Here is a 144,179-nt window from a genome sequence, read left to right as displayed (position 1 = left end):
CTACAACACAAACCTATGTAACTAGGGCTGTACGGTTCTATGAGAAAAACTGTACCTACAAAGTTGGGTTAAATCACTCATTCATGACTGGCCCCCTTCTACCTTGTCGGCTCTCGTGCCTACGACTCGATAAGTGCTAAGGGGACGTAACCCATGGTATTTCGTAGAAATAGCTGTATATGTGTAACATGTACACTCTCTCCCGTCGTAGACCGTCTCACTCATGTCAACGTGACAGGTACACTATCTCCCGTCGTAGACCGTCTCCCTAATGTCAATGTGACAGGTACACTCTCTCCCGTCACGGTCCGTCTCCCTCATGTCAATGTGACGGGTACACTCTCCCGTCGTAGACTGTTTCCTTTATGTCAATGTGTCAGAAACACTCTGCCGTCGTAGAACCTCTCCATCTTTCGATGTCTTAGCTGCAAAATCTAATCATCATCTATGACAATTGTTTAATGTAATACTTAAACATGCCTATGTTTAAAGATGTCTAAATGGAATTGTTATATGCTTTCAAAGTTGTTGGTTGTGAAGGTGAATGACAGGACGTATTCAAAAATTGATCAGACAGTTGTAATGAAGTCTGGCATTGAAAGGTATTAAGGTTACCTGTCTACACAAATGTACAAATACAAAGGGAATGCTAGACATACGTGTTATTATTAACATTTATCAACTAAACGCCACAGTTGTATAGACTCCGCACTACATGTTCATTCGATTTAGTTCACTTTGATTTCCTGTTGGAAGTACATCAAATAACGTTTCTCATGACACGATGTATTTGATTAACTGCGTGCATAACCGAAACAAAAACAACTTACGAACAGATAAAATAGAAGTGAAAATAAAAGATCAAAATAAGCGACAGAGAAGTTAAATAATGGGGCCACGCCCCGATTTAAATTGCGTAACAAACGATAAATCACGAAAGCATCAGAGCAGACTTCCGGTACATGACATCATTGAAGAATTGAAACGTATGTCTGTAAATATGGTGACATGAAAGGCAATGCACCTGCTAGAAGTGCATCCTAATGTAATTTTCATTGCTAACGACAGTCTCAATATTACATGAAAATTCTCTTTGTTTTCCTGCTACGATGAAGGGTTTTCTAATGCAGGTGTTGGAATGAAAAGCATGATAAAATTTCCAAAGGATTCGTGGTTTTCAGTGTCAGTTGTGCAGGTTGCACACAGCTTAAAATAAAATCATTTTTGTTGTCCGGAAACTTAATGTAGTAAATGGCTGTTTAAATTATCAAAGGAAAGTGACTTGTTTAATGATGACAGAGATATGACGTGTTTAATTATTACAGAGATATGACGTGTTTAATGTTTACAGAGATATGACGTGTTTAATGGTTAGAGAGATATGATGTGTTTAATGATCTCAGAGATATGACGTGTTTGTGATTACAGAGATATGACGTGTTTAATGTTTACAGAGATATGACGTGTTTAATGATTACAGAGATATAACGTGTTTAATGATTACAGAGATATGACGTGTTTAATGATTACAGAGATATGACGTGTTTAATGATTACAGAGATATGACGTGTTTAATGATTACAGAGATATGACGTGTTTAATGATTACAGAGATATGACGTGTTTAATTATTACAGAGATATGACGTGTTTAATGATTACAGAGATATGACGTGTTTAATGATTACAGAGATATGACGTGTTTAATGATTACAGAGATATGACGTGTTTAATGATTACAGTGATATGACGTGTTTAATGATTACAGAGACATGACGTGTTTAATGATTACAGAGATATGACGTGTTTAATTATTACAGAGATATGACGTGTTTAATTATTACAGAGATATGACGTGTTTAATGATTACAGAGATATGACGTGTTTAATTATTACAGAGATATGACGTGTTTAATTATTACAGAGATATGACGTGTTTAATGATTACAGAGATATGACGTGTTTAATTATTACAGAGATATTGTTTAATTATTACAGAGATTACATGACGTGTTTAATGATTACAGAGATATGACGTGTTTAATTATTACAGAGATATGACGTGTTTAATTATTACAGAGATATGACGTGTTTAATGATTACAGAGATATGACGTGTTTAATTATTACAGAGAAATGACGTGTTTAATGATTACAGAGATATGACGTGTTTAATTATTACAGAGATATGACGTGTTTAATTATTACAGAGATATGATGTGTTTAATGATTACAGAGATATGACGTGTTTAATGATTACAGAGATATAACGTGTTTAATGATTACAGAGACATGACGTGTTTAATTATTACAGAGATATGATGTGTTTAATGATTACAGAGACATGACGTGTTTAATTATTACAGAGATATGACGTGTTTAATGATTACATAGACATGACGTGTTTAATGATTACATAGACATGACGTGTTTAATGATTACATAGACATGACGTGTTTAATGATTACAGAGACATGACGTGTTTAATGATTACAGAGATATGATGTGTTGGTGATTACATAGACATGACGTGTTTAATGATTACAGAGATATGATGTGTTTAATGATTACAGAGATATGACGTGTTTAATGATTACAGAGATATAACGTGTTTAATGATTACAGAGATATGATGTGTTTAATGATTACATAGACATGACGTGTTTAATGATTACAGAGATATGATGTGTTTAATGATTACAGAGATATGACGTGTTTAATGATTACAGAGATATAACGTGTTTAATGATTACAGAGACATGACGTGTTTAATTATTACAGAGATATGATGTGTTTAATGATTACAGAGATATGACGTGTTTAATGATTACAGAGATATGACGTGTTTAATGATTACAGAGACATGACGTGTTTAATTATTACAGAGACATGACGTGTTTAATGATTACAGAGATATGACGTGTTTAATGATTACAGAGATATGACGTGTTTAATTATTACAGAGATATGATGTGTTTAATTATTACAGAGACATGACGTGTTTAATTATTACAGAGATGATATGACGTGTTTAATGATTACAGAGATATGACGTGTTTAATTATTACAGAGATATGACGTGTTTAATTATTACAGAGATATGACGTGTTTAATGATTACAGAGATATGACGTGTTTAATGATCTCAGAGATATGATGTGTTTAATGATTACAGAGATATGACGTGTTTAATGATCTCAGAGATATGATGTGTTTAATGATTACAGAGATATGACGTGTTTAATGATCTCAGAGATATGATGTGTTTAATGATTACAGAGATATGACGTGCTTAATGATTACAGAGATATGACGTGTTTAATGATTACAGAGATATGACGTGTTTAATGATTACAGAGATATAACGTGTTTAATTGTTACATTTATTACATCTAATTTATCAAGATGTCGGGGTTTTAGATATTTGCTTTTGATCTGTGGTTTAATCATTTGTGCTATCATATCAGTAACCAGTGGTTATAATTGTCTGTAAGGATGGGGCTGATATAAGCTTTTATATATACCCGGCAATAAGGTCTTTCTGAACTGAAGGTAATCTGTGATACATGACTGTGGCTTAAGTTGTGGAAAATTATTTTGATCAGAAATACATATTTTGATTTCAGTACAGAAGTTCGGAACATGGTTGTGGTAAACTTACAAATTTTTGATGATGTTGCTCTCTGTGACGAAGTACCAAGCGCCACCATCTTCATCCGCCATTACGAAGACGTTCAATCACTGCAGTAAACAGACTTTCAACATCAAGATTTAAAAAAGTATCCGAGAAAAATTACAGCAAGATAATAATAAATCACATAGTTCCAGCACGGGGTGATGAGACTCTGTCCCAGACTCGTCGTGTAATACCAACAGTTCATTTCACACATCAATCAGAATAGGGGATCTATACCCTACCAGGCTAATACACGTCCGTCCTCGTGTATTTATAGTAATATATAAAGTAAACTTAGCAGTATTAGTCGGGTTTGTGTGTTTAACCATGATATCAGTCTTCTCCTCCACTGTCGTATGTATTCTCTGGCAAATGAAGTACTTGTGGAACAGCTTTCCCAACACACGCGGCGTGTGTCGTATGTTAAAGGGGCTATTTATCAATCCCAGATCATACCGTCATTCATAATCAATTAATATAGCATTCACTCTCCGAGTAAACATGACAAGTCCACCTTTCTTGTGAAATCTCGGTCCTTTTATGTTGGTGCTGTAGGGACGTGAAGTAACGGCCATTTAGATGTAACTGGAATCGTTGAGGCAGAAACTCGGTATTAATCAAACGGCATTGTCACACCTGTAATCATGCCCATGTTTGCTGTACTTCTATATACTCAATTGACAGCCCATTCTACCTCTAAATGTTAAATGTATATTTATTTACATTAAGGTAACCCCACTTTAATTAAATCTACATTCTGAAGTCTGCTTCTGTCCAGGATCGAATTTTGACAGCCGAGTGCTTGCTGTTATCCTTCACTTACCAAGCTGTATCTAGACTTAAGCAGTATATTGTCGATATTTGATGTCTTCAATTTAAACATATTGCATTGCTGGAAAGCGTTAGAATTAGGAACCAGTGTTAAAAGGTGTTTCCTCTACACAAGTGTAGTCTATAAATAGCGATCAGAAATCAATTTCAGAATAACACAGCGAGCGTGACACTACACACCACACACTAACACAACAAACCTGGCACCTCACACTAACACAACAAGCTTGACACTACACACCACACACTAACACAACAAACCTGGCACCACACACTAACACAGCGAGCGTGACACTACACACCACACACTAACACAGCGAGCGTGACACTACACACCACACACTAACACAACAAACCTGGCACCTCACACTAACACAACAAGCTTGACACTACACACCACACACTAACACAACAAACCTGGCACCACACACTAACACAGCGAGCGTGACACTACACACCACACACTAACACAACAAACCTGGCACCACACACTAACACAACAAGCTTGACACTACACACCACACACTAACACAACAAACGTGACACTACACACCACATACTAACACAACAAGCGTGACACAACACACCAAACACTAACACAACAAGCGTGACTCTACACACCACACACTACAACAACAAACGTGGCACTACACACCACATACTAACACAACAAACCTGGCACCTCACACTAACACAACAAGCATGACACTACACACCACACACTAACACAACAAACGTGACACTACAAACACTAACACAACAAACCTGGCACTACACACCACACACAACAAGCGTGACACTACACACACCAACACAACAAGCGTGACACTACACACATTAGCACAACAAGCGTGACACTACACACACTAACACAATAAGCATGGCACTACACACCACATACTAACACAACAAGCGTGACACAACACACCAAACACTAACACAACAAGCGTGACTCTACACACCACACACTACAACAACAAACGTGGCACTACACACAACATACTAACACAACAAGCGTGATACTACACATATTAGCACAACAAGCGTGACACTACACACACTAACACAATAAGCATGGCACTACACACATTACCACAACAAGCGTGCCACTACACACACCAACACAATAAGCATGGCACTACACACACTAACACAATAAGCATGGCACTACACACCACATACTAACACAACAAGCGTGACACAACACACCAAACACTAACACAACAGGCGTGACTCTACACACCACACACTACAACAACAAACGTGGCACTACACACCACATACTAACACAACAAGCGTGATACTACACATATTAGCACAACAAGCGTGACACTACACACACTAACACAATAAGCATGGCACTACACACATTACCACAACAAGCGTGACACTACACACATTACCACAACGAGCGTGACCCTACAGACACTAACACAACAAGCGTGCCACTACACACACCAACACAATAAGCATGACACTACACACACTAACACAATAAGTATGGCACTACACACCACATACTAACACAACAAGCGTGACACTACACACATTGCCACAACAAGCGTGACACTACACACACCAACACAATAAGCATGGCACTACACACACCAACACAATAAGCATGGCACTACACACACTAACACAATAAGCATGGCACTACACACACCAACACAATAAGCATGGCACTACACACACTAACACAATAAGCATGACACTACACACACTAACACAATAAGCATGACACTACACACCACATACTAACACAACAAGCGTGACACAACACACCAAACACTAACACATTAGGCGTGACTCTACACACCACACACTACAACAACAAACGTGGCACTACACACCACATACTAACACAACAAGCGTGATACTACACATATTAGCACAACAAGCGTGACACTACACACACTAACACAATAAGCATGGCACTACACACATTACCACAACAAGCGTGACACTACACACATTACCACAACGAGCGTGACCCTACAGACACTAACACAACAAGCGTGCCACTACACACACCAACACAATAAGCATGACACTACACACACTAACACAATAAGTATGGCACTACACACCACATACTAACACAACAAGCGTGACACTACACACATTACCACAACAAGCGTGACACTACACACACCAACACAATAAGCATGGCAATACACACACCAACACAATAAGCATGGCACTACACACACTAACACAATAAGCATGACACTACACACACTAACACAATAAGCATGACACTACACACCACATACTAACACAATAAGCATGGCACTAAACACATTACTGTGAAATGCATTATGTCATGGGTTCATAGAAAATTCAATATTTAAACCAACTGTCGTATATTGTCGAGTGGCACACCGCGTCAGTGAATGTGACGTTTTATAATCACCGAGTTTACTGGTTTTGTAATTTGTAAATGTCACAATCTTTAAAAATGAACGAATTCAAATGAAGCGAAAAGGCATTTGATGGAAAAAAACACCTCCGATAATACTGACTTACCGTAACAGATGTGGCATGTTTATTTTAAAAAGTGACATAACACATTTGATACCTGGTTTCAGGGTTAGTAATTACGACGGATATGGGATGGTTATAACTATTAAAACGGTAACGCCTACACAGACCTGTATTAGAAAAAAACCCTACTCTATCTGTTGACACCGAGCGGGGTTAGTAGTCGATATTATCGGACAAGGTAATTTGTTGACACCGAGCGGGATTAGTAATCAATATTATGGGACTAGGTAATTTGTTGACACCGAGCGGGATTGGTAATCAACATTATGGAACTAGGTAATTTGTTGACACCGAGCGGGATTGGTAATCAATATTGTGGTCGAGGTAATCTGTTAACACCGAGCGGGATTAGTAATCAACATTATGGGACTAGGTAATCTGTTAACACCGAGCGGGATTAGTAATCAATATTATGGGACTAGGTAATTTGTTGACACCGAGCGGGATTGGTAATCAATATCGTGGTCGAGGTAATCTGTTAACACCGAGCGGGATTGGTAGTGAACATGCGAATCTAATTGATCTGTTTGAGATATTCATTATAAACAGACAGGTGCGAGTCAATAATTAGATGCGTTATAATGAACTCTCGCACTTAACCAAGATTTTGCCGAGCTCTTTGTTGACGATAAAACTCTCGTTTGTCCAAAATAGAATCCTACTTAAATTAACTAAGTGGAACATATTTTGGTAAAAACCATACTATACAAACAGAAACAAAGCCTGCATTTTGTTTGCCTTATACGCTGTCGAGAATCGGTGAGTGCCTCCTCAGAGCAATCTTAAAGTAAACACTAGATTATATCGAGATCCCAATACAACCACACATTATCTGTTGTCGTGTTAAACTAGAAAGGATTTTTTTTGTATACAAGGTAATTAACGAAGGAGAAATTATCACAAAGAATCGCAAACGATGTATATGACGTCACAGTTTCATCTTTATTTCTGCACAGTGCAGAAAACAGATGTTTATTCAAGTAATGGACCCACCAAACAAGGATCGGAATCCTCCAAGCCACGGTTCCCTTGTCCTTTACCCTACATCCTTGAAACTCAATTTTGCCGTGAAGTTATAGTCATTTACAAAAATGTGAAGTTTTGATCAAATTTTTTACATGAATGAAATCATCGGAGTGGTGACAATGGTTTTCTAAAAATAGTTACATTTGCTTTGGCCTAATATTCCTTAAACTTTAACTTGCGCAAGATATTATGACTTTTTTTTTACTAGCAGCAGTGACCTTGACCCTCCAACTCTGAGTCTTTTATAAAACATTTGCTCAAAATCTCACGAGAAATGAAGCCGTTAGATGGTTGCCGAAAACTTTATGAAAAAAGTAACGCTGGTATTGATTCTAGAATCCTTAAAACTGGAATTTCTTTGAGATCTATTGAGATTTAAGTGTGGGAAGTCCCTTGATGACTGAAGTCACTAGAGTGCTGAAAGGATTCGAGTCAAGTACGTTCGGAACATCTCTCTATCCTCCGACATTCGTCACGAGTGGATAAAAAGCAGCGATAAGGATGTCTGCTCAGTCAGGGGCGTAGCTACCTAAGGCTCGACTAGCCACGTGTCTATACATAGATTTTACCGTGCATGAATTATTTCAGTTTTCCTTGTTTTTCTCTCCTATCTATCAATTGTAAATTTTGAATTTCTGCGTCAAAATCGTGAATGTTTCCAATCATCGCTCAGAGAGATAATTTCAATGCGGAGTTTACGAGATCTAGAGTGAAATCCCTCTAACTATTTGGCACTTTATTGCCCCCTATAAAACATGAAATAAACCATGAAATGTTGAGTACTAAATCACGTGGTTTATTAACATCCTATAAAAACATGAAAAAAACCCCAATAAGTTGGTGATTACAAAAATAATGTGCTTTTTTTCACCCTATAAAAACAAGAAATAAACAATAAGTTCAGTACAAAAATCACGTGGTTAACTTTTTTTATTGTAATTTTTTATTTTTCCAAGATTTTTCAGTACATGTGCATAACACAGGACACACACACACACACTTAAGTCATGAGGATAATGACATCATCATCATCATTATTATAATGCAATCATCATCATCTTCATTAATATCATCCTCGTCATCATGAACATGTATTTTTTATAACTGCAACCATCATCATCAACATCACCATCATCATTATTTTTTTTTTTAATATTTTTTATTTTAACACTTAGACACCATTTACTTTCACAACATGACACATCCACAGGAGCTTTCGGTATATGTTGTACACATATAATACAATTTACCTTTTATGCTCACTCATACACCCTTACATTTAACTCATACACCCTTACATTTAACTCAATCACCCTTACATTTAACTCATACACCCTTACATTTAGCTCATACACCCTTACATTTAACTCATACACCCTTACATTTAACTCAATCACCCTTACATTTAACTCATACACCCTTACATTTAGCTCATACACCCTTACATTTAACTCATACACCCTTACATTTAGCTCATACACCCTTACATTTAACTCAATCACCCTTACATTTAACTCATACACCCTTACATTTAGCTCATACACCCTTACATTTAACTCAATCACCCTTACATTTAGCTCATACACCCTTACATTTAACTCTATCACCCTTACATTTAACTCATACACCCTTACATTTAACTCATACACCCTTACATTTAACTCAATCACCCTTACATTTAACTCATATACCCTTACATTTAACTCATACACCCTTACATTTCACTCATACACTTTTATACCTCATTCATACACTCTTACATCTCACTTGTACACACTTACACCTCACTCCCACTCTTACACTTTTATACCTCATTCATACACTCTTACACCTCACTTGTACACACTTACACCTCACTCCCACTCTTACACTTTTATACCTCATTCATACACTCTTACACCTCACTTGTACACACACCACACTCCCACTCTTACACTTTTATACCTCATTCATACACTCTTACACCTCACTTGTACACACTTACACCTCACTCCCACTCTTACACTTTTATACCTCATTCATACACTCTTACACCTCACTTGTACACACACCTCACTCCCACTCTTACACTTTTATACCTCATTCATACACTCTTACACCTCACTTGTACACACTTACACCTCACTCCCACTCTTACACTTTTATACCTCATTCATACACTCTTACATCTCACTTGTACACACTTACACCTCACTCCCACTCTTACACTTTTATACCTCATTCATACACTCTTACACCTCACTTGTACACACTTACACCTCACTCCCACTCTTACACTTTTATACCTCATTCATACACTCTTACACCTCACTTGTACACACTTACACCTCACTCCCACTCTTACACTTTTATACCTCATTCATACACTCTTACACCTCACTTGTACACACTTACACCTCACTCCCACTCTTACACTTTTATACCTCATTCATACACTCTTACACCTCACTTGTACACACACCTCACTCCCACTCTTACACTTTTATACCTCATTCATACACTCTTACACCTCACTTGTACACACTTACACCTCACTCCCACTCTTACACTTTTATACCTCATTCATACACTCTTACATCTCACTTGTACACACTTACACCTCACTCCCACTCTTACACTTTTATACCTCATTCATACACTCTTACACCTCACTTGTACACACTTACACCTCACTCCCACTCTTACACTTTTATACCTCATTCATACACTCTTACACCTCACTTGTACACACTTACACCTCACTCCCAATCTTACACTTTTATACCTCATTCATACACTCTTACACCTCACTTGTACACACTTACACCTCACTCCCACTCTTACACTTTTATACCTCACTCAAATATATTTCACTGTACTGATACATTAAAAAGGAAATAGATAAGGAACAACAGACAGACAGACAGACAGACTGATTGACAGACAGAAGGACAGACAAAACAGATAGATAGATAGATAGATAGATAGATAGATAGATAGATAGATAGATAGAAAAGGGATTTGAGAGGATAGATAAGAAAATGGAGAAAGGGAAAGGATGGTAGTTACTGTTAAGTTGTATATAGTATGTGATAATAAGAGACCAAAAAACTATACACGGAACTTTGTCAGAGACTGGCGATTTCTGAAATTCCTACATGCGTAAAAAAATAATTCTAAAATTTTGATTAATTTTTCCCATTTTTCCCAGCCATTGAAAAAATTTTCTTTAGCAGTCTGTTCCTTACTATGAATGATATATTTCTGGGCCTTACAGAGGTCAAATATAGAATAAAGAAGTGCACTTATATAAATAAAGAAATATTCACTGGTAAAACAGGTCTGGCTAGTTGATGGTCATGTAACTCATGGTTTGACAAACATCTTCTAATTGCTGAAACTAACCCATTATACTGCAAAAAGTTAGCATTGATATTATATTTAAGAATAAATTCATTATAAGTAAATAGAGCTTTTGTACTTGCATCTTTGACAAAGTCACCAATAACATAAATGCCCTTTTCATGCCAGTGTGGATAAACAATTGCTTTACCACCAATAGTTATATCATTACTGTGCCAAACCGATACTAACAAAAGTGACTTCCCCTTTTGTCATATTTTCACAGCCTGAAAGATGTCTTTCCAAAAGATATTTGTACAATTTTCTTGGCTTTCTTTTATATAACTACCACCAAAACACATAAGTCTTCTCAGATTTAATTATTTCTTCAAAAGCGTTTTCCACTTACTACTAGACAGATATAGTCTTCTCACGCAACTTAATTTTAGAGAATCAATAAAATTGCTGATAATGAGCGTTTTAATGCCACCAAAAGCATAATCTTGGATTATAATCTCTCTTTTCACTTTATCAATCTTACTGTCCCACAAAAATTCATACAAAGTTGTATTAATTGTCTTCAATGTTTTATTGTTTGGATTTGGTAGCGATATAAATAAGTGGTTAAACTGTGAGATCATTAATGATTTTATCAAATGAACTTTCCCAATAGGTGTTAATTTTCTTCTGCTCCATGTATTAATTACTTTTTAGTTGAACTATTTTTTTTATCAAAATTAAGCTTCACTATTTCATGGCGATTTACACTAAACTCAATCCCTAATAAACAAAATTGTTCTTTTCCCCGCTGTAAATTTATTTCTGGTAGGAAATTGTCTTGGCTATATTTTTTACTCCCAATCCATATGATTTCTGTTTTATCAATATTCATCTTTAAGCCTGAGATATTTTCAAAGTATGGTGCTCATTTATTGATTCTCCTAAAGACTGTTCAGTACCATCTCATGTCAAAGAAGTGTCATCTGCATATTGGGATAGTAAAGTCATTTCACCATCAACCTCTATTCCTTTTATAATTTTGTTATTTCTGAATCTGATTGCAAGAACTTATGCACATGGAATAAAAATATATGGTGCTATTGGATCCCCTTGTCGACAACCTCTTTTGATATTAAGAAACGAAGAAAGATTCCCCCTTGATTTACAGATGCACCTACATTTTTATGAAAAAGCTTCACCCAATCTAAAATATCATTACCAAAGCCAAAGAAAATCAATACCTTTTCTATAAATTTCCATGAGACTGAATCAAACGCTTTTTTCAAAGTTTACCATTAATATCATACCTGTAATATTATTTTCTTCTGTATAACTCACATCGAATAAAAGTCTTATATTTTCACCTACATACCTACCTGCTAGAAACCCAGTCTGATCCTTACTTATAATTTTGCCAAGCACAGATTTAATCCTATTAGCTATTACCCCAGATGCTATTTTGTAAACAATATTTAATAAAGTTTTAGGCCTCCAGTTTTTTTATAAAGTGATGTGATTTATCTTTTTAGGAATACAAGTAAAAATGCCATGACGCTGTGTAATTGACAGTTCCCCTTTCGTGTATCCAAAGTTTAACGACCGAACAATAAAATTACTAAGTTGTTTCCAGAAGTGTTTAAAAAATTCAACTGTATAGCCATCTGAACCCGGACTTTTATTATTCTTCATATTTTTTAAATTTAAATTTAGAAATTTCTGATTTCAACTAATATCTCTTCTTGTTTCGTAACGAAAGTACCATCTTTCAATTGTAACTTTGAATTATTTTTTGAAGTAAAGTTTCCATTCTCAAGTCTAAAAAATGATTTGTCGGTTTCTCTCCCTCTTCTTCCCATTTAGCCCTTGATCTAACTATGCTCCCCTTTATTTTTCTTATTCAAATCTCTTCCAACTCCCTCTTTTTTCAACCTATTTCTAATTCATTAATTACATCTTGATTTTCTAATTCCTCTATAGCTTTAAGTTCACTTTCTTCTATATTTTTTTGTTTCTTTTTATAGCTTGAACGTGACGTAGTTTCCCCCCTTATATTCATTAAAAGAGTTTCAAGAAATAATTGGTCGTCTATAATAAAATGTAACTCTGGGTCTATATATTGTCAATATTTTCCCTATTATAGATTGGTAGACAGTATTGCATTTTGGTTTCTTCAATTATATTTTTCACTAAATCTGTGTATTCTGTATCAAATAACAAAGAGTTGTTAAATTTCCATAATCCTTTACCCTTTTTAAATTCCTGAAATTTGATTGTTATTTTGGGGAAAGAATGATCAGTACGGTAACCAGTTTCTATTGTCGAGTATTTTATACTAGATAATAGATTATCAGAAGTAAGAAAAAAATCTAGTCTGGATTGTTTTACTGGATTTGATTTTCTCCACGTGTATCTAATTTTATTTGGGTGGTACTCTCTAAAAATATCAACTAAGTTATAATTATCAATAATTTCTAGAAACAGATACATTTAAAGATTAGTGATTCCATACGGATATAGCACACACGAAACACAATATTTACAGGAAACATGGTCACATAAGAGGAAAGGAGTTCACAGATGATCGGTAACCAGAGAAAAGATCTCTGGCGGCAGAACTACCTACTGTCTTTGTGTCCATAACCGATCTTATACCTTAGAATTATAACTATATACACTGTATCTTAAACTCACATGTCCCTTTGGAAGTTGGAATCTTTCATAAGAAATTCCTCAGTCAGAGGAGTGTCCATCGATAGCCTTCGGTTTTTCCCATTGTTCAAAATCACAAAAAGTTTTCCATCTACGCTGTACAAATTTCTAACACGTGGTTAACTTGCATCCATTGAAAAACATGAAAAATCCATGACAATTTGAGTATAAAATGACATGGTATATCTTCATTCTGTAACAATAGGCAAATATAGATAGTATCACTTTCATGGTTGCTGCAATCGTTTCATCTTAACTAACTGGAAAGCATTTAAAGGATTCATATCTAAATCCCCTATTAGGTCCGAACCTGCCAATGGGTCGAGACCCACTATTTATACAAAATTGATTCTCTTCACCCGAGAATGCTTCAGACGATATTGGGAGAGAATTCTGACATTTCTACAGAAGAAGGATTTTGAAAAATTGGTTTACTTCCCCTATCCTGCCACCCCCCCCCCGCCCCCTTCCTTTACAGTTAATACAATTTTTTTCTTCTTATGTGGAATAAGAACAACGCGTTTCTTCTACAGTAATTTAACTATACCGATTAAACTTCACTTTATTCCAAGTATTTAAGGTTATCATGTATCAAATGCTAATCCGCAAAATGTTGATATTCTGTAGTTCATATTTTACCTTGTAATAAAGTGTTTGGTAAGCTAAGTTTGACTGGGTACATTGTATGATATCATGTGCATTTATGAATATTGCAAATGTATATTAAGTATTTGATACTATTAAATTATATTTTATTTAAACTTGAACTTTATTTCAAAAGTGGTCGGCTGTTACAGCCAATCAGCATGAAAGTAAGGTTTATAATAAATGTATGAGCTCAAGGGAACTCACAAACCAAATGACGGGCTTAACACTGACAAAGAGGTATCATAAATTCATTTAGTAATAGAAACTTATTGCTTCACTAAAAATAAAACAAATTTATTTGTATATGTATAGCTTTCAAAATTTTATTATACATAAATATCCAAAATTAAATATCAAAGATCATAGCAAATTATTTTTTGTAAATAACACAAATAACAAGAAAAACAACAACAAAAACATACAAATATAAAAAGGTATTGGCAGTGTAAATTGGTGTTCCCACATCTAGAAATCTTGTCTAGGTTTCCGACATCCAAAATGAATCCCATAGTAAAGTTTATTGTTAATTAATTCATTAAATGATGCTCAGTTTTCTCATCTTTAGACCCAGTGTGTCATCATCACAGCTGATCATTTCCTCACGCAGAACATCATCTAGTTTTCGTTTGATTCCTCTAGGTTTTTGGTCCATTTTATTTGTGTCCAGTGATAGGTGACTTAATTTATAGGTCAGGAAGTTAATATCAGCCATTATAGATCCCTCCTGAAAATGAAACAAAGAAAATGTTTTAATGGTTAAAATGCTAAAATACACAAAAAAATATCTGAATAAACATAGAATCTGAAATACATTTCTGTAATTCTACTCAAATATTCAAAACTCGCTTTTGATCTGGAAACGGAAATCACCATCTGATTCAGATAGGAGCTTCATAAATTAATTAACAAAAACGTACCCTGCAGTTGGTGGTAAGTCTCAGCTGTGACGTCACGTCACTATCTTGGCCTGGTGAAAGTTTTCCTTTCTTTGTTTTACTGTGAAGTACAGGTAAAATAAATGATCACCTATCTTTCAAATCCTCGATACAAAACAATGCAATGTTGATTCTTTACAAATAGGATAATACATCTTAATGCCGTGTATCTGTTAATTGTAAGAATTATCCCCCCATTGTAAAACGGAGTTTTTTGTACACTGTAAATATGTACCTGGGAAGGAAATATACCATCCATTGACATATATTTTTTCTTGATACGATTAAACAGTGCAGTTTAACTTGTTTCTGACTGATATTTCAACAAAAAACAAAAACGAAAAAGGCATATCACCAGCAACCACAGGATTCAAGTATTACCGTTTCCTTCTTGTTTTCTTACGAGGTTTCTTTTGGTCAGACAAAACGGACCTGTGCGTCTCCTGTGATGTAGGACATCAGATTTTCATAGTGGGAAGGAAAGAAAAATAAGAAAGAAATGTTGAATGAAGATAATTACAAATTCAGTATTTATATGAACGATATAAGTCAGTACGAGTAGATATGACTTGAAATCTTCCAACACCCTTAAAGAATCTTAAGTCTGTTGAACGTTCATAAAACACAACAAACAAGGTCTGTACGGTTTCATGACTCTGACTGAAACAACATACAACGGGTTACATAAGTAACAGAAGTCTGAATTCATTGAAGGTTTCATCACAAAACCAATTTTCGAATAAACTCGTCAAAATGTAGACAACGTCACCAATACATTATTGGTTATTAATGAGAACTTGACGCCTATTTCAGATCAGAGATGCTCAAAAAGGTACACAACTTACCCAAGCGGTGAGCGTTAAGTCATGGAAAAGTGACGTCACTTGGTTATTTTGACCTTGGATGTTTGATGGTGTCCTTTGTTTGTTTTTGCTGTATATGTGAAATAAATGGTCAAGTATGATTCAAGTAAATTCTAACTACACAACAGTTCAGCGTTTGTTCTTTGTGTCTTGAAACAACTGGAATAAATCAAGCTGTCCTTTGTATTTTTTTTTTCATGTTGAAATTTTTTATGTGATTTGAGCACGGACTTGGATATAAGTCTGTGGTGTGAATATTTTTTTCATTAAGCCTCGTGTTACGACCATTCATATTTCAATTTATATTTCTGATTCTTCTGACGGCGTGTTTTGCATTTCAATTTCAAAATAATAATGAAAGGAATGAAATGTAAACTGAATACTTTGTATTAAAATGTGTTCGATAGTTACCGTTTTCTCCTCCTTCTACGAGGTTTGTTATGGTCAGTCGAAACGGACGTGTATGTCTTCTATGAGGTGGGGTAATAGACACAAATGTGGAAAGAAAGAAGGAAAAAGGAAATAAGGCTGATAGGATGAAGGCAATAGAGAGACAATTAAAAAAAGAAGAGAAAAAAACAAAAACAAACAAAAATGAAAACATGCATTAAAACATAACAAGTACTGAGGAAAACAAAACAAACCAAATAATCTCAATTCAACAAAGCAGATACCGTTAGTTAAAGGTTAATATACAAATATACATGTAAGTCAAAATAGTATGTATTTATATTTACCGTGTTTACAGGACCGACGGGATAGGTGATTCCTGAAGCTACTTCCGGTTGTCTATATTGCCCGCTGTATAAAACACGAGTTATTTCTTCCTCTGGTAAACGCCTGTATTTCCTTTCGGAACATTTCTCAGCGGATCTGTATATTAGAGATAAAAGAATTTCAAAATGTTAATAAGATGAAATAATTCAACTTTGTATACAACTAAGAGTCTGATGATTGTCATGGCGCATTTACGTTTTAGTTTTAAGAAACAAGGTGCATTTTCAGAGTCCAAAACAAAAATTAAGTTAATTTTATTTTGGAAATGACAATAATGGCCTCGTCTTACCGTCTCTTTTTTCTGCTGTGTAATGACTCCTCGTATTCGGACGAAATGTACATATACGTCTTCTTTGAAGTAGAAGACACAGAGATGGAGTGAAAGAAAGAGGACAGGAAAGAAAGAAGAAAGCATGAAAAAGTGATGAGAAAGAGAACACGTATAAATATGTTAATGTATAGAAAAAGTGTGTATCAAAGCAACGAAATAAAAAGCAGTACAAACCCGAAATTGAAAAACAAAACAGTAAACAAGCATTTAAAATAATGAATGAAATAATACTTATTATCACACATTCTACTGAATTGTAAAATATTTAAAATGACGCAAAGTTAATGCCCCTTTTCTCTTATTCGGCAGTCACTTTGGCTACACACCACTAACCCAAGTTAACCGTGATTACAACGCCTCTAAAACACACAAGGCTGGGACAAGCCTATAACAAGAGACTATATTGCTTACCGAAGCTACAAGATCAACTGGTTCCGGTGTTTCTGGGAAATATTTTGGCTCAGTCTTGTTTTTCATCATTTCCTTCAGTTCCCTACGCTTATTTTTATCGTTGTAGTCTTGATTATTTCTGTCCTTACACTGGCGGCCTTCATTTTGTCTTACGACAGACAACCACTCAGCGATTGTCTCTCCTAGTTTAGGATCCCTTCCGTCTACAGGACAAGATGGCTCCTGTAGTCTCTTCAAATGGAAAAAAAAAAGAAATTGAAAATAATTGAATGTTTCTATGATAAAGTTATCCTCAGCTTTAATGATGATTGATGGTTTAATGTACATTGTAATATCCGATAACATGGAGGACAGACAACAACCGTCTGCTCCCAGAGAAAGTTTACATGTACGTGAGCTGTACTCTCCTTTATGGAAAGTGAGAACCATTGCAAGATCTCATCCTTTCATGTTTCAGAAAAGATCAAGCTACCTTCAATCTGAAACTACGGTGAAGGAGTTTCTTAACGCAGATCTTCAGAAGCAACCAAAACTATCTAGGGTGGGGTAGTGGTTAATTAATAAGAAAATACTACCATGGACTTTACTTTATCATCCTACACCGGGATACGGTACTTTAAATGTTTATACTCACCCTCCTTTTCCCTGCCGCTTTGGCTGGAATGTGTTGGTTTGTTAGAATCATAGACTCTTTTTGTCTCCTTTTCGGTCTGTGTATTCCGAGATCATCCATATCATCCAGATATCGAAATTCTATTTTTGATTAGAAACGAAAACAAAAATCAGTCAACAATATTGACACGACGAGTATAGGCGACACATCGGTAGTCTAACAATGTATGATGAATTAAGTTTACACAACATCAGACATGAGTGCTGACCGACACCCGTCATTCATTACCTTGTACTGTGCAAAAGCAGTCCTGCTGGCATATATTTTTTTTTATTTTAAAAAATGACACAAAAACGCTACAAATTGCTACATTTTTTTCTATGGAAAAGTGTCACTTACCACATCTATGCGTTGACGTATTTCAAAAAGTTATCTTCAGTTTAATTTCTCAAGATAAATACAAATGTTCTCAGTCGAAAATGTCGTACGCAGCTTTCTGTGAAGCGGTGTTGTTATGGGGGTATCACGTGACATCAACAGTGACGTAATCTTATCAATGACGTAGTTGGTCTGCCTAATGAATAGACAAAAGTAAATCCGGATCACAAAGCATGGAAAATATCAGATGTTAAGTCTGTCTGTGAACAAAGTTGAAATAGCGGGATGATTAAGGAATTTGAATTACAAATTTAAATGTTCTGTTGATATTAAATGCGGAAGACATGCTCTTCCGGAATACCTAGTCTTATTCTTCTTGTACTTCAGGGGTCTCCGCGTAAACTTATCATCGACTGCGCATGGCCCTTGGTATGAGATTCCCGGGGGCCCGTTCGATTCGCTGTTCTGGACACTCGGTACATTTGGAACACCAATTGAACGCAGTAGAACAGCTGTCCGGTACAAGTTCTGGCTGTGCCATCTGAAAGGTGGTGCAGGCGGCACAGCTAGAAAATTAATCATGACCGCCAGTGAGCAAGCCACAGACTATACATTCTATAAATGTGAATGTGACGTATTTTTCGCAACACTTCACGCCGCTCTTCAGCACAAATGTGTAAAAAAAGGTAAGGTGGTATTTAAAATTCGATTGTGGTCTTATTTTCACAAAGATACTCCCAAAGATAGTATATGTTGGGCTGCTGGGCCGAGTCTTGTTCCAGAAACGAATAGTTGAACACGTATTTGTGCATGTACAGTAGAATCTAGGTCTAACTGTTCGTGTAATAGATCTGGAATGTTAAAAAAAAATGTTTTAGACGTCTATTATCAGGGCTCTCACGCCCCATTCTGGGACTGGGGCCTGGGGCCCTTAGAATTGGGAAAAATAGCAGCGTTTTCCTTAGAATTGGGAAAACTTGGGGTCTAAATTTGGAAAAAAAACTATTTTGCATTGGGAATGATATTCTACCCCACATCTGGCAGATCGAGAGCCCTGATTATTATTTATAAATACTCTTGCCGTAATTAATATTGGAAGAAGTAGTCTAATAACTTTATTACTAGTTTGTGATACCTGCAGGCCAAATTAGAAAATATAAAAATTAATGTAAAGCTTTAAAACTTACTGACTGCTGAAATATTAAAGAAAATGTTAACTTATCTATGCCGCTCTGGAAAATACACATCTCCAGTTTTATTTTATGTAGAACTACACTTGTTTTAAAAAAAAAAACCCACACATTTCCAAGTACAGATTACATGTACAATGGGACCCCATACATATACATGTATACTTAAAAAAAGATTATCTGGAAATACATATATGCAGTAATGCTAATTGAAATTTATAGCAGTTGTAAATGCAGTACACAATGTACAGCAGAGTAATTTCATTTAAAAAATATTGCTTCTCAATTAAAAGTAAAAATTAAAAAAAAAAAAAGAATACAAAAATAAAAAAAATTATGCATTTCTTAATTTCATACTGGTCAAAGGAAATTTATTTTTTGGTCTTAAATTTAAGAATTAAAGAGTACCCTGTGTCTGTACTATTACCCTGTGTGACACAGGGTAATAGTACAGACACAGGATAATAGTACAGACAGGGTAATAGTACAGACAGAGTAATAATAGTACAGACAGGGTTATAGTTCAGACACAGGGTAATAGTACAGACACAGGGTAATAGTTCATACAGGGTAATAGTACAGACAGGGTAATAGTACAGACACAGGGTAATAGTACAGACAGGGTAATAGTACAGACAGAGTAATAATAGTACAGACAGGGTTATAGTTCAGACACAGGGTAATAGTACAGACACAGGGTAATAGTTCATACAGGGTAATAGTACAGACACAGGGTAATAGTACAGACAGGGTAATAGTACAGACACAGGGTAATAGTACAGACACCCTGTCTATACTCTTACCCAGTGTCAGATGAATTACCTTGTGTCTGTTTTATTACCCACATCAGAACTGCTGTACAATAGTCACTGTCAGTATGTACTCAAGTTGTCCATCCATTTTTTACATGGGATATAATATATTGTTAGCTGTTGTGGAGTTTTGTTATTGTACTGAACAAATAAATTTTGTTTAACTTTCCGTATTTTCTGTGTCTGGTTTTCACTGATAATTAATCCCCACCACAATTTTGTTCAGGCTTTATCTCATACTTTTTCCTACTGGAACTTCAAACGTGGCATATGGGTGCACCTTGGTGAGGTGACATGTCTGGTTCAAACAGTAGGTCACAATCTCTTTTGACTTGTAGGAAGCAACATAGACACGGGATTCTTTCATTTCCTTGTTCTTTCATTGCCTTGTTATCAATATTTCAAATTGAATTTGTGTAGACAGATTTACATTGAATGTACCATATATATCCAACACATCTGACTTTATCTCTCGAATACTTGAGCAACTTTTTATACATGATCTATAGTGTATGGATCATGAATTGGTGTAGTGGACAGCATGGTGATACATTTATTACAAAATATATATGGTTTATTCATACACATGCAATAGGTCTTTAAATTAAAACACTAAAATGTTATGACTGGTTTACAAAGTTTAATGTTATTTCCAGTGAACAGCGATAACAATAATGACCACTCCACTTTAATATACAAGTATCAATGTCTCATTAATTGCCTTGCCAGTGCATTGCATTTGACGATCCCTTCTGCCTCATTTTCAACTTGTCCAAGATTAATAGGCACAATGGCTCTGCCGTTTTCATCTTCCATAAATTCCTGAATGTCATCGTGGTTAAGTAGGCAAATATTGTGCATCACACAGGCTGCAATGATAATCTCAACAGCACTTTGGATCTGCAGTGTATCCAGATAGCGAAGGTGCTGAAATCTACCTTTTAACAGTCCCAAAGCTCGTTCTATGACAACTCGATTGGATGATAGTAGATTGTTGAAATTTTTCTGTTCTCGTGTTAAGTGTCCATTATCCCTATACGTTGTCAAAAGCCAACGCCGCAATGAATAACCTCCATCAGCAATGATGTGGTTGCCATTACAGTGCTGCAAACCATTCTCCCACCAAGGTGAGTTTTCCAAAACACGAGAGTCATGACGACTCCCTGGATAACAGCAAAGCAGTCTGAAGCCATTATCTCAGAATTGCAAATGGCCTGTAGTTCCAACGAGTGAAATTTCTTCCAATTCTCATAAGATTGTGGACTAATCTGGGGAGCTTTAATGGGGATATGTGTGCCATCCAGTGCTCTGACAATCCCAGGAAATCCATTCCTTCTTCTGAAATCGTTTATTGTATCTTGCAGTGCCTGATCACTAGGCCATTTAATGAACCTCTGTCTTATATGACGGAGAATACTATTGATAACACAGGTTCTACTGAGGATGACTGATGATTCCGACACTCCAAACCGGTCAGCTATCTTTGTTATACTATCTGCCCCTCCAAAATACCAAAGAGTCATTAGTAACTGTTTAGACACAGGTATTGGCTCTCGTCCAACACTTCCTCTATTACAAAGTTCTGGACAGTCTTTCAGGTATCCCACAATGACCTCAAAAGTGTCTATCGACAAGCGAAACAGGTGCCGGAATTCCAAATTGCTATAATGAGCAACAACTTCATTCACGTAACCCAAAATTCTTGTCCTAGGTGTTCTTGTTCCCCTGGAAAAATATAAAAAAAAAATGCATTTATTTCCAATTATACATGAGACAGATATTGGCTACAAAAGATTTGTATCTGCATGAAGATAATAAAAATGACATGAAATTATGCGACTTTAGAACAATAGTCCCACCTTACAATGATTGTGTGTACACTTTATCAATCTTGAATACACGTTGTAAAATCCAGTTTATATGCATCATAATGCTGAGCATAACTGTAACCATTAGATCGACGTCTGTTGTTTCAATGTGCCGACTTGACCCACAGAAAACCAGTTTCGACAAACGATACGGTAATATTGCTAGTCGCTACACAGTAACACAAACAGGTTACAATATATTTCTATCGTCAGAATAGTACTGTATGCTAGCATGAACGGTCCTCTATATAGGCTACTTCAGACGTAGTTAACATACTTCATTATTAAAGACTATATATTTAGTTGTCTTGGCATCCGATACCTACGACTGAATGATGCTGGCCAATAAAGTTGTGCCTAAGACGTCATTTAACTCATCGTCGTCGTCCTCTTCAGTCATTAACAGAGCCAGTGCTGTAGCTACTGCCATCTTGAATAATACTGCTTCCTGTTCCTGCGCATTCGACTGATGACAGTTCTGGAACAGTTCTGGCACAGCGTGAAACAGGTGAATTGAACAGGCCCCAGAAGATGTCTCTGGTGACGTCATCAAGCAACGAGGACTACAGAAGCTGTTGTCTCTAGTGACGTCATCAAGCAATGAGGACTACAGAAGCTGTTGTCTCTAGTGACATCATCAAGCGACGAGGACTGCAGAAGCCGTTGTCTATGGCGAGGACTACTGAAGCTGTTGTCTCTAGTGACATCATCAAGCAACGAGGACTACAGAAGCTGTTGTCTCTGGTGACGTCATCAAGCGATGAGGACTACAGAAGCTGTTGTCTCTGGTGACGTCATCAAGCGACGACTACAGATATTTCCTGTATTATCTGGTGACACATTTCGGTTAATTCGCCACACCTATTTACCCTACTTTTTTCTAATACAGATATTTCCTGTTTATATCTGGTGACACATTTTGGTTAATTTGCCACACCTATTTACCCTTCTTTTGTACGATACAGATATTTCCTGTTTATATCTTTGGTTGGGTGGCACAGTGGTAACGTATTAGCCTTTCACCTAGACATCTCTTGTTCGATTCCTCGAACCAAATTGAAAGGTTAACATGGAATTGATGGTCATATTACTAGTAAACAACCCCTTCAGGTTTCAGTTGTTGTTTTTTGTACCGGGCTTTATGATTGGTCAACTTTATACGACGGTTTGTTTTCTCTCTATTCATTGGTGTAAGCCTACAAAAGTATGATTTTTCACTCACTTTTATCAATGAGATATTTCTCTCTATATTTCACTGGCAATATATAATAAAAGGTATTACCCACTCTATATGTTGATATTCCATGAAGTTCAGAAGATGAATGAGTTGTGGTTATCATCAAAATAATGATACAATCTGAGAGTAACAGGAAGAGAAGATACTTTACACGTCAGTGTTTTTGAATGAGTTCTATTTTTTAAGATATCTTCAAAACTGAATAAACGAGGACTATTTTGTTCCTCGACTTTCATCGGGATTGAAAAATAGATCAACGACAACTATTTTGTTCTCCTACTTCCATCATACTTCAATGTTGAATTAACGAAGACTGAAATGTTGTTCCTCGACTTTAATCGGGATTGAAAAATAGATCAACGACAACTATTTTGTTCTCCGACTTCCATCATACTTCAATGTTGAATTAACGAAGACTGAAATGTTGTTCCTCGACTTTCATCATCCTTCAAATAGAAACCATGGTCTTGATGTAAAATAATTTTCTTTTTTAAGTGACTAAACACGATGCTTAGTTCAATATCTGTTTTTGCCCCTTTTGTATTAAATTGAAACGAGTTTGAAGCTATTTGTTTAATTAGAAAGAAATAGCACTAGTAAGTGTATGTCTTGGTAATCATTTTTTTTTTTATTTATCAAAATAAAAGGAAGAAATATAATTGTATGCACTTCAGCGAGATTTTGTCGCTAATTTAAAGAATGTGTGATTATAATTTTAACATATTGCTGGAGTGACTTTTACAGCTTAATTTTGCTATCAACTTACTACTGGCATTTTTCAACTTACATGTACTGATGGAGTCTGATAGCAGCAGTTTCATTTGCTGTATAAAATGTTTTGCATCCCTAGGAACAGTTAATATTGTCATAAAAAATCTTCTCCATGATATGTAATATTCTGCATTTCACTTTCTGAATATGAATTTAATTTTTAGTAGTTATTTTGCTTGTGTTCATTGTCAGATTAGATTCATAATCCCAGAAGAAATTGAAATAAACGTATTCCAGTTTAAGGCGGTATTGTGCCAAAAACTAGTCGTTGGAAGACAAAATGTTAAGACATCTGGTATTGTGTCAGGATGTGGTCAGTGTGAGACAAAATGGTGAAATATCTGGTATTGTGTCAGGTACTGGTCAGTGTTGTGTCAGGAACTGGTCAGTGTGAGACAAAATGGTAAGACATATGGTATTGTGTCAGGAACTGGTCAGTGTAGGACAAAATGGAAAGACATCCGGTATTGTGTCAGGATGTGGTCAATGTGAGACAAAATGGTAAGACGTCTGATATTGTGTCAGGATGTGGTCAGTGTGAGACAAAATGGTTAGACATCTGGTATGGTGTCAGGTACTGGTCAGTGTGACACAAAATGGTAAGACACCTTGTATTGTGTCAGGTACTGGTCAGTGTGAGACAAATTGGTAAGACATATGGTATTGTGTCAGGATGTGGTCAGTGTGAGACAAAATGGTAAGACATCTGGTATTGTGTCAGGAACTGGTCAGTGTAGGACAAAATGGTAAGACATATGGTATTGTGTCAGGATGTGGTCAGTGTGAGACAAAATGGTAAGACATCTGGTATTGTGTCAGGTACTGGTCAGTATTGTGTCAGGAACTGGTCAGTGTAGGACAAAATGGTAAGACATATGGTATTGTGTCAGGATGTGGTCAGTGTGAGACAAAATGGTAAGACATCTGGTATTGTGTCAGGTACTGGTCAGTATTGTGTCAGGAACTGGTCAGTGTGAGACAAAATGGTATGACATCTGGTATTGTGTCAGGTACTGGTCAGTGTGAGACAAAATGGTAAGACGTCTGGTATTGTGTCAGGAACTGGTCAGTGTCTGACAAAATGGTAAGACTTATGGTATTGTGTCAGGATGTGGTCAGTGTGGGACAAAATGGTATGACATCTGGTATTGTGTCAGGATGTGGTCAGTGTGGGACAAAATGGTATGACATCTGGTATTGTGTCAGGTACTGGTCAGTGTGAGACAAAATGGTAAGACGTCTGGTATTGTGTCAGGAACTGGTCAGTGTAGGACAAAATGGTAAGACACCTGGTATTGTGTCAGGATGTGGTCAGTGTGGGACAAAATGGTAAGACACCTGGTATTGTGTCAGGATGTGGTCAGTGTGGGACAAAATGGTATGACATCTGGTATTGTGTCAGGTACTGGTCAGTGTGAGACAAAATGGTATGACATCTGGTATTGTGTCAGGTACTGGTCAGTGTGAGACAAAATGGTTTGACATCTGGTATTGTGTCAGGATGTGGTCAGTGTGAGACAAAATGGTAAGACATCTGGTATTGTGTCAGGATGTGGTCAGTGTGAGACAAAATGGTATGACACCTGGTATTGTGTCAGGAACTGGTCAGTGTGAGACAAAATGGTAAGACGTCTGGTATTGTGTCAAGATGTGGTCACTGGAAGACAAAAAAGATAACGTTTGAATTTCAAAATTCATAATATTTAATTTTTTTATTGTTGTTTGATGTGTAGATGGTTGGATGTATAAATGTGGTGATATTTGTTACACTGTGAACAACGCAGTACAAAAATATCGTATAAATATCATAACTCTTATATATACATCTACAATGTACTCAAATGCCTTATAATAATTCTGTTAGCTGTATAAAATATACTCCAAAAACACGGAACAAATGACCTAATCAAACAAAAATACAATAATAATAGTCATAAATACTGACAAAAATAAAGGCACCAAACTATGCTGCCTAGCAACGCCTCTTATTCTGGATGGAGAAGACCACAGTGCATTAGACAGAGTTGCTATAACATTATCAAATAATTTTGTAAATAGGCATCATGGTATGACAAACATAATTCATAGAGTAACATTGTCAGCTATCCTCCCATTGAGATTATTCATATTTTTGTAAAAAAATAAATGGAAATAATTGATGCATCTTTTCAACATCTTTTTGTTTCAATAAAGCTACCTTATGCTCATTGGCATGTTTATAACATAAGTGTGAACAATAAGCCAAAAATACAGAAAATATAATTCATTGACTGTGAATAACAGCATGGACCGAGTCATTCCTAAACTATCTGTTTCCTACCAAGCAACAGCCCTACTTGTAACGGAGGGGCTATACCAGGTGATGGTCATCATTCTAGCCAGTCTACATCAAAAACAAGATGTGGGTACCGATACACCTCAATATAACTATATAATCATTTTGAAGAACTTCTAATATAACTGTGCGAGTTGACAAAGAGTTGCCTCCCTTGGATGGTCTCGTCACAGGAAATCACAATCATTACTGACTAGGAGTAATCCAGATAATTTTATCGTATATCTGACAGATTCTGTTGACTTTATTAAGTAAGTAACACAAAACGATAAATGACATTAGACTAACTTAATAACTCATTTTAAATATGGACGGAATCATTAAATGTTCAATACGGCCATTAATTCATTGGATTAATCTATCCGAATTATCACTGTCGTAAATTCTTTAAACCAGAAATCAAAACAAATATCAATGAGAACAAAAGTATAAATTTAAGAAAACATGAAAAAGGTCCAATATCCAGACGATAAAATCATTTCATCTTGAAATGGATGTCTACTAAGCGGTTTGCAGTAACAAAATCCAATTAAAAACATGTCTACTCATGCATCACATAGATAAATCTAGATTTCTCTCACACAAACCCAGCAGCTTCAACTGTTCTCAAATCTCCCTACATATTTTATCACATGATTTGTGTGACTGTGTAACTTCTAGTAACACATGACGGGTATGTAAAAATTTCCTGATCCACATTTATCATTGACATCCAGTAGCTACTATAGTTATCAGATTAGAAATAAAATATACAAAAATGAAGATCTTTCATGAAATAAGCCAACAACAATCTCTCGCTCATTCTCAAACCCATAACATTCAACTTTGGCACCAATAATATCACAGTCATTTACAAATGAAATGCATCGCCAATCACTAAAATATTTCAACGTGTATGTGTCTAACACTCATTTAAGACTAACGTCGAACTAAAATGACATGTCGTGTTGATGTTTACGTAGAAAAAATCCTGTTGGGCAAATGAAAATGAATTACATGCATATCAGTTAAGATAACGTTTTACTCACAGTCAGCTAGTTCATAGTAAATTCATGTTCTATAGTAAGAAGCTGCCCGTATATAACATATGGTCATCAGAAACCAACACGACAGGTCATTATTGTCCGATTTTATATGACAAGGAATCATTTCCTGAGATAAAACATGATGAGTGTATGTTTGTTGATCATCACTGAAGAATATAACAGCCATATACTTTCTCCAGAATAATAAACATCACTTTCCATTATTACAAATTTCAGTACGAGGTACCACAACTGGGTAGGGGTATCTATGATGTGGAGGGCACTTTACGCTGTCTCCGAAGTCGTGACTTTATATCCGCTGAATTAATTGGTCTGCTTCTCAAGAAGGATGGATCAGTGTTATAGAAGGACGGTGTAGTATTGTTCATATACTGTTCACTAAGAATGGAGTCCGGTAACGATTCCAGGTCGGAAACAATGGACGCTGGAGGGGAGGTAACTCCAGTGTCTCTAGTGTGGCGTGGGTTATCGTCATACAGTTCATAACTTCCACTAACAACACCGTGTATGGAGCGCTGGCTGCCCTCGATCAGATCACGAGCATAGTCTCTATAGGAGCTATATGAACGACGAGAGCTAGCGTTGGAGCCTGTCCTTGATCTCATGCCACTAAATAACAAGATTACATATGTAATTATAACACCAAGCAAATAATCTGGAAGATGTTTGCAACCATTGATTTTCATTTTAGAAAATAAAATACAATTGTGTAAACAATCACTGATAAACTGAACTGTATTTCTATTGGGCTAGGGTGGTATTAAAGTCCAATCAAATAAAATGAAAAAATAAAAACACCTCAATAAGGAACTTTTTAGTATCCAGAATGGTATGCATCATATGCAAATACAAAAAGAAATGAAATGAGAACACACTGATTTAATTATACATTTAATTCATATAACCTACCTGTAATTTCTGGTGCTGTGTAGAAGAGTGTTTTGTGCCCGAGATATTTCTTGCTGGTTTTGCATCCTGGCTTCCTGCATGTCTCTAAACAGATCCCGTGTCTCTTGTAAGGCATACAGCTGGTCATTACCCCGTGATTCCCGATCAGGAATATCATCATGATCAGAACGGGTTCGGCGGGGCCTTGCTAAAGTCCGGTGTGGTGAAGAGCTGGCGACACGAGGTGTCAGATACGTTTCAGAGTAGTCGTCAGACCTGGGCGGTGTATACGTCCTTGATGGACTATGGGAGTAACTTCTCACTGATATATTCAGAACATGCTGCTCTGGCACCGACAGACTACTAGTACTGCCATACTCCATCCTGTAAGGCTGATGCTCAGGAGAATGACGAGGTGAAGCATGACGCAATGGGGATGATCTTGGTGACACTGATGTGCGTTGTATGTAATGCTGTTCCGGGCTAGCATGTGACGAGTAACGATGGTGCACAGGCGAAGTTTGAGGTGTACAATTATATGAAGAACTCCGGGGACTATATATTCTTTCTGTTTCATCATAATGACTTAACTGTGGCGAACATGACCGGCTTGCTCTGTATGCATTTTCATCTCGTTCAGTCACTTCCACAAGAGCTCGTCTCAAATCTACAAGGTGTTCCCTATGTTGTTTGGGTGTCATCAATCGAGGAGAAGTTTCAAGTGAGGACGGACTAACACTACGAGAATGTCTCTCGTTTTCACAAGGTGAAGCTTTCTTCAGAGGACTAATACTTCTTGCTCTTTCATATTTTTGTTGTTCCATGAATCTCTCAGCCTTAAACGCTTCTATTTCCTCAAGGCGTTTCCATCTTGCAATGTCTTTATTTCTGGTCCTTGTTCTACCACGTCCAGTGCCCTGTTTAACCGTTCTGTTCATTTTCTCCTTACATATCTGAATATCCCATTTGGATTTCTGAAGATCATGGCGATAATTAGTCACGTATTCCCTGGTAATATCAGTCTGATGAAGATGGTGTACATTTGTTGTATTAAAGTCTGCTCCATCCCATGTTTCCTCAAGGGTTTTCAGCAGAGTGTCTGTTTGCCCAATGCAGTAGTTAAGTTTTGCCTCTAATAATTCCACGGTTAAGCTGGCAGGCAGATAATTCATAGACAGCAGTTCAATTATCTCCACCCTTTCCTTTTGCAGCCTCGATAATTCTGACTTTATTGCGGAATTTGTTTTAATGTGCGCTGTCCGTGTCTCAGAATTTCTGTTACTATCGGCACTGAATTCACTTAAGTCAAGTTTTAGTGCCTGTATGTCAGTCTGAGTAAAGTCGTCAGAACTATCAACAGAAACTTCCACACCTGTACTGATCTTCCCATTTGTGTCTGTGGATCTTGTAACAGGAGGCTGTTTTCGAAGTGCAGCCAGATAGTTAGGCTGAACTTCAGGTGATCTGAGGTATGCTTGTGGATTTTGGTATTGTGAGGTTTTCAATTCGCTGCTGCCCAACGCAGTGGGTGAGTTTGGAGGAGTCTGGAGTAGTGGCGACCCCTCTCTGTCGCTCAATGCATCATCAATAGGTTCACTGGTCGCACTACCCCGTGTAATTAGTGTTCTATTTTTAGCTCCAGACCGGTTGTCTTTGGTTGTATTCCATGAACAACTGTTGTCTTTATCATTGAGATACTGAGAAACCTCTTCACCAAGCAGCGTTCCTTCTGATGTTAAACTACTTAAAGAATCTAGTCGGGACACCTCAGAATTTCTATGAGAATCTGCCTCTGCTTCTAAAGACAGTAATGATGTTTGCTGATCTGATTTTCGAGCAGGCAATACAATATCCTCAATAACCTCAGCAGGAGAGTCGGGCACAATTGAGACCTCCTTGTGCTTTCTCCCTTTTCGAACTCTAGGTGATCTAGCCTCGGCAGGTGTTCTTGATTTGCTCATTTCCTGAGTATTATCAGACAAGATGTCATCAATGTTATCCAAGTTTTCATTGCTACCCAAGTACTGATGACTATCTTTAACAATCGAGTCTAGGTCACCAGTTTCATCTCTTTCCTCCTTAGTAGAACTTTGTTCTAGTTCCATTGTTTTATCACTCTTTGGAGTAAAACTTTTGAATTTGATGTCGGAAGAAAGATGTGTGTCATGCCACGACTCATCACACTTGGTATCCAAATCAGATATGTGTTGATCATGGGAAGATATTCTTGAATTATATTCGCTGTTATGATCCTGTTCCAGCTTTGTTTGTTTTTCCAGTCTTACTTTCAATTCATGTGTCCTAATCTTCCTTCCTTTAGCTGCTTTCTTGAGAGATTCCATCATCTTCATATGCTCAGCTTTCAGAGCCTCCATTTCAGCATTAGTCACATCCATGTCAGGAATATTAGCCTCTGTTTCTATGACACTCTCCCTCTCAATCATGACAGTTTGAGTCTGTTCCTTCATTGAGGTATTTTTTCGCAGATGATGCGCCTCTTCATTGCACTCAATGACAGTTTGGTCTTGAACACGAGATGTTGCATGCCCGGATGATAATTTTAGCTTTTTCTGTGCATTGACCCCACCAACAACAGATGGTTTGATTTCTTCTTCCATCTCTTCTGGTTCGCCATCACTGTTCTTCAGTGCGAGGCGAAGTCTACTTAGTACTTTCTCAAACTCATCAGTTTGCATAGACGAATCCATGGTGTCCACAGTGGTGTCAGGTGACGTCTGACACGACATCTCCCTTGACGATTCAGGTGGGAAAACTATGTCAAAGTCAGCAGAAAGCTCTGCCGGAAGTAGAATAATATCTGTTGTTTCAGTTTCTGACAGTTCCCTTGGTCTTGTGATTTCTGTGTCCGTCTGTGTAGAATCATTACTATTGTCAGGCATATCTTCTCTATCAAATAACATCCATTCTTCCTCGGTTTGTATCCCTAGGTTATGGACAGCAGTCAATGACCCAGTTGTTTGAGTGGAATCGTCCTGTGCCTCTTTGTGGGAGGTAGATGACGAATGGTCGGAATGGGATCTGGATGTCGGGAAGGGAGAAGCCAGCATTTCACTAGAAGAACCAGAAATTGTATGAACACCTTGAATCTTCTGGTTTATGTTGTTAACCAAAGCTGTCGATTCAATTACCATATGGGATAGGTTCTCCCAGTTTTCTGTGCCTTCTGGAAGTGAAAGAGTAATGGAACTATCAACATGGTTGATATCCCCCATGCTTTGTGCTCGATAGGGCAGTGCTGGCAACACCTGTGAATCCTGTTGATTATTTTCGTTAGTATTCTCCACAATATCTGTTTGAGTGCCAGTGTCTGTCAAACATACTTGTATGTCGTCTGATACAATCTGACCTGACGTATTGAGGATAGGGAAGGAGCTGAAGTCACTACTGGACTTTTCGTTCTGGTCAAGCATTTCAACATTGTTTAAATTACCACTGTAGTCAATAGTTTCGGAAGCATTTTCTCGTCCAATGAACGGATGTGTTGAAGAGAGTTCAGAGTAAGTAATCTCCTCTGCTGTCATTTGTTCCTCGTCAATAAACCGATCTTTTGAATTGTTTAGATTAATGTCACCGCCATTGTTTTTTGTGTCACTGTCGTCAGAGTAATATTCCTCGATAACAATTACATTGCCGTCGTATCCATGAACATTGTCCCAAAAGTCGGAGCCAACAGTGGGAGGAAATATGCCTTCGTTGTTACTCGGATCATTTGGGTTTTCCTTTGGGTTTACCTCTAGAAGGTCTGTTGAACGTGATCGATGGACAATCAGATTAGACAGAGTCTGTTTTGGAATGTTGTCGGATGACACAGATCTAACAGGGATAGGGAGGACAGATTCGTCAATTCCAAATTTGTGTCTTAGAGGCTCATTGTCATCATCATCATCATCATCACCATAATTCTTATAATGACATTCACCGGTATGATCTGGGCTCATATTTGCAAGATTCAGATCCTCTTTGGATTTCAATATAATTTCATTTTCACGCAGCAAGTCACTGTCTCCAAGTTTTACATGGTCATTATCAAATGCATGTTCTTCATTCATCATGTCTTCAGATTTGAGCTGAGAAGTGGATTCTCCTACTCTTGAGAGTTTACATATCGGTTCCGAATCGCTTTCAAACGAGAGTGGATTGTACTCCTTTTGAAGCTTTTCCATGCTTTCCGTAGTGTGTGACTGACCCATGAATACAAACACGATACTGTCATTGGAACTCTCTGAAGATGTTATTTCATCATAGTCATCAACGTTGGCTTCTGACATAGACCGCTTAAGATCTCTGTCACAACGAGGTGTGGAAATGTCTGACATGGAGGGTGATTTCTCTTTTTTAACTGACCTTTGCATGTCAGGTAGTGACCTGGGAACAATGCTATTGTCTAATTGATCAGATGAAGCCGCATCAGCATTAATCTTATACACCTCCTCTAGGTCTGAAGAACCAGATCCAACACTTTCAAAAATGTCTTCCGATGAGCCTGAAACATTTAACACAAGCTCGCCAGGCGAAAGTGACCTAGAGTTGGCAACGGCACTGATATTAATATCTTCATTGTCTACAGGAACAAAAACAGCCGACTCCTTTTTGACAACTCTTGCTGGAATAATTGATTCTTCTACCTGTTCTCCATAGTCCGAGTCATCAAACACATTTCCAGAATCTTTCAGAGGTGATTTTTTGGGTGTTTTGTTATCGATATCTAACAGTTTATGTACGGTAGAAGAGAAAGGTTGTCCAGAAGCTGAAGGATCAAACTGGGTTCTTGCCTGTGTCACCATGACTTGAATGTCCTCTGGATACCTTGGTTCAGTCTGGTCTATGAAGAGACCTCCTCTTAAGGTTTTGTCAGATTCGTACAATCTGCTTCCCCGCGGCGATACAGAAGTAGAATCACCATCTGTGTAGTCAGAACTAATTGCTGAATCACTCAGACTGCGCACATGCTTTTGAAGTCGAGCTAACTTTTGCTGGAGTTCCCTTTTCAGATCCTCCCTAACACTACTCTCATCATCTGTCATTCTCCTTATGAAGGGAACAGACTGAGGATCAGCCATGACAGAGCCAGTCATCTGTTCTGCTGTGGATGGGGACTTTGGTAGTGAATTTTGTGTTTCCTCATATTTCCTACATGTAGAAATCTGGGGAGACCGGGGGCGATCTGGAATTTCCACATTTTCAATTGCAGTAGTATCCTCTTCCTCATGGTCTCGTGGTGATTGTTGAGGTGTTTTGTAAATTGAGGAGTCTGAACTAACACTGTCTGGTCCTTGAAGCCGGTCTAAGGACACTGACAAGTCATCGTTGTCTTCCCCATTCTTTTGATACAAGGCCGACATTCGCGCAATAGCACCTAAAACTTGTTGAGCAACCTTTGTTGTATGAGGAACACTTTCAGCTTGAACAAACTCATTGCCCTCTAAATCTGAATCATCTGACACATCATCAATCTGATCACTAGATATGACATTTGAAAGTAATTCTGGCTCACAAGGGATTTGATGAGCTCCTGCTATGACATTCCGTCTGGAGATCTGCTCAGATGAACACAACTGTTGCCCATCTTGCGAGATAGAACCCACATCTTCCATATTCATCTTAGCCACATGACCCACTTCAGCTAACAATAAATTTGACTCGCCATTAGGGAGAGCGAATACTTCACTGTCCAGAGGACTGCTATCCTGATTATCTGTGTGAGATTTGTACCCACTAGCCAGAGAACCCTCCTCATCTCCCGAGTCAAGAGTAAAAGACATAAAGTCACGCCGATTGTCCATTATCATTGTTCCATAGTCAGAGGTAGTGTCAGACTCACGAGGAGACAGAACACCATTCTTATTTATATCTCCTGTTCCCAAAGTAACATGGGGTGTACTCGTTCCTGGACAGAGATCTAAATAAGAGGCTGTATTTTCGTCTTCGAAATGTCTATCTATGACATCATCTTCATCTCTAGATGCTTCATGTACTGAGCGAAATGTTCTTTCAGAAACAACAACGTTTTGTTCCGGAGAAGAAGCACTGTCAGAGTTACTGAGATATACACGTTGTAGAGTAGAGGAAGTATGGCGACTTTCTGATGTATGTGAATCTGTTGAGGTTAGATTTACATGGATGCTTTCAGGAATACTCATCATTTGTTCATTTGGTTGAATCTGACTTCTCAATGAGTAGGTTTTATGTTCAGTTCTATCCACATTGTAACTAATGTTAGTATTTTCTTCATTTATTGTCACGTAATATTTCACAGAATTTGAATCTTCTTTTGTGTCAGATGAATCTCCATCATCAAAGAATTTATCACAGGCAGTTGGTGACTGTGGTGAGAACACTTCAGTTTCCATAACATATGCATGATCATCATCAGAATCAGATGAGAAGTCTGCATCCAGTTTTCCGCTGGCTGCATAATCCTCTACCCAAGTACCTGCTGACCAAACATCAGGTGAAGTGAACTCTAATTTGACCGGTTTTGTTTTCTTGGACTTTTTGATGTGCCTACTATCCATCGTGACATTTAAACCGCCCGACCCATGAGGCCCATTAGAAGCCTTCATCCGTCTATCTCCAGAGTTCCACACGCTCAGAGGAGAGATGTTGAGCACTGGCGATTTTCTTCTCGATGTAGAAATTTCTGGGAATTCCAACCAACTGACATCTGTCTGTTGTTCCATATCACGTGTTTCTGATGGTGCTCTTGATGAAGGTCTCAAGTCAGTATCACTAGTGCTAGACCCACTGCTTGACCTTCGTTTGGCATGCTTACTTTTCTTCTTTGGGATAGCACCTCTACTATTGTCATCCTCCTGGTTTGTAATGCCATTCAGGTAGTGACCATCCATATTGAATTCACTTTTAGTTTGGTCACGATTTAGATTAGATCTTTTATCACATGAGTCCTCATTGTTCTTCTCATAATCACAGGTGTAACTAACATTGTCATGTACATTTGTACTCTCCCTTTGTTCACCTAAAGCAAATGCCAACTGTTCGGCAAAGTCACTGTATGTCACTGAATGGTCACACTCATCTAAACTAACCGACTTCACATCCCTGGACTCACTGGCTAGAACAGAATCATCTGAGCAAACATTGTCGCTCTCAGAGTTGACATAGTCCTCAGAGCTTGGAGCTTTCAAATTTGAACGACGTTCGGACTTTGATTTAATAATCCTACGTCGCCGTTTGGAAGCCGAATCAGGTCGGGATGACGGCCTAGACACATTCCCTGTAAGTAAATAAAAGCATTCTGTTATTCATTCTTTTATCATATGTAATATCTAAAAGTTATTCCAAAGAACAAGTCCAGAATGGAGGCATAAACAAGAACATATTTGTCTTTTTTCCACAAACGTAATTCCACAAAGCCCTGTGCATAGCATAAAATTGAACATCCGTAAGAGTGACTCTGATTGAGATCCCAGTCAACAAAATATTAATGAGCACTACAATGACGTGTGAAACAGACCTGTTAAATAATACCTTCTGTCTAGATGAATTACCGGAGCCCTTACGGGAAAAGAATGTAAGCACACATTATGTGTATAGGATATTCATACAACAAACACTTGAACAATTTAATAATTTTCTATAGTGTATTTCTAGGGTAATTGCATTACGTTTATTATGTACACAAAAGAGATTTCCCCACCCTATAGGTTAATACATGTTTTGTACCTTTAAAGCAAAGTCCCTGCATAAACAAATTTAGTATTGGTCTGCTAGGTATCACGCAACATGTGACTTCAAAACTGTAAGATATTAATTTCTGTGGAGGATTGATTTTCACTGATTTGGTGGATACTCTAAATTTATGACTGTAGACATCCACAAAACGATAAAAAGCTTACAAAAATTACAGCACTTGTGAATGTTATATCCATGAAATTAAGTGCCAACAAAAATGTGTATTTGTGGGAAACCATGAAATTTCAGCTTCACAAAAATATCCGATTTTACAGTATATAGAAATATAGTTATCAATAGGTATCACCAAAATATGCCTAAACATTTAGGAGATTAGCACACCCAACATATAGGTCAATATTGCATGAGATATAAATACGTCCAAAAGTCAATTAATCCAGAGGATTATCAGCTTAAGACTTCACACCAACCTACACATATACACACTTGTCAACCCAGTCACAAAGCCTTTATGTTTTGTTATCATGTATGTAGCAAGGCATGGCTTACAATGCCACGTGTCACAAATACCATCAATAAGACAAAAATTGGTAAAACATGAAATTTGTGATATGTTTTAAGTTTTTTACAGCAGGACCTAAACATATATGTAAATATCCCTCTAGGCTACAAAGCTGGCCAAACTCTGTCAAAATAGTGTCTCAGTGACAGAATGACAGCTTTAGCCTTCAACATGCAATTGAAGACAGGTATATTGGATAATGTAATGGCTGCCACGTCTATGCTAATCAATATTAAAGATAAAACCACTATAGTAATTTAATATTGGCACCATGTCAATCTGTTTTATGTAAAACAGTCATACAGTCTACCTATATTACCTTTATATAACACTGTAACAAGTATTCAATATCATGTGTGGATTATCTTTTATAGTTTCCATCCAAAAGGATGTATATTTTTAATCTATATACTTTACCAGATGTTTATTTTTCAATCTATAGGTCAACGTTGCTCTTATAATCCCACCATCTGAATTCATCAGAATTTGATATCTAAGTTTCCCTTATATTCATGCTATGAGAATTCCAGACCTAAGTCTCCCTTGTAATCATGCTATCAGAAATAAGACTGACCTGATATTCAGATCTGTTTAAACTCTTACACAAAATACATATGGCCAGCTAATGACAAACAATGACCTTGTTTATTGTCTATTTGTACAGTGAGGTATGTGAGGTCAATATTGATCTGTTCACTACGGAGCAGCCTGATTACCTATCCACAGGTATACACAAGTTCTGCATTTAAATACACCAGAGCACTTACAACATATTAACCCAGTCTTATGTTTGAAAGCGTACCACAGTGATTGAGACAGTTGTCATTGGTTATGTTTACATGTCCTATTTCAAAACCAGTTTTACCTGTATTAGCTCAAGTCATTGAAAAATAAATTGAATTGAAATCAATACATTAGCCTTATTTGCATCTTAATTACAACCTTGCTGACGATTTGAATTAAAAAAAGAATCAAGTATAATCCAGATATAGGTATACAAAACTAGTTTTCAAAAACATCTCCTGTGGTTGGCAGAATTTGGTTCTTTGAAACATACTAATTCAATTATAGGAATTAAATTGAAGTTAGAGATTTCAAGATTTCAGCAAAGCCATTCCTAGTTTCAAAATATCTCACATACATTACTGCAAGTGACCACCATAAAAAGGATGTATGGTTTCATTGAAACTGGTTCCCAACAAGACACATGTTAGAATATCTAATACACACATCTTAACCTATAACACCAAGACATGTGTCTCAACCTATAACACTAAGACATGTGTCTAAACATGTAACACAAAACATGTGTCTAAGCCTATATCATCAAGATATGCATTTACGTCCCCAACATCAAGATTTCCTCGTAAGCCCCATTACAAGGGACTAGTCAAAATTCCCATAAGCACACATATAGATCTGAAATACACAAACTCGTCCCTCATATGTTTACCTTCCAATCTTTCATGATTTGTAATTTGAGACTGAAGTTTTATCTTAACTGGATATCTACCAAGAACATATACAATCAAAACATAGACAAGTCTGAAATGTGTTGCTTAAAGTGTATTGTCCAATACTTGTTAAAGAGATCTGGTCATGACTATTTTGGATTTTTGGAATCCTGATTGTATAGTTTTGCATGGAGGATATATATCTATCACAACAATGGATACTTGTGGGTCAGAAAGGGTCATACATAGTTGTTTGTTTTATTTTTGGTTTTTATAAAAGATCCCTGATATTTGTAAGCGAGTTATTCCCTCCCCCTCCCACTTCCCAATAAAGAGTTTTGTTTGAAACCTATTTGCACATTCAGAGCAGCTTTCATTTGATTTCTTAACCTGATTTGGAATTAATTTCTTGCTCAAAAGGTATTCTTACATAATTTCTGGCCAGAAATCTAGAAAACTTACTCTACAGCACCAATCTCAGAGAACTATGGTCAGACATCCAGATACCTTACTCTAGGGCACCAATCTCAGAGAACTATGGTCAGACATCCAGATACCTTACTCTACAGCACCAATCTCAGAGAACTATGGTCAGACATCCAGATACCTTACTCTACAGCACCAATCTCAGAGAACTACGATCAGACATCCAGATACCTTACTCTACAGCACCAGTCTCACAGAACTATGGTCAGACATCCAGATACCTTACACTAGGGCACCAGTCTCACAGAACTATGGTCAGACATCCAGATACCTTACACTAGGGCACCAATCTCACAGAACTATGGTCAGACATCCAGATACCTTACTCTACAGCACCAATCTCACAGAACTATGGTCAGACATCCAGATACCTTACTCTAGGGCACCAATCTCACAGAACTATGGTCAGACATCCAGATACCTTACTCTAGGGCACCAATCTCAGAGAACTATGGTCAGACATCCAGATACCTTACTCTACGGCACCAATCTCAGAGAACTATGGTCAGACATCCAGATACCTTACTCTACAGCACCAATCTCAGAGAACTATGGTCAGACATCCAGATACCTTACTCTACAGCACCAATCTCAGAGAACTATGGTCAGACATCCAGATACCTTACTCTAGGGCACCAATCTCAGAGAACTATGGTCAGACATCCAGATACCTTACTCTAGGGCACCAATCTCACAGAACTATGGTCAGACATCCAGATACCTTACTCTAGGGCACCAATCTCACAGAACTATGGTCAGACATCCAGATACCTTACTCTAGGGCACCAATCTCACAGAACTATGGTCAGACATCCAGATACCTTACTCTAGGGCACCAGTCTCACAGAACTATGGTCAGACATCCAGATACCTTACTCTATGGCACCAATCTCAGAGAACTATGGTCAGACATCCAGATACCTTACTCTAGGGCACCAATCTCACAGAACTACGGTCAGACATCCAGATACCTTACTCTAGGGCACCAATCTCAGAGAACTATGGTCAGACATCCAGATACCTTACTCTAGGGCACCAATCTCAGAGAACTATGGTCAGACATCCAGATACCTTACTCTAGGGCACCAATCTCAGAGAACTATGGTCAGACATCCAGATACCTTACTCTACAGCACCAATCTCAGAGAACTATGGTCAGACATCCAGATACCTTACTCTACAGCACCAATCTCAGAGAACTATGGTCAGACATCCAGATACCTTACTCTACAGCACCAATCTCAGAGAACTATGGTCAGACATCCAGATACCTTACTCTAGGGCACCAATCTCAGAGAACTATGGTCAGACAGCCAGATACCTTACTCTAGGGCACCAATCTCAGAGAACTATGGTCAGACATCCAGATACCTCACCCTGGGGCACCAGTCTCACAGAACTATGGTCAGACAGCCAGATACCTCACCCTGGGGCACCAGTCTCACAGAACTATGGTCAGACAGCCAGATACCTTACTATGGGGCACCAATCTCACAGAATTTTGGTCAGACAGCCAGATAACTCACCCTGGGGCACCAGTCTCACAGAATTTTGGTCAGACAGCCAGATACCTCACTCTGGGGCACCAATCTCACAGAACTATGGTCAGACATCCAGATACCTCACCCTGGAGCACCAGTCTCACAGAATTTTGGTCAGACAGCCAGATACCTTACTCTGGGGCACCAGTCTCACAGAATTATGGTCAGACAGCCAGATACCTCACCCTGGGGCACCAGTCTCACAGAATTTTGGTCAGACAGCCAGATACCTCACTCTGGAGCACCAATCTCACAGAACTATGGTCAGACATCCAGATACCTCACCCTGGGGCACCAGTCTCACAGAATTTTGGTCAGACAGCCAGATACCTTACTCTGGGGCACCAGTCTCACAGAATTATGGTCAGACAGCCAGATACCTCACCCTGGGGCACCAGTTTCACAGAATTTTGGTCAGACAGCCAGATACCTTACTCTGGGGCACCAGTCTCACAGAATTATGGTCAGACAGCCAGATACCTCACCCTGGGGCACCAGTTTCACAGAATTTAGGTCAGACAGCCAGATACCTTACTCTGGGGCACCAGTCTCACAGAACTATGGTCAGACAGCCAGATACCTCACCCTGGGGCACCAGTCTCACAGAACTATGGTCAGACAGCCAGATACCTCACCCTGGGGCACCAGTCTCACAGAACTATGGTCAGACAGCCAGATACCTCACCCTGGGGCACCAGTCTCACAGAATTTTGGTCAGACAGCCAGATACCTTACTCTGGGGCACCAGTCTCACAGAATTATCAGTTAGGAATACAATGTAATGGAAAGTCTGGCATACTTGAATCAATGACATTAGTACCTTCTGAAAAATTGACTATCTGACAGAGGAAATATGCTTTTGTGTATATCATACATGTACCCATTACATATATATATACCAGTCAAAATTATATTGATAAAGCATGAAAGACTCCACAAATATAGTTTGTAAGATCAATAAAAAGAGCCTGTTTTCTGGCGTGAGTGAATTAATCATTTACCCAAGGGACCACACCAAATAAAGTAGCGTCCACACTATCACAACAGATAGCATACAATGTAGGCTGTTCTTTTTATCTAAGGTACCCTGGGATTGCCTAGGAATGTATTTCTGTTCTGTTTACAGACTATATAATGCTAACCCTCCTGGTAGAATACTGGCATACCTTACAATATTTACATCTGCAAAGTTCTACTCTTAAAGACATGTAAGAATTTTCAATGATTAAAGTGTAATGTCAATATGACAGCTTGGTCACAAGTTAAAATCAATCCACTATATCCTAGACACAGATAATAAAGTAAGAGGTGAGAATCCATTTTACCTTTAAGGTATCCCGCATGTTGCACACATCAGTTGATATGTTTATGGTTCTCCATCGAGTTCTCCAGTATATAGAGATACTAGTGAAATTCCGAACTTACTCGTATGTTACATAGTGGTTATACAACACAGTTACACAGAGGCCAATGTAGTTCCACCCTAAAAATACTTCTACGGTAAGCTGGAGGCCATCACAAAACTGTTCGAACACTGTAGTTAGACTGGAAAAATGTTATTTTTGATATCAGGACACCATAACTCTGTGCCTACATTAGAAGTACAACAGCTTTTCCCGTACGCCTACAACAACCACTAGATACAATAGAATTTTTATGCAGTAATAAGTTATTCATATGGCAGATAGCATGTGGAGACTTGGCCGTCATCCCTTATTTTGCGATCATTATCACCTATAAAGGATGTCCATTGAAGCATAACCAGCCATGTAATCACACTGAATAGTATTGAATGAAAGAAATTTAAATCCACCGAAATCAAAAACTATGTACAAACCGAATGCCTAGTACAGCTCCAACTGGCTAAGTGCCTATTCACCTGGTAGTATAATCCAAGTCTTTTAAACCTCTCAAGCAACACCATATCAATATACACAACTCACGTCTGTCAAACAAAATCATGTGAATCACTGTGAAACATTCAATACACTTTCACCGGGCTACTACACAGACTAGTGCTGAACTGTGCAATGCTGTCTTATACCTCTCTGATATTAAAGGCAATTAGATATATTTCTTGTCAATACAACAACAGAAATATAGTTTAACCAACCCTTGTGTACATTAAGTGTCACTTGTGTATTATATATGGGAGGTAACACATGTTATCTACAGCTATGACACAACGGATTCCTTCTCTAAGGATACCAGATCAATTCCTGGCAGCTCTCCAAACAAGGTGAAAAAAGAACTTTTGGGTACAGAGATCTGACTAATTCAATATTGTATAGAAAAGACTAGAGCAAGTGGAGAGACAACACCATATAGAACACTTTCTTTAGGGTAAACCACACATTTACAGAAATTTCCCAAGACAAATGGGTAAATCAGTAAATGAGATGTATTCATAGATGATTATCTCCTTAACAGGCCAACAGGAAGAATCAAAATTAACTTGTACACGCTGGGAGGAAGCTTTATCTTAATTACTACAGTCTGGGACAAACAATTACCTTACTACAGTGAGACGAAGCATTACCTTACTACAGTCTGAGACAAAGCATTACCTTACTACAGTCTGAGACGAAGCATTACCTTACTACAGTCTGAGACAAATCATTACCTTACTACAGTCTGAGACAAAGCATTACCTTACTACAGTCTGAGACAAAGCATTACCTTAGTACAGTCTGAGACAAAGCATTACCTTACTACAGTCTGAGACAAAGCATTACCTTACTACAGTCTGAGACAAAGCATTACTTTACCACAGTCTGAGACAAAGCATTACTTTACCACAGTCTGAGACAAAGCATTACTTTACCACAGTCTGAGACAAAGCATTACTTTACCACAGTCTGAGACAAAGCATTACTTTACCACAGTCTGAGACAAAGCATTACCTTACCACAGTCTGAGACAAAGCATTACTTTACCACAGTCTGAGACAAAGCATTACTTTACCACAGTCTGAGACAAAGCATTACCTTACTACAGTCTGAGACAAAGCATTACTTTACCACAGTCTGAGACAAAGCATTACTTTACCACAGTCTGAGACAAAGCATTACCTTACTACAGTCTGAGACAAAGCATTACTTTACCACAGTCTGAGACAAAGCATTACTTTACCACAGTCTGAGACAAAGCATTACTTTACCACAGTCTGAGACAAAGCATTACCTTACTACAGTCTGAGACAAAGCATTACTTTACCACAGTCTGAGACAAAGCATTACTTTACCACAGTCTGAGACAAAGCATTACCTTACTACAGTCTGAGACAAAGCATTACTTTACCACAGTCTGAGACAAAGCATTACCTTAGTACAGTCTGAGACAAAGCATTACCTTACTACAGTCTGAGACAAAGCATTACTTTACCACAGTCTGAGACAAAGCATTACTTTACCACAGTCTGAGACAAAGCATTACCTTACTACAGTCTGAGACAAAGCATTACCTTACTACAGTCTGGGACAAAGCATTACCTTACTACAGTCTGAGACAAAGCATTACCTTACTACAGTCTGAGACCTTACCTTACTAAAGGCTGGGATAAAGTCCAACATTACAATAAAACTTTATCTCTGACAAAGAAACTTGTACGCTAGCATGACCAATGCTATACACCAAGTTGGTCCTATCATAAATATTACATTAGTTAGTTTTTGCCGTCATTAAAATGTCATGTCTAGAGGAAAATTTGGCTTCTATACAAGCTGGAATAAAGAAACTTGATGATATAAATTTTTGACAATGTGCAGTGTACCAAAGTCTCAACTTGCAGTCTTTGTCCTTTTCCCAACCCTTTCTTCACCTTAGCCATTTCCTTCCTGACCTTCAACCAACCCTTTTCTGACCTTCACTAAGCCTATTCTGGACTTTTGCCTATACAATATAGGACTTTCACCCAGCCCCGACTAAAGATTGGATACATACCAGATCCAAGGGAGTCACCAGACTCTGGGCTAATGTCATCAGATTCCTCTACACCTCTGCGTTTTTGTCGGATCATGGCACGATGACGTGTAGCTCTTCGAGACGATGAAAGCGGAGGGTAAGCACTTGGTCCAACACCCCTGGAATGAGAGATTGACTTGTATATGGCAGTTCCTATATAGAGCTCTGTCTTACTCAATAGCACCAGCAAACATAGGCTCCAACATGCTATCTTATTGGAACATTTATTTACTGAAATACAGAGGTTGACCCCAGAGTATCATTAAATGTCATTTTATGAAACATGCAGTTCCTTCAAGTGAAACATAATGTTATTTCACTTTCATTTCTCAAGTCAAGGCATTGATTGTCCAATTTCTGTTTGAATGATGTATTCGTGTTACTGCAATCCAATACATTTAATGATACAAAAGTCATACACCAGTAATATTCCTGTTCAGGCCTCAATGGTTCTTGCTTGTTACCAGATTCAAACCAAACCATGCGAAATCATCATGTTATGTAATACTAGTTGTATTATCAAAACTATCGCCAAGCACTTGAAATTATTCTAAAATCAATACTCAATGTCACCAATAACACAATACAGCCTAAGCCAAGGTTACCACGACCAATTCAACATCTACTAGTATGGTACAATAGATAGCCTCAATCATTGCCTTTGGTCTGTATCTAGGATATATGTCTACAATCTGTCACTCCTACAGGTGAGCTGACTAGTCTGCCACTTGTACAGACAGACTATTGTAAGCAAGGTGAGCTGACTAGTCTGCCACTTGTACAGACAGACTACTGTAAGCAAGGTGAGGTGACTAGTCAGTCACTTGTACAGGCAGACTTCTGTAAGCCAGGTGAGGTGACTAGTCTGTCATTTGTCCAGACAGTGTAAGTCAGGTGGGCTGACTAGTCAGTAACTTGTACAGCAGTGTAAGTCAGGTGGGCTGACTAGTCAGTAACTTGTACAGCAGTGTAAGTCAGGTGGGCTGACTAGTCAGTAACTTGTACAGCAGTGTAAGTCAGGTGGGCTGACTAGTCAGTAACTTGTACAGCAGTGTAAGTCAGGTGGGCTGACTAGTCAGTAACTTGTACAGGCAGACTTGTAACCTGACTAGTGTCCAGCAATACCTAACGATGTGTAGAACTTTATGTTCCTAAACTGTGGTGTAACCTGACTAGTGTTCAGTAATAACTAACGATGTGTAGAACTTTATGTTCCTAAACTGTGGTGTAACCTGACTAGTGCCCAGCAATAACTAACGATGTGTAGAGCTTTATGTTCCTAAACTGTGGTGTAACCTGACTAGTGTCCAGCAATAACTAACGATGCGTAGAGCTTTATGTTCCTAAACTGTGGTGTAACCTGACTAGTGTTCAGCAATAACTAACGATGTGTAGAGCTTTATGTTCCTAAACTGTGGTGTAACCTGACTAGTGTTCAGCAATAACTAACGATGTGTAGAGCTTTATGTTCCTAAACTGTGGTCAGAAAGACAAGAATATTATATATATCAATATATTACATAATGTTGCAAGAAATACAGCCTTAATGTTCCTGACAAAGTGAATGAGACAGAAAAATCTAAGACAGGGTAGCACATGTGATTTCCCTGTCTCTTTAACAAGAAAAAGTTATTTGAGTTTACACAAAGTCATTGACACCTGACACGGTCGGCGATGTATTGGTGTGGTCAGTGGTTATTATCCTCTAGTAACTACAGGGTGTTTTGTGTTACACCCATACTATGTTTACCCAACCCTACCTATATTATTATTATATAAACAATATCTAGTCATAAACACAGGTGATAAATTCTTGTCAAGCATTCTATATTGAGATAAAAATTTCACACAGCCTATTTATGACATATAAAACAGCTCAAATTCAATCAACTCATTAATATACTTGCCTTCAACTACATGTACTACATTTTACACTAGGATTTTGACAAAAAGGAATTTTTTGTATATTGGTGTCTGTCTTCAGTTTGCTATGATAATTCTGTGAGAAGTTGACAGGAATGAACAGTAAGCACAACACCTTGTGTTACAGCCATTACACCATGGCAAGTGCTTCTATAAATCATGATATTAACCAGAAAGTGACATTTACTGGAGTTAAAATATAATTAATAGCAAGTAACTGTTCTAGTGTCTAGTGATGTTCAGTAAATATCATATGTGATGTTCTGACGAGTTTAGTGAGGAGTCAATGTTCAGCAGTGATGTTCTGACCAATGTTCAGCAGTGATGTTCTGACCAGTTCAGTGTGGAGTCAATGTTCAGCAGTGATGTTCTGACCAGTTCAGTGTGGAGTCAATGTTCAGTAGATATCCTTTGTGATGTTCTGACCAGTTTGGTGTGGAGTCAATGTTCAGTAGATATCCTTTGTGATGTTCTAACCAGTTCAGTGTGGAGTCAATGTTCAGTAGATATCCTTTGTGATGTTCTGACCAGTTTAGTGTGGAGTCAATGTTCAGTAGTGATGTTCTTACCAGTTTAGTGTGGAGTCAATGTTCAGCAGTGATGTTCTGACGAGTTCAGTGTGGAGTCAATGTTCAGCAGTGATGTTCTGACGAGTTTAGTGAGGAGTCAATGTTCAGCAGTGATGTTCTGACGAGTTTAGTGTGGAGTCAATGTTCAGCAGTGATGTTCTGACCAGTTCAGTGTGGAGTCAATGTTCAGTAGTGATGTTCTGACCAGTTTAGTGTGGAGTCAATGTTCAGTAGCGATGTTCTGACCAGTTTAGTGTGGAGTCAATGTTCAGTAGTGATGTTCTGACCAGTTCAGTGTGGAGTCAATGTTCAGTAGTGATGTTCTGACCAGTTTAGTGTGGAGTCAATGTTCAGTAGTGATGTTCTGACCAGTTTAGTGTGGAGTCAATGTTCAGTAGTGATGTTCTGACCAGTTTAGTGTGGAGTCAATGTTCAGTAGTGATGTTCTGACCAGTTTAGTGTGGAGTCAATGTTCAGCAGTGATGTTCTGACCAGTTTGGTGTGGAGTCAATGTTCAGCAGTGATGTTCTGACCAGTTCAGTGTGGAGTCAATGTTCAGTAGATATCCTTTGTGATGTTCCAGTTTGGTGTGGAGTCCAGTTCAGTGTGGAGTCAATGTTCAGTAGATATCCTTTGTGATGTTCTGACCAGTTTGGTGTGGAGTCAATGTTCAGTAGTGATGTTCTGACCAGTTCAGTGTGGAGTCAATGTTCAGCAGTGATGTTCTGACCAGTTCAGTGTGGAGTCAATGTTCAGTAGATGTTCTGACCAGTTTGGTGTGGAGTCAATGTTCAGTATATCCTTTGTGATGTTCTATTCAGTGTGGAGTCAATGTTCAGTAGATATCCTTTGTGAGTTTAGTGTGTGGAGTCAATGTTCAGTAGTGATGTTCTGACCAGTTTAGTGTGGGGTCAATGTTCAGTAGTGATGTTCTGACCAGTTTAGTGTGGAGTCAATGTTCAGTAGTGATGTTCTGACCAGTTTAGTGTGGAGTCAATGTTCAGTAGTGATGTTCTGACCAGTTTAGTGTGGAGTCAATGTTCAGTAGTGATGTTCTGACCAGTTTAGTGTGGAGTCAATGTTCAGTAGTGATGTTCTGACCAGTTTAGTGTGGGGTCCATGTAATTATCTTGGCACATAGAATTAATGGAGACAGGTATCACATAGCAAGCTTCCTTTTAATACCAGGATTATTATACATAGTTCTATGTATATGATGTATTACTGTATGAAGTATGGGACTCTGCCAGGGTTCTATCTTGAATGTAAAAATACATCAACAAAACCTCAATCCCATTACCTTCTAACCACGTCTTGTTGGAATTGGCAGCATGTCAAATCCCATACTCCACAATTGATTGACCCCCGGAAAACTGTGACTTTGAAAATGTGCAAATTGATTACTGTCCGTATAAATTGTTTCCATTATAGGCAGATGAAAATCAATTACTGGATATGTAGAACACCATCCAGACGTGAGCACATCTTTTGTGTTTAAAGATCTCTCTCCAACAAATATTCAGCAAAAATAACAATCTAAAACTTTAACCTATATGGTATTGTTAGAAAGGCATTACCAATGGACTGTTAATGTAAACTAGTAGACAAGGATACAGACTGTGTCTCTGGTTCAAATGGTCAGCTTTAAATGTAAGATCACCAGCTCTCACGATTTATTCTCCTTATTGTTAAAGAGTCTATGTCTAGTACATCTCATTGTCATAAGCTACCTGTCCCTCCGACCAAACAATCTGTACTAAAGCAGGGATAATCAAATGGACATTTCCCAGTGAGTAGGGGCCAGATTAACAACTCAATAAATCTAACCCTGTCATACCACCAAATATATCATAAATCTGCCTGCCAATGGACTTAGTAAAGCTCTCATAAAGTTACAATGTCTGTGATCAAAACAAATGACAAAAGAAATTACACAGCTAACGACAGCATGATGTCTGATGTGGTATAATATTCCTACTATGTACAGTTTCACACACTTTGGATTTCTAAACACAACCATATCTGAATCAGTATATTTAATATCATAAAAAATTCATCTCTCAGCACAATTTTCCAGACATTTCTCGTCCAAACTTAAATCACAACAAAATGTAGATAAGATACTAAGATGTAGCAAAAATTTATTTATCATTGAAATAAATTCTTCAAAATTGATGAAGACTTTTTTTTGCTCATTCTAACAATCCCTCAACCCAACCCACCCCCACTCATCCCTTTTCACAAACACATTCACATAATATTCATCAGATTACTTGTATTTTTATGAAATCAAACAGGGTTTAAAATTTTGGGACAAAAAGACACACTTCCAAGCCTCCAAAAGAAGAATAAGACCTAGATTTGACTTCTTTCGTTTTGATTCAGAGTCAGTTTCTACTGTTTGAAAACACTGTCCTAGTCATAACATAAGATATCGCTTAGCCTGGAGGCCTAACTAGAGCTTAAGTCAGAGTTAATAAGGCAGATATCCTCTGTTCTGAACAATAGATATAGGTGAACTGTACACCAAATCCACATGGAATTTTAAAGACCAGTATAAAACTATAAAGTAGCCGGATTAGCTGGTATTAACTTTTCAACACCTCTTGTTACAGTCCCATTTGACACTGCAGGCAGTACTTGTGACATAACACTCTATATGTACATGAAGTCTGTCAGGAGTTGTTTGAGGTAGTCAATTTTAGTTTCTATCCTATCTATCCTGAAACTTGAGCTTGATACTAATAACATATCGTATAATTAACATCTCAATCATTTCTAAATCAAACTGAGAGACAACGTTTAGATATGAGAACAGACTTACTTTAGTCCTGGTTGACCTGGAAACTCCTCAAGTTGCTGGAGTTGTTCCTGAAGTTCCTGGATGGAATCCTGGGAACAGTCACTGGCTCTGCCTACATCCTCCTCCTGAGATGTCAGGACATCAGTCTTAATACCAGGACTTTGTGTGAAGGGTTGGTCAGTCACCTGACCAATAAACTTCTCTGAAGCACTACTGATTGGTGTGAAGATCATATTGCAGGGTAAATCTGTCTGACAACTGGAGTCGTCCTTGGTGTGTTCATCTGGTGTAAGTGCAGCTGCACTCACTACAGTTAATTGCTTATGGTCTGTGACTGGGTGATGACAGGTGGGGGAGGACTCTGTGACACTGATTACATGACCCTGATTGGTGTTGGGGTGGTGTTTGGTAAATTCAGCCTCTGTTTTGCTCAGCTCAGACAAATTACTATCACTGTCGTTTAACTGCAGAGATGCATTAACATGTTGAACAGCATTATCATTGGAGGAATGGTCTTGTGAAAGAGAATTTTCAGGAAAAACCTGACACAAATCCTTTCTGATATGCAAATCCCCTTCAAACTGGTCAGATTCCAAATTCATAGAGTGGCATATGTCTCTATCTGGTGGTCTTAGTACTGGGACAATATCTTCTCTTGAGGAGGTGTCTGAGACAGAGGAATTCAGCTCACCAGGACAGACCACCACAGAAGGCTCACTGACAGAGGAATAAAGCTCACCAGGACAGGTCAACACAGAAGGCTCACTGACAGACAAATCAAGCTCACCAGGACATACCATCAGAGTGGGCTCACTGACAGACGAATCCAGCTCACCAGGACAGACCATCAGAGTGGGCTCACTGACAGACGAATCCAGCTCACCAGTACATGCCATTAGAGTGGGCTCACTGACAGATGAATCCAACTCATCAGGACAGATCACCACAGAGGGCTCACTGACAGACGAATCCAGCTCACCAGGACATACCATTAGAGTGGGCTCACTGACAGATGAATCCAACTCATCAGGACAGATCACCACAGAGGGCTCACTGACAGAAGAATCAAGCTCACCAGGACATACCATCAGAGTGAGCTCACTGACAGATGACTCTAGCTCACCAGGACAGACCACCACAGAGGGTTCACTGACAGATGGATCAAGCTCACCAGGACAGACCATAAGAGTGGGCTCACTGACAGATGAATCCAGCTCACCAGGACAGATCACCTCAGAAGGCTCACCGACAGATATATCCAACTCACCAGGACATACCATTAGAGTGGGCTCACTGACAGACGAATCCAGCTCACCAGGACAGATCACCTCAGAAGGCACACTGACAGATGAATCCAACTCACCAGGACATACCATCAAAGTGGGCTCACTGACAGACGAATCCAGCTCACCAGGACAGATCACCCCAGAAGGCTCACTGACAGACAAATCCAGCTTACCAGGACAGACTACCACAGAGGACTCACTGACAGATGAATCCAGCACACCAGGACAGGCCAACACAGAGGGCTCACTGACAGACAAATCCAGCTGACCAGGACAGACTACCACAGAGTGCTCACTGACAGATGAATCCAGCTCAACGGGACAGGTCAACACAGAACCTAGATTGTCAGGGTGGACCACCACAGAAGGCTCACTGCCAGAGGACTCACGCTCAACATGACAGACCACTACAGGAGGTTCACTGACAGGCATATCCAGTTCAATAGGACAGACCACCACAGAGGACTCATTGACTGAGGAATCCAGCTCACCCGGACAGGACACCACAGAGGGCTCACTGACAGTATTAGGTATTGAACAAATGTTTACTTCACTTCTGGATAAAGTTTTATCTCCAACTTTGTAATATGTTGCAGGTGTTGAAATATTTGTTTGAGATAAGTTTGGCCTTTGGTCTTCAGTTTCTCTTTCTAGGTCAATAGTTGAAACTGATTCACACATTTCATGACATTTGCTAGTAGACAATTCATCATTTACACAAGTGTTAGACTCATTGTTTTCACTCTCCTCAGTCTGGGAATTATTTTGTTCCTCTTGTAGAAATCCTGTGTCATTTTGTTCCCCTTGTAGAAATCCTGTGTCTTTTTGTTCCCCTTGTAGAAATCCTGTGTCTTTTTGTTCCCCTTGTAGAAATCCTGTGTCTTTTTGTTCCCCTTGTAGAAATCCTGTGTCATTTGGTTCCCCTTGCAGAAATCCTGTGTCATTTGGTTCCCCTTGCAGAAATCCTGTGTCATTTGGTTCCTCATGTAGAAATCCTGTGTCTAGTTGTTCCTGTTGTTCCTTAGGGTTCAAATCCTCTTCTCTATGGTCAACATCAGAATTCTCCAAAGAATCAGTCAATTCCTGCTCTCTGGCCCAAGGTTGTGACCCGTCCAGAGAATCAGCATCTTCTAAAGAATCTGAGGAATAAGACCTATGAGCACCATCCAAATCTGCTGATATTGTCTTAGCAGTATCTTGTAAAATATCACAGACAACAAATCCACTGGTAGCCTGGAAACTGCGGTTAAAAGTTAATTGAGCATTTAAATTTTGTGTAGAACTTTGTGGAATATTTTGTAATGTTCTTTCCTCTGGAAAATTAATCTCCAATTGCTCTGGACTCATCACATATACATTATCAGAAGACAGATTTTCCTTTTTTTTACACTTAGTTGGTATATCAGTCTGAGAATCCCCAGCGGAATCACCATGTTCTCGTTTTCTCTCAGATTTACCAGAGTCAGATTCTGTGTCCTGGGAAAGGTGAAGGCTGACATCTGTTGGTGAGATTAGACTACTTTCCATGATGTCAGACTCATCAGAATTACCTGTAAATGCTAAGTTTTCATTGTTCATATCTGGATCCATTTTGCATGATGCAGAAAAATTTGTATCACAATCCAGAGCCACAGCCCCAAGCAATCCAGTGTGAGGCACGGATCCTTGTGGATCCTGTTCAGAACCAATACTTGTCCTACCCTGAAAGTTGTTAGTGGAATCAGCAAAGGAAAGTGCTCCCGAGCTCTCAAAATTATCTGAACTTTCTGGGTAAAAGCCGGAGTCACTGTCTAATTCGACTGATCTTCCCACTTGTTCCTGTTGATATGCAAGGTCATTGCTGAACACACTATCATCCACATTACATGGTTTATTTTCCAACATGTGTGATAATTCCACTTGTTGTGTAGCACCATCACACACTGAGTTTACATTGCACTGGTTGTCGGTAGGTCTCCCTGGACCATCTACTGAGGAGCCCAGACTGTAATCCACAGGTTCCTGGACTGGATGCTCTCCTGCTATGGAGTCCGAAATGCTACTGCTATGCTGCCTAGCCCAAATCTGTTCATCAGGTGAGTCCTTATGAAGCAAGATAACTGGTATTTCTATACCACCCTCCATTTCTTGTGAATATTTTTCAAAAGCATCAGCCAGTGATTCTCCAACAGGCTCAGAATGTCTCCGGGTGTCGTCCTCATCAAACTGACGCTTCTTCCGCCTACGGACAACAGGAGATTCTGAGACTTGGCTTTGATCTATAGCCTCTACCTCCTCACTTGCTGCCTCAGGGACACTGGCTAGGGAGGTAGCACTGGTTATCGGTCTAAGTTTGGTAGGTGGGAGGCGTGGTAACTTGTTGTTAGAGAGGCCTCTATTTAAGGACAGTGTAGGTTGTGAAACACTTTGTCGAAGTCGTGGAAACACACCGGACTCATCAGTATCGTGCCTCATTTGTTTAGTTACTCCCGGTGCCTGACCAGATAACCCATCAAAGCCTGTCTTTTCCTTTTCAAGTTTTTCCGTTTTGCTGGATTGTTCAGACCGCAATGGTTTGTGTCTGTTTTGTGATGGTGTAGCTTGTTTCTTTGGTGATGGACTTACATGTTTTCCTGGGGGAGGTGTAGTCTGTCGCCCAGATAATGATACAGTTGATCTACCAGGCGATGGTGATTTTGACTTCCTTAAGTTTGTGGGTTTTCCATCCTCTTTACCTTTCTTACTTTCAGCACTCATTACTTTCTTAGAATCTTGTTTCCTTACTGAAGTAGATTTAGGCACCACTTTTGATTTCTGTTTAGGTTCATATTTGAATTTCGGTGGAGGAGCAGTATACAGTCGACTTGTGACTTCCTTTGCACCAGAAGTCAATTTTTCTGAAGCTGGACTCTTACTGGACCGTTTCCGTGTTTCTACAGGAGCACTTACAGAACTCTGTGATGATGGGGAGGTGTCCATGCTTTCCATACTGTCTGGTACTGAGTCCAAGGATGTGATGTTGAGAGAAGAGCTGAGGGACAGTCTAGTAGACAAGGACGGAAGGTCCCCCTCACTACCTTGCTTCAAAGCCAGCAGGCTAGATGCACGAAAGGGGAAGCCTAGGCTAGATGTCTGATTGTCAGTTAGAACTTCTTCACTGCAGGCAGACCTGAGGGGACGTGGAACATCCAAACCGACCTGCATCAAACACTGCTTCTCCTCTATATACAAATGTAACTGCTCCTGCTGCCGGTCTAGTTGAGTAAGGTCATCATTCTGTAAGGATACAAAAATGAGGAGTAAACTTACAAAATCAACATCATTTAAGACTACTGATGAAAAGATCCATTTATCATGTCAAATGTTCTGACATATCTTAAATAAATGAAAATTGTGTAAATGATGCATGATAACCATTTTCTATACAATGTATCACATATCTTCTAAGTAATGTGTCACAAGTGTGCTGTACTCTCACCTATCTAACTAACCTAGATTTACTTATCTCACTAACAAGTGTGCTGTACTCTCACCTATCCAACTAACCTAGATTTACTTATCTCACAAACAAGTATGCTGTACTCTCACCTATCTAACTAACCTAGATTTACTTATCTCACAAACAAGTGTGTTGTACTCTCACCTATCCAACTAACCTAAATTTATTTATCTCACAAACATTTGTCTTTACACTAAGCGTTGTTCAGTGTTGACTACAGATATAGGTTATTATCTATCTATTAATAACCAAATAAGGTAATCACAATCTCCACGAGTCAAGCTTTCTTTGGTGTCTTGCTGTCACATCGTCCATGCACCAGTTGATACAAACTGATGCCCTAACTGTATTGTATATAGTAGCACAGAATGTTCGCATGAAGTGTTTCACTATACATTTTGGTGAGATAACTGTGCAAAGACTGATTGTTGTAAACATCAATGAGACTGGTTGTTGTAAACATTAATGAGACTGGTTGTTGTAAACATTAATGAGACCGATTGTTGTAAACATCAATGAGACTGATTTTTGTAAACACCAATGAGACCGATTTTTGTAAACACCAATGAGACTGATTTTTGTAAACACCAATGAGACCGATTTTTGTAAACACCAATGAGACTGACTGTTGTATGATTTTTGTAAACACCAAGGAGCTGATTTTTGTAAACACCAAGGAGCTGTTTTTGATGCATAATAAATCCATAATTATTAGTCTTAATCCAAATACTGCCAAATGATATCATGAAGTTTGTCAACACTCACTTCTTCGGTGCGGTATCTAGTGTAGAGAAGAACAAATGAAATAAGTAATTTCTTACAAGTTGAACATGTAAGTGTTTCAAAAGATAACCCTACTGCAATCAACATATTTTTCATTGTCCCAAACTGCCTATACCAAGAGGTAGTTTCCTGTCTTGCTAGTTCCTATCACATTTCTAAACATTTTTCAAAATCTTATTCTGGTCAACTTTTCTTTATAATCATAGAATGATTGAAGAAAGCATTTTCCAGTAAATCATACAATATTACTTGATGATCTGTAGCACATTCCGTAAAATTCAGATATGTTCCTCTTTCTGTTTACAGTAATGGTGACTTCTGAACATAAAATAACATCGTGAGCTAACACTTCCTGTAAATAAATAACACAGAATGTCTGAGGGTAATTATCTGAACACACTTTAAACTATTTTGCAGGAATCAATTATCTTTTTATAGTAACAGTATTCCTGACTTTGACCTGAGGATGGAAAATCCCTCCCACTTAAATGCTTCCTTCAAAGAAGCACTAGGTGAAAATGGAGTGCAATTGGCCCAAAAGAACTTCAGAAATTGCCTGAAACCAAATACTGAGACAGAGACAACCTGATTACTAAAGGGCACCCACATCATTTAAAAATAAGCACCATCTAAATAATACATTGCAATTTTCTAAACTTGCATTCTTTTAAAAAAAATGCTCTCTTCCTTTCCCAGTCCAGTGCAAGCAACATGATCAGTTTTCCTTAATTAATGAAGCTTAAGTTCTTCATGAAAGTGGAAGTGACGAAGGCTTCTGCAAACACTAGATCCAATAAAATCCATTTGTTAGGCAGATGGTAGTTCATATTGTCCTTAGAGTAACCATGGTTACAGAAATATTTACCTGTAAATATCTGGAGAATATTGTGTAATGACCGTTAATTATCTGTTTTTCAGCTTCAATACAAGGTATGGTCGAGTCCTGTGATTTTGTTAAGCAGGAATTACCCTTACTAACCATGGTTCCAGTAATATTTACCTGTATGTCTGAGTTCTATGAAATCACCAATAATCAACTCCAAGTATTTATAGATATTCTAGCCCGATGATTATTTATCTATACAGCTTACAGAAACCTCATCGTGTCTATCTAACCTGTAGCTCCATTACAGACCAGCACCTGTCAGTCCATCAGAGCCTGAACAAACTATTGATCTTACTATAGCTACTTTACAGCCCACATACAAAATCATGATTAACAAAGGTGGTCAGATATTACAGGTATTATACACTTTCACACACATATTTTATTGACAAGAGTAATTAGCTGATACCTGTTGTGTCTAATATCTGCCAGGTCAGGGGAGGTGACTCTTACTGAGATTAACAATCACTATTGTTACGCAAGTCCATTTACCTATCTTCATTCATATTAAGATCAGGTCTCTCCATCTCACAAACAGAAATGTGATGTAGAAACAGAAATGTGATGTAGTGTATAAAATATCAACACTATATCACAAACAGAAATGTGATGTAGTGTATAAAATATCAACACTATATCACAAACAGAAATGTGATGTAGAAACAGAAATGTGATATTGGAGTATACATCAACTTCTGTTAACTGCCCTATATTTAACCAAACATGTACTGTTCTGTACTTGCCTTGTATCTAAACCATACATGTACTGTTCTGTACTTGACAGCTGTCCAATGATGGGAAACCCTTATCTACCTCCTATATACAATGGTACCTACCATACATGTTATGTCCTAAAACTGACTGTGGCCCCAAGAGTGGTGACCCTTTTCTACCTCCTATGTACAATGGTACCTACCATACATGTTATGTCCTAAAACTGACTGTGGTCCCAAGAGTGGTGACCCTTTTCTACCTCCTATGTACAATGGTACCTACCATACATGTTATGTCCTAAAACTGACTGTGGTCCCAAGAGTGGTGACCCTTTTCTACCTCCTATATACAATGGTACCTACCATACATGTTATGTCCTAAAACTGACTGTGGCCCCAAGAGTGGTGACCCTTTTCTACCTCCTATATACAATGGTACCTACCATACATGTTATGTCCTAAAACTGACTGTGGTCCCAAGAGTGGTGACCCTTTTCTACCTCCTATGTACAATGGTACCTACCATACATGTTATGTCCTAAAACTGACTGTGGTCCAAAGAGTGGTGACCCTTTTCTACTGTCTATACCCAATGATACTTACCGTGCGAGTAATGTCTTGTAACTGACTGCGGTCCTCAGAGCGGTAACCTTTCTCTACCTCCTCAAGTTGGTGCAATTCGGCATTGAGTTGGTCCTGTGTCGTCTGGTATTGTTCTTCAATCTCTTCTGCCTCCTCTAGCAGTCTCTGCTCGGAGTCACGGTAAGAAAGGTGACGGATGAGTTCCCCCTGGGCAAGTGCTTTAATCTGACCTTGCAAGGACTCTTTCTTCCTTTCAATATCCTGAAGGCCCTGGTCACAACCCACATCAGATGTTTGGACCACAACTAACTCAGTCTGTGAACCAAATTCAGACTGTGCTTGCCCTCTCTTGACCTTCGCCAACTCTTCCTGCAGGAATTGCTGGACTGTAGGCAAAGGAGAATGATCTTACAGTATATTTCATAGAATTTTCATTCTTAATAAAAAAAATAAAACTAAAATAAGTATGTACAAACAGTACAATGAATTTTGTGGTAATTATTACATTTTGTAACTATGACACCTGCAGTTCACCTACAGTTCTCTTAATTCTGTAAGTTGTCACCTTTGTACTTTTAGAAATCTTGCCCACCACACCACAGACAATGGTGTGTACCTGTGCTATAGACATCTGCCCTCTACCACCACAGACAATGGTGTGTACCTGTACTATAGACATCTGCCCTCTACCACCACAGACAGTGTGTGTACTTGTGCTATAAACATCTACCCTCTACCACCACAGACAGTGGTGTGTACCTGTACTTTAGACATCTGCCCTCTACCACCACAGACAATGGTGTGTACCTTTACTATAGACATCTGCCCTCTACCACCACAGACAATGGTGTGTACCTGTACTACAGACAGCTGTCCTCTACCACCAGACAATGGTGTGTACCTGTACTGTAGACTTCTACCCTCTACCACCAGACAATGGTGTGTACCTGTACTGTAGACATCTATCCTCTACCACCAGAGACAATGGTGTGTACCTGTACTGTAGACATCTGTCCTCTATCACCACAGACAATGGTGTGTACCTGTACTACAGACAGCTGCCATCTACCACCACAGATAATGGTGTGTACCTGTACTATAGACATCTACCCTCTACCACCACAGACAATGGTGTGTACCTGTACTATAGACATCTGCCCTCTACCACCACAGACAATAGTGTGTACCTGCACTATAGACATCTGACCTCTACCACCACAGACAATGGTGTGTACCTGTACTATAGACATCTACCTCTACCACCAGAGACAATGGTGTGTACCTGTACTATAGACATCTGCCCTCTACCACCACAGACAATGGTGTGTACCTGTACTATAGACATCTACCCTCTACCACCACAGACAATGGTGTGTACCTGTACTATAGACATCTGCCCTCTACCACCACAGACAATGGTGTGTACCTGTACTATAGACATCTGCCCTCTACCACCACAGACAATGGTGTGTACCTGTACTATAGCCATCTACCCTCTACCACCACAGACAATGGTGTGTACCTGTACTATAGACATCTACCCTCTACCCCCACAGACAGTGGTGTGTACCTGTACTATAGACATCTGCCCTCTACCACCACAGATAATGGTGTGTACCTGTACTATAGACATCTGCCCTCTACCACCACAGATAATGGTGTGTACCTGTACTATAGACATCTACCCTCTACCACCACAGACAGTGGTGAGTACCTGTACTATAACTAAAGACATCTGCCCTCTACCACCACAGACAGTGGTGTGTACCTGTACTATAGACATCTGCCCTCTACCACCACAGATAATGGTGTGTACCTGTACTATAGACATCTACCCTCTACCACCACAGACAATGGTGTGTACCTGTACTATAGACATCTGCCCTCTACCACCACAGATAATGGTGTGTACCTGTGCTATAGACATCTACCCTCTACCATCACAGACAGTGGTGTGTACCTGTACTATAGACATCTACCCTCTACCACCACAGACAGTGGTGTGTACCTGTACTATAGACATTTACCCTCTACCATCACAGACAGTGGTGTGTACCTGTACTATAGACATCTGCCCTCTACCACCACAGATAGTGGTGTGTACCTGTACTATAGACATCTACCCTCTACCACCACAGACAGTGGTGAGTACCTGTACTATATCTAAAGACATCTGCCCTCTACCACCATAGACAGTGGTGTGTACCTGTACTATAGACATCTGCCCTCTACCACCACAGATAATGGTGTGTACCTGTACTATAGACATCTACCCTCTACCACCACAGACAATTGTGTGTACCTGTACTATAGACATCTGCCCTCTACCACCACAGATAATGGTGTGTACCTGTGCTATAGACATCTACCCTCTACCATCACAGACAGTGGTGTGTACCTGTACTATAGACATCTACCCTCTACCACCACAGACAATTGTGTGTACCTGTACTATAGACATCTGCCCTCTACCATCACAGATAATGGTGTGTACCTGTGCTATAGACATCTGCCCTCTACCACCACAGATAATGGTGTGTACCTGTACTATAGACATCTACCCTCTACCATCACAGATAATGGTGTGTACCTGTACTATAGACATCTGCCCTCTACCACCACAGATAATGGTGTGTACCTGTACTATAGACATCTACCCTCTACCACCACAGACAGTGGTGAGTACCTGTACTATATCTAAAGACATCTGCCCTCTACCATCACAGACAGTGGTGTGTACCTGTACTATAGACATCTACCCTCTACCATCACAGATAATGGTGTGTACCTGTACTATAGACATCTACCCTCTACCACCACAGATAATGGTGTGTACCTGTACTATAGACATCTACCCTCTACCATCACAGATAATGGTGTGTACCTGTACTATAGACATCTACCCTCTACCATCACAGACAGTGGTGTGTACCTGTACTATAGACATCTACCCTCTACCATCACAGACAGTGGTGTGTACCTGTACTATAGACATCTGTCCTCTACCATCACAGACAATGGTGTGTACCTGTACTATACAATGAACTTACATGCTTCTTTTTCCTGCTGTAGACAGTCACGAGCATATGCCAGTTCCTCCTCAGCTATCTGATGTTGGGTAAGATTTTCTTTAGCAATCTCACTCAATGACTGTCTCTGTTGTTCAATTTCCTGTTTGTGACTCTCATGTAAACGCCAAAGCTCCTCTTCTCGACGTTGTCTCTCCTCCTCAGCCTTTCGATGTTCCTCACGCACCCGCTGTAGTTCCCGTCTACAGGTAAAAGCAGAGTTTTTTTTTGTTACTCTTTACTTCAATCTTGTCTAAAGGTAAAACGTGCTTAATGCACAGAATCTGTGAGTACTCTCTCTACATCTCAATCTAACAAATTATGTTATCACACTTTACAAAGCTTTGTTTCCAAGTGGCTTTTAGACAGATACATGACAGCCTCTCAATACTCAACACAGGCTTTTACACTCCTCTAAAGCAATCAACAGGTTTATCATGCAGGCAAGCAGAACATTGTGTTTCAATGCTTCACATGCAGACAGGTAAGGTATTGGCTCTATAATCAATAGTCTATTCTTCAGTTTAATCCATCAACAGACAGGTAGTGTATTCTTATCAACAAGAGGCCCATAGGGCCTGTATGGTTCAGCTGGTTTAAATCTCTATAATTGTTTCATCGAAACTAAATATAAAGCATTTGAAATTTTAATATCCATTTTCCCCCTATTGGATCCTTCTCTCTGCTCAATTAAGTTCCTTTTACCAGAGGATGCTTCAGACCAAACTGAGACAAACTTCTGTCTTTCCTAAAGAATAAGAATATTGTTAAAGAATTTGTTGTCTTTCCCCAATTATGGTGACGGATGCCACAGCATGCCATGTGCTATCAAAATGTGTAGGGCAAGCCAAAACAGGTCACACTATATCCAGGTCCAACCAAACATCAGTCACACTTTACCCAGGTCAGACCAAACACAGGTCACACTATACCCAGGTCAGACCAAACACCAGTAACACTCTACCCAGGTCAGACCAAACACAGGTCACACTTCACCCAGGTCAGACCAAACACAGGTCACACTTTACCCAGGTCCAACCAAACACCAGTCACACTATACCCAGGTCAGACCAAACACCAGTAACACTCTACCCAGGTCATCAGACCAAACACAGGTCACACTATACCCAGGTCCAACCAAACACAGGTCACACTATACCCAGGTTGAACCAAACACAGGTCACACTATACCCAGGTCTAACCAAACACAGGTCACACTAAACCCAGGTCAGACCAAACACAGGTCACACTTTACCAAGGTCCAACCAAACAGCAGTCACACTTTACCCAGGTCAGACCAAACACAGGTCACACTATACCCAGGTCCAACCAAACACAGGTCACACTTTACCCAGGTCCAACAAAACAACAAAATTCAGTTAAGATTTCAGGTAGAGTTAAAGGTAAAAGGCAGGTTAAATCTTCAGATATGAATATCCATCTCTACACCAAATCTCACAAATGCAAACTGCACACCATGAAAAAATCTTGACATATTATCACATACAGCCACAGACTGAAGTAGGAATATATTTTGATCTCTACTTCCACATGAATGACTTCCTTCAATGGTAATATTTTCTATTGTCTACTTTTTCCAGTATTCTTAATGCTAGTTAAAAATAAATTTATTCCTCATTAAAACTTGACATTGAGTACAGTGAGCCCTTAGTGATGTGGATAGCTCAACGACAGGCCATCAGTGAGGTTTTGTATCTGCTTTGGCTGTCGAGCATGTTGAAGCTTACTTCCTGACAAAGAGAGTAAGTATCATCCTATCATGGTAGGCAAACATTGGTTTCTTTGTAATCCTCACAACTGACCACCAAAATTAAATGACCACTAATACTGACCAACAACAAAACAATTTTGCCATTATCACACAAAATTACTGCTAAATAGATGTACAAATTATCACAGACTATAATATACTTAACAACTAGAAAATGTCTGTAAGACATGAATGCCCCCGCCTCCCCCATGTGAAATAATAGTGAAAGGTCCGAAAGAGATGATTTTGTTAATTTGTATGCAACTATGTACAACTTAAGTTTCATACTTAAATTGACAAGTTGATTTAACATAAGTATATTAGTTCCTTATGCCTTAAAACCCACAAGTACCAAATTATGTAGAAATAAGATGATGTTCCTTTTTTTTGAGTTATCTCCCCCTGGTGGCCATCTTTTTTTAGAATGCCGAGAAATTCAAGACTGCATGAGGTCTTTCCATACTTGATATTTGTATGAAGTTTCATGAAAATTGCCTTCCGAATGAAGTTGTTAGGTGGTATATACTGATGCCCACGGCCATAAATGGCTGAGGCATTAAAAAAGAAACACACAAACTTCCACCCTACATTACACCTTAGCTGCAAGGAAATAATGGAATATTTGGTCAGGTATTACATCAAGAATTATCTCCCTTCTCAATAATCTACCCTAAAACCAGCCAAGTGTGACAATGTCATTGTGTGACTTTGTGAGTTTCTTTAGTCGAAATCATGTGGCATGATCAAGCCAAGCCAGATTTTTTCAAACGAATATTTCAACAGATACTCCAAGTTCAGCCTAATTAATTTTCCATTTTGATTTCACTATTGACCAAGATGCCATGCTTACGGCAGACCTAGAGGGGTAGCAATTGCGATGACGATAGATGGTCATAGCCAAACTGCTGTTGCACAAGTAAATAGTGAAGGAAGAATACCTGAACAAGTCAACAGTGGAGGAAGAATACCTGAACAAGTCAACAGTGGAGGAAGAACACCTGAACAAGTCAACAGTGGAGGAAGAACACCTGAACAAGTCAATAGTGGAGGAAGAATACCTGAACAAGTCAACAGTGGAGGAAGAATACCTGAACAAGTCAACAGTGGAGGAAGAATACCTGAACAAGTCAACAGTGGAGGAAGAATACCTGAACAAGTCAACAGTGGAGGAAGAATACCTGAACAAGTCAATAGTGGAATACCTGAAGTCAATAGTGGAGGAAGAACCTGAACAAGTCAACAGTGGAGGAAGAAAACAACTGAAAGAGTCAACAGTGGAGGAAGAATACCTGAACAAGTCAACAGTGGAGGAAGAACACCTGAACAAGTCAAAGTGTCAGTGGAGGAAGAAAACCTGAACAAGTCAACAGTGGTCAACAGTGGAGGAAGAATACCTGAAAGTGTCAACAGTGGAGGAAGAATACCTGAACAAGTCAACAGTGGAGGAAGAATACCTGAACAAGTCAACAGTGGAGGAAGAATACCTGAACAAGTCAACAGTGGAGGAAGAACACCTGAACAAGTCAACAGTGGAGGAAGAATACCTGAACAAGTCAACAGTGGAGGAAGAATACCTGAACAAGTCAACAGTGGAGGAAGAACACCTGAACAAGTCAACAGTGGAGGAAGAACACCTGAACAAGTCAATAGTGGAGGAAGAATACCTGAACAAGTCAATAGTGGAGGAAGAACACCTGAACAAGTCAATAGTGGAGGAAGAACACCTGAACAAGTCAATAGTGGAGGAAGAATACCTGAACAAGTCAATAGTGGAGGAAGAACACCTGAACAAGTCAACAGTGGAGGAAGAATACCTGAACAAGTCAACAGTGGAGGAAGAATACCTGAACAAGTCAACAGTGGAGGAAGAACACCTGAACAAGTCAATAGTGGAGGAAGAACACCTGAAAGTGTCAACAGTGGAGGAAGAACACCTGAAAGTGTCAACAGTGGAGGAAGAATACCTGAACAAGTCAATAGTGGAGGAAGAACACCTGAAAGTGTCAACAGTGGAGGAAGAATACCTGAACAAGTCAATAGTGGAGGAAGAACACCTGAAAGTGTCAACAGTGGAGGAAGAATACCTGAACAAGTCAACAGTGGAGGAAGAATACCTGAACAAGTCAACAGTGGAGGAAGAATACCTGAACAGTTGATGGTATATGAGGTGTGCCTTCACAAATTGTACATTGAGTTTTCTTATGAAATTTCAGGGGAGGTTTATGAGCTCTTATAAAATATTCATGAAAAACATTACTTTACCAATAAACTGTTCTTTTGTATCTTATTTGCATTTTTATACAAATTATAGAACTTGGCGGTAAAAAGTCTGTCTGGTGTTGTATACAGGTGTCATTCCTGCTTGTATTCTGGAACAATCTTCTATAAAGAATTTATGCCATACCAGATGGTTCTCCAGTAACATTTCTCATTCATTAAAGATGGGAAACAAGGCATTCATATATATTATATATATATAGATGTGTGGTCAAGGATCAATATGGTTACCATAGCAACACATAATACTGGTAGTAGTTTAGAGGCTATCATCACCTACCTAATCATGATCTGCCATACATCTGAGTCATACAGATCATAGATTATTGTTATTACAAGAGAAAAAAACTCCATTTTGTTGTCACGGAAACCTACCTTCTCTGTACTGACAGTTCCATCCAGTCAGGAAGAGAAGTTGTTTACATTATTGCCATGGATACCTACCTTTCCATTACTATTGCTATGGATACCTTTTACCCTGTAGCTGACAGTTCCACACAGTCGAATAGAGACTCTCCATATATTATTGCTATGGATACCTACCTTGCTCATGCTGTCAGCTCTGTATTTTTGGGTAGAAAAAATCAAAATTCAATTAATATGGAAACCTACCTTCCTGCTGCTGACAGTACTACAGCGTTTGGAAAAGAAAATGCATAACTCAATACCATCAGTTTCTTCATCCTTGGGGATAGCAGATATGTTGGGTGTTGTCTGCTTGTTGAGGTACTACCTCAAACAAGCTTAAACATCTCTTCATTAAACACATTGTGGGTCATAATGTCAAAGGTTACAGAGGTCACAAAATCTCAAGGTCAAAGTAGATGGGAAATCTACTTATGAAATGTCACAACCTTTAGACAGTGTATAAAACTGTTGTCTTCTCATTCTCAAGCGAATATCTCAGGAGCCACAGCCAAGATAATTCTATAATCCTCAGAAACCGAAGAGTAACAAAGTGTTCCTGTAACACTGACAGGCCAGTAGGGTCAGGTTTTACACGTGTTAAGGAACTGCAAGGTGTTACCGTCATTGTTGATTATCTCTCTCCATTTTGACCACCTTTACAAAGTCAACAACACCCCATGATAACCCCGTCAAGTATCCTGACATCTTATGTAGGTTGTTGACAGTTGGCCAAATGACATGCATAATCCCTTTGATACACACCAACTGTAGTACCCACACACACACACCCATATGTACCAGTACCTATGTGGACAGGGACAGAGCATGTGTTATTGGCATGATATACACCATCAGTCACATCGGGTAGGCCTGACACACCATGTACACAAGCTAGGCTAAACACCATCTACAGACACAGTCCATATCTCAGTCCAGGACTTAAAAGTTCAGCAGTTAAAGTTAGCTATGAAAAGTCATTACATCAATATGTTGATAGAGACTTATCAAAATCCAATACTTCAATATACAGAAACCAGATCCATTAATGTAAATATCCCAATACATATATGTGATATCTTGCTAAGGTGGTTATCAGGTCTTGTTTGTGTATGCTGCTGTGAAGATAAATCGTGATGGTTCATCATAAATATCTTAATGAATTCAAATCAATAGGAAGAAAGACCAAGCTCCCAGTGGTTATGTCCTGTGAACTTTAAATAGCTTAGCTACCTGTACTGACTACACAGGTAAATAATGCCAGGTAAATCTTACAGAATCCTAAACCTGAGTTTATAACAACATGTAGTAACATCTGAGATGTTAAAATGTCAGATAATTATCCAATGAATACCCACTGGTGTACTCTTATCCATTATGCTGTGTGAAGTCAGCTACATACATGTTCATACATCTGTTTATCACAACAATAAACTTCATTGTTTCTAAACCTATACTTCTAATATTTCTCTATTCACTGGAAATAAATCATTTGTTAGTAAAACAAATGAACTTATTACTTATCATAACAGTTCTGATCTCAACAGAAAAAAAAGTCTTTATTCACAAACTTGCAGGCACCTGTTAGGTATACAAATCTATATTTGTTTAATCACTCATGTGTATCCTATTTTATAACTGTATAATGAACATTTTCTTCTGTTATCTACACAATCCCTGACAGACTCTGATGTTTTAAAGATATTTTTACATTATTTTATTTAAATGTTTTTGAAGTTCTGTCAATAACATACACTGTATTTACTTTGTTCACATATATCAGTTACATTGTAATATGGGTAGGGTAGAATGATTTTTAGCAGCAAACTCATGATAAGAAAATCTCAAAGAGATCCCCCTCAAGACCACACCATCTAAAAGATATCTCTCTCAGGACCACACCATCTCAAAGATATCTCTCTCAGCACCACACCATCTCAAAGATATCTCTCTCAGGACCACACCATCTCAAAGATATCTCTCTCAGGACCACACCATCTCAAAGATATCTCTCTCAGGACCACACCATCTCAAAGATCTCTCTTTCAGGACCACACCATCTCAAAGATATCTCTCTCAAGACCACACCATCTCAAAGATATCTTTCTCAGGACCACACCATCTCAAATAGATCTCCTTCAGGACCACATCATCTCAAACAGATCCCCCCTCAGGACCACACCATCTCAAAGATATCTCTCTCAGGACCACATCATCTCAAACAGATCCCCCCTCAAGACCACAACATCTCGAAGTGATCTTCTTCAGGACAACATCTCAAAAAGGTCTCTCTCTTCATCTGAACATTTCTAAGAGATCTCACCCTCAGGAACACAACATTTTAAAGAGATCTCCCTGAGTGTCACAGATTCTCAAACCTAGATTTATTTTCCATTAAGACAGGAAGAGGTTTCACTACTTACAAAGGACAAACATGGGAGGACTGAGACCAAGTGGTATAGTAACCACCTGATGCCCAACACAGATCTGAATCCGGACAACACCAAGGGGTTTTACTTCTAATAAAAACAAAAGTATAGACTGAAACCGTCACATATTCATAACAGTTATGAGCCTAATGCAGACATACTAATCCATGTTGGTCCAAATTTTCCCGAAACTTAGTCTAGAGCTATAGACTCAGACGATAGAAGTATACAACAGGTCAAAGAGGTCAGAGAGGTAAGATATTTGACCTGTCACCATCCCTTCGAATGTTTGACTTGGTATAGGTCTATAGGAGTCCCTTCATATTGCAGAAGTTATGTATGATACAGAATATGTCACTCCACTTAATATAAAATATTATTAAGATAAAATTTTATCTTGTGTAGCTGCTGGTGTTAATATAGTAAATATTGATCTGTTGCCAAATATGTTTACTAATTACACTAAGTGAGATCAATGACTACCTCTGTATCAGCAACATAAAGATCAAATAACCTGCATCTAGAGAAGAATATGAGGTTTCACCTGCCTGTAGAGTAAGATTTCTACATCATTCAAGTATCATTTATTCAAATGTTGCTATACCTGTTCAGATGGGACATCAGAGGTTTAATTAACTGGATATGTAGTTACAGACAGACAATACTACAGGCCCTGCATAAACAGCTTAATCTAATGGAAACACAGATGTAGACAGACTACAGGCCCCTGTGTAAGGAGAGAGATCCATACACTACAGGCCCCTGTGTAAGGAGAGAGATCCATACACTACAGGCCCCTGTGTAATCATTTATCATTGATTTAGTACTTAATAATCAGATACCATTCATGGAGAATACTTACTTGGCTTCCTCAATGCGTTTAGGGTCAGAGTCAAAATCCTTTTCAAGTTGGTGGCTGAAACAGAGAGGGAAGCATGCACATGCTGGGTTTCAATGTGAGCTTATCAAACAATAACATACTAATGTTTCAATTCAAACATGCAATGCACACAACTTATAAGTACCCAAAGGGTCCCTTCCTTATAATTAAATGATACATGACAGAATTTCCTTCACATAGTATGGATTGTGTTCACCCATTTACTTAATTTGTGTTGTGTTCCTGGGTTGTGTTCCACCATTTACTTAATTGGTGTTGTGTTCCTGGGTTGTGTTCCACCATTTACTTAATTTGTGTTGTGTTCCTGGGTTGTGTTCACCCATTTACTTAATTTGTGTTGTGTTCCACCATTTACTAAATTTGTGTTGTGTTCCTGTGTTGTGTTCACCCATTTACTTATTTTGTGTTGTGTTCCACCATTTACTTAATTTGTGTTGTGTTCCTGGGTTGTGTTCCACCATTTACTTAATTTGTGTTGTGTTCCTGGGTTGTGTTCCACCATTTACTTAATTTGTGTTGTGTTCCTGGGTTGTGTTCCACCATTTACTTAATTTGTGTTGTGTTCCTGGGTTGTGTTCACCCATTTACTTAATTTGTGTTGTGTTCCACCATTTACTAAATTTGTGTTGTGTTCCACCATTTACTTAATTTGTGTTGTGTTCCTGTGTTGTGTTCCACCATTTACTAAATTTAGGTTTTATTCCCCATGGGCTTTATTCCTCCATTTATTGGGTCCCTAATCCTTCTTTAATGAGACAACAAAGTTCTCTCCTATTTAAGGTTACACTGTCTCCTAGTTCCCTAACCTCATGTTTTTTCTTTATGATACTATTTGGGGCACCTAATATTGCCCTTTCCTTAATGTAAGTGGCATTTCTCATCTATGAATTTCAGCACATATCCGGAATTTTTTCTTGAAGTCTATGGAAATTTCATCATTCTTGATATGTTACCTCAGATATTTTTTGTCACACTTGCCCTTCCTAAATTTGAGTGACGTTTCTAAATTTTCTCATTATCTTAACAATATGTAGCAAGTTATATCAAATTACATGAAGTTCTTCTGATGATTATTTAAATAAGGTCACATTTCCAACAATTAACCCCCTCCCCCATCATCCTGCCCCAAAAATAATCACAGCATTTACCCCCATTTGTTAGTATGTCTGATGTGAAGTATATCTCTGAATTAAATGATAAACATTTATAGTTGAAACTCATTGTTTCCAAATTGTCCGAGACAGAACGATTCAAGTACAAATGTATTGAATTGAAATTGTTATTACATGTTTTGTTGTTTGGATGAATAACCAATAAAAGGAGAAACTAGAAATTTATTTGTTTATTTACTGCCATTTCAAACAGCAGATTCAACTACACTGTTTGCGTGCTACCATGGCCCTACTTCCTTCAACTGTATTCAACATAAGAAACTCATATCAACCTTATTTATAAACTTCAAAATTCAGGTAAGTCAAAATATTTTCCCCGTCCCCTTGAATTTCGAGATAACGAGTCTCAACTGTAGTGTTATTCTAGGTAAAGGTAAAGTTGATGATACAAAAATCCAGTGACAATTATAATCAGATAGAATGTTTACACACAGAAAGAACAACATCATAACACATACCTAATCACCAATATACAATGTACAACATTCCCTGACATCAGCATACATAACACAAATATCCAGGGAATGAAAAATAGGATGAGATTGATCTTAATTAAAATGAATGTTGATGTCATCTATGTAAATCTTCTATTGAAAACAAAACAATGACAACACAGACTAAATGAAAAGACCAGGTTAGAATGTTAGCAATGCTAGATAGTTCTGTGGGGTAAGGAAAAAAGCGTACAAACCAAACATCAGGTACTGTAAAGCCAGGTATAAGTGGTTAGATTTGGACGAAGATCACTTGACTTTTAATATACTGATGTTTCAAAAGAGCATACTTGACATGTCGATAAAAAGAAAACTGAAAGTAAAGAAGTTATTGACAGATGATGATGATGATGATGGCGACGACGACGATGATGATGACATTGACGATTGGTGACAAAGAAGTTGATGACAAAGGATGTTGATAACAACAGCAGTTGCTGACAGAGGAAATGGATGACAGAAAAGGACAAAGGAATAGGATATCATGACACTGGAAGTTTTTGACATAGGAAATGGATATGAGAGAGAGGTTGGTGACAGAAGTGGGAATGACATAAGAAGTTTGTGACGGAGGAAGTGGATATGACGGAGAGGTTTGTGACGGAGGAAGTGGATATGACAGAGAAATTTGTGACGGAGGAAGTGGATATGACATAAGACAGAGGAAGTGGATATGACAGAGAAACTTGTGACAGAGGAAGTGGATATGACGGAGAGGTTGGTGACAGAGGAAGTGGATATGACAGAAAAATTTGTGACAGAGGAAGTGGATATGACGGAGAGGTTGGTGACAGAGGAAGTGGATATGACAGAGAAATTTGTGACAGAGGAAGTGGATATGACGGAGAGGTTGGTGACAGAGGAAGTGGATATGACGGAGAGGTTGGTGACAGAGGAAGTGGATATGACATAAGAAGTTTGTGACGGAGGAAGTGGATATGACGGAGAGGTTGGTGACAGAGGAAGTGGATGTGACAGAGAGGATGGTGACAGAGGAAGTGGATATGACAGAGAAGTTTGTGACAGAGGAAGTGGATATGACAGAGAAGTTTGTGACAGAGGAAGTGGATATGACATAAGAAGTTTGTGACAGAGGAAGTGGATATGACGGAGAGATTGGTGACAGAGGAAGTGGATATGACAGAGAAGTTTGTGACAGAGGAAGTGGATATGACAGAGAAGTTTGTGACAGAGGAAGTGGATATGACGGAGAGGTTGGTGACAGAGGAAGTGGATGTGACAGAGAGGATGGTGACAGAGGAGGTGGATATGACGGAGAGATTGGTGACAGAGGAAGTGGATATGATGGAGAGGTTGGTGACAGAGGAAGTGGATATGACAGAGAAACTTGTGACAGAGGAAGTGCATATGACGGAGAGGTTGGTGACAGAGGAAGTGGATGTGACAGAGAGGATGGTGACAGAGGAAGTGGATATGATGGAGAGGTTGGTGACAGAGGAGGTGGATATGACGGAGAGATTGGTGACAGAGGAAGTGGATATGACAGAGAAGTTTGTGACAGAGGAAGTGGATATGACATAAGAAGTTTGTGACAGAGGAAGTGGATATGACGAAGAGGTTGGTGACAGGAAGTGGATGTGACAGAGAAGATGGTGACAGAGGAGTTGATGACATGAAATGAAATGACAAAGGAAGCTGATGACAGAGAAAGTGGATGTGACTGTTTACAAGTATGTTTATGAACACAAACAAAGCAAAAATTGATAAGCACTCATAGCTATAAATAAACAAAAGCATCACACTAAAAAGAAAAAGACTTTTCCTTCTAGTATTCATCTGAAAGTACAATTTTATAATAAAAAAATGATCTTTCATCTGGTTGTATTAATATGAACCAGTTTGACAAGTATCACAGTAGTACACACAACTAAAGAAGCATGCTATTGATAAACATTCCATAAATACAGCATGCCACAATCAGTTTCTCTAGTATATAGATACAATGAATAGAGTATATGCCACATTCTGTGAAGCAAATATTCCATACAGTAACAAGGTATTGCTAAATGATATTAACCCCCACTCAGTTGATAATCCAAAGACTGTTACGTAATTTTTGAAATTGATCTGTTCAGGTGAACTTGTATTATTAAGCTTAACTTGAGTTATTGAGTCAAAATGAATTTTCCATTATACTGACTGTGACCTTAACCTTTACTGACATTTTTATTTATAGAGCAATCTAATAACATGCACCTTTGTTTAAGAAAGCAGTTTGTGAAGTTTATTTAATCTAATGGAACTCAAGTCATTAAGTGGAAACATTTTCTATTTATAGTGACATTTAACTTTGACCTTCGATAAAAAAAAAACCAATTCCCAGTCAGCCATGTTGGTAGGGAAGCACCATGTGAAGTCAGTTCATTGGGTTATAAGGAACAAGGAAACTCAGGTTATCAAGTGGAAACCAATATTCTATTTATAGTACCCTTAAAGTGACCTTGACATTTGACTTTTTGGACTCAAAAAGCTATCCTAAGGAAGCACTCTCAAAAGAATGCAGTGTGTGAAGTTTCAGTTGATCAGTTTACTAGAACTCATCAAGTATTATTAATGAGAATGGGTGATGTGGATGGACAGACAGATGGAAGAATGGACAGATGGACAGCAGTATTCAGATATCCCATTTCTATCTTTGTTAGTGGAGATAAATATCACATTCCAAGAAGTAAACATCAATGAGGATCAATTGAGGATCATCAATAGTTTTTCTGCATATTTATGTTTGGAAACTGAAAAAGAAGAACTTTAAGTCTAGGAAAATCTTCAATAAAAGCTTGTTATCCTTGTTGTAAAGATCGTCTCAAATGGACCCATATCTTTCTGTGATCATCTACTGACAGTAAAATACAAAACCCACACTATATTAGTCACTGTTACAATTACTGTAACCTTTATCTTAATCTAAAATGTTTTGTATTAAAAAAAAAATATTTATTATTAATCACAAATGTATTTGAATAATCTTTCAATATAAAAATGTATTTGAAAAATCTGTAGGCCAGACAATAGTGACTTCTAAGGAATTAATCATTCTGTAAGTGTATTAGATATCATAACTGTACTAGGAGTACCTAGTGATAACTACTAATGGGGAAGAAACACCTGATCTACTTATTGTTAAAACTTTCTACCCCTACTGTCTACACAGACAGCGACCAAGCATCAAACCCATGTTAGATAAATACTCACCAAAATTCAGATGCATCACAACTGCAGGTGCAAGAAATAAATGATGGTGGGGTTAGGCTCGAATCAAAACATGCAACACTGCAGACATCGTTATTCTCTTTTTTTAAACCCAAAAAACCCAAGTGTCAAAAATGCAAATCGTATAACATTAAAAAAAACCTCATTCACCGAAAAAACTGGAAAAACATACCAAAAGTAAAGAATAATATGTTTCAGAGTCAAAGAATATAAAATGTTCAATGAGTTAGATGATTTTTTTTCTGGGAAACTCTAGGAAATTTAAATTTCCACCTTACAGGGGAGTCATTATTTGAACAATGAAAAGTAATTCTCTCGAATACAACATACAGTAAAACCCTGTCACAATCCTCGGGACCATGCTAAAAGATTGAGGATTATTTAAGTAATCAGAGATTGGTGATACATTATCAGGTACAGATCCTTTTTGTACACCCAATGTCCATTACAGATATATTCATTACTCTATACATTGATCAGTCCAATTAACGATTGTGCTGAAGTTTTAACTAATTTGTTATTTCAATGTCTGAAATTTTACTGAGGAGAAATATGTAAAATTGACCAGTCACAGCACTCTTTATTGTTCAGTGAACATGCAGGAAGTATGTCACTGAGAATAACAGTAGAATGATGAACCCTTTTGAATTTTCTTCTTGCAGCAACTTCAAGTGATAATAAAATATTGATTGCTCTTGTTGTATGTTGTGTTATTAATTAACCTCATCAGCTAAAAATTGTTCAACGTTTTCTACAGCAATCTTAAATACAACTTTAATTAAACTGTCAATATAAGCCAATGTGACAACTGGCCATATACCTATGTAATCCTGCCAGCGTAGATCCCGTAATTATCTGCTGTCATGTCAGACACCCTTAAATTTAACAAATTGGGGGTCTTCGAGAAATGTGGGTTTAAGGGGGTGGGGTTTTACTGTATCTTGACCTAAGAATGATGACCTTAGAACTCACATATATGGAGAAACATATAGATAATAGTTTCAGAATAACTGATTGAGTAAATTTATGAAGTACAATTGTTATAATGAATAATATTATGAAATAACAAACACCTGTTTAAAAAAAAAAAAAAATGGAAATAAATAAATAAAAAAAACTGCAAAACAAACAATCAATGGTGCCATGAAGTCATACAATCCATAGGAAGCTACTCTAAAATACCTACTGAGCATAAAGCGGGTGGACATGTCTGTCAGTGTCTGGTGAGGAGGGATTGCTTTGGTCCAGGCTTTCGTGTGATGTTGCAATAGCCAGATTCTGTAATAGGGAAGAGCACACTAAAATAATGAAAGACATTCAAAGTTGTTTTGTGAGATAAATGAAGTCAGTCTATATCAATTAAGCAGAGAGTAAAATAGCTGGTATGTTTCACAAAAGTTGTTTAAGTAAGAATCAGTCATTTTTTTTTTAAAGTTTAAACCAAAGACAAAACAGTTCATCAAGGTCATGTTTACACAGATATGTTTGTCAAGGTCTAATTTACAAGGAATTATGTTTTTTAAGGTCACATCTACAAAATAAAAATGTTTCTGAAAGTTACAATTTTGCCATTTGTATTGAACATATGGGTCACATAACTTTGTATTAACATTCTGAATTTTCCTGTAGATGATAGACTGACATACCTGTCGACTGATCCTTAGCTTGGCTGCCTCAGCAGGGTTGTTAAAGCGGAACATATTTGTCTTACCCAGTAAGATGTAGTCACCTGTAATAGATAATAAGTAATTAATTGAGGTAATCAGATATATCACCCTTTCATTATTCATCATCTCTCCTTGACTTTCACAATTTCTAACATTTGTTATACCAAGTACAAAACAATGCTCTTTGTTTGGCGTCCATGTAGTGGATTCTGAACATGTACTGACACTGAATGTATAGACAATTGAATTTACCCTGTTTGAGGCAGGTTGGTCCCCGACAATCAATGCCATTGATAGCACAGTTAGCTCTCCTATTCGGGTGTATGATGACGTTGCCCAGAGTATTCTTGATGAAGCAGTGTTCCTTCTGGACCGACGGCCCACTCAACACTGTAAAATTAACATACCAATTAAAATTCCATCAAAACCTGGTAGACAATTACCTCTTACTGTAACTCAATATAAACATCATCAGAGAAAAGCCATGTTTTAAAGAAACTGAAGATCTTGTAGAGTTCAGAGCAAATTTACTTTTACATTAATATTTATATTTATATATATATATCAAGAAGTTGATTTCAAAATATACAAAAAAAACCAGAATCCATGATCAGTTCAGATCATATTATTGAAATCGTACTAACAGAGCACTCACAAGGTTTTACTGAGGTTTTCCCATTGTTAGTAAGGCCTACCATGGTTTTCTGATGTCAGTAAGGCCTACCGTGGTTTTCAAATGTCAGTAAGGCCTACCATTGTTACCAGACTAAATATATGGTACTTGTGTTCAGCTCAATACATACCAATGTCCTGTTCCCGATCAGCATCTTCACGTCCTAACAGGGTCTTTCCCTCCTGTAATGATAGCAATGATACTTTTGCAGAACACCAAAGGGAAACAACTCTTTTAACATTGAGAATTTTTCCTGTTGTAAAACTCCATATTTTCTAAAACATTTTCAGACCACTATAATATATCATGATCCTGCTCTCTGTTTAAAAACAATTGGTGAAATTGTAACTAATTTTTAAAATCTGAAGATTTAGCTACTTGATTATCAAACATGAAAATATGAAAAAGTCACAATATATTGACTTTCTACAAAATGCCTTCAGCGCAGTATCAGTACTAAAAAAGAATCATGTATTATGTAATATTGACTGTCTATATTATACCCTTCAGCTCTGTATCCATGGTAACAGTGACTTACCTTGAGGTAGTAGATGGTCACGCCTGTACTCAGAATATCGTCATCCATGCCAACCAGGTGAGGCATCTGAGACTCAATCAGAACCCCCATTGAGTTACTTTTCCCCTTCAACCCTCTGATGCTGAGGTCAGAGTCCTGTAGTAAACACCAAACCACATCAATGTATACCAATTTTAACATTCAGTGTAATTGATATAACAAGCATTTCAGATTATTTTATATCACTTCTCTGTGAGACAGCCTTGTTTCACAGGTCCCTCTGATCAGATCCAGACACTTTCTCAGCATTTGATTTTCTGTCCCTTCCTTCTACACAGGAGAAACTATCTTTTCAACAAAGTCCACAACATAGAGTCATTAACTCAGTGTCCTGTTTCCATCCTACTAATTTTATATAATACTGTGGTCCACATTTCTCTTTTTCATTGGATTCTTGTTCACTTTTGATCATATCCTTGCTCTCTTACCATAAGATCAATTTTCCTTCCCCATTAGATCCCTGTTCCCTACTCACCAGATCAGTGTTCCCTACTCATCAGATCTCTGTTCCCTACTCACCACCAGATCCCTGTTATCTCCCCACCAGATCCCTGTTCTCTCCCTATCAGACCCTTGTTCATTCCCCACCAGTTCCCTGTTCTCTCCCCACCAGATCCCTGTTCTCTCCCTATCAGACCCTTGTTCATTCCCCACCAGCTCCCTGTTCTCTCCCCACCAGCTCCCTGTTCTCTCCCCATCGGATCCCTGTTCTCTCCCCACCAGTTCCCTGTTCATTCCCCACCAGCTCCCTGTTCTCTCCCCACCAGCTCCCTGTTCTGTCCCCACCAGCTCCCTGTTCTGTCCCCACCAGTTCACTGTTCTCTCCCCACCAGCTCCCTGTTCTCTCCCCATCGGATCCCTGTTCTCTCCCCACCAGTTCCCTGTTCTCTCCCCACCAGCTCCCTGTTCTCTCCCCATCAGCTCCCTGTTCTCTCCCTATCAGCTCCCTGTTCTCTCCCCACCAGTTCCCTGTTCTCTCCCCACCAGATCCCTGTTCTCTCCATCAGATCCCTGTTCTCTCCCCACCAGCTCCCTGTTCTCTCCCCATCAGATCCCTGTTCCCATTATACCCCTGGTGTTTCCTTCAGCTTACCCTGATAGCTTCGTGAGCTTCCCTCCATTTATCTATCCATGTCTGTGTTAGTTTGTCCACCTGTTTAATCAAAACATATACTATATTTATTGTGAGTTAACAGTTTTTTCTCTAAATGATGCAAATATATTAAAAACTTTAATTACAATTCAGCAATATTTCAAATAAAGGATGGACTATAATATTTGATAAGACAATTAAAATATATCACACTGTGAATATATACATCATAAATACATATATATGTGCTTTGTTATTTTTCTATCTAACTAGCATATAATGGAGCTATCATTATATCATAGCTAGAGTTATCCCCCTTATATCTGATGGCGTGAGTTTCCTGTGAGACAGTTGTCTCTCTATCTTCACATCTAAACAATGTTGATGGATTAAATCAGGTCCTTGTGAACTGATCACTCTGAGATAAAGCTGTCACAGATATAGCTGGGATATGACATTAAAGACTTAATTCTGAGAAATTGAGGTACTGCCTCTTACTGATCTAATAAAGCTCAGTCTTAATAAAACTTATGTTTACTTGTAACATTTTCCTTTATATATAGCTTATAAAGAGGATTTAAAGGTGAAACAGAGTTAAAAGAGGCTTTTAAACTGACCATGTTTTCATTTTCTTGGAGTTTTTCTGCCAGAACAGAATTGGAATCTGGAAGTTGAAGGAATGAATCTCCCTGAAAATGAACGTACATAGGAGGTGATGAATACAGAAATGGCTGCTGGTCTATTGTGAACAGTGACATCTGACATAAAGCAACAGACAAGCAAATGTTTCTAAGCATGCATGCCTACCTTGTCAAATTTACTTGACTATAAAGCACACAAACACAAAAATATATAATATTTATAGGATTCCAAATGACCAACTGCAAAATAGGAGAAACATCATAATTTTATGTTCCATATTCTCATGTTCCTGAACAAGAGGCCCATGGGCCTTAACAGACATCTGACTATAAAGACCTATATATGAAAGACGCAAAATGCTCAACTACTCTATAGCGTACATAGAAGACATTGTTGGTTGATCAAAACATTTTCTGCAAACTTGAAATCCTATTCTTTATACATGCACTAAAGATGCCATTAGTCTGGACATATTGCTTGTTGAAAAATCAAGCTAATGGTACAATATCAAGACCCTTGGCCTTATGGCCCCAGGTCCCTAGGGGTCAATCAATCAGAAATAATTTTCTTCTTTCAATAATGTTTCAGACTAAATATTGTTGAATCCATTTAAGCATTAAGAAAGAGAAACATTTTGAAGCAAAATATTGACAAACTTTCCCATTTTTGGCCCTGCATCCCTAAGGGTCAAACCAACTTTCTGAATTTAAGGAATGATTCCCCATCCTCAATGATGTTTCAGACCAAATTTGGTTGAAATTCATTCCAGCATAAAGAAAGAGTAGCAATTTTTGAAACAAAATATTGTTCAGGAACATTGATTTTTCATTAATAATAAAGAATTCCACATTCAGTTGTTTACTGTTTTGCCTGGTAATTATCTGACAAAGTTATCAAGTTTCCAAAAAAGTTTGAAATATTTGTGTTGCATTTCATCTTACATAGATAAAACCAAGTAAATGACATTTTAATCTCTGTCAGGAACAAAGGTTTATTTAGGAAATGTGTTCCTAGCAGCATGTTTATAATGTGACATACTTCAGTCCAGCCTTCATTTGATCACTGTATATCGGTAAAGGTAATTTACTCACTCATTGCATGCAAATATAACATTTTTTACCTGTTCTGATCAATTGGTTTGTAATTTCATACCTAGACTCTTGAACACAACAGGTGTAAATTGTTTATAGATTTGTATTACACAGGTGAGTAAACATCAACAATCATCAGCTAAAAGGTAACTGATGAGGAAATGTGTTCTGCAACTAATAAAACTTGTCATCGCCCTGGAAAGACTGACAATATAACTGATATATACCATTTCATTAAATATTTATTCAACATCCCAATAAATGGTTTCATATCTGGACAGTATAGAATTTAACCACTTCCTTTACAGAAAACGGGAGTAGCATTTTACACAAAGGTGACTGTGCTGAAGGTGAAAGGATAAGGAAGTATAGAAGTAAGTTTCTCAAACATCAACTTAATTGCCTGGGGATTTCCTCACCACTTAACATGTAATCGTGCCATGTCTCCCCTTACTAAGTATTACAAGACAGCCCATCATGTACATTATGTCCGCACCCATCTAAAATGTTTTAACAAGCTGAAATCCTGATAAGTTTTCTTTTTGCACATATTAGGCAAACCTACTACCAAGAGAACTGTGTTACTATCTATTAAGGTGTACTTAGACATTTGAAGAATGTACTATGCACTTTCTCCCCAGGAAAAATGAGTTACTACTAAATGTTAGAACTAATGAATTAAAAACTGACATGTATGTCACTACAGACAAAACACTTATGTTAGGGCTACTCCTGGAGGAAAGGAATACAAAAAACAAAACATTTAATGTCAAAAAGACAACAGAAAAACATGCCACTATGTAACATCATAACAAAATCACATCTTTTGGACAAACAGCCAGGAAATGATAAATGACAAGAAAATGAAAGTAAATATTTTGTACCAATAAATCTTACTACCGAGATTAGAATGCTGTTTATTCAGGGACAGAAGGAGGTGGGAGTGTCTCAGAGAATAAATAATGCACTCTCCCAGGTAACACACTCTATCATCTATCTCTCATCGAAGTAGTTAGCATTCATTCTTGTTAGATAAAAAAGAAACTGAAATCATTTTTTCTACATGATGTTAACAACGTCAGGATGTGTTCAATACTAAAACAAGCCCTATTACAGCCAATATTGGTTTAATGACAGACAAGGCTCTTTCTGATTTCAAGCATGCAGGGAAAGTCATTCCATCCTTGTACATTTCATTGTTTTCATTCTTCAAAGGAGAGTTCACAACCAGAGCCCAAATCATAAAAATAAATGTAGATCTCTGTGAGTTTATTATATATCAATCAATATGATATCAAATAGTTGAGAAAATTATCAAAGCTACAGAAATTTTTAAACTTGTGGAGAAACCAATAGTAAAAAATAAAAAGTTTAAAATCAAGAGTAATAAACAACAAATTTTGAAACTGACTGTAACATACCAGACACACTGAAATTGACTGTAACATATCAGAAACTCTGAAACTGACTGTAACATATCAGACATACTGAAATTGACTGTAACATATGAACTCAGAAACTGACTATAATATATCAGAAACTAATTAATTGCATGTAACATATCAGAAATTCTGAAACTGACTGTAACATATCAGAAACTCTGAAACTGACTGTAACATATCAGATACTCTGAAACTGACTGTAACATTTCAGAAACTCTGAAACTGACTGTAACATTTCAGATACTCTGAAACTGACTGTAACATATCAGAAACTCTGAAACTGACTGTAACATATCAGATACTCTGAAACTGACTGTAACATTTCAGAAACTCTGAAACTGACTGCAACATATCAGCAACTCTGAAACTGACTGTAACATGTAAGAAAATTTGAAATCTATGGTTAAGATTAAAACTAAGAAAATTTGAAGCTGATGGTGGGATTAGAAATTCTGAATACCTTGGCAACAGAAGGAAAAATCTGAAACCTTTAATAAAAGACGAGAAATTTTGAAACCAATAGTAATTTTAGCAAAGAGATTCTGTAAAATACCAGAGAAATATAAACATGACTGCTTCCAAGAGTAGTGACAATGTTAGTGGAGTATACAGATCATAATACCTGCTCACTATCCGTGTCTATCTCATGCATTTTCTGGATGTTCGAAGGCAAGAGGAAAACTATTTCATTGAGTGAGGATCTAGAATTGGCCTGAAATCAATGAATTGAAAGGAAAACATGTACAGCACATACAATTAGTCAGTGTATAAGTGATGGTTTACAGGTTCACAAACATTGTTAGCAGGCAGTATGTGTCCAGTTATAGCCCTATTCAATCTCCAATACTATATAATGATAATCTAAGTCCTAAAACAGTAATCTTTGAAATTGATATGGAGTTAACTCAAAACATAACAATTATTATAGAACAAGAGGCCCAGAGGGCCTGTATCGCTCACCTGGATCTTTATGACCAACTGTACAATATTTGTGTATATGTTCCACAGTAGATGCTTAAAGCAATATGACAAATTACTCCATATGGGTTCTGTCCCTTAGTAGTCCAAAATTAGTCATTTTTACATAAGCCTTTAGTGGCCAAATACGATGGGTTTTTGGTTAATCAGAAGAAGTTGATTAACTATTTTACCAAATCTAACCCCAATGACCTTAAATATCATTATGGGTCAAGCTACTTTTTCACACACTATGTGGGCACTATTAAGGGAACCTTTTGGACAAATATTAGGATCCTTAGCCTTTAGCTTAATCAGAAGTTGTTCAAAGGTTTAACACATTTGAATGTTGTGACCTTGAATATGGGTCAAGGTCATTTCTTTTTGCAAACTTTCTTAGGCTTTATCAAAGGAACTTTTCACCCAAATATAATGATTCTAGGCCTTCCAGTATTTGAAAGAAGTCGTTTAAAGGTTTGAACACATTTGACCTGTTTGACCTTGAATATGGGTCAATGTCATTTCTTTTTGCAAACTTTGTTGGGCTTAATAAAAGGAACCTTTCAGCCAAATATGATAACTCTATGCCTTCCGATATTTTGGAAGAAGTCGTTTATATGAAAAGTTGATGGACGTAGGCCGGACCGACAGACGACGGATGGACAGGCGGACGGCTGGACAGACGACGGGTGACGCGCTTTGGGCCAGGTGAGCTAATGATGTGAGAAGAAAATAATCTGACATGCTAGGGACATTATCAGCAGGGACAATGATGGAGACCAGTGATCAGTTGGAATGGTGCTGGAGACTAGTTATCAGTCAGGACAATGCTAGAGACAGGTTATCAGTCAGGACGATGCTGGGGACAACTAATCAGTCAGGACGATGCTGGAGACTAGTTATCAGTCAGGACGATGCTGGGGACAAGTTATCAGTCAGGACGATGCTAGGGGTATTATCAGTCAGGACGATGCTGGGGAAAAGTTATCAGTCAGGACGATGCTAGGGGTATTATCAGTCAGGACAGTGCTGGGAACAAGTTATCAGTCAGGATGAGGCTGTGGACAAGTTATCAGTCAGGACAATGCTAGGGGTATTATCAGACAAGACGAGGCTGTGGACTAGACCTACAAAAACTAGTATGATCAACTAGCCTAAATCTCTACATGCATTCAGATACCATTCATAACATTTTATTAAGTATGATGCCATTCATAACATTTTATAAAGAATGATGCCATTCACAACATTTTATAAAGAATGATACCATTCACAACATTTTATAAAGAATGATATCATTCACAACATTTTATTAAGTATGATGCCATTCACAACATTTTATAAAGAATGATACCATTCACAACATTTTATTAAGTATGATGCCATTCACAACATTTCATAAAGCTGAAACAAAATGTACAAAGCTCAATGTATTGAAATCTTAAAACTCTTCATAAAAGAAAGGCAATTCAGTTATCTGTGTATTTCTCCTAATGTGTTCCTACTTGTTTGGTATAATAATAGACTATCATGAGGATTTAAGAACCTGTTTGGCCAAGGCTCATCTTCCACAGGGTCCTCTTGTTAGTAAAACATGGCTTTATTAAAATACCTGATTGTTCACAACATAGTCATTTTTATACCTTTATCACAGCTACATAATTAAGAATATCACAGAATGCACAAAAGTTGGTGCAAATAGGGTTTTCATGAAAGGCCAATTTGTCTAATATACATAAATCTTAAGTTAGTAATGAAAATAAGAATGAATAATACACATAATACAGAATTCTTGCACATGTATTTTGGTTGCACAACGTAATCCTACCCGATCCTGTAGAACGTCTTACCTATTCAAATGTGTTTATGTTCACGCACGCGCACCAGTAACATTGCTGGGCATGGGGGCTGCCATTATATATGTAACATTAGAAGGACGATACTATAAATGTGTGTGTTCTTTATATACCTTAAGCTGTGGTAATATCACATTCTATACCTAAATATTTTCATGCATACTTGCAAAAAATAAAAAGAAATGTAGGCGACTGAATTTTATTAGGCATTTTGTTTGAAATGAACATTTGAATGTTACCCATATTGCATTGCGGCCCTTGGATTGAACCGGAAGTAGTAAAGAGGGCATATTAGTGAAAAATAAGGTAGTTACAGTTTAAACTTATTATGAGTTCTAATGAATGAACATTAATGTCCATTTAAAAATTGACGCAGTTACATGATAATATATTACAGAGTAAAACATTACTGGTATTGGAAAGAAAATCTGTAAATAATTCATTACAAGTTCAAATAAGAGCACACTTGTTTTGTTTTAACATAAGATGTTTCAGTTTTGGTTTCATTTGGAGATTTGTTCCATTTCTGACAGCCAGATACAAAAAATAATAAGTTGTCCTGTGTTTTAGAATCAATACATTTTTAGTAGATACATGCCTTGTAGGCCGCTAATGAACATTTCCAGCCAAAACAAAATCACTGAAAAGTTATTGTGGTACCATACCACTGACACATTTAAATGGAATAATTTACTTTTTTAACTTGAAATATTTTTAAATTGGCATCCATTTCAAACTTTAAACATGTCTGCTGAAGGAGCATTAAGTGATTTCTCTAAAATCAGTCTGGCAGCACATTTTTGAGCTTTTGACAGTTTGTCTAGAGAAGCTTCAGTACTTCCAGACCAGACAGTATTACCAGACACAGTTTCCTACCTTAATTTATGATTGAGACTGTCATTGACTTTCCAAGTTTCTGTTTGGAAGCAATAAGCATACCTTTAGTTTTATTTACATTGTCATTTTGTTATCATTACAGCACACATCCACTTTTTCACAGATACATACCATGCGAGTGGACACCAGCATCTCCCGGAGTCGTTCAATTTCTCGTCGCAAGTCTCGTATCAGAGACACATTGGGGTCCTAACAAAATAGACGTTTAATGAAGAAAGGTAACATAACAAAGAAGTAGCTGTCTCTTATGGATCTATCATTTACAGCGGTTCATGGATCTATCATTTACAGCGGTTCATGGATCTATCATTTACAGCGGTTCATGGATCTATCATTTACAGCGGTTTATGGATCTATCATTTACAGCGGTTTATGGATCTATCATTTACAGCGGTTTATGGATCTATCATTTACAGCGGTTTATGGATCTATCATTTACAGCGGTTTATGGATCTATCATTTACAGCGGTTTATGGATCTATCATTTACAGCGGTTTATGGATCTATCATTTACAGCGGTTTATGGATCTATCATTTACAGCGGTTTATGGATCTATCATTTACAGCGGTTTATGGATCTATCATTTACAGCGGTTTATGGATCTATCATTTACAGCGGTTTCTGGATCTATCATTTACAGCGGTTTATGGACAGAGTAACTCAGCGTGTATAAAAAATAAAGTTATATGTAATAAAACAGGTCTCGAATATAAATCTTTTATATTCACTTTTGGTCTAATCTTCATTGTTTGTTTCCCCTGTGTTATATTAAAGGAAGTACTGAATAATTCATGTTTGTCAGGAGGGTTGTATTCCTGTTAAGAAGGTTTATAGTTTTGTCAGGAAGGTTAAATTCCTGTTAAGAAGGTTTATAGTTTTGTCAGGAAGGTTATATTCCTGTTAAGAAGGTTTATAGTTTTGTCAGGAAGGTTAAATTCCTGTTAAGAAGGTTTATAGTTTTGTCAGGAAGGTTGTATTCCTGTTAAGAAGGTTTATATTTTTGTCAGGAAGGTTGTATTCCTGTTAAGAAGGTTTATATTTTTGTCAGGAGGGTTGTATTCCTGTTAAGAAGGTTTATATTTTTGTCAGGAGGGTTGTATTCCTGTTAAGAAGGTTTATATTTTTGTCAGGAAGGTTGTATTCCTGTTAAGAAGGTTTATAGTTTTGTCAGGAGGGTTGTATTCCTGTTAAGAAGGGTTGTATTCCTGTTAAGAAGGTTTATAGTTTTGTCAGGAAGGTTGTATTCCTGTTAAGAAGGTTTATAGTTTTGTCAGGAAGGTTGTATTCCTGTTGAGAAGGTTTATAGTTTTGTCAGGAAGGTTATATTCCTGTTTTATATTTGGCTTGGAATGGTGTATTTCTGTTTGAAAGGGTTTATTTTTGTCTGGAAGAATTTATCTTGTTTTGAATGCTTTATCCTATGTTCTTGGGGGTATGCTTTCTAGAACTTCAACTGGTATATGTAATTAAAAGATTTCACTTAAAAAATTAAAATTGCTTTGTACAAATAAAGATTTTCTGCTAATGAAAACATTATCTAGAGGAGTGTACAAGTGTCCCTGGTCCTGAATGAATCACTGTATATAACCCTTATGTAATGTGTATTTTGACAGATCCATGTTGAATAAATTGAGATGACAATCAACCCGCTGTGTATCTATAGGACCGGCATTCCCCCAAGGAGCCAAACATTTTCAATACATTACACTCATGCTGGGATGATCATTTAACTAAGTGGCACTTGAGAAAAAACACCAATAGCTAATATAACAGTATCTGAATGATAAAAAGTTAATGCCAAAGATATATATAAAACAGACATTACCAGAAATCTAGGTTATATTAGTCCAGCGACCATGTTATGTCAACATGTAGCCGAACATTCTTACTGGGATTACAGGAGGGAGTTTTAATTCAGTCTTTGGCTGGCATTGGCACCAGTACATGACTCATGTTATATAAGCCCCAGAAGTATTATCAATAACCAAACATAAAATGACAATATATTTAATTCTAAATGACATGAAACTTACTTCTGATGGCATTTTAAATCTCCAAATCTTATTTCAGTAAATGTTTATCCTTTAGATTAACAACTTCTGTGTTAATTGTGCCAGGACTGTGGATCTAACCTATCAATCCTCTCACTGGTATATCTTCTCTACAGATCTAGCTATTATGTAACTTCCTTCTTGTTACTTCAGTTCTGTTTGTTTAGACCAACAAATTATAAACTAATCGTAACAGGCATCCTTTACCTCGTTAACTTTCGGTTTGTTGATAATGCTCTTGGCCCGTTGTGCGTATCGGAGAGTACTCAGGGTTTCATTGTAGTACATGCTGGCTGGAGTGATGGCTGAAAAACAAAAAAACTCCACTAAAAAATCCAATATTTTCAATAACAACCATGAGCAGATGTCCACCTTATCTTCAATCACAGGAAAGGAATACTGCGTTCATATATATTTAAGCTGTGATTCTATTAACATGATTGCACTAATTGCAGTTTATTTATGTTGATTATGTAACAATTATTATGTATGTTGTATTTTATCACTGCACTAATTCGCCAAGAAGTGGTAATGTACAAAAATTAGACTGCACCAAATTAAGTACATTTAGTACACTTGTTTTTACAGAGGCTGTCTGGGTCATCTGAGGATTAACACTAATAGAACTAACAGCGTTTATCTTTACAGGAGATACTTCTTACTCTGGAAACACTATATCTTTATTTGGAGATCACGATGGTTTATATCAATGCTGTGGCTTACTTGAGATCATCATGGTTTTGGAGTTACCCCCAAGACTGTCCTTCAGGAGCCATGTCAGGACAGAATCACGATATGGAATGTAAGGAAGACGTTTTTTGGGTGTTGCTCCTTCACCCCCACTTTGGATACTGGCCACTGAGGCACCCAGGTTGTCCGAACTACAGGACAGGATAGATCGCTCCGCTACAATATAATGTTTTTACATAAAGCATTGATGAAATTGTATAATTACCAAAAGCATTCTGAGCTGTATAACAAAGAGCTTGTATTACATTGATTATGAGATGTATGGAAAGACATCAGGGCTGTATAACAAAGAACTTGTATTACATTGATTATGAGATGTATGGAAAGACATCAGAGCTGTACAACAAAGAGCTTGTATTCCACTGATTATGAGATGTATGGAAAGACATCAGAGCTGTACAACAAAGAGCTTGTATTCCACTGATTATGAGATGTATGGAAAGACATCAGGGCTGTATAACAAAGAGCTTGTATTCCACTGATTATGAGATGTATGGAAAGACATCAGGGCTGTATAACAAAGAGCTTGTATTACATTGATTATGAGATGTATGGAAAGACATCAGGGCTGTATAACAAAGAGCTTGTATTCCACTGATTATGAGATGTATGGAAAGACATCAGGGCTGTATAACAAAGAGCTTGTATTACATTGATTATGAGATGTATGGAAAGACATCAGGGCTGTATAACAAAGAGCTTGTATTCCACTGATTATGAGATGTATGGAAAGACATCAGGGCTGTATAACAAAGAGCTTGTATTACATTGATTATGAGATGTATGGAAAGACATCAGAGCTGTATAACAAAGAACTTGTATTACACTGATTATGAGATGTATGGAAAGACATCAGGGCTGTATAACAAAGAGCTTGTATTCCACTGATTATGAGATGTATGGAAAGACATCAATAACAAAGAGCTTGTATTACACTGATTATGAGATGTATGGAAAGACATCAGAGCTGTACAACAAAGAGCTTGTATTACACTGATTATGAGATGTATGGAAAGACATCAGGGTTGGTTTTTACTTACCCAGAGCCTTGATGACATTGCCAAGAGTGACCAATGATTTGTTGATGTTTGAGCCCTCTCGTAGCCGACCTTTGTATCCGGACCAGTAGTTAGGGTCAGCTCTTTCACTGAAGTTATCACAAAGGTACACTTTAAATAAGATTATGATACATAACCTCCTTATGTTAACACTAACTGATTTTCTACAGATAAACTAGCAATAACTTCAACATTTCTTTTAAAAGTAAATCATTGTTAGAATTATTCAATACAGAATAGTAACTTCAACCTTAAATGTCACAAAGATTCTAATGAGAAGAAAAAAATTAACAGAAGTCAGAAACAATCTTTAACTCTCTGAAACATTTCTTTTTATGATTTCAGAAGAAATAAAATCAAAAGTGAGCAAGGGCTCCATTATATATACCTCTCACCTTTTTCATCTCATCTTAATCTATTGAGGGATTAATCTATGAAGGAGTTCATGAGATAACTTGTACACAAACTTTGAAATGTGGTCAACAATAACGTTTGATCTTTAACGTTGACCAATGACCATCAAAATCTAATTAAGTGTGAACTTTGGTTGGAAATGTTGTAATTACAAATTAAATCTTCATGTCGAGTGGCTTATGAGATATCTTGTGCAGCATGCTTTTTATTTCAAAAACAGCCAAGGGTGAACTTTGACCTTTAACCTTGACCAATGACGACTGAAATCTTAACATGTAGATACCTTGGTTGGGTGATGCTATGTTGGGAATATATACTAAATCTGTTCTGTGGTTCATGAGATATCTTGTAGGACAGAAAAACAGAAAGACTGATTACTATGTACCCCATCACCTAAGTGTGTCTGATCAATACCTCATTCTAAAATATTACATTATATCATAAATTTTCCACATAAACTCAATGTCAGATACTTTCACAGAAAATGCCTTTAACAATGAAAACAATGTTATTTTATTGCACTTCATTATTTTCACTGAACACTTTCCCATAAAACAACTCTCATCTACATATGATTCACTAAATAACAATATTCTGGCAACTTTGATTTTTATGGGCGCTGAGAGTCAAAAAATATAACAATTGTTGTTTTCATTTTAAGTGTTTAGTATTACAACTACTAGATGGGAAGATTTCAAATATGAATCATATAAAGTTTGTTATTATATATTGTAAAAGCTCCCCTTTTTCCCGTTGGAGTTGATATTGTCAAATCACTTGTCTCAATATTTAGTATTCACAGGTAAACATCAAACACCCTGGTTTTAATCATTCAACACATTAAGGAAAAGTAACCCATATATATTTGCATGGGCCACTAAAGAAAGTTAGAACCATTAACCTGCTGTAAGTCAGTCACACCTGACCTAGACAGGTAAGTTCAATTTGCTTGTGTACACAACTTTCCACCCTCACTTGTCCTAGATCTACAGAAAACAATTGGCAGGTAAGTACTCTACTCTTATTTTTGGAAATAGTTGACAGAGGTGTTTACACATTGTCATGGTCACACTAGGTGAGTGAAATGCTTCCCTACTAGTTAACATCCTATTCCCGATATATCAATTTATAAAAATGAGAGTGTTGACATCAAGTTTATAGTCAGATCTACAGAGATATCTACGACTAGAATCAATCCATACTAAAACGGAGCTGCCCAAAACAGTGGTGACATCAGAATTAGAGATAAGAATTCCGTAGAATTCTGTTTCATCATCCCTGAAAAGGTTTATCTTGGAAGTCATCAAAAGGTTATGATAATATAATCATATTACTTAGGGAAATATTTGCAATGGTTGTAAGGTGTATTATGGAGAGGGAAACAGTTGTAAAGTGTTCTCTGGAGAGGGAAACAGTTGTAAAGTGTTCTCTGGAGAGGGAAACAGTTGTAAGGTGTTCTCTGGAGAGGGAAACAGTTGTAAAGTGTTCTCTGGAGAGGGAAACAGTTGTAAAGTGTTCTCTGGAGAGGGAAACAGTTGTAAAGTGTACTCTGGAGAGGGAAACAGTTGTAAAGTGTTCTCTGGAGAGGGAAACAGTTGTAAAGTGTTCTCTGGAGAGGGAAACAGTTGTAATGTGTTCTCTGGAGAGGGAAACAGTTGTAAAGTGTTCTCTGGAGAGGGAAACAGTTGTAAAGTGTTCTCTGGAGAGGGAAACAGTTGTAAAGTGTTCTCTGGAGAGGGAAACAGTTGTAATGTGTACTCTGGAGAGGGAAACAGTTGTAATGTGTTCTCTGGAGAGGGAAACAGTTGTAATGTGTACTCTGGAGAGGGAAACAGTTGTAAGGTGTTCTCTGGAGAGGGAAACAGTTGTAAAGTGTTCTCTGGAGAGGGAAACAGTTGTAATGTGTACTCTGGAGAGGGAACAGTTGTAATATAAACTCTGGAAAGGGAAACAGTTGTAAAGTGTACTCTGGAGAGGGAAACAGTTGTAATGTGTACTCTGGAGAGGGAACAGTTGTAATATAAACTCTGGAGAGGGAAACAGTTGTAATGTGTACTCTGGAGAGGGAACAGTTGTAATATAAACTCTGGAGAGGGAAACAGTTGTAAAGTGTACTCTGGAGAGGGAAACAGTTGTAAAGTGTTCTCTGGAGAGGGAACAGTTGTAATATAAACTCTGGAGAGGGAAACAGTTGTAATGTGTACTCTGGAGAGGGAAACAGTTGTAAAGTGTACTCTGGAGAGGGAAACAGTTGTAATGTGTACTCTGGAGAGGGAAACAGTTGTAAAGTGTTCTCTGGAGAGGGAAACAGTTGTAAAGTGTTCTCTGGAGAGGGAAACAGTTGTAAAGTGTTCTCTGGAGAGGGAAACAGTTGTAAAGTGTTCTCTGGAGAGGGAAACAGTTGTAATGTGTACTCTGGAGAGGGAACAGTTGTAATATAAACTCTGGAGAGGGAAACAGTTGTAAAGTGTACTCTGGAGAGGGAAACAGTTGTAAAGTGTACTCTTGGGAGGAAATAATTGTTAGGTGTACTAAGGAGAGGGATATAGTGTACTCTGGTAATTAAAATGTTTATAACATGTACACTGGAGAGGGAAACAAGGTGTACTCGGGGAGGAATACAGGTATACTCTGGGGAGACAAACAGCTATAAGATACATGGCGTTTTCAACTGTCAATCCATTTATATGAAAACTTTTAATCCTCACATACTTTAGTCTACAAAGTAACATTTGTCTTACAGGTCTATTTAATCTTTATGTCAACAGTTGGGTCCTCCTGAAAACATTTTATTTGCATTGTTTTTGTCAATGTTTGAAACAAAATATGAAGCATTCCAGTCTACAAAGTATGTAAGGTGTGACTCCATTCCTGGTCAGTGGCGCTTTACCTGGCCACTGACGTGTACAATAGGATTTAAGATTCTGTTATTGTCAAATCAGTAATCCTCACACCTCCAAATGGTATTACAATACATGCCAGATCAAGGGATGTATTAACCAAGGTGAGTTGGAATACTTAAGTGTTGTATATAGTCACTTAAAGATATACAAGTTGTATCTATATTTACTCTTTAGGTACAAATCAGTATCCTAGATTTAATCTCAACAGTACCAGCTAGCACTGAAGTACAAAACTCAGGCTGTCAACCAAGTCTTCTTCAAAATATAGCAGGAATATAGAAATAATTTTTCAACAAATATAGGGTTTTTTTTGCTAGTTTAAGGCAAAATATAGGAGTTTTTCAAAGGAAATCATTTCATTCAAAAGCATTTATACTAACAATTCTTACATTCACTTACTATTTCTATATTAATCAATGATTAAAAACTATCTTAAAGTAACCATTCACTTCAACAACATCACAATCCAGGCAGAGAGCTGCTGCATAGCTCCTCCACCTCCTCCTCCTCATCATCATCTGAATGAGCACCTAAAAGGCCAATAACCTGTTGTACTGCCTTGTAAGGTGTCCATACAGGTGATAAAGAGATAAACTGAATCATTTCCCGGTGGCTGGTGATGCTGTTAAAGACTTACTTCTCTAACTTGTAAAGTAAAGAAGTCAAAAGTAGTATTAAAGAAATATTTACAATCTCTACATTTATCGGCAACAAATTTCCTGAAAAATACAGGAATATTTTTCGAAAAATAGGAAAATATAGGTATATAGGAATCAGTTGACAGCCTGAATCAAGAAAAACCATGTTAAAATTCTGAACTGTCAAGGAGTTGTGTTTCTATCACTAGTCAGCCTCAGACGGTCAGTGGATCTGACTATGACTGGGTACACTCCCACTGATAAATACCGTTCTTTTTCTAACAGATTTTGATATCAGTAATGATAAACTTTAATTATTTCACAACAAACAAACTTTCAGACTTAAATTAAACGCTCTAGTTGACACAGATAGAAGTATGAAAGGGGTATCACTGTGGAAAGAAACCAGAGTATTGGGGACAACCTACGTGGTCAGAATTGGACCTCAGACGTCTAGGTTTATAGGCGAGACCACTGTGCCACTTAACCATCCATGATATAGGTAATTTTGTATTATAAGTCATAACTATAATGTCATTTAATCAATCTTTCTTTTCTCATTCACAGTTTTTGTCTCTATAAACTTATATTACAAGGCATGATACACAATTCTTAGGCATTTGGGGACACCAACCTGCCAGCCAAGTCCACAAGGTGAAGTTTACTGACAATTTCATGAGGTAGATCATCTTCTAATTTGGCCTGAAAGAGAGAATCACAAATCAGTCATGGATTTGATAATGACCTTGACAAAACAATGTATCTACATCCTCATACAGATCAGACAGGTTAAACTTCATACTGAAATGTAAGGCTTTATGTATGTATTTAAAAGAAATTTAAACAAATATTTCTTTATTTTATACAACAGTGAAAACAACTATTCTACATAAACAGTTTAATACATGAAGTTTCATTACAGTTGGATGAGAAACAAGGCAGTATGTGTATGAATGGATCACATGGTTCCCTCTAATTAAACCTGACTAAATATGGGTATAACTTTGATTGAATGTTTTCTTCAGTGACTTAAAGTTCAAGTCATGCCACCCTTGTTAATCTTGTCTGTAAAGCTGTGCACTTACTGTTTTATATAAAGTTATAACATGTCAGAATGATATTACTGAACGACTTACTCATTTATAAACTCTCTTTGTATAATACAATACTGAGCAAATCATCGTGTACAATAATACACTGTAATGGGCAGGCCTATGGCTAAAAGGATAAAGGACTTAGAGGACTTAACTGATTATCTGCCTCTTTCAAAATGCACAGTCAACTATGGGGTCTGAACCTCATTGTTTAAGCAATGTCAAGTAGGCTACATAATCCACACTTCTTCTGCAAATTCTTTACATTACTGGCACATACAAAGTGTTTATAATATTAAATATTGTCATAATATACTTAAAACAAGAGACCCATAGGGCCGTTATCGCTCATCTGAATCTTAAAAGCCCAGCAATTTTATACATGCCTATAGGTTAGGTATTTCAAATGTTTCCAAATTAAAGCTCAATCACTTAACCTCTCTGATGGGATAAGACCAACTGATAAATTCTTATATCATTACTGTCTATCTTTTGAGTGTACACTACAGTGTAAAGTCTCTAACCTAAACCTACCACCATAATTACACATGTACCCTGAAGCACTCATTATTTCTCTGTTAATTCTCACCATTCCTTATCCGTGACCAATTAAAATCTTGCTGACATCAGTATACAGTCCAATTTTTTTAATCATAGATTAAGTTGCATGACTGTGTCATGGAGACATATGAAACCAGTCCTACTTAGCCTTGAAGTCTATACCCTTGGACCTGTAAATCAGTTATATAACATAATTTTTTGGCAGTCTGATAATATTGGTGATTCTCTACAATAAATTTAATGTTGATATATCTTTTTTTTTCTTTTTTGATCTTTTCAAATGAAAAAGCAGCTAAAGAGAATTACTTCAAAATTAATGCTCAGTAAAGATCAGAGGTTTTCCTCGTCAAGGCTTCAGCCAACTGATGTTTAAGGTAATTTATACAAACATAAGCAGGAGACAGTGCTACAATCCAGGACTGTGTTATCTCGGATAACATGCAAACTATACCTGCTAAAAACTTGGGGGACTGGAAACAGAAAGTATCTATCCATAACACCTATATATCCTATGTAGACAGACATATCTATAAAGTTCAACATCAGTTTTATATTAATGAATATATTAGAACCCATTTTATGGCAATCACTGCATTATTATTATGATTTTTATGAAACTCCCAGCATGTATCAGAATACTTCTTGGCTGACATGGTTCCTTCAAACGTCAGCGGCCTCTACACCTCTAGACTGGTTTTATGACAAGAGCTTATCTTCTCTAATTAAGATAAGAATAACAGATGTAGGTATTCTGGTGCAGTAGATCAAGGCACTGCACATACATTCTAAACAGATGGTCTCCCCGAAAGGCCAGTGATGTGTCTGTTTAAATGGACAACATACACACCAAACAGATGGCACAAATCCCCAATGCCAATTCTGTTAGCTAAGAGAGTCAAAACAGAACAAGTACATCTGGAATTGTTACAATGTTTCAAAATCAAAACAAAGGTTGTTCAGTTGCTCCAGTATCAACACTAATGAAAACTTAACAGTAAGGTACCATGTAAAGTTCTACTAAGTAGAATCTGGCTAAGGTACCATGTAAAGTTCTACTAAGTAGAATCTGGCTAAGGTACCATGTAAAGTTCTACAGAGTAGAATCTGGCTAAGGTACCATGTAAAGTTCTACTAAGTAGAATCTGGCTAAGGTACCATGTAAAGTTCTACTAAGTAGAATCTGGCTAAGGTACCATGTAAAGTTCTACAGAGTAGAATCTGGCTAAGGTACCATGTAAAGTTCTACTAAGTAGAATCTGGCTAAGGTACCATGTAAAGTTCTACTAAGTAGAATCTGGCTGAGGCACCATGTAAAGTTCTACTAAGTAGAATCTGGCTAAGGTACCATGTAAAGTTCTACTAAGTAGAATCTGGCTGAAGTACCATGTAAAGTTATACTAAGTAGAATCTAGCATTGTATAACATAATGGTAAAACAGAAAATGGTCTTGAAGAAAACAATAAATATAAGTAGGTATACATTCTATTGAGCCCATTACATTGTAGGACTTTGAGACTAAGAGTAAGGAGCGGGATTACCTTGAACATTGGAGTTTAACAAAGAATTACCAAATATAACAGAAATTCGCTTTATCTCGAAACAATCAGAACTTTCTGTTACCTCAAATACAGGTAATGAACAAAAGATGTTAGTGACCACGACCCCAGCCTTTGTCTAAATAACATGTATTCAGAGAACTTGATTTCATTACTTTTAAGTGATCCTAGGGTTTTTCTTCTGTGTGTGTGTTTGTGTGTGTAGAGACCAAGAAGGTTAATAACTTTTGTTTTTTTCACTTTAACAAAATCAAAACTGTAAACACTATTGCCAAAACTATCAACCCTACAGACTAACTAGCCTCCAGGAGTATCAGGCCCACAGAGTATCTAGCCTCCAGGAGTATCTAGCCTACAGGAGTATCTAGCCTCCAGGAGTATCTAGCCTCCAGGAGTATCTAGCCTCCAGGAGTATCAGGCCTACAGTTTAACTAGCCTCCAGGAGTATCAGGCCTACAGACTAACTAGCCTCCAGGAGTATCAGGCCTACAGACTATCTAGCCTCCAGGAGTATCAGGCCTACAGACTAACTAGCCTCCAGGAGTATCAGGCCTACAGAGTATCTAGCCTCCAGGAGTATCAGGCCTACAGAGTATCTAGCCTCCAGGAGTATCAGGCCTACAGACTATCTAGCCTACAGAGTATCAGGCCTACAGAGTATCAGGCCTACAGACTATCTAGCCTCCAGGTGTATCTACACTACAGACTATCTACCCTCTGGCCTCCAGGAGTATCAGGCCTACAGAGTATCTACCCTACAGAGTATCTGGCCTACAGAGTATCAGGCCTACAGACTATCTAGCCTCCAGGTGTATCTACACTACAGACTATCTACCCTACAGAGTATCTGGCCTACAGACTATCTAACCTCCAAGAGTATCTGACCTCCAGGAGTATCTGGCCTAGCCTCCAGGAGTATCTGGCCTACAGACTATCTAGCCTACAGGAGTATCTGGCCTACAGACTATCTAGCCTACAGAGTATCAGGCCTACAGAGTATCAAGCCTACAGACTATCTAGCCTCCAGGTGTATCTACACTACAGACTATCTACCCTACAGAGTATCTGGCCTCCAGGAGTATCAGTACTACAGAGTATCTAGCCTACAGAGTATCTGGCCTTCAGACTATCTAGCCTACAGGAGTATCTGGCCTACAGACTATCTAGCCTCCAGGAGTATCAGACCTACAGACTATCTAGCCTACAGGAGTATCTGGCCTACAGAGTATCTAGCCTACAGAGTATCTGGCCTACAGACTATCTAGCCTCCAGGAGTATCAGACCTACAGACTATCTAGCCTCCAGGAGTATCTTGCTTACAGGAGTATCTGGCCTACAGATTATCTAGCCTCCAGGAGTATTTTACTCTGATACTGATATTGACCTTACCTGAGTGAATTCTATGGTAACTATGGCGTGACTTCTGCTGCTATGATCATGCATGTAGGTAGATGCAGTCGTTCTGTAAATAAAAGACAAAACAAAAATTGAAACATTAGATTGAGTAGAATATTGAAAACAAATGGATCAGATCGATGACAGGTTTCAAATGTTTACAGTTTCCCGACTCCTCTGCTGACTTTCAATGGAAGAATGACAGCATTTTAAAAAATGCTGAAGGTCAAAATTTATCTTTCAGTAAATTGTGAGACAGGCAAATATTGAAACATGTCTGTTTCACCTCTTGATCTTCTGGAAGTCTGTGATATTTACTGTTACCAATATCAGAAATCTGATGTGAGTTTGAACCCATTTGTACCCAGGTGTGGGACTTGCTGAGGTGATGGTATGTAGTGAATATGAACTAGGTTTGTCCTTGGGTTCGTGAGCTATATCATACATAATATGTGATCACACACATGCATAAAAGTGAATGATATGTGCCCCCTTACCTAAGTGGGGAATAGGGTGGGGGTGGGCGGATGATAGGGGGTGGTGTTTTGCATATTTTTAAAGAACAAAGAAAAATGGAGAAGATATCTATTAAATCATACCAAACATCAACAACAGTGGTCATCATATCATAAGAAAGGGTGCAGCTTGGTTGTGGATGAAATTGTGAAAATGGCTAAAAAAAATGACCCTGCGGATTATACTCGGGTGTGGTTTATAAGTTGGAAAATATGACAACAAATTCCAACATGGATGCTCTCAGCCATGATGACTATCAAAATACGGCGTTCACAACTTACACCAATACTGAACTAATACTGCTACAAGATGGTCCTTGCAGTTGTCTTTTAAGGAAGAGTTATTACAGCAAATTGTTTACAGAAAGGACTGGAGGACCAAAAGACAGAGAGACCTCAAACATCTTGAATATCTCACCACTGATGATGACAGGCTAAAAGACTTACCTATATTCATTGCCCCTCTCCAGAATAGCCTGGATTTGCTGGTTGTCATGGATGAAATGTGTTGACAAATCTGCAAAATGAAAGAAAGCCAACATGAAACATATGAACTTATTTTGATTGTTCCTAATTTAAGCTACAATAAAAGCTGACAGGAAATAATTCATTTCAGGAAACAACATTCCTTTGGAGTGTAGATAACCACATGTTAACTTACCATGAACATATGGTCCCTCCTTTGGGTGTTCCCGTACTTTCAGTGTGTATTTTTCATTTTTCTTTAACAATGATGGTCTCAGTAAATCTCTAACCCTCTCATTGTAGATTTCCAAATAACTGTGGACAAAAAATATCAATATTAAAAGATTACTTCAAAACAAACTTCAATCTCTTTCTCTCCCTCCCTCTCTCTCTCCCAGATGCAAATCAGGATTTTCATTAGATGACGTTGTCAAACATATTGAAAATTTTGGTTGCCTGGATAACTGGACCATTTTACATATATATCTGTAATAATCATGTTTATTTCTCCCTCCTGTCGCAGGTCTCACCTGATCTTAACATGGAATGACAAATTATCTTGGTCCACAAAGTTGTCCACATGACTGAACAGCCCCTGAAATACACAAATAAGAATAAATCTAGATCAGTAGAGTAAATTGACTGTAAGTATCCTAAAGGAACAAAAACAACAAGAAAGTACAAACATGAAAACCTTATCATAATCCTAACTCATATTTAACTTAAATACTGAGTATTGCTAAAGCAATATATGTCCCACACTGGTACCATATTGATTCATAAAGATGGTGGTGCTGTTTGGTGTTAATTTAGGAAAAATTGAAAAGTATAAAATTTCTTTTCACTGATTTTAATGTAACAATGAAATAGATAAGTATGATAACCTGACAAGACAGTTTCATCACTGATGTGTTATGTGTCATGGCCAGTTGTAAGTGTTTAAAGTTAATTAAAACTACCCTCTAAGGAATGAAGTTGCTGGGATCCTGATAATGAATTTTTAACAATATTAATGATGCCCTTGACCTTGAACCAACAACCCTGAAACTCACATTCATACAAGATATTGTGATGCTTTATGAATATGTGAAGTTTGATGAAAATCCGTCAAGGAATAAAGCTGCTTGAGTGCTAACAATAATTTTCTATGAAATTAGTAACAGTGACCTTAACTTTGAGCAAAAACAATATTGAAACATGGACTTGTTTTATCTTAATTTTAATTTCATTAAATTATTTTAATCCAATGCATTTTTACAGTAAGTTGGTGAGAATCCTTCAAGGAATGAAGCTGTTTAAGCACTGACATTGATTTTCTATGAATAGTAACAGTGACTTCGAACTTGACCCAATATATGTGAAGACTAATGAGAATCACAATGGACGGACGGACGGATAGATGGTTGGACAGACCGAGATGTATGAATAGGAAAACTAGTCCCCTGTACATGTAGTTTCACCAGTAAGGGACTAATACAACTATGGCAAAATATATACAAATGAAAGATTTCAAAGAAACTCCTTAAAAAGAACAAGGATAATATGACCAGGCATGCCGGAGGAATAAGGGACTTCTTCTTCATCGACTACATCTGACATGTAAATCTTGGTCAATCCAAGTAAGTAAGTCACATTCTCAAAAGAGAAAAAAAGTATACCACAACACCAAAAAATACAAAGTAACAAGTATCAACAATGTTACAAAGTAACAAGTATCAACAATGTTTGTTACAAAGTAACAAGTATCAACAATGTTGCAAAGTAACAAGTATCAACAATGTTGCAAAGTAACAAGTATCAACTATGTTACAAAGTAATAAGTATCAACAATGTTGCAAAGTAACAACTATCAACAATGTTTGTTACAAAGTACCAGATATCAACAATGTTTGTTACAAAGTAACAAGTATCAACAATGTTTGTTACAAAGTAACAAGTATCAAGAATGTTTGTTACAAAGTAACAAGTATCAACAATGTTACAAAGTAACAAGTATCAAGTGTTACAATGTTACCAGTATCAACACTGTCAAACCTCATATCACACAAAGAAAAAGAATATTTCTCAATGAGATCACTATGACCATAAAACTTCTCCATAATTTCTATCACTTTGCATCTCTTGAAACCCTGAGTTATGCTAAAGTAAAAACACTGCAGTGCTTCTATAGAAGTTAGAAATGTGAAAAGACTACAAGACATTGGGCAACAAAACACAGACAATGCAAGACGACAGTTTTTACTGTTACCCTGGCTCCGGCAAGCCTCTTTAAACATTATACCCATACACAGTTCCCTAGTGTAGGAAATAAAGTGTGTAGGGTATTTAAGGAAAGTTGAACATCTAATTCTCATGAGTCAGACAGTTTTTATTAACTGAACCAGATTTACATATTAAGCCTGTACTTTATTACTGCATCATCTGATAGACTGACCAGCATGTGGAGTTGACCACCAATGACCACCCTGAAGCAGTTTATAGGATCTGGCTGGATAATCTCACAGGTCTGATAAGCTTTACAAACAATTGACCTAAAAGTTGCCAGAATTACAACACAATCTCCCATCGTGGTATCAATTAAGATAAAGAAATCCAACCCATTGTTGGAGCTGTCTGTTTATTTGGGCTACTCTCATTGACTTGAAGTAATTTTGATATGCTCCCCTGCTGAGGGAGTTCATAGTAATATTCTACAGACTTAATTACTCTGTGTCATTGTTTGAAAGTTCATTCATCTAAGTCTGACAAGTGAATATTTAAACATCAAGATGGGAATTCAAAGGAAAGATATTTGTTAAATAAATACAGCCCTTTAAAGGGAACATCATGTTAATATGTGGTAGTTATCACCTGTAGTCCAGTGTTCTCACCTCCAGTTAAGTTCATAGAAATCACAAGAACACAAAAACTTATGTTCTATCTTATTTTTCTTTATTTCTACAGTAAAATTGTAAACCAGAATGATGTCAAATTTACTCATTTCTGAACATTCCATTGACTATATGTTAACTTGTTGAATATACATATGTATCATTACTGGGCTTGTAGAGTGAGTGGAGAACTCTGGTCAGACTGTTGGGTAAGCCTTACATGACCTCAGACCACAATACCTATGTCTGGAGCCTCTTGTCAAAGTAAATCATTGATTTTAATCAATATTAAATACCACTTTGAATGTTGTAAGTCATATCCATACAAACCATCGCCCTGTCTATATAGTTAACACCTGTCAAAATCTCTGTCTACTTAGCATTCAAAATATGTAATGAAGTTGGTTTAAGATTTAATTTCAGTTTTGCACAAAAGACAAAAATTTGAATATAATCCAGGGCAAGTTAGAGTCAATAGTGTAAGACTGACCAAAGTGGACCAGAGAAGGAACCCAGGTAAATGTAGGTAAGTATAAAAATCCATACATTTACATTAACAAGTTACAAACAGGTCCTTTTTCTGTTTACCTGGTTAATTCCCTTAGCGTAAGTAAACAAACAAAAACTGCCATATCATTTACAGCTAATATAGCCAGCCACTTTAACTGATATCTCAACTTCGACATCTCCCAACAATATCAGGAAATAAAGGAATGTTTGTGAAAGTGGCGCCTCCTATAAGGAACATGGCTATTTGTGTTCATCCTAAGACATCAGATCCTGGTATTGTCAAAGCAAAGAAGTAACATAACACTGTTGTAGGTACATCCCAAAGCCAGGTATTTAGGGCACAGCTATAGCTTCACTCCAAGGCCAGGTATTTAGGACACAGCTATAGGTACACACCAAGGCCAGGTATTTAGGACACAGATATAGGTACACACCAAGGCCAGGTATTTAGGACACAGATATAGGTACACACCAAGGCCAGGTATTTAAGACACAGCTATAGGTACACACCAAGGCCAGGTATTTAGGGCACAGCTATAGCTTCACTCCAAGGCCAGGTATTTAGGACACAGCTATAGGTACACACCAAGGCCAGGTATTTAGGACACAGCTATAGGTACACAGCTATAGGTCACAGCTTAGCACTCCAAGGCCAGGTATTTAGGACACAGCTATAGGTACACACCAAGGCCAGGTATTTAGGACACAGATATAGGTACACACCAAGGCCAGGTATTTAGGACACAGATATAGGTACACACCAAGGCCAGGTATTTAGGACACAGCTATAGCTTCACACCAAGGCCAGGTATTTAGGATACAGATATAGGTACACACCAAGGCCAGGTATTTAGGACACAGATATAGGTACACACCAAGGCCAGGTATTTAGGACACAGCTATAGCTTCAATCCAAGGCCAGGTATTCAGGATACAGATATAGGTACACCCTGTAGCCAGGTAGTTAGGACACAGATAAAGCTTTACTCCAAGGCCAGGTATTTAGGACACAGCTATAGGTACACACCAAGGCCAGGTATTTAGGACACAGCTATAGCTACACTCCAAGGCCATGTATTTAGGATACAGATATAGGTACACACCAAAGCCAGGTATTTGGGACACAGATATAGGTACACACCAATGCCAGGTATTTAGGACATTGCTATAGCTTCACTCCCAAGGCCAGGTATTTAGGATACAGATACAGGTACACCCTGTAGCCAGGTAGTTAGGACACAGATATAGGTACACCCTGTAGCCAGGTAGTTAGGATACAGAAATAGGTACACCCTGTAGCCAGGTAGTAAGAACATGGCTATAGGTACACCCTGTAGCCAGGTAGTTAGGACACAGATATAGGTACACCCTGTAGCCAGGTAGTTAGGACACAGATATAGGTACACCCTGTAGCCAGGTAGTTAGGATACAGAAATAGGTACACCCTGTAGCCAGGTAGTTAGGACACAGAAATAGGTACACCCTGAAGCCAGGTAGTTAGGATACAGAAATAGGTACACCCTGTAGCCAGGTAGTTAGGATACAGAAATAGGTACACCCTGTAGCCAGGTAGTTAGGACACAGAAATAGGTACACCCTGTAGCCAGGTAGTTAGGATACAGAAATAGGTACACCCTGTAGCCAGGTAGTTAGCACACAGATATAGGTACACCATGTAGCCAAGTAGTTAGGATACAGAAATAGGTATACCCTGTAGCCAGGTAGTAAGGACATAGTTATAGGTACACCCCAAAGCCAGGTAGTAAGGACATGGCTATAGGTACACCCCAAAGCCAGGTAGTTAGGATACAGAAATAGGTATACCCTGTAGCCAGGTAGTTAGGATACAGAAATAGGTACACCCTGTAGCCAGGTAGTTAGGATACAGAAATAGGTACACCCTGTAGCCAGGTAGTTAGGACACAGATATAGGTACACCCTGTAGCCAGGTAGTTAGGACACAGATATAGGTACACCCTGTAGCCAGGTAGTTAGGATACAGAAATAGGTACACCCTGTAGCCAGGTAGTTAGGACACAGAAATAGGTACACCCTGAAGCCAGGTAGTTAGGATACAGAAATAGGTACACCCTGTAGCCAGGTAGTTAGGATACAGAAATAGGTACACCCTGTAGCCAGGTAGTTAGGACACAGAAATAGGTACACCCTGTAGCCAGGTAGTTAGGATACAGAAATAGGTACACCCTGTAGCCAGGTAGTTAGGACACAGATATAGGTACACCATGTAGCCAAGTAGTTAGGATACAGAAATAGGTATACCCTGTAGCCAGGTAATAAGGACATAGTTATAGGTACACCCCAAAGCCAGGTAGTAAGGACATGGCTATAGGTACACCCCAAAGCCAGGTAGTTAGGATACAGAAATAGGTATACCCTGTAGCCAGGTAGTTAGGATACAGAAATAGGTACACCCTGTAGCCAGGTAGTTAGGACACAGATATAGGTACACCCTGTAGCCAGGTAGTAAGGACACAGATATAGGTACACCCTGTAGCCAGTTAGTTAGGATACAGAAATAGGTATACCCTGTAGCCAGGTAGTAAGGACATGGCTATAGGTACACCCCAAAGCCAGGTAGTAAGGACATGGCTATAGATACAATCTCTTTATATAAACAGTACTACCTGCCATCAAAGCTTCAACACCTTTCCATATCTACACACACAACATATTGATTGCTCTGGGAAAACCAAAAATAAATGTAGCTGACAGTGAAACGTGTTTCTAGTTCGATATATCACTTCACCTTGTCTACATCAAGGATAAATTCAAAAGCCAGTGTTAATTGTTCTACTATTTGCCTTGTGATTTATTTCTAATGTATGGTGTTGGTTCAGAGAGATCAGAGGTGTTCAGTAGATTGGTAGCCACCTTATCTTCTCTTTTGGCCTACTGCAGTCAACACCAGCCATTTACCTCTTACCAGATCAGGTGGAGGGATACTCTGGTCCCAGTAGTCAACACCAGCCATTTACCTGTTACTATATCAGGTGGGAGGGATACTCTGGTCCCAGTAGTCAACACCAGCCATTTAATTGTTATCAGATCAGGTGGGAGGGATACTCTGGTCCCTTTAGTCAACACCAGCCATTTACCTGTTACCATATCAGGTGGCAGGGATATCCTGGCAGCCATTTACCTGTTACTATATCAGGTGGGAGGGATACTCTGGTCCCTGTAGTAAACACCAGCCATTTACTTGTTATCAGATCAGGTGGGAGGGATACTCTGTTCCCTGTAGTCAACACAAGCCATTTACCTGTTACCAGATCAGGTGGGAGGGATACTCTGGTCGCTGTAGTCAACACCAGCCATTTACTTGTTATCAGATCAGGTGGGAGGGATACTCTGGTCCCTGTAGTAAACACCAGCCATTTACCTGTTACTATATCAGGTGGGAGGGATACTCTGGTCCCTGTAGTCAATACCAGCCATTTACTTGTTATCAGATCAGGTGGGAGGGATACTCTGTTCCCTGTAGTCAACACAAGCCATTTACTTGTTATCAGATCAGGTGGGAGGGATACTCTGGTCCCTGTAGTAAACACCAGCCATTTACTTGTTATCAGATCAGGTGGGAGGGATACTCTGGTCCCTGTAGTCAACACCAGCCATTTACCTGTTACCATATCATGTGGGAGGGATATCCTGGCCCACTTGTTACCTGATCAGGTGGGAGGGATATCCTGGCCCACCTGTTATTAGATCAGGTGGGAGGGATATCCTGGCCCACTTGTTACCAGATCAGGTGGAAGGGATACTCTGGCCCACATGTTACCAGATCAGGTGGAGGGATACTCTGGTCCCAGTAGTCAACACCAGCCATTTACCTGTTACCAGATCAGGTGGGAGGGATACTCTAGTCCCTGTAGTCAACACAAGCCATTTACCTGTTGCCATATCAGGTGGGAGGGATATCCTAGCCCACCTGTTACCAGATCAGGTGGGAGGGATACTCTGGTCCCAGTAGTCAACACCAGCCATTTACCTATTACCATATCAGGTGGGAGGGATATCCTGGCCCACCTGTTATCATATCAGATGGGAGGGATATCCTGGCCCACCTGTTATTAGATCAGGTGGGAGGGATATCCTGGCCCACCTGTTATCAGATCAGATGGGAGGGATATCCTGGCCCACCTGTTATCAGATCAGGTTGGAGGGATATCCTGGCCCACCTGTTCACACAATGTGCAGTATGTTCGTAATCAACCTGTAAATTCAGTAACAGTGTTTACAATGAAGTACTAAGGTAGTACAAGCATCAAGTATTGCTGAGAGTTGTGAAAACAAGACAGACTATTACTGAAGCCTTAATAGTAAACAAGAAATGTAAGGTGTTAGCAGCTGGTAATAGTCAGTCTCACTAACATAGTACCTCTGACACTTTGTTACTGTTTAATATTGCAGCTCCATCACTGATAGATAAAAACAGCTGACAGTATCTAAAGAGACCTTTTCAATGATCTCTGACAACAGGTAAATCAGCAGACTATTTGTGTGGTATAAAGATTTAAACAATACTGGATATAACACAGGAATTATTATATCATTAGTTATAGGACTTGTGTAGTAATATATCATTGTATGTGTGACCTCTACCTTCGATTTTCACGATCATCTGTTTGTTTAGGTGTTGAAGGCTATATCTACTAAATCCAGTCTAAGAACACTACTGGTCAGCCCTTGAGTAGACCTACTAATTCTTACCATAGGCTCTTGTGTATTAAGGTATGGAAAATGTCCTGTAAACCCCCTACTGGGACAGAAGAGCTACTAATTCACTCATTATTATAGCAACAATCTTGATTACATCATAACAACACACTCTGGTACAAATTAAAGGTAATTTAGACACCTGTTCCTATTTTGATAGACTCCTTACCTGGTACTCCAGTGACACGATACACAGTGTATCAGGTAAACTTTAAAATACTGTCCATATCTAAGTGTTTACTCTTAATAAATCAAATTACTCAAGGGTGTAATCAATCTATCATACAAAATATGAAAAGAATTACTCGTATCTTATCCATGTGGCTCCTGCTGGGGCCCCTCTACCGTAAATGATGTACCTTAAATTTAGACCTTCACATCCATCCTTAAAGCTGTTCCCTGTATTTAGAGCCTCACTGCCAACCTGTGTCATGTACCCTGCATATAGACCTTCACATCTACCATGTATCTGGTACCTCCAACTAGACCTTCACATCCACCCAGTATCTTGTACCTCCATCTAGACCTTCACATCCACCCAGTATCTTGTACCTCCATCTAGACCTTCACATCCACCATGTATCTTGTACCTCCATCTAGACCTTCACATCCACCCAGCATCTTGTACCTCCATCTAGACCTTCACATCCACCCAGCATCTTGTACCTCCATCTAGACCTTCACATCCACCCAGTATCTTGTACCTCCATCTAGACCTTCACATCACCCAGTATCTTGTACCTCCATCTAGACCTTCACATCCACCATGTATCTTGTACCTCCATCTAGACCTTCACATCCACCCAGTAACTTGTACCCCCATCTAGATCTTCACATCCGCCATGTATCTTAAGCTTCTACCCTGTATCTAGACCCTCACAATGTCTATCACAAGGTACAGATGTTGTGCCCTTTATCTAGACCCTCACAAAATCTATCACATGATCCAGCTGGTTACCTAATTTATACCACATGTCTCCCCAGGCAAAAGACAAAGGGAGGGCGAGGATGAGTAGTTAAATGATACCTACACCCCCTCCCCATCCCATAATATGTTTTTCCTGCTACTGTTTCATACATTATTTAATCATGCATGTTCTCTTGTGAAATAAGAAACATATACCCATGAATGCCAAGTGACTGTGAAATACTGTTAAGTGGAAAGAAAGGGAAAATATCAACATGTACAGTGACATTTACTTAGGAATCAGGACCCAAAAGTTTTCCAGGCTTCTGAAAGGCGCCATATACTAGTAACTCATGGGAACTTTATGTCACATGAAAATCAGCCAATTAAAACACAAGAGCTTTTCTTAATAAGAATCACTATAAAAATTAGCCTTGGGTTCCTAGCAGGTTATGGCATTCAGCGAGGGCAACAATCTGGTTAGTATAATCAAAACTAATACAGCCTTCAAGGAATCACCCGTTGAATATCTATCACAGAAAATAAGAGAATTTGCAGCATCAGACAAGAATTCATGGCGTTCCCATAATTCTGTCACTCGTCATACTGTCACCCCTTAAGTGTACGCCCACCAAGTCTTCAAGTCATATTCATATCAACCACAACTTATAACATCTTCCATTTAAACAAGATCAAACAAAACTTAAGAGCAGACATTTAACTTTCCGTGTGGATAGACATGCTTAAGGTGCAATATTTTAAACTTGGTCATTGAGATTTGATTGATCTATTGGGCGGCTTCAGAGGACAATACAGTCCATGTCTGTGTTGACAGACATATAGAGGGAGGATTTATCTACATTCTTTAGGGTTTAATATGTTACATAAATCTCAGCTGAGTCACCTGTACATCAAAATCTATGCCAAAAATATGGCCCCTTCACCAGTTTTTCTCAAGATTGATGTCGCATGCCTTTCTCTGCTGGTACTTGACCAAGTGAAATATCCAATGATCTTTTTGAAATAATGTTTATAAGGAAATATATCATGAGGAAATACTTACCTCACATATTCTTGGAATCAGTCCTGCATCTTCCTGTGAAAACAAATACTGAATTAAATATTTGAGTAATTAAATAATCATTGTATTCTGTCACAGACCTCAGCAGCTGGTAGGTGGCAAAAATGGGGAACAGCTTGAGATGAGTATTGTTATGACAGATATCATCCACAATATTCTGTCTCATTTCACTTCAAATCTTATTAACCTGAGTTTTGATAGTTGAATATGCATATGTTATCAATTTGACAAAATTTTAATTAGTGGATGGAAAAAATGTTGAATCACCAGTGATGATAAAACTTCCAATGGTGATAGAACGTCTTTAGTTTTGACCAATCAGAATTGTTCTGTCCAATAATTACTCTGGTTTTGGAGACAAGTTGAGTGAAGGTTGAATATTGATTAAGCACATCTTAGATGGATTTCTAAAATCCCTATTCATATCCAAGGAAAGCTTTATAAACATAAAAGCAGTCATTTCAAAATGGTACTGTCTTGTTATTACAAACATTTAACTTTAAATGTACAATGATTTGCTACTATTTCCTAAACTTCAATGGAAGATATCAATGCTTTGTTTCATTAAGCATCATATTTCATTCATACAGTAGAATAAACTGACATCAGAGAAAAATAATACTATTTAAATTGATAAGATATTCAATGGAACAACACATCTTCTATGTATCTAATGACAGAAAATTCAAAATTTAGTTATTGAAATCTATGTAACTTCCCTGATCAAATCCATGCTTATGCATTTCATGAAACAGCCAGTCAAGACTTGAACTATGCAAAACTTCAAATGATGTCAACAAGCAACTTTATGTACTTATACCAGGAATACTAGACTGATAGAAAGATATACAAGAAAACACTTGACAAGAAAATACAACCATAGGTCATATCAACCATAATCCATTCACCGTGAGTTTTATGACTCAAATGAATGATAGTGCACATTTCTTACAAATGGCAACCTATTAGATTTATAACATTCCTTCCTGACACCCATTAATGACATTCCTTCCTGACATCCATTAATACGAAACTATCCTGACATCCATTAAAGAGAAACCTTTCTGACACCCATTCATGACATTACTTCCTGACACCCATTCATGACATTCCTTCCTGACACCCATTCATGACATTCCTTCCTGACATCCATTCATACGATACCATCCTGACATCCATTAATGAGAAACCTTTCTGACACCCATTCATGACATTCCTTCCTGACATCCATTCATACGAAACCATCCTGACATCCATTAATGAGAAACCTTCCTGACACCCATTCATGATATTCCTTCCAGACAACCAATAAAGACATTCCTTCCTGACATCCATTAATACGAAACCATCCTGACATCCATTAATGAGAAACCTTTCTGACACCCATTCATGACATTCCTTCCTGACACCCATTCATGACATTACTTCCTGACACCCATTCATGACATTCCTTCCTGACATCCATTCATACGAAACCATCCTGACATCCATTAATGAGAAACCTTTCTGACACCCATTCATGACATTCCTTCCTGACACCCATTAATGACATTACTTCCTGACACCCATTCATGACATTACTTCCTGACACCAATTCATGACATTCCATCCTGACACCTATTAATGACATTACTTCCTGACACCCATTCATGACATTCCTTCCTGACACCCATTCATGACATTCCTTCCTGACACCCATTCATGACATTACTTCCTGACACCCATTCATGACATTCCTTCCTGACACCCATTCATGACATTCCTTCCTGACACCCATTCATGACATTCCTTCCTGACACCCAATTATGACATTCCTTCCTGATACCCATTCATGACCTATCCTCTATTTGAAATACCCTACTACTTTCACTAAATCAAGGAGCATTTTGTAAATCCATCTTTCTTTTCACTAAAGAAGTGTTCCTTTTATGGTAGAACAATACCTGGCCTCCCATCATGGTGTAAGTCTTTCCTGTGCTTGTCTGTCCATATGCAAAAAGACATGCATTGTATCCCTCAAAGGCAGCCTGAAGCACCTCTGTACCCAGGTCCTGGAACACCTATAAAACAAATTCAGCATCATTTTATTACCTCACAAAACCCAATTCACATCTGATTTCATGCTATCTCTCCTCATCATCAAGAGAAAAAGATAATAAAACTATATACATTTTCATCAGCAGAAAAATGACAGATCTTAATCGTTTCTTGCGGGTTTTAAGTTATAACACATCTTTTACAGATCAAATTAAATTTTGGAAATTAACTTTATAAATCCTGAACATTTCTATACTGTTGTTTTAACATCTGTAGTTTGCACTGATGTTCTAATACCAATTTATCTTTGTTCCTTCCAGTCAGGTCAGCCTGGCTAATTTTGGTGGTGATCATCATATTTGTGACAAGATTATATATCAATGATGTTATCTGTATTCACTAATTAATGTTTTACACATTTTAATGAAATGATGGCCAGACTTTGTTTCATCATTACATAAAGTTCAGATTGTCACTTATAACATCAGTACAATATCATGAAGGAAGATGGACAGCTGGACAGACATTCATATCCTCTGTCCTCATCCTCCATGAGGGCCCCAAACAATAACCAGCTAGCAATTCCATTGATTCTGGGTTATGCTAATTAATCCAAATGTTTTGTTAAGATGAAACTCCCCTACAACTGATAACATAATTATTCTATATTGGAGTGAAATGGTTTATCAATATTTCAATTATCTTTTTTCCTCTGATACTCTCATTGACAGCTTCAAATGACCTAAATGAGCTTTGGGTTGACCGTAATATCCTCTAGCTGCTGCAAAGGTTTCCACTGGCTATAAAGCTTAGACAAATATACCACACAGTACCAGCATTTCTAACTCAGGTATCTTCAGTGTGCAATTAAGGAAGAGAAATTCTTTAACACACACGCAAAAAAAAAAAAAAAACCCTGTTCTCTTCTCTGTTTTCACTCTTAATGGCAAGAAATTTAAACATTAATCCTTTGCAGGAATACCGATAGGTAGAACTGTTGCCAGGATGTCTGACTAATACCCCTTGCTCCCAAATCAACAATTGTTTTGTCCCAACAAGATTTCTCCAAGAGGTCTTCATGTGGTCACCATGGCAACCAACTGAAAACATTGTTTTTGGGTTGTTTTTTTTTTTAAGTGTTATCATTGTATTTGTCATCCCTATAATCCTTTTCATACTGATTTTCAACTTATTCAGAAAATATCTTAATTTCGACCAATCAGAAGCTTCCAAAGTGTTTTCATGGAAATGGTTTTGGAATACCTAATATGTCAAATTATAGGATGCAGCATTTTGATCAAGTTTAAATGAAAAGTGAAGGGCACAACTATATATCATGGGAATGTAGCATGCCAAGTTTGGAAATGTTGCTTCAGTACTTAATAACATACACTTAACGCAATATTCCAAACAGAAATCTACAAAGCTGGGCATTACCAAATGTTGTAAAATTTTTATGAAAATCAAACCGGCACAACTAGGAACAAAGGGGAACCTATAAAAAAGTTTGAGAGAGATCCACTGAGTATTTCTCAAGAAATAGCGATATCAAACTTTACTTGGCAAAATCAAAGACGGTCACCTGTCAGCAATTTTGTTTTTTCGATCAGTCCTAAAATCAAACAGGCACAAGCAAGGACCAAGGGGAGGCTACATGTGAAGTGAAATTGGAGAAAAATCCATCCAGTACTTCTCAAGAAATAGCGATAAGAAATGTTTACGGACAGACCAACGACCACGAATGTAGGGCGATAACCCTAACCCTTAATCTTCATTCAAAGAGATTTTACCTAATAGACCCTGAAGTTCAGTTTTCCTCATTTGTAAAATAAGACATTAAGGTTGAAGATTCAAACTTTTGAGAATCACTGAAATTTAAATCTTGGGCAATGTCATTCATTAAACCAAATGACTCCATGTAGGTCTAGGTCTGGTTGAAGATGTTTTTGTTGTTTGAACAATGTTGACAGCTTGTAGAATATATACCATTAGGCTACCCCAGATCTTATAGTTTACAGCTCAATTTCAGTTTTCAACCTTTTCAACACTGCTAATTTTAGAGGTGAACAACACAGCTGTTTCATCCCAGGCAACCTTTAAACATTAAGAAGTTTGTTAAAAATCAAGGATATATTTAACAATATGACCAGATGTGTCCTATCTACAATACACCTACACTAAATTAGTCCATTATTGATCTAACTCACCAGGTCTCCTATCAATTCTCATATCAATATTGATCAGCCCAACACACATGTGTGTCCTAAATAGAACTGTCTTTGTTATATCTTATACACCTGGGATGGACAATAGTAACACTTGGGAGGAGTTCTACTACCATTTTCAAATGAAGGTACTCCCAAGTGTTTCTAGTCACAAGAAATGAAACCACGGACAAAAAGAAAGTTATGTACCAGGTATATAAACTTTACATAAGTATTTGTGTGATATCAAATCATTAGCAGGTCACCCCAAATTACAAACCCTTGATTAATGTCTATGAAAGACTTCTTCACCAAGGATCAAGGGTTGGGTTGCAGGTGCCAACTCATGGCCATGGTATAGTAAGACATTAATTCAACCAAGTTCAAAAAACAATATGTCAACCTCTGGTTAACATTTTTTGGCTAAGTGACATAAATTCATTGGATTTCAAAACTGATATGTCTAGATCTATCAATATCAAATTGTGTACAGAGAGAACCACACAGAAGTGGTTACAAAAACCATGTCCTGAATTCCCTCCCAACTTGATGGGTGATTTATCATACCAATAGCAAAAGAAATGTCGAAACACTTTGGTTTTGCCTGTTGTTGTATGCCATAGTCCACTATGGCCCCCCTAATCAATGGGTAATTTAACTGTCTGATAGCTGATATAACTCGTCAGCATGAAATGTACAGTTAATGTTTGGTCCAAACTTTATAACACACAACAATTTATTAGCCTACAACAATTGTAGCCATGAGTATTTGCTTTAGTATGTTGTATATTGTGTGTATGGCTGTGAAAAAATAACTTGTAAAGCTCTGATAGGGTAAGGATTATGTGATAAGTATTATGTGAATGGTATTGACACTACGATAATTATCCAAATCTCTCCAACGGTCCTGATAAAGACTAAGCACAAAAGTATCACTGATGGCAGTAGTAATTAAGCTGAAAAATTTCCTTTACGATACAAATACAAAATTTCTAAGATTATGATTTGACAACTGACTGACCACGGTCATCCTTCTGACAACAAATAAATGTTACTGACTGGAAATAGTATTTTACATGGTTTACATCAATATACTCCATACTCTAGGGAAAAAATGGTCTGGAGTTGTTCTGAAGCAATTCCTATATGAGTGCTTATATAAACTGTACTTTTTACAGTGTCAACCTCCACTTTTACACCTATCTTTTTTACTGGTGTGATGCTCTAATGAATGAACATGAGAAATCCTTCCCAAGGGGTTGGGTAGTTGAGCTAAAGACGAGTTTGTAGTCATAAGAGAAATTGCAAGTTCTTGTAAGATATGCCAGCTCACTATAAATTCTTCCTTGGTGAGTTGGTAAGGATACCATCGAAAGAGAAATTCTCCTAATGTGACTTGGTAAGACATATTAATTCTCCCCAGGCTAGGTAAGTTGGTAATTGTCAGTTTAATATCAATTCTTCATCGGTGAGTTGGTAAGATATGCCAAATAAATACTAATTCTCCATTGGTGAGTTGGTAAGATATGACATTAAAATATAAAGTTTTCCAAGGTGAGTTAGCACAGCCTGAAGACATTAGGAAGAAGACAAGGGAATACATAGGAAGGTATGAACCATTGGGAGTTACTAGAAAGGCCAGGTCAAGGAGGTATAAGTTATTGGTCACAGATAAACAATGATGTTGTTTGTAATTCCTACCACACCCAGTGCTTCTCAGGCTAATATTGACTGATAACTGACCAGCAAAACGATGACCAAGGAAAGGAATTTGTGGCTAACTGACCAGCAGAGGGGGAAAGTAATCTATGGCTAACTGACCAGCAGAGTGGGAAAGGAATCGATGGCTAACTGACCAGCAGAGTGGGAAAGGAATCTGTGGCTAACTGACCAGCAGAGGGGAAAGGAATCTGTGGCTAACTGACCAGCAGAGTAGGAAAGGAATCTGTGGCTAATTGACCAGCAGAGGGAGAAAGGAATCTGTGGCTGACTGACCAGCAGAGGGGGAAAGTAATTTGTGGCTAACTGACCAGCAGAGGGAGAAAGGAATCTGTGGCTAACTGACCAGCAGAGTGGGAAAGGAATCTGTGGCTAACTGACCAGCACAGGGAGAAAGTAATCTGTGGCTAACTGACCAGCAGAGGGGAAAGAAATCTGTGGCTTACAAAATGGAAACATATATTGTACACCTCCATTTGTAGCCAAGGAAGTTAGCTTACATCTAAAGATTAACACAGGCAATGAAAATCTGACAATCACTAACTTATCCTTGACTATATATTTACACACTAGCAATGTTTGTCCACAACTTGAAATACGCTGTAGTGTTTATGGTCACTGTAACAATGACACTAACTCACTGGTATTTAATACTGATTTCCAGCATGCTTTTGAACACAAACAAATCTACATTGGTAAAAATAATATCTAGTCCAGACTGGTTGACTGTTTTAATGGTGATTTGATATGCGAATGGTTTGGAATTGATATTAATGCCACAACTTAAGTTTAATGTATATCGCAATCTGTTCACATAACATAGTAGACATTACTAAGTGTAATAATTAACAGGCTCTGGGATACACTTAGTATGATATAACTTATTGACACCAGCTTCAGGAAAGATGTCTCATGCCACATGGAATGTGACTTCCTTAACAGAAGTTGTAGGCGTTATTTACAAACAATCATAATTGTCAAACAGAAAAACATACACAAAGTTTCTAACTAAAGATGAATGGTTAAAATCTTCAACTGAACAATTAAACATATCAGTTAATATCTTTATTTCTGATTTATTAAAATTAGCTTAGTTGGAACATTGTGTAGTTATACCAAAGCGTAAAACTCAGATAACATCAGAAAGTGAAGTTAAGATCTATAGCAGGTAGTACATATATATTGGCCGACACTGTAAGGTATGCTGTGTGTATCTGATACAGGTTAACACACAATGGCTGTGTCTGGAGGCCATGGGACAGTCAACCAGATCATAATGAAGCACCTGCATATAGCTACAATCACATTTCAGTCACTGACAATTTAATAGCTAAGAGGTACTTCACAAAATAACAACTGAGTAGTACAAGTCCTCTTGCTAACTATCATACCAAATAAAACTTTTAAACACCAGTCTCTAAAGTTTGATTAAATACTATTAATATCTAAGTGAAAGGTTATCACAAAGTACTATAGAGAAATGGACCTTTCTTAAAGTGTGCCCCTGCTGTAATCTAAGTTCCCTTTGGCCAACCTGTCCTGTAAATACCAAGTTGCCCAGGGCAGGTCGGCCCGGGGCAGGTCAGCCAGCGCCGACGCTACCACGAGACCCTTTGTTAGTCTACAGTTTAGCGCGTCAATGAAAACACAGGTTTTTACAGCTCCACTCACTGCCGTACTTGTAAACCATTATATCCTGTTTAGGGTTATCAATAGCATATATAACAATACCGCTAAATGTAACTATAGTAAACTCAACAATCTATAGACACCTAAAGAAATACCTACATAAAGTACAATGTTTACCCCCCAAAAAATGAGAGAATGTGGTTCAGTAGTCAGCACCGTCAAAGATCTAGAAGAAAATCATTTTATGGCCTGACTTCAGAAATCATGGTCAGTCCATCAACAGGAAATCTCAAATCTGAAGTTGAAGGAAAACAATCGACTGTGAACACGAATGGTTGTGTCTGATTCTTGGCCATAAATCTGACAGCTCAGGTGTGTAATCTCTTATGTTAGCAGACACACTCTTAATTTGGGGTTTCCAGTAAATTGTTTCAAATTATTACAGGCAGATTGAGTCACACCTGATATGTGTTTTATATGATATTAGTTTCATTGCTATAAAGATGATAAAGGTACTGAAGTGGAGATCTAGAGGCTAAGCATTACCTACACACACAGTATACCTAGTCTACAGGTGTACCTACCTGGGTCTACCCTTACCTTCTACAGTTTGGTATATAAATCTGTTTTTAACTATCAGTACAAGAGAAGGTGTAAAAGATATCACAGCAAATCAGGGCTTAATTGAGATATAGAAACCTGATCTGACATTATAGCAGACCCCCCTGATCAAGTTAAATATCTCTGAGGTGGGGAAACAGATTGGAACATTGAATGGGCGCCAGGTCCAAGTGCTTGTATAACACAGCATTTAGTCAAGTATTGAACAGAGGCAAATTGTGATACAGTAGATGCCAATAAAGACTACAGGACCCCACCCCTGACTACATCAAACAGGTCGTACTATCCATGTTTTACACTATATTTAAGGTTTAAGCACCATTTCCCTTCACAACAAGGGGAAATCCATAATCATGATTGTGACATGGTGATTTCTAAAAAAAATGATTTATTGTGACAAAAATTTACCAAACAGACATCAACAACAGGTTGGCAATAGATGATGAGGATGTACTACAACGCCATCATCTCAATACCAAGATTTTTCTCCTCTGAATGAAGACACCAGAGTGTGTATATAAACTTGTGTCATATATTTTACTTGTGAAGTAAATGTATCAACAGGTAATAGTATGAACAGTGATGTGCCACATTTTTGGTTATTTATGTATATATTCTTTGTTTCTAACCTTTTTTAATAAATTTTCCTGACTTCACTCATGGATCATTTTTAGTGAAATTTTGTGCACTTATGAAGAATTTCCTGTTTCATTTAATACTATTTCCATTGTTTTCTGTTGTGTTATATATATATATATATTATAATGAAACCTGCTTATTATCATGCTCTATGTGTCAGGGAAAAATGTGATAATGATGAGACCTGAACATTAACAGTTGACATATTTTTCTGCACATCTAAACATGGAATTTAATTTTAGATGCACCAAACTGACTTGTTTGTAACAAAAATTATTTGAAGACAATAGATTTGTAATTTGATTTGTTTTTCCCATAAAACAGTGATTTTCCTTGATTTTTGTTTGTTTTTTTTCTTTGAAATATCTAAACTGCCATCATAAGTTATCATTAACAATCATGACAATTCATGTGATATATAGTTTATATGTGGTCAGATTCATGTGACACTGACTGTGTCATTAGCCCATGTTTTGCCATATAATTTATTTACACAATATCGTATAGGTTTCATAATGGTGTATTATCGCAAAGTTGGTTATATACAGTGTGTATCTCTGCAACTTCGATAAAACGTGTTCTGAAGATTGCAATTCGATCTTTGGCGACAAAAATAGCCATTCATTGGCTGTTAAATTGATGGTTATTTTTAATGACCAATCAGATGCCATAAAACAAAGCATAGGGAAAACCCTGTTTTTAAACATGTTACGGTCACCTTACCAGTGCTCACAGTAATTCAAGCAATAAATGATTTGAAGAAATATCAAATTGTCAACATTCTGATATTATGACCAGCTGCGTTGCCAATCTTTATTCCATAGGATACAGGTTTTTTCCTGAACAAATCATCTGTGAAAAATGATTACCATATCAGCAATGATGTAATTGGCCCAGTGAAGCTTTTCGGGGCACATGTGATAATTTTTTGTGATAAATCATGCTTAATTCAGACTTCATTCGCGCAACCTGAAGTTCAAAATTGGTTATTTTTAGCATTTTAAGAGTTGTATTGGAAATGTGTTCTTGTAAATTTAAAGATGGCGACATCATAATGACGACACTGACATGTCGGTTTGGTATTCCATGGGTCATTGTAAAAAGAAGCAACAGTCACAATTTTTCATAAATTACAATTCATGGTTTATTATTTTCTTATATGTCTTTTGCAAAACAATCATTTCTCTTAAAAATGATCCTGGTATGTATACTAAAGACTCATTTTCAAGAAGTTTCAGCAACATCCGTAAGCAATGCCCACGGAAAATTAAATGAGCATCATGAAAAGAAACTATAGATATTATTGTACAAAATGGCCAAATATTGTCTAAATCCATTCCTAAATGAAGTCAAGAATATTCATTGAAAAAAGTTAAAAATAGAAAGAAAAAATTATAAAATAAAAATAACGTGAAAGACTTATTGCACATCACCGTAGGTACCAGAGTGTGCCTACAGACCTATGCCATACCATTTTACCTGTCCTGTACCTTTATCTACAGGTGACAGTATATAGGTAGCTTTGTACGTCTTTATACCTGTATTTTACATTGTACCTGTCCTGTACCTGTATCAATAGGTAACTGTATATAGGTAGCTTTGTACGTCTTTATACCTGTATTTTACATTGTACCTGTCCTGTACCTGTATCAATAGGTATATAGGTAGCTTTGTATGTCTTTATACCTGTATCAATAGGTAACTGTATATAGGTAGCTTTGTGTGTCTTAATACCTGTATTTTACATTGTACCACTTATCAAGTCTTGTTTCTTGATCCTTTATGGCTAAAAATGTTTACAAGTGTTACCCTAGTATATAGGCAGCTTTTATAAAGGTAGGAGTGAAAACCCCACATGTCAAAAAGTTATCTGGAGCACTGTAACTGTATATAGGTAGCTTTGTGTGTCTTAATACCTGTATTTTACATTGTACCTGTCCTGTACCTTTATCTACAGGTGACAGTATATAGGCAGCTTTGTACGTCTTTATACCTGTATTTTACATTGTACCTGTCCTGTACCTTTATCAACAGGTGACAGTATATAGGTAGCTTTGTACGTCTTTATACCTGTATTTTACATTGTACCTGTCCTGTACCTTTATCAACAGGTGACAGTATATAGGTAGCTTTGTACATACCTGTATTTTGTACCTGTCCTGTACCTTTATCAACAGGTGACAGTATATAGGTAGCTTTGTACGTCTTTATACCTGTATTTTACATTGTACCTGTCCTGTACCTTTATCAATAGGTATATAGGTAGCTTTGTACGTCTTTATACCTGTATCAATAGGTATATAGGTAGATTTGTGTGTCTTAATACCTGTGTCATGTAATGTATCTGTACTGTAGGTACCTTTGTGTGTCTATACCTGCACATTTACTATACATTGTACCTGTATCGGCAATTCTCAAGTTCATCACTCATTCAGCTCTATCAGGTAAAATAACCAAGACTTTTAAATGAAGGATGCCATTTAACCTGCTAACAAGCTCCAACAATACAGTCCTTTTGATAGAATACCTACAGGAATAAGGCCAGTCTTGTGTTGCTCAGAGACCACAAACAATTTCCTCATTTTTAAAATACCATTTGCACTTAATTTGCCCAAGTAGAAATCTGATAAGCAAGAACTACGATATATACTTAGTCATTTGTGTGTATAGATCAATTTGTACGATCTTTATAAATAGTCTGATTTAAGCTGGTGACTTTCACCTTCCATTTGTAGCTCTACAGCAGTACTACAGAGAAGAACACCTGAGAATAAAGAAAAGTTTAAACACGAGAATAACGATAATGGTATCAAAATTAGGGCAAAGGTTTGACAATCATTCATCAAAATGTTCACCTACAGAAACCATCAGCAATTGTGTTCCATGTGTTAACTTATCAGATTGATGGAGGTATGATCCCTCATGACATAACCTTACCCTTGTCTCTACTATAACTATATAAGCCCACCATTGTCTACATCACTGAACACCCAAGAGCCTTTATTGATAAACCATTATCTCTGTTAACTACCAGAACAGAATTATAATTTTCCATCCCAGTAATTTCAGTTCAAATAAGTACAATGGCTAGTTGATGCCAAAACAAAATCAGAACTGTTTGCCAAAATTTGCAAACAAGGATTGGAGTTGTATATGTCCTGGGAGTGTTACAAATAGCCCTGGACATTTGACTAATCAGCACATTCTAATCCTCGACATACCTGGCAATAATCTATACACCCTGTTACAAACCCAACAGGTATATACAGGTAATCCTAAATTACCGGTGTATATCGTCCATTAATCTCAGACCTCTTTAATCTTGTACACACCAGTACAAGCAGTTTCAAACTTACATTGAAGATTTTATTTTTTAAGAACTAGAAAAAAACATGTTAATGACGTTTGATGGTATCAGTCTCTGGAATATTAAATCATTAAAAATAAATATTTCTCTGCTTAATAACAGGTTAAATAGCTAGGATTAAAGTAAAGCATTTAATTCAAAATTTTCTTTAAACCTTATATCAAATAAAATATCACTGGTACCCATTAAAAGTCACTTTGAAAACTTCTATTATATTTTGAAAACTAATAGAATATATTTATTATCTAATTTTCACATCAATATCTTATTGAACTGAATATATTTAACTAGCTATACACAGAGACCTATTGATTAGAATTACAAATATCAACTGACATTGGTTCTGAACAATTTTTGTATTTCCATTCATAAATACAGAAGGAAGTTCCTCCAGAAATATGAATCATTACTGATACACATCAATAAGTACAGTACTTATTAGTGGTATTAGTGGGTGAAGTCAGCCACTGGCAAGTTTCTGAAAAACTACCATTACATGTATGACCGTAAATACCAACCATAATAACATACTGTCAATTATTTGTACTCTTGGCCATGAATACTGTTCAATGTTTGAGTATAGAAGTATTCAAAAGTAAACCGATCCCAATTCTGACTTTTGTCCTGTAAAATGAAAAGTAGATTTGAAAATCACTGTCACCTTGGCCCATTGATGTTAGTCTGTTAATTGTAGACAGACACTTTGTTAGACATGGCTATAGAGAAACAGTGCTATTATACTCATTACAAGTAATTCATGCCAACAACCTGTCATCTTGTACCACTAAATGTCTTTTAGGAGTATTACTAAATAGCTGACACAAAGTATCCTCTTGTTATAAGTAAATTACAGTCTCTTTTTCTGGTATGTGTCAAATAAATAAAAAAGTCAAAGTCAGCTAAAAAAATAAATGCATCCAATCAACCACACCAAGAAGATTGTTATTTGAATGTTTCATACATTGTTACTGTAAACTGCATGCACATAAATTAGACATTTGGTTGATAACTCAATCCTGTTTCCTTTTTCATTAAAATGGTGAAAATTCATTAGTACAATGGACAAGATTCATAAAAAGAACATAATTTTATAAATCAACCTCTTTCTGTATTATTGGCATTTGTGATGTGTAATGTAAATGTAATATATGCCGATCGTTCAAAATATTAGAATAATTACATCATAATTACATGAAACGGTCAATTACTAAACTGACTTGGCAATGAACTCTGAATGTCATCATGATTAGGAACAGTAATTGTAGTTACAGTCACAAGATCTACAATATGTTTGATGTATTACGTCCCTGATACAGTCACAAGATCTACAATATGTTTGATGTGCTAAGTCCCTGATACAGTCACAAGATCTACAATATGTTTGATGTATTACGTGCCTGATACAGTCACAAGATCTACAAGATGTTTGATGTATTAAGTCCCTGATACAGTCACAAGATCTACAATATGTTTGATGTATTAAGTCCCTGATACAGTCACAAGATCTACAATATGTTTGATGTATTAAGTCCCTGATACAGTCACAAGATCTACAATATGTTTGATGTATTAAGTCCCTGATACAGTCACAAGATCTACAAGATGTCTGATGTATTAATTCCCTGATACAGTCACAAGATCTACAATATGTTTGATGTATTAAGTCCCTGATACAGTCACAAGATCTACAATATATTTGAAGTATTAAGTCCCCAGCTACTTTTCTATTGTATTAACTAGGTCTTAATGATGTTTTAACAAATAAATTTCATCTGCAGTTGGTGCATCAACATTCATGTCTAAGATGTCAAGGTGATGATGGAGGGGCATGTTTTCTGATAATAGCTGTGTAAAGCTGGAGATATATAACACTCATCTAAATAGAGAAGAGGATACACTGATGGTCAACCATGCTTGTTTATCCTTATCTTGCTCAAACTGACACCACAGAATTTCAAATATTTGATGTTGCATCAATGACTGGGCATTTTTGACATCATTGCATTAGATATTCAACCTACCAGCATAAGGCACATACATCTAGACAACTGTAACTTGTGTCATAACCTTTTCAGAATTTACTAGAACTCCTAATTACAAAACCTCCTCTGATATTTGACACAATACCATGTAAATGTAAGGGGTAATGATGAATGATTACAGGTGTGTCACACAAATTTGGGCCTACCACGTACCTTTTCAGATTGTTGACTGACAACAGTAGTGTAATAATAACATATCAGTAAAGCCATTTGGTTTGAGAAAATTCTGATTGGTATCTCATGATCACTTATAACATCACACACCCACTGGCCAAATAATTCAGGTATTGAAATCCTTCATTGATCAAAAATATGCCACATCTTACAAACTAGCTCTAACACATGATTTCATTTATACATCAATCAGCCGGAAAATTTAGTTACCTATTTAATGAACAGTGAAATTGATCGTCTGAATAAAGTTTATTCTTGTGTTGAAAATCAACTTTACAAAGTATTCCCTTGTCAATTGCAATTAATGACAAATACCTGTCATACACCTATTTCTAATGATCAGAATACTTTCAAGTAAAAACACATCCAAAACATAATGTGCTTCCCCTAAGTTGTAAGAACAAGGGGTACCTGTCTTATTAAAATTCTGTATAATGAATGCATGGTCCTTTCAGAACAGTACAAACTTATGCTTAACCAACTAAATGCACAATCACAGACAAATTAAATCAATGCCAAATAAAGTACAGACAATATGATATATGTCTGGTGGAATTCATGCTTAGTGAACCCTTTCAACACGCATTGAAACACATTCTCTAGAAAATGGCCAAATAATTGATAAAAGCTGGAGACACACACGAGTCAAGCCAACATAACTATAGAACCAATGGCCCAACAATAACATACCGCTGACTCTACTACAAGCGTGGACGAAAACCCACAATGCCCAAAAGTACTACAAGAATGGAAAGATTAATTATAAACTAGAAAATGTATGATATTTTCATTTCACATCCTCTTCTACATTAAAGTTGAGCTAATACAATATCAAAACACCTGACAAATCAATTGTTCAACTAGCTACTACATTGGAATAATGAAATATTTCAAAAAGCAATTAATCTCACTGATCACAGACCAAAGTGAATTTCCCACTGATCAAATCATTATTGATTTTAACAAATAAACTGGCATTTGATGGTCTGCAAGAGATCAATACTTTTATGTGACAGTCTTATAATTGACAGCTATTCCAAATATTTATCTTGTAAATAAACATGTACAGCTTATTTCTGCCCTCACATGTCCATATGTCACTTCTCCATACACATGCTTTGTTGACTTATGATCTCGTATATCTAAACAAGTTCTTTTTTTTTTTTATGACAATATCAAGAAGGAAAAAAAACAACTTTGTAATAGTCATTTAATTTTCCATATTATCTGTGGTCTATAGCGTACTTATTTCAATGCAGGGAAGATATATAGGTTCACTCATGTCTTGTAGATGGAATTATCTTCCTCTTTTCCTACAATGGCCATCCACTGGGAGATCTAAATGTTGTCTTCCCTAGAATTTCAGTGCAATCTTCCTGGGTTTATATCTAACTTCTCTACAGTCTGAGGTTTGGTATATTATAACTCCTCTACAGTCTGAGGTTTGGTACATTTAGACTTCTCTACAGTCTGAGGTTTGGTACATTATAACTCCTCTACAGTCTGAGGTTTGGTACATTATAACTCCTCTACAGTCTGAGGTTTGGTACATTATAACTCCTCTACAGTCTGAGGTTACATTATAACTCCTCTACAGTCTGAGGTTTGGTACATTATAACTCCTCTACAGTCTCAGGTTTGGTACATTATAACTCCTCTACAGTCTCAGGTTTGGTATATTATAACTCCTCTACAGTCTGAGGTTACATTATAACTCCTCTACAGTCTGAGGTTTGGTACATTATAACTCCTCTACAGTCTGAGGTTTGGTACATTATAACTCCTCTACAGTCTCAGGTTTGGTACATTATAACTCCTCTACAGTCTCAGGTTTGGTACATTATAACTCCTCTACTGTCTGAGGTTTGGTACATTATAACTCCTCTACAGTCTGAGGTTTGGTACATTATAACTCCTCTACAGTCTGAGGTTTGGTACATTATAACTCCTCTACAGTCTGAGGTTTGGTACATTATAACTCCTCTACAGTCTGAGGTTTGGTACATTATAACTTCTCTACAGTCTGAGGTTTGGTACATTATAACTTCTCTACAGTCTGAGGTTTGGTACATTATAACTCCTCTACAGTCTGAGGTTTGGTACATTATAACTCCTCTACAGTCTGAGGTTTGGTACATTATAACTCCTCTACAGTCTGAGGTTTGGTACATTATAACTCCTCTACAGTCTGAGGTTTGGTACATTATAACTCCTCTACAGTCTGAGGTTTGGTACATTATAACTCCTCTACAGTCTGAGGTTTGGTACATTATAACTCCTCTACAGTCTGAGGTTTGGTACATTATAACTCCTCTACAGTCTGAGGTTTGGTACATTATAACTCCTCTACAGTCTGAGGTTTGGTACATTATAACTCCTCTACAGTCTGAGGTTTGGTACATTATAACTCCTCTACAGTCTGAGGTTTGGTACATTATAACTCCTCTACAGTCTGAGGTTTGGTACATTATAACTCCTCTACAGTCTGAGGTTTGGTACATTATAACTCCTCTACAGTCTGAGGTTTGGTACATTATAACTTATAACTTCTCTACACTCTGAGGTTTGGTACATTATAACTCCTCTACAGTCTGAGGTTTGGTACATTATAACTCCTCTACAGTCTGAGGTTTGGTACATTATAACTCCTCTACAGTCTGAGGTTTGGTACATTATAACTCCTCTACAGTCTGAGGTTTGGTACATTATAACTCCTCTACAGTCTGAGGTTTGGTACATTATAACTCCTCTACAGTCTGAGGTTTGGTACATTATAACTCCTCTACAGTCTGAGGTTAGGTACATTATAACTTCTCTACAGTCTGAGGTTTGGTACATTATAACTCCTCTACAGTCTGAGGTTTGGTACATTATAACTCCTCTACAGTCTGAGGTTTGGTACATTATAACTCCTCTACAGTCTGAGGTTTGGTACATTATAACTCCTCTACAGTCTGAGGTTTGGTACATTATAACTCCTCTACAGTCTGAGGTTTGGTACATTATAACTCCTCTACAGTCTGAGGTTTGGTACATTATAACTCCTCTACAGTCTGAGGTTTGGTACATTATAACTCCTCTACAGTCTGAGGTTTGGTACATTATAACTCCTCTACAGTCTGAGGTTTGGTACATTATAACTCCTCTACAGTCTGAGGTTTGGTACATTATAACTCCTCTCTACAGTCTGAGGTTTGGTACATTATAACTCCTCTACAGTCTGAGGTTTGGTACATTATAACTCCTCTACAGTCTGAGGTTTGGTACATTATAACTCCTCTACAGTCTGAGGTTTGGTACATTATAACTCCTCTACAGTCTGAGGTTTGGTACATTATAACTCCTCTACAGTCTGAGGTTTGGTACATTATAACTCCTCTACAGTCTGAGGTTTGGTACATTATAACTCCTCTACAGTCTGAGGTTTGGTACATTATAACTCCTCTACAGTCTGAGGTTTGGTACATTATAACTCCTCTACAGTCTGAGGTTACATTATAACTCCTCTACAGTCTGAGGTTACATTATAACTCCTCTACAGTCTGAGGTTTGGTACATTATAACTCCTCTACAGTCTGAGGTTTGGTACATTATAACTCCTCTACAGTCTGAGGTTTGGTACATTATAACTCCTCTACAGTCTGAGGTTTGGTACATTATAACTCCTCTACAGTCTGAGGTTTGGTACATTATAACTCCTCTACAGTCTGAGGTTTGGTACATTATAACTCCTCTACAGTCTGAGGTTTGGTACATTATAACTCCTCTACAGTCTGAGGTTTGGTACATTATAACTCCTCTACAGTCTGAGGTTTGGTACATTATAACTCCTCTACAGTCTGAGGTTTGGTACATTATAACTCCTCTACAGTCTCAGGTTTGGTACATTATAACTCCTCTACAGTCTGAGGTTTGGTACATTATAACTCCTCTACAGTCTGAGGTTTGGTACATTATAACTCCTCTACAGTCTGAGGTTTGGTACATTTAGACTTCACTACAGTCTGAGGTTTGGTACATTATAACTCCTCTACTGTCTGAGGTTTGGTACATTATAACTCCTCTACAGTCTGAGGTTTGGTACATTATAACTCCTCTACAGTCTGAGGTTTGGTACATTATAACTCCTCTACAGTCTGAGGTTTGGTACATTATAACTCCTCTACAGTCTGAGGTTTGGTACATTATAACTCCTCTACAGTCTGAGGTTTGGTACATTATAACTCCTCTACAGTCTGAGGTTACATTATAACTTCTCTACAGTCTGAGGTATGGTACATTATAACTCCTCTACAGTCTGAGGTTTGGTACATTATAACTCCTCTTCAGTCTGAGGTTACATTATAACTTCTCTACAGTCTGAGGTTTGGTACATTATAACTCCTCTACAGTCTCAGGTTTGGTACATTATAACTCCTCTACAGTCTCAGGTTTGGTACATTATAACTCCTCTACAGTCTCAGGTTTGGTACATTTAGACTTCCTCTGTAGTCAAATTAACATAGAACATACATAGGTAGATACAAACAGAAGGCTATATTTCCTCTGCTGTTGCCGTGAGGTTATCATAACTTTTATTTACACTTTTATAAGCTTTGGTATATACAGCTCGAACATGCATTCTGCCCAATAGAGAACATGTATAGTATGTAACTACTGCACTGCAAGAATATCTCTGTAGGATATGATTTATAAAACGTAAACTGTTACAGGTATTGTAAAATGTTAATAACGTTTGTAACCCCTTCCCTGCCTTGGCATAATCCAGACTACTATCTGTATCACATGACTCAGACTACTTCAAATTAAGCCTCAATCTTGCACATCATGCACATGTACAAAATTCTACCTCATCAGAGGTAAATACACTTTAGACAAGACAATTAGCTCTGATCGAGCAGGTGTTTTTCATTAGCACATGCACTTCAACAAGTTTTGTGACTTTGTGGTTCTGCTGAATTCTACACTGACAGCTCCAGCCCACATGCAGAAATTAATATCATCAGATTGGATATATGTTAAAGAGGAATGCTTTGCTTCTACAATATTTACTGATCTGTAGCAGACACTGATGAGTCACACTAGCATTATACATAAATAAAAATCTGAAAATATCTGAATATCTAGTTTTTGCCAGCTTTTGGCACAACAATGATATCTCTACAACACGTTAAAGGAACCTCTGTCTAACACAATGACTCCTGGAGTCTCTATACTCTCTACTACTCCTGTAAGATGTATAATATCCTCTACACCCTTCAGTACAGTTTCTATACTCTCTACTCCTCTTGTAAGATGTATAATATCCTCTACACCCTTCAGTACAGTTTCTATACTCTCTACTCCTCCTGTAAGATGTATAATATCCTCTACACCCTTCAGTACAGTTTCTATACTCTCTACTACTGTAAGATGTATAATATCCTCTACACCCTTCAGTACAGTTTCTATACTCTCTACTACTCCTGTAAGATGTATAATATCCTCTACACCCTTCAGTACAGTCTCTATACTCTCTACTCCTCCTGTAAGATGTATAATATCCTCTACACCCTTCAGTACAGTTTCTATACTCTCTACTACTCCTGTAAGATGTATAATATCCTCTACACCCTTCAGTACAGTTTCTACACTCTCTACTCCTGTAAGATGTATAATATCCTCTACACCCTTCAGTACAGTCTCTATACTCTCTACTCCTCCTGTAAGATGTATGATATCCTCTACACCCTTCAGTACAGTTTCTATACTCTCTACTCCTGTAAGATGTATAATATCCTCTACACCCTCCAGTACAGTTTCTATACTCTCTACTCCTGTAAGATGTATAATATCCTCTACACCCTCCAGTACAGTTTCTATACTCTCTACTCCTGTAAGATGTATAATATCCTCTACACCCTCCAGTACAGTTTCTATACTCTCTACTACTCCTGTAAGATGTATAATATCCTCTACACCCTTCAGTACAGTTTCTACACTCTCTACTCCTGTAAGATGTATAATATCCTCTACACCCTTCAGTACAGTCTCTATACTCTCTACTCCTCCTGTAAGATGTATAATATCCTCTACACCCTTCAGTACAGTCTCTATACTCTCTACTCCTCCTGTAAGATGTATAATATCCTCTACACCCTTCAGTACAGTCTCTATACTCTCTACTCCTCCTGTAAGATGTATAATATCCTCTACACCCTCCAGTACAGTTTCTATACTCTCTACTCCTGTAAGATGTATAATATCCTCTACACCCTCCAGTACAGTTTCTATACTCTCTACTCCTCCTGTAAGATGTATAATATCCTCTACACCCTCCAGTACAGTTTCTATACTCTCTACTCCTGTAAGATGTATAATATCCTCTACACCCTCCAGTACAGTTTCTATACTCTCTACTCCTCCTGTAAGATGTATAATATCCTCTACACCCTTCAGTACAGTCTCTATACTCTCTACTCCTCCTGTAAGATGTATAATATCCTCTACACCCTCCAGTACAGTTTCTATACTCTCTACTCCTGTAAGATGTATAATATCCTCTACACCCTTCAGTACAGTCTCTATACTCTCTACTCCTGTAAGATGTATAATATCCTCTACACCCTCCAGTACAGTTTCTATACTCTCTACTCCTCCTGTAAGATGTATAATATCCTCTACACCCTTCAGTACAGTTTCTATACTCTCTACTCCTGTAAGATGTATAATATCCTCTACACCCTTCAGTACAGTCTCTATACTCTCTACTCCTGTAAGATGTATAATATCCTCTACACCCTTCAGTACAGTTTCTATACTCTCTACTCCTGTAAGATGTATAATATCCTCTACACCCTTCAGTACAGTTTCTATACTCTCTACTCCTCCTGTAAGATGTATAATATCCTCTACACCCTTCAGTACAGTTTCTATACTCTCTACTCCTCCTGTAAGATGTATAATATCCTCTACACCCTTCAGTACAGTCAGTCTCTATACTCTCTACTCCTCCTTAAGATGTATAATATCCTCTACACCCTTCAGTACAGTCTCTATACTCTCTACTCCTCCTGTAAGATGTATAATATCCTCTACACCCTACTCTCTACTCCTACCTCTACACCCTCCAGTACAGTAAGATGTATAATATCCTCTACACCCTTCAGTACAGTTTCTATACTCTCTACTCCTCCTGTAAGATGTATAATATCCTCTACACCCTTCAGTACAGTCTCTATACTCTCTACTCCTCCTGTAAGATGTATAATATCCTCTACACCCTTCAGTACAGTCTCTATACTCTCTACTCTCTCCTCTACACCCTTCAGTACAGTAACTCTCTACTCCTGATGTATAATATCCTCTACACCCTTCAGTAAGATGTATAATACTCCTCCTGTAAGATGTAAGATAATATCCTCTACACCCTTCAGTACAGTCTCTATACTCTCTACTCCTCCTGTAAGATGTATAATATCCTCTACACCCTTCAGTACAGTTTCTATACTCTCTACTCCTCCTGTAAGATGTATAATATCCTCTACACCCTTCAGTACAGTTTCTATACTCTCTACTCCTGTAAGATGTATAATATCCTCTACACCCTTCAGTACAGTTTCTATACTCTCTACTCTCTATCTAATATCCTCTACAAGATGTATAATATCCTCTACACCCTTCAGTACAGTTTCTCTATACTCTCTACTCCTCCTGTAAGATGTATAATATCCTCTACACCCTTCAGTACAGTCTCTATACTCTCTACTCCTCCTGTAAGATGTATAATATCCTCTACACCCTTCAGTACAGTCTCTATACTCTCTACTCCTCCTGTAAGATGTATAATATCCTCTACACCCTTCAGTACAGTCTCTATACTCTCTACTACTCCTGTAAGATGTATAATATCCTCTACACCCTTCAGTACAGTTTCTATACTCTTTACTCCTGTAAGATGTATAATATCCTCTACACCCTTCAGTACAGTTTCTATACTCTCTACTCCTCCTGTAAGATGTATAATATCCTCTACACCCTTCAGTACAGTTTCTATACTCTCTACTCCTGTAAGATGTATAATATCCTCTACACCCTCAGTACAGTAAGATGTATAATATCCTCTACACCCTAGTACTCACTCTCTACTCCTGTAAGATGTATAATATCCTCTACACCCTTCAGTACAGTCTCTATACTCTCTACTCCTGTAAGATGTATAATATCCTCTACACCCTTCAGTACAGTCTCTACACTCTCTATCCCTCCTGTAAGATGTATAATATCCTCTACACCCTTCAGTACAGTCTCTATACTCTCTACTACTCCTGTAAGATGTATAATATCCTCTACACCCTTCAGTACAGTCTCTATACTCTCTACTCCTCCTGTAAGATGTATAATATCCTCTACACCCTTCAGTACAGTTTCTATACTCTCTACTCCTCCTGTAAGATGTATAATATCCTCTACACCCTCCAGTACAGTCTCTATACTCTCTACTCCTCCTGTAAGATGTATAATATCCTCTACACCCTTCAGTACAGTCTCTATACTCTCTACTCCTCCTGTAAGATGTATAATATCCTCTACACCCTCCAGTACAGTCTCTATACTCTCTACTACTGTAAGATGTATAATATCCTCTACACCCTTCAGTACAGTTTCTATACTCTCTACTCCTGTAAGATGTATAATATCCTCTATACATCAGTAGAGAGCTTTTTATGGTTAATGTTCATTAATCTACCTCCCCTCCCATTCCAACTGTCATCTCTATACATCAACTTGAAATACTTACCAGTTCCTGTGAAGCAAAGGCTGGGGAGGATGGCTCCACACTTGAGTCATAGCAGTAGTCAAATGTAAAGTTTTTAAATCTCTCCCGACTGTCACCAAAGTCAGACTGACCATCAACCTACAGGTAAAATAGACAATATATACAGATCAAACACAGGAGTATATAAATTCTTACATCACCTTAACAAATTAAGGTAAACTATAAAAATTAAAAAAAAAAACAGGAAACAAAGGTCAGACACAGAAATAAGTGGATGTTACCCCAATGTGGATATCACTGCTCACCGTTTTAGTTATAATGTTATGTAACAATGAGTTTTGTTGGTATCTACATGTCCTTGTGACATCAAACTTTCTGAAAAATGTTTCACTGGACATTGAAAAAGGAATCTCTAATTTCCAAAACCAACTAAAGTTGAAACAGTGCCTTTATATAACTTTTATCATATAAGGTGCCATGATGTTAAATTGAAACAAAATCTTTATATAAATTTAATAATACCTCATTTATCCTTCAATAAGGGGACAAGACGCATTAAGTTCAAACAAAATCTTTATATAACTTTAATGATACTATATTTATCCTTGAATAAGGGGCCAATAAGTGTTAAGTTCAAACATGGTGTCTTTATATATCTTTAAATGTATTTATCCTTAAATAAGGGGCCAATGTATAAATCCTGATTCAAAATTAAAAGACGAGTTTGGACAATTTTTAATTTGTTATTCCACTTTACAGCAATAGATATGGGTGGGCTTATTACCAGACCTGGGCATATTGCCATACAAATACAGTACATAAAACAAATGAAACGATATACTTTCTTATATTATAAGAAGAGATGATATGACGATAAGTGATAATAAACTTGATTGCATTAGAATTAACATTGATATCAATAATTTCTCATTCACACATATTTTCATAAACCAAAGAGACGATAGTCAAACACCTGATTGTTTGCCTGGTCGTTTCCTAACTATGACTTAGGTTGATGTGAAAAGTAAAGTTTACAAATACAATATGTTACAGTTCACAACTAGGGGTTGGAGGCAGTGTTCCTGAATATAGTTGGTATTTTTTTTTCTCGACTGGTGTGGATACCCATGGTATACACAGACACACAATTGTACATGACCTGCAAATGATACTTCAGTATTTCATTAATGTGATCTCTTCAATCTCATGCCTTGAATATTGACAATATTGCCTGAATAATGATGATCTTAACAGATTCCGCCTTCAAAACAATGCAAAAATCACTTCAATATTATAACATTAAATATGACACCGCTTCTATCAAAGGGTGTCGATAATGTAAACCAATCAAATTACATTCAACAAAGAAACACATTTGTAAAATGAGTATCAATATTCTGTCTTATGATAGGATATGTGAACTGCCAAACCATGTGACCTACATGTTTTATTGCCTGTATCAAAATACCTTTACATTGTCATAAAATCTGCTGTAATCAATACCCCATGTTCTTTCATAATTGGAGAATTAATGATACAAATTGATTATGATTTGTAACCTTTTGATACATTACATGTTTGAAAGTTTAAAAGTTCTATGTGTTTTGATCCTACTGATACTTAAGTATATGGAATGTTTCAGTATTTGACTTGTTCCGACCAATGTGTATCAGACCTAACCTCCTTTTTTTATCACACTCAATCAATCGTCAATGTTTTGGAATGCCAGGTTTTTTTAGCTATGATCATAAAATATATTTCAGATAATTTTAACAAACAAAATACTAATCATATAGAACCAGATTGCCTGGTAAATACCGGCGACATACATTATCACCTGACCTGCTTAAAGTTATCTAGGAAGAATACAATCATATGCCAAGGTGTCATAACTAACAAGATTTTGTCTTTGAAAATTACAATACAGTCGATTAAATATTGCATGTTATCCAGTGGAGTAATCTCTCTGACATAGTAAACTGTGAAGAAGAATGAATAGATTGTGTGTATGGCCCAAATTTGAACTCCCACTAGCACCCCACAATGTACACCATTAAGCCAGCTTATCGAATCTTCTCTCATTGACAGGTTGTCTGAAATCTTATAATCAGTAAAACATTTAAAACCGATTTTTTATTTGGTTGATGATTTCCATTCTTTGACAACATTTATCTGTGGTGTAACCTTGTGTAAGCTTTATTGCCTTAACCCGAATCAAAAGGGAAAAAAAAAAACGTTTTGTTGGATTCTTCCTATTGTAAACTGGCAAGCTGTTTTGTTAAATGTTTGATGGCAGAGTTATGAGTAGAATAATAGTAACAATAGTAGGATCTCCTCAACCAAACCAAGCTGAGTTCATACATTCACAATAAGGTCATTTACAGTCATTGTAAAACATATCTGCTGAGTATAATTAAATTATACCATAAGTATAGTACTCTAGACAGGAATGGTTAGGATTAGGGCATTTAAACTGGGTAGTGAGAGGTATACTAACAGGTCTATGTACAACAGCAGAAAGCCACTGGACACATGCCAATAAGGGGTTTGGTCCGAGTGTTGACATACCTATTGTAGAGTGTAGATATACAGGTATGGTCATATGTAGGTACTCCAGGTGAAAAATCAATAAAATCATTTCTAAGTATACATACTTGTCATGTTCCTAAATTCCATCACAGACAACATAATTCCTGTCTTCCTACTTTGGATGGAGAGTTCTTTTGATTTTCTTCAACATTTTTCCCCCCTAACTCTTGACTCAAGAATTATAAAGTTAAATTGTGATATTTTTCGTCAATTTTTTACCACAATAAACGAAGTCAATAAATAGCCAGGAAATCTCCAGCACCATTATCTGTTGAGAATGGAGTTTTCAAATCACCCCATATTTGGATATATCCAGGTATGTTGAAGGAACCTGAAGGAAAGTGTTAAATGCACCTTGACACATTAATTGAAAATTTGATCAGTTTACACATATTTTGACCATGGTGGTGTGATAACTTAAACAGCAGATGTTAACCCTTTTGGAACACCTGGTTGTATTCTCCTTGTACAAGTAACATTGCAATGGTCTCCACGTTAAAACTCTCTTTTTTTTCCCTATTTTGTCCTTGTTTCATCTTTCTTGAGTTTGAATTTAAGATTCTCAAATAATGGTCATGTATCTGATGACACTTAAATTCTTTGCTGTACTTCTATTCTACATAGGTTAATAACTTTTCTTTTTCCTCCACAACTAAAATTTTGAAGTCTGACTATCTTTACAAAGTGAGAACTATGAATATCATAAATGTATGTTACAAGACTGCTTTAAAATCCAGTGACTTGTAGGAAGAGCAGAGGGAGGAGCATGGAGGGGAGATAGGTACAAGTTGTATATTTTCCAAGGCAGGAAGTATAGGTCTGTTGCTTTGTGGGTGAGTGAATTTCTGGTAACTTGCCCTAAGGAGCTATGAGAATATCTTAGAAAGGGCTGTTAAGGGTTCAATAGCACAACATAAAAGAGACTGTAATGGCTTTAAGGAACAGGTTAAGGTACAATTAATGGCCCACCTAAGGCTCCAGAAAAATATTAAAGTATATAAAGTTGAATTAGACCATAACCAAATTAGGTGAACTCAAATTTTCTTTTGGGTAACCATTAAATCCACTTTCTCACTTGATTGACTCAAGTGTATTTGAACCACATGACTTGTAATTTACTGAAACACAACACTCTTTTTTCTCCTGCAAACTTTTCATGATAATTAATATTTTATATAAAATGTATATCGTTTGATTGTCCGATTTATCCAAAATTAATTTGATTCCAAACCACGAAAAGTAAAACTGACTTTAGCAACTTTTTAATTGGTTTGAATATTTTTTCTTTATTTTCTCAGGGTCACGCGAGTCCATCACACACGCGTCCAGTCTCCCGATACACGTCTGCTTACCTTGATATTCTCGACACTGATTGTATCCCCACTGACATCCACTATGAACTTGGCATTTTTCTCCCGTTCTCTGTAACGATAAATCATAAAGTTAACATCATCTCTACTATAAGCTATCTGGCATACTCCACATTCATAGTAACATATCACGTTACCTTGTTCAGAATCCTTGTTCTACAAACTTACTTTTTACTTAGAGGTCTCACCCTCACCGCTACTTTCACGTTGGACATTATTTCTAGCCAGGATCATCCATTTTCAATCCAATTCAGACACAAATATCCCATGTTTGGAGAAGTATAAATCTACACATACAGAACTCTACATAGCACACAGCACTGCACATGTAGTTCTGAAGTATGTGTAAACTCTGTCAAACTATCTCAGGCAGTCGGGGTCACGGTTCGTACGTCGACCAATCACAAGCGAGCTCACAGCTGTCACATCCTATCAGGCGGGATCCTATAAATATAGGCACTAGCCACGTGTAGTTTAAATGTTTGTTTTATTGGTTTAATTGGTAATGAACGATAGTTCTGTGAGCGCGACACGAGTTATTTCCCATAAGACAGCAAGAAATGAAATATTTATGTTTAGTTGGCACTAATGTTTGTAAGTTACATTTAAATACGCTGTCTTTCTCAGCAATATTTTTTATCATTATTTTAATCAAACTTGTCGAAGAATTTTTTTTTCGATCTTACATCCTCACAGCACTTTAATAGAAATTGGGTTTAAAGGATGTGATGGCAGTTGAAATTGTTCATATTGTTTACATTTGTCACAATAAGGAATAATCCAATGGTTTAGAGCACCAAATGGCGGATGGAAAGGTAGAATATGATCAGAGGGAACTGGAAGGCGAAAGCTGTAGAAGTCTCAACAATTTAAGTAAGAAATTCACATTCTCGGGATATAACCTAACATTATGTATCTAGATTCATTTGTTTACAAAATGGCAGAGAATACAGTTATTATGTTTTGATACCACTATACTTTATTGAATTTCAATCATTTGATAGGGATTTTCCTTCCTGATAGGACATATATTAGTTACTGCCTTAAAAAAAATTCATACTTTTTCACCACACACTTCAGTAGATACCACTGTAATGCCAATTAATTTTAGAAAGATAAAAAAAACTTGCACAAACATATATGTAAGTTAGGAGGTAATTCCAAATGAACTGTGAAAATGTAGTCTAATTATGACCAGAGACGTATAAAACGTGATATATACGTCTCTGTTATGACAAAGATATAAAGAATAGTTGATAAATTTACTTTGCAAAAAATGAAGTATGCTGTATAATAATAGCCATCATTTATAAAAGATTTTTTGATCTGCAAGTTTTGATATTGTTTTCATGTACAAATCCTAGCATGACAATTCTGTCAACTGCACGATTGGTATAATTTATAGCCATTACACTATTGGTGAAAAGATGAAAGATATCTTGTAATACATGTATTAAGGGCAATTGATGGTACATGAACATTCATTTTTCCTAAAACAGAAGGAGGCCAGGCTAAATCTGTTTAGTTTTGTTGAATTTGAGAGAATTACAGCGTATTCATGGTTATTACCTAACAACACAAGGTTCACCATTGGTAAGGGTTGGGAAAGACAAGGGGGCCAGCCTTTGTTCCACTTTACATTTAGCTGCTATGAAAAAATTGTTTTATGTGCTAATGTGTTCACTGTAGTAGCACACTGCATGTTTCCTATATTTTTTTCCCTTTGCATATCTGAAGTGTTCTTTGATTCCGACTAATTAAGCATATCTATTTCACTTGTGTGACTGCAGGTGTCCACTGCAGACAGGTACAGTATACCTGTGTATATCAGGTACTTGTGTGACTGCAGGTGTCCACTGCAGACAGGTACAGTATACCTGTGTATATCAGACACTTGTGACTGCAGGTGTCCACTGCAGACAGGTACAGTATACCTGTGTATATCAGACACTTGTGTGACTGCAGGTGTCCACTGCAGACAGGTACAGTATACCTGTGTATATCAGACACTTGTGTGACTGCAGGTGTCCACTGCAGACAGGTACAGTATACCTGTGTATATCAGACACTTGTGTGACTGCAGGTGTCCACTGCTGACAGGTACAGTATACCTGTGTATATCAGACACTTGTGTGACTGCAAGTGTCCACTGCAGACAGGTACAGTATACCTGTGTATATCAGACACTTGTGTGACTGCAGGTGTCCACTGCAGACAGGTACAGTATACCTGTGTATATCAGACACTTGTGTGACTGATGAACAAACTCTAACAATTCTGTACACCAAACTAACTATATTAACTATAATATATTGGTCTGGAGTCAATGAACAACAATCAGCCAGGTCAAATCAATGAATGACACTCATGGACTCCAGACTAATATATATAAAATTAAAGAAACAGAATAATTCAGACTACAGACTAACAGTACTGGGGAATTATTACTGAGATACATCACCACGCAGCTGTAATGGATGCAATGGCTGACTGATCGGTCCAAAATCATAACAAAAACTATTTCAGTTTAAACAATGAAAATTTATTGTAATGAGATGCTTGTTTTGAGATTTCATCTCCATATTCATTTCAGACTTTAAATCAAGTGTTTCAAATAATATTGCAACATTAATGTTGGTGATTCTTAATATCTTTTAAAATACTTTTAACATTCTATGTAACATGCTACTTCCACAACCAGTAAAGATTTCTTGAACAAGGGGAAACAACTCTACTATCGTTACAATGAAAACTGGGAGCTTGACGAGATATTTAAAGTGTCAATTGTTAAGCGTAAACACAAATGAAATAGATTGAGCATCACAAGAACAGTTATCTATTTAAAAAAAAAACTCCTTACATGCACTGTATCTAACATAGATGTAAAATATTCTTTAAAAATGCTTAAAATATCTACGGAATTCTACTTGCTGCTACGATGAATATTTACTGTTTAAAATGCTATATTTGTAGAAGTTATCTCCCTTAGTATTTATATGGGGAGGTAACACTACAAAATAAATGGTGGATATCAAAGGTAAGTACATTAAGTTTATAGATGTTCTATACATCACCTGGTACATATATAACACATAAACAATTCTAATACAACTGACAGTAATTCCCAATCTAAACAATGAATCTATACTCACGGCAGTGTAACAGACACCAATTACTCATCACACATTTGTAGGACCTCTTTTAAAATCATTTTTAAAATTGAAAAAATAACTATCGAAATATAATGTATGTGCCTGCAGCGAACTATCAGATACATATTAACAAATAGACTGAATTATTGGATCTTTTAAATGGGACTTTTATCAGAACTAATAAGCACATTAATTACAATAAAAGATACTGTAATATAACAGGATTGAACTGATAGTCTGTATAACAATGTATACACAGATACAACAGGGGGGTCTGTATAACAATGTATACTTCTGTATAACAATGTATACACAGATACAACAGACTATTACCTGGGTAGATACTGGGGTCTGTATAACAATGTATACACACAACAGACTATTACCTGGGTAGATACTGATACAATGTATACACAGGACTATTACCTGGGTATATAACAATGATACTGTATAACAATGTATACACAGATACAACAGACTATATACCTGGGTAGATACTGGAGTTTATAACAATGTATACAACAGACTATTACCTGGGTAGATATGTATAACAATGTATACACAGATACAAACAGACTATTACCTGGGTAGTATACACAGAAACAGACTATTACCTGGGTAGATACTGGAGTCTGTATAACAATGTATACACAGATACAACAGACTATTACCTGGGTAGATACTGGAGTCTGTATAACAATGTATACACAGATACTGGAGTCTGTATAACAATGTATACACAGATACAACAGACTATTACCTGGGTAGATACTGGGGTCTGTATAACAATGTATACACAGATACAACAGACTATTACCTGGGTAGATACTGGGGTCTGTATAACAATGTATACACAGATACAACAGACTATTACCTGGGTAGATACTGGGGTCTGTATAACAATGTATACACAGATACAACAGACTATTACCTGGGTAGATACTGGATCTGTATAACAATGTATACACAGATACAACAGACTATTACCTGGGTAGATACTGGGGTCTGTATAACAATGTATACAACAGACTATTACCTGGGTAGATACTGGGGTCTGTATAACAATGTATACACAGATACAACAGACTATTACCTGGGTAGATACTGGGGTGTATAACAATGTATAACAATGTATACAATGTATACACAGATACAACAGACTATTACCTGGGTAGATACTGGGGTCTGTATAACAATGTATACACAGATACAACAGACTATTACCTGGGTAGATACTGGGGTCTGTATAAAAATGTATACACAGATACAACAGACTATTACCTGGGTAGATACTGGGGTCTGTATAACAATGTATACAACATACTATAACATGGGTAGATCCTGGGGTCTGTATAACAATGTATACAAAAGACTATTACCTGGGTAGATACTGGAGGTCTGTATAACAATGTATACACAGATACAACAGACTATACCTGGGTAGATACTGGGGTCTGTATAACAATGTATACACAGATACAACAGACTATTACCTGGGTAGATACTGGGGTCTGTATAACAATGTATACACAGATACAACAGACTATTACCTGGGTAGATACTGGGGTCTGTATAACAATGTATACACAGATACAATAGATAACAATGTATACACAGATACAACAGACTATTACCTGGGTAGATACTGGGGTCTGTATAACAATGTATACACAGATACAACAGACTATTACCTGGGTAGATACTGGGGTCTGTATAACAATGTATACACAGATACAACAGACTATTACCTGGGTAGATACTGGGGTCTGTATAACAATGTATACACAGATACAACAGACTATTACCTGGGTAGATACTGGGGTCTGTATAACAATGTATACAACAGACTATTACCTGGGTAGATACTGGAGTCTGTATAACAATGTATACACAGATACAACAGACTATTACCTGGGTAGATACTGGAGTCTGTATAACAATGTATACACAGATACAACAGACTATTACCTGGGTAGATACTGGAGTCTGTATAACAATGTATACACAGATACAACAGACTATTACCTGGGTAGATACTGGGGTCTGTATAACAATGTATACACAGATACTGGGGTCTGTATAACAATGTATACACAGATACAACAGACTATTACCTGGGTAGATACTGGGGTCTGTATAACAATGTATACAACAGACTATTACCTGGGTAGATACTGGGGTCTGTATAACATATAACAGACTATTACCTGGGTAGATACTGGGTCTGTATAACAATGTATACATACTGGGTCTGTATAACAATGTATACACAGATACAACAGACTATTACCTGGGTAGATACTGGAGTCTGTATAACAATGTATACAACAGACTATTACCTGGGTAGATACTGGGGTCTGTATAACAATGTATACACAGATACTGGGGTCTGTATAACAATGTATACACAGATACAACAGACTATTACCTGGGTAGATACTGGGGTCTGTATAACAATGTATACACAGATACAACAGACTATTACCTGGGTAGATACTGGGTCTGTATAACAATGTATACACAATGTATACACAGATACAACAGACTATTACCTGGGTAGATACTGGGTCTGTATAACAATGTATACACAGATACAACAGACTATTACCTGGGTAGATACTGGGTAGTCTGTATAACAATGTATACACAGATACAACAGACTATTACCTGGGTAGATACTGGGGTCTGTATAACAATTTATACACAGATACAACAGACTATTACCTGGGTAGATTACTGGGTAGATACTGTATAACAATGTATAACAATGTATACACAGATACAACAGACTATTACCTGGGTAGATACTGGGGTCTGTATAACAATGTATACACAGATACTGGAGTCTGTATAACAATGTATACAACAGACTATTACCTGGGTAGATACTGGGGTCTGTATAACAATGTATACACAGATACTGGAGTCTGTATAACAATGTATACACAGATACAACAGACTATACTGGGTAGTCTGTATAACAATGTATACACAGACTATTACCTGGGTAACTGACTATTACCTGGGTAGATACTGGGTCTGTATAACAATGTATACACAGATACAACAGACTATTACCTGGGTAGATACTGGGGTCTGTATAACAATGTATACACAGATACAACAGACTATTACCTGGGTAGATACTGGTGTCTGTATAACAATGTATACAACAGACTATTACCTGGGTAGATACTGGGGTCTGTATAACAATGTATACACAGATACAACAGACTATTACCTGGGTAGATACTGGGGTCTGTATAACAATGTATACACAGATACAACAGACTATTACCTGGGTAGATACTGGGGTCTGTATAACAATGTATACACAGATACAACAGACTATTACCTGGGTAGATACTGGGGTCTGTATAACAATGTATACACAGATACAACAGACTATTACCTGGGTAGATACTGGGGTCTGTATAACAATGTATACACAGATATTACCTGGGTACATAACAATGACTATTACCTGGGTAGATACTGGGTCTGTATAACAATGTATACACAGATACAACAGACTATTACCTGTGTAGATACTGATACAACAGACTATTACCTGGGTAGATACTGGGGTCTGTATAACAATGTATACACAGATACAACAGACTATTACCTGGGTAGATACTGGGGTCTGTATAACAATGTATACACAGATACAACAGGACTGTATAACAATGTATACACAGATACAACAGACTATTACCTGGGTAGATACTGGGGTCTGTATAACAATGTATACACAGATACAACAGACTATTACCTGGGTAGATACTGGGGTCTGTATAACAATGTATACACAGACTATTACTATTACCTGGGTAGATACTGGGGTCTGTATAACAATGTATACACAGATACAACAGACTATTACCTGGGTAGATACTGGGGTCTGTATAACAATGTATACACAGATACAACAGACTATTACCTGGGTAGATACTGGAGTCTGTATAACAATGTATACACAGATACAACAGACTATTACCTGGGTAGATACTGGAGTCTGTATAACAATGTATACAACAGACTATTACCTGGGTAGATACTGGAGTCTGTATAACAATGTATACACAGATACAACAGACTATTACCTGGGTAGATACTGGGGTCTGTATAACAATGTATACACAGATACAACAGACTATTACCTGGGTAGATACTGGGGTCTGTATAACAGATACAACAGACTATTACCTGGGTAGATACTGGGGTCTGTATAACAATGTATACACAGATACAACAGACTATTACCTGGGTAGATACTGGGGTCTGTATAACAATGTATACACAGATACAACAGACTATTACCTGGGTAGATACTGGAGTCTGTATAACAATGTATACACAGATACAACAGACTATTACCTGGGTAGATACTGGGGTCTGTATAACAATGTATACACAGATACAACAGACTATTACCTGGGTAGATACTGGGGTCTGTATAACAATGTATACACAGATACAACAGACTATTACCTGGGTAGATACTGGGGTCTGTATAACAATGTATACACAGATACAGACTACAACAGATTACCTGGGTAGATACTGGGGTACCTGGGTAGTACTGTATAACAATGTATACACAGATACAACAGACTATTACCTGGGTAGATACTGGAGTCTGTATAACAATGTATACACAGATACAACAGACTATTACCTGGGTAGATACTGGAGTCTGTATAACAATGTATACACAGATACAACAGACTATTACCTGGGTAGATACTGGGTCTGTATAACAATGTATACACAATATTACCTGTATACAATGTATACACAGATACAACAGACTATTACCTGGGTAGATACTGGGGTCTGTATAACAATGTATACACAGATACAACAGACTATTACCTGGGTAGATACTGGGGTCTGTATAACAATGTATACACAATGATATTACAATACTGGAGTCTGTATAACAATGTATACACAGATACAACAGACTATTACCTGGGTAGATACTGGAGTCTGTATAACAATGTATACACAGATAACACAGACTATTACCTGGGTAGATACTGGGGTCTGTATAACAATGTATACACAGATACAATAGACTGTATACCAATGGATACTGGGTAGTCTGTATAACAATGTATACACAGATACAACAGACTATTACCTGGGTAGATACTGGGGTCTGTATAACAATGTATACACAGATACAACAGACTATTACCTGGGTAGATACTGGGGTCTGTATAACAATGTATACACAGATACAACAGACTATTACCTGGGTAGATACTGGGGTCTGTATAACAATGTATACACAGATACAACAGACTATTACCTGGGTAGATACTGGTGTCTGTATAACAATGTATACACAGATACAACAGACTATTACCTGGGTAGATACTGGGGTCTGTATAACAATGTATACACAGATACAACAGACTATTACCTGGGTAGATACTGGGGTCTGTATAACAATGTATACAACAGACTATTACCTGGGTAGATACTGGGGTCTGTATAACAATGTATACACAGATACAACAGACTATTACCTGGGTAGATACTGGGGTCTGTATAACAATGTATACACAGATACAACAGACTATTACCTGGGTAGATACTGGGGTCTGTATAACAATGTATACACAGATACAACAGACTATTACCTGGGTAGATACTGGGGTCTGTATAACAATGTATACACAGATACAACAGACTATTACCTGGGTAGATACTGGGGTCTGTATAACAATGTATACAATAGACTATTACCTGGGTAGATACTGGGGTCTGTATAACAATGTATACACAGATACAACAGACTATTAC

At 37.5% G+C, this 144,179-nt stretch overlaps 1 protein-coding gene, 1 long non-coding RNA gene and 1 pseudogene across 2 annotated transcripts; all 3 read right to left on the bottom strand.

Moving 5' to 3' along the window:
- Positions 1–19,468: 19,468 nt before the first annotated feature.
- Positions 19,469–23,482, bottom strand: LOC132559735 (uncharacterized; annotated as a pseudogene).
- Positions 23,483–26,663: 3,181 nt separating this feature from the next.
- LOC132559734 (uncharacterized) lies at positions 26,664–135,425 on the bottom strand. The gene is made up of 32 exons (XM_060224361.1): positions 135,379–135,425; positions 135,193–135,262; positions 131,273–131,389; positions 110,005–110,121; positions 108,044–108,076; positions 98,487–98,551; positions 98,153–98,271; positions 97,939–98,008; positions 96,971–97,043; positions 93,005–93,072; positions 88,398–88,504; positions 87,331–87,513; positions 86,815–86,912; positions 84,667–84,744; positions 81,468–81,557; positions 78,288–78,359; positions 77,671–77,730; positions 76,539–76,673; positions 76,131–76,182; positions 75,580–75,717; positions 75,307–75,389; positions 74,847–74,938; positions 73,643–73,663; positions 68,725–68,778; positions 60,963–61,183; positions 57,934–58,298; positions 51,667–54,725; positions 50,886–51,621; positions 50,206–50,726; positions 44,869–45,008; positions 29,231–36,464; positions 26,664–28,930 (listed from the first exon to the last, which is right to left on the bottom strand). Exons 1-32 carry the CDS (start codon positions 135,423–135,425, stop codon positions 28,567–28,569), a joined length of 14,682 nt encoding a protein of 4,893 aa, XP_060080344.1. The 3' UTR covers positions 26,664–28,566.
- A 4,571-nt stretch (positions 135,426–139,996) lies between these two features.
- On the bottom strand, positions 139,997–140,852 carry LOC132559741 (uncharacterized). The gene is made up of 3 exons (XR_009554633.1): positions 140,791–140,852; positions 140,477–140,525; positions 139,997–140,216 (listed from the first exon to the last, which is right to left on the bottom strand). It is a non-coding gene; the product is annotated as an uncharacterized LOC132559741 (long non-coding RNA).
- Between the last annotated feature and the right edge of the window lie 3,327 nt (positions 140,853–144,179).

The sequence above is a fragment of the Ylistrum balloti genome, unplaced genomic scaffold (assembly GCF_031769215.1).
Source record: "Ylistrum balloti isolate Yb309-2 unplaced genomic scaffold, AGI_CSIRO_Ybal_v1 Utg370962, whole genome shotgun sequence".
Lineage (NCBI taxonomy): Eukaryota > Metazoa > Mollusca > Bivalvia > Pectinida > Pectinidae > Ylistrum > Ylistrum balloti.
This window is presented reverse-complemented; position numbering and strand designations above follow the sequence as displayed.

Excerpts from the sequence above, each read along its gene's own strand:
- LOC132559734 (XM_060224361.1), bottom strand. The coding sequence starts at position 135,425 with ATGTCCAACGTGAAAGTAGCGGTGAGGGTGAGACCTCTAAGTAAAAA. Across the intron at positions 93,073-96,970 it reads TTACCATAGAATTCACTCAG|GCCAAATTAGAAGATGATCT; the intron begins GTAAGGTCAATA and ends TCTCTCTTTCAG. Across the intron at positions 36,465-44,868 it reads TGGTGACTCCCTTGGATCTG|GGAATGTGTCTAGGCCGTCA; the intron begins GTATGTATCCAA and ends ATTTACTTACAG.